A 144,179-nucleotide genomic window follows, 5' to 3' on the forward strand; every position below is an offset into this window, starting at 1 on the left:
GGTTGCCCACTGAAGCTAAGCAGGGCTGAGCCTGGTTAGTACCTGGATGGGAGACCTCCTGAGAAAAAACAGGTTGCTGCTGGAAGAGGTGTTAGTGAGGCCAGCAGGGGGCGCTCACCCTGTGGTCTGTGTGGGTCCTAATGCCCCAGTATAGTGACGGGGACACTACTGTCAAAGAGCACCGTCCTTCGGATGAGACGTTAAACCGAGGTCCTGACTCTCTGTGGTCATTAAAAATCCCAGGATGTCTTTCAAAAGAGTAGGGGTGTAACCCCGGCATCCTGGCCAAATTTGCCCAGTGGCCTCTGTCCATCATGGCCTCCTAATCATCCCCATATACTGATTGGCTTCATCACTGTCTCCTCTCCACCAGTAAGCTGGTGTGTGGTGGGCGTTCTGGCGCAATATGGCTGCCGTCGCATCATCCAAGTGGATGCTGCACATTGGTGGTGGTTGGGGAGATTCCCCCTTCTATGTAAAGCGCTTTGAGTGCCGAGAAAAGCGCTATATAAATGTAATGAATTAATTATTATGCGTATCGATGCGTTGAATGCGTCCGCGATGACGCGCAATTACTCTTGCAGAGGGAGCATGTGAAACCCGAGGGAGCGGTCCCAGCAGACCAATCACAGCGCTTGCGTCCGTGTAGAGTTGACACGTTGTTACATTTTTGGAGAGGTGCACGTCAGGGTACGCCGAACGGTATGCGCGCTACCCACAGCCTACGGGCTCTTACAGAGTCAACGCATCGATATGCATACGAGCCTGCAAGGCTACGCATCGCTACGCTTCGGCCGCCATTATGCGTCTATGTGTAGCAAAATGTGTCGTCCCAGTTTTTGAAACGCGACGCACCGTTGCATGCAATACTATGCGTTGTTGGTGGGGGCGATACTGCAAGTTGCTTGCAGGGTACGCCGAAGGGTACGCGCGCTACACACAGCCTACGATGTAGCTACGTAGCTACTCTACGCGGACGCAAGCGCTGTGATTGGTCTGCTAGGACCGTTCCCTCGGGTTTCACATGCTCCCTCTGCAAGTGTTATTGCGCGTCAACGCGGACAACGACGCAGAAGTATAAATGAAAACCAACGCGTTGCCTACTGCGTGTAGGTCCGACGCAGAAGTATAAATCAGCCTTAAGTTCGACGCAGAAGTATAAATTGGGCTTTAGGCGTAAGTAGACTGCGGATGGCCGTTTGGCCGGAAGCTAGAATTTTACTCTGTAACGTGTTAATTATTAATATTTTTCTTACACAAACTCATTGATTCGCTTCAGAAGGCCTTTATTAACCCCCCAGAGAACTTTCATGATGGGTAGATACACATTTCAAAACAGAAACGGCCATTCACTGGCTGCCATTATACTGTAAAGCTCAGAAGTGTCAGGGTGTTTATTAATATAACTCCGATTGTATTTGTCTGAAAGAAGAATGTCATATACACCTAGGATGACTTGAGGGTGAGTAAATCATGGACTCATTTTCTTTTTTGGGTGAACTATCCCTTTAACTTAATTGTTCAATTAAATTAACAATTAAAGGGATACTTCACCTCTGGAAAGATGAATGTGTATTTAAAATAGGTCATTTATGTAGAAGAAATGTGAAGAAATTTTTGAATTTGGAGCTTTCTAGACTGAGAAAAACCAGAAAATTTATTTTTGGCTTATGTGGATGAAAGACAACAACTCCCAGAATGCACTTGCTTCGCTGCCCTAGGAGGCCACTCCCAAGCCACGCCTAGAGAGCGCAGTTGAAAACAACAAGGTTAGGCTACTAGTGAGTCTCCATGACGAGTTTGCCCGGGATTTCGAGATCGCCCAAAATGTCCGGGATTCGGCTTTTGCGTTCTACAGTTGAGGCTGAGGGCCGCGGGAGAATGGCGCGAGGCCGGTGGCATCATTACTGAGACGCGCCGGTCTCGTATCTCTCACGGAGGAGCGGGAATTTTCTTAGTAATGTTAAAACGGACATCAACCGATCACTTGTTTAGCGTTCATGTAAACACTACATTCAGATTCACTAATCGGAATGAATTCAGTTAGATTGAAACAAAAGGTGTGCATGTAAACAATGAATGGCGACTGCAGAAACCAAAAGCCGAATCCCGGACATTTTGGACTATCTCGACGGCCGGACATGTCCGGGAAAAAGAGGATGGTAACTCCTACTACTCAGCTTTCTCCACAGAACAAGAGCCTGCTATTTTAGCTTCCAAAGAAAGACGGCTGACACTGTGTACATTCTGTGAGTGAGATCCCACCCTCTATGGGCGGGTTGAGAACATGCGGGACAGCCCCTCCTACTGGCTGTAGTCTTTAAGGCTGATTTATACTTCTGCGTCGGACCTACGCCGGAGCCTCTGCGCTGTAGGCAACGCGTTGGTTTTCATTTATACTTCTGCGTCGTTGTCCGCGTTGACGCGCAATTACACTTGCAGAGGGAGCATGTGAAACCCGAGGGAGCGGTCCCAGCAGACCAATCACAGCGCTTGCGTCCGCGTAGAGTTGACACGTTGTTACATTTTTGGAGAGGTGCACGTCAGGGTACGCCGAAGGCTACGCGCGCTACACACAGCCTACGACGTAGCTATGCCGTAAGTTCGACGCAGAAGTATAAATTGGGCTTTAGCCTCTGGCCAAAAAATCCTCAGATGATTGGAGGATTTTTTCCAGACAAAAAATACATAAATCTCTCGTCTCAGGGGGATATGAGGGTGGAAAGCAAGGTAATTCGAAAATACTACAGGTTTTCTACTAATACAAAGCTTAATGCTAAATCCTGAAGTATCCCTTTAAGCAGAACCAAAGGCAGGGGTTCTAGCAGACCAATCACAGCGCTTGCAGTCCGCGTAGAATTGACGCGTTGTTACATTTTTGGAGAGGTGCACGTCAGGGTACGCCGAAGGGTACATGTGCTACTCAGCCTACGATGTAGCTACGGCGTGAGTTCGACGCAGAAGTATAAATAGGCCTTAAGTCAATGAGACCGTAGGGTGTCTCATTCGTCATTTTTGGTTTCAGAAGGGTGCTCGCGAATGAACATGTAACATCTAACTTTGCGGTCGATAATATGCGAACTGATGCGAGCTCCGCAGCAGACTTGTTCCCAGTCAAAACGGCGTTACGTCATGAAAGTGCGGAATATAAAAGACAAAAAAAGACATGAACATGTTTTGAAAGAGGTATTAATGATGTATTGACTCGTTATTTAAATTTTGTCAATTTTGAACAACAAAAAAGCTACCTACATAGTGCCTTTAAATATTATGGATTTACAGTAATAGTCTAGTGCATCCTCACTGCTTTTATAAAACAGTTGCTAACTTGCTACACAATGAAAAAATACTATAAAATGTACTGTGACATTAATTAAACTTTTTACGAAAATTTTAAGAAATAAAGTAATCAAGTGGTATTTGGTTAGGCTATAGAAGAAATAGACCCTGACATGTAAAATAAGATTTATTATTTATGAGAATTTTCATATTTCTTAATGGGATTGTACTGTAGACATCCTGAAATATAGTTAGGCGATTCAAGTTGATTAAACTCTGTAACAAGTAGTAACTGGCCCATCCTTTGAGGCAACTGCAATACTCTCAAACTAGATGGCGCTGTGGTGTCAAAACTATAAATTCAAGGTCTCTTTACAATTCTGCAACAGTAATGTAAAGCATTAGGGTGCACATTTTATAAAACTAAATGAGACTTCTTAAAACATTAACAAGTCTTGGATTAAAGATCTAATTAGGTGATGTATGTGTGCTCGCTAATAACATTTGATGTGTTTGAAGAGTTGAACTATGTAAATAAAATAAAATAAATATGATTTTTAGTAATATGATCAAACTTGATATTTACACGTGATAAACATACTCTCCGATAATGATAAAAAAAAATTCACACACAAAATGTTTCCCTGGCAGAATATTATTTTATTGCTCTGGCAGAGATATGGCCCCTTCTCATTATAGCAATATATAACATTTTGTATTGAAATCAATTGTATTGTTACATTTTCAGTATGATGGTGATCAGTATTGGGGACAATGGAAATTCATGTTTTTTGTTTGTTTGTTTCTTAAGAAAAGTGCAACAGAATTTCCCTGACACTTTTTAATGTATTTTTTATTTATTTAGAAGTAAAAAATATGTTTCAACAGTTAAACAATCCTACAAATATGAGGGAAAAGCCACAAAACATGCAAAATAACAATTCATCTTAAACAAATCATGAATTTATTTATTTTCCTTTTATATCATTCTAGTCTAGAGGGGCAGAAAAGTTTCCTAACTGACAAAGCACGTATAAACCCAGTATTGAGAGGACCTGTTAACACAACATATGAGCACAAATAAGTTCAGCTCCTGTCTGGGTCACAGCAAAATCCTGATTTGAAACGGGTGGCATCACTCTGCCACTCAGTACAATGTCTTCTCTGTGTTCTGTCCCTGTGTGGAGTATATGGAGTTTAAGAACATTGCTTCCTTCATCTGGCTCACAGACAAATTTAGCTACATCTGTCCTGCAACAGAGATTTGATTCTTCCTCCTTTATTTTGGGCATTTTATAAGTCCTTATAGTGCACTTGGGGCTCCGAGGGTCTCTCTCAGCGTCTTAGGTTTCAGCAGCTGTGGACTGCCTCTTTTCTCTTTTGTATGAAGTCTGGTCTATCCTGCCGCATTTGGAGTTCAGAAGAATGCTTTAAAACTCATGTGTCTTAAAGTACAGAAAGTATTTAGATTTCCCCGCATTTAACCATACAGTCTGACACAGTGCCATCATTGCTGAGGTGATGGCTGTAATGATGAAAGGATTGTTGTAAAGGTAGCTGGCAAATGGTGTAGCCATTTATGAGTAGACCTACTATTCACTATTAACAGATGAATGCATAAATGTACAGGCTTCCTCTTCTGGGAGACCGATCAACATCTCTGGGTATTTAGCGTTACAAAAGAAGCAACTGTGAGATATAGCCTAGAGACATAATTATGAAAAAAAAAAGAAGCTGCAATTGCCTTATTTTATTTTAGTATTATTTTAGTATTATTATTATTATTATTATTTTATTAATTAATTAATTAATTGTATTTTAATAAAAAACCTGACACAGATAAATAATAAAATAAATTAAATTAAATTAAATATGAAATAATAAAGCTGTCTGAGTTTTAATTATGTAACTTTTAAATTTTCTCTTGTTTTGTGCAGTTTTAATTCCCCCTGAGAAAGTATTTTTTCTTGTTAGCTATTCTTTAACCTAATGTTATTGTTCGCAGAAAAAAACGAAAAAAAACGTACAGTGAGCAAAGATAACTCGAAGAGAAATTGAATTGTATTAATCTTATTTGTGTATGTTATAAATAGAAAATAAATGATTAATTCAAAAGATTGTTTACAAGGACTGGGACTTTTTTAGGACTTTTCTCAGGTCAAGCAGCCACGCCTCCCAAACGAGCTCATGTTTTATGCATGAGCACAGCCTTCGCTGTAATAGGATTGGTAGATCCGCTTGCGGGGCGGAGTTGAAGCGACAGCGCCTGTAGTTGTCCGACGAAGTGCGTTTCAGAGACTGAATCATGAAGAACAGAAAAGCTCACTGGGAGTGGTGCGGACATTGTGCAATATGCGAGTAGGACACGTTATGTGCGCTCTTGTTGCCTGTGTGGAGTTATAATGCAGCTGCTCACAGACCTGCTGCTGACCTCCATGAAGTGTTCAAGCTCAGATAAAGTCGGACAGACACTGTAAACGGATACTGGGAACACATACAGGACAAACCCGCAGAATAAGAGTGTGATTGTAATACTGGAGGAGAGATGGGGAACGCTGGGAGTATGAACCAACACACGGACCCCCGAGGACACCACATGCCCCTCAAACTGCCCATGCCCGAGCCGGCGGAGCTGGAGGAGAGATTTGCGCTCGTTCTGGTCTGTAATAATGATCTTATAGATTATCAGACAAACAACCAGAAAGAAATATGCACTTTCAGATTGAACTTTCCTTATTCTATTCTATTCTATTCTATTCTATTCTATTCTATTCTATTCTATTCTATTCTATTCTATTCTATTCTATTCTATTCTATTCTATTAACATAGTTAATTTATTTATTCTTTTATTTATTTACAATCAAACGTAGGCTATATGGATCCGTCTTGTAGACATATAGAGAAGTTTACTTTGCCATTGTATTTTTTTGGTTCTAAACTTGGTAGTAGTTTTACTTTTTTTTTTTCTTTTTTTTTGCAATCAAAAGTATATGGATGCCGTTATACTTTTTGCTGTTATTCTATTTTATTTTATTATATTCTAAACTTGGTAGTAGTTCTTTTATTTATTTACTTTCAAAAGTACATGGATCCGTTTTGTAGATAGAGATGTTTACTTTGCTATCGTAGTTTGCTTCTATTCTATTCTATTCTATTCTATTCTATTCTATTCTATTCTATTCTATTCTATTCTATTCTATTAGTCATATAACTGGCCTTGGACAGTTCCATGGTAGAGTGATATCAGATGGTAATACAACAGTACTTGAATTTAATTATCATGATCATATACCATAGTATTATTTACTGGCACTTCAAAGACTACCATGGTACTGCATTAATACAATTTCCAAAAAGCTGTGACACTTTTTGTTAACTTTTTTGTTTGTGTGGTTTGATATTCAGGTGTGTCTGTCTGGGTTACTTTAAAGATGTTCAGTAACCTATTATAACTAACTTAATCTTGGATGATAGAGCAAAAGCAGAATACTTGTGTTTATTATTATTTCAGTTTAATGTCATTTCATTCATGAATGTGTTTATAATGGCCCTGTCTTAGGGGCTGAAAGTGCTGTGTAAATTTTTTTTTTTTTTTTTTTTTTAAGATATTTTGTCCTGAGTTGTCTAGATTGGTTGTCTTTCTTCTGTCTTGGGAAAGTTTGCTTATCACACACTTCCAATGCTTTCCAGAGAATAAAATGTCCATGTATCTGATACAAATAAGTTTGTTATTTAATATTAATGATTAAATGGCCATTGTCAAGACAGATTACACCTTCATGTCATAATTAGTTTAAACTCTGGCATCATGTCTAGAACAGCAGTTTCCAAACATTCCCTACTCATCCAGTTCTTTCAGCATAATGCTGACTGGAATATGGCACAGGAAATGGTGTCATGAAGTTGGAATCTACAATCCTTTGACTGAAGAATGCAAAGAATGTATTCGATTAGTATGCAGCTACCTGAAGTGTGCTGTGTGTTGAGTTCTGGCCATCTGCTAGGCCTGGTTTTATGGGACATATAAATGTAGGTCAGACCTAATGCTTCACCAAACACTAGACAAACCCTTTCAATTAACGCACACTCTCACACTCACTATTCAGAGTGGAGTTTTCTTCAAGGAAAGCAGCTAGTTCAGTCAGTCCCTAAGAATAGGGAGTTGGTTCAGTCTCTTTTTTTTTTTTACAGGCCCTCAGGCTGTGGCTATTTTACCAATTGAGGAGGCCAAACGATTAGTTACAAAACTACTCGTTTGGCCACCTCCTTCTCTCTCTGAGTCTGTAACTGTCTTTATTTGTGGATGTTTAATAGTAGTCACAGTGTTCTTGTCATGGTAATTGCTCCGAGTCACGGGCAGATGAATCCTGGTCTGTCATGGCTGACGTCACTGTCTGCTTAGAGCAGATTGGAAGCTCTTATTCCTAATCTTTGGGTTTTAGATCACCTGCCTCTCATGGTCTTGATACATATCACACAGAGCGAATGCCATTGTTTTGACTAGCTATTATGATCTGTTCCTTATGAATAATAACCTTTTTTTGTGTGTGTGTGTGGGACTATTGGTAACAGTACAATACAAAGTTATAGTACTATGTCCATCATTCACTCAAAAAAAAAAAAAAAAAAAAAATCAAACAAAAAATTTTAATGCTAAAGTTAAATATATTACTTTAGAGATAATGTAGAGCAAGATGGTCATTATTGCAAAATAAACCCTTACACTATAGTAACTATGATATTTTCGTATCGGTAATATTGGTCATATCTGTATCGGCCGATATATGATCATTTTTAATGTTATCGCTATCGGCCCGATAAGAAAATGTGGCTGATATATTTTAACCGATAAATAATGTATTATTTCCTTCAGCGAGACACTTCAGATGTGCACTGTTCCCCATGATGTTTTTGAATTGCTTGAAATATGATTGGAATCAATTCAAAAAAGGAACGTAGAGTTAAAGGTACAATATGCAAGAATTTTTGCCGCTAGAGGGCGCTACATTCCAAACAACAACAACGGCGTAGCTTGATGACGATGTGAAGGAGCGTGGAATGATGGGAACTGTCGTTTTAAACTCCACCGTGGATGTAAATCAGTCAGACGGGAATCGAAAAATCATGTTCATGGATGAGGCTAAGTTCTATTTTTATAAATGTTGCGTTTAATGACATGGTTTTTGTGGCGAGGGGGGCGTGGTTCAGCGCGGTCTGTGATGGGAGAGAAAAGAGACGAGCAAGTAGGTCAAGTGCAAATGCACCTGTGTCTTATTGCAGTGATCGGCGTGGAGAGACCGCTTATAAGCCGCGCTGGAACGAGAGAGAGACTGGGGAGAAAATTGGACGCAGAGGAAGAAAACCGGTGGATCCGAGCTCTCATTTTTGAACTGTTTTGTGCCGTCGCGGTTGCCACAGTGAATGCGCGTTGTGCGCGGCTTTTGTTTGTTTTGCTTTATTTTAATAAAGTACGAGTCCCAGTCACGACGACGCGTCTCCTTCCTTCCTGACTCTTAAACCTCATCACACTTTTATTTCATTAAAATGAATTAACCGCAAGAAAAGTAAGGTTTAATACTTCATAGATGTTACTGTATTTGTTGAATTCATTGTTGTGATAACGCTGCGCAGTTTTACATGTTCTAAACAATTGTTGTAAAAGTACATTCGAACATGCCCACATCATTTGCCAAAATACTGATTAATCTTTATGTATAACACATGCTATGTTTATTTACATGGCCATAAACACCAGACGTGATAAACAATGTCAATAAACTAAACACAAATCTAAAGCAATAATACTTTCCTTACATAAACATAACTATTACCGAATGCTACATTTGGAAAATATAAAATTAAGCATGCTTTGTCGACAGAACCAGCTGCAATCGGTAAAGAATAATTGTGTACCATAACGACTGCAAGAAACAAGCTAAAGTTTGTAGCTTGATAGACGCTACAACTACAACTTCCGCATTTGTCCAGGACTCCACGCAGTACGAGCGGAAACCGAGGGTGACGCGGATATGACGCAATTGACTGGCGACTCCCAGCTCCCCCCTGCTCTAACGCCCCGTTTCCTTGGTTAAAATCGCAATTTTCTCACGATTTAAAAATTGTTGGAAACATTTGGGATATTGTAAGTAATCAACTTAACAAAATATATAACACTGGCCTTGAGATTTTGGGATATTTTAATGCAAAATTCTTACATATTGTACCTTTAAGTGTAAGTCTCTGTCATACAGACTACATACAATTATAATGAGAACATCATTCTAATGGTGTGCTTGCAACATGATGAGACTTTTGCTTTTGTAATCAGGCTCTCAAAAATTATATACAATTTTTAATGTAGATTTATCAGCCAATATTTCGGTTATCGGCTTTTCTTTTTTGCGCTTTTAAAAATATAGATTGTTTAAAAGGAGCTTAACAGTGATAATGGAAATTAAAGTAACAGAGATTATTTTGTCTTTACAGCAGCTCTAGGATAAAATTATTGTCCAGCTAAAGTTAGTTTTTGATTGATTCACTTCCATTGCAAAGATCATTAGTTATTAACTTAGGGGCCGCTAACACACACTATTTTAACTGAAAACGATTACCTGCATATAGTGCACTCACATAAAGCAATATATACTATATAGCAAATATTGGATCTGTGATTGCTTATATATAAAATGTATACTAAATAACTGCAGAGTGATATGCAAATTTGGAAATAAGTATATCTTATTCCACATTATTAGTATATATTTTTCCACATACGTACATTATACTCATGCAAGATTTTAACTGATAGAAGTTCCTAGATGTTCAATTATTTCTCCAACATAGCCGTTTACTCCTAGACCTTTTGTCAATAAAAAAATAATACAGAGTTGTATTGTGTTAATGGTTTATGGGCTCTTTTTATACAAATTTTGAACCTGTAAATTTTCTAGTTGTCACTTTAAATCAGTACATTTGAATTTATGAAGATTTAAAAAGGCCATTTCATGTTTTTATGCTTAACTGATTATAAAACAGCCTTTTGAAAAGCCCTCATGTACAGTCAAACTATCAGCAATATAGAGCGCACGTCTCCCTGAGAAAAGTGTCCTGTCAGAGACTGGCGGGCGCACATAGGGATGATGCGTTTTTTTCTTGGCTGAGGCATTAGGAACACTTTAGCACGGTAATCACAGCTTTGAGTGGTATTTATTGCTATTAAAGCCCTGGTGTGTGCCAATCCACGGTCTCTTCCAGTACTTGCCTTACTGAGTGAGAAAGATCCTTTTAACGACCGACTTCTGCTTGAGTGCTGCTTTCATCCACAGGTCATTCTGAGAGGAAAATATGATGATTAGTAGATAGAAGAAGAGGGTCTGATCTTTACATTCTGGGGGCCACAAGGCCAGGATTTGCACTGCAATTTCCACTGGATTCAAGTTGATCAATTACAACAAATACAACTCTTAATTATAACTATTTGTGCAGTTGCTGTATATAGATAGAGTACAACTTAGTGCACACAGACTAATGCCTAGAATACAATTGGACATTTACATGTTTTATCCCTGCAATAAGCCAAGTGGAGAAATGTGTATTAAGCTAGTGTTTAGCAATCTTTTGGAGCTAAACTGTTATTTCTGTGGTGAGCAAATGTAACAGTTACATAAAGTTCAAGTAAGTGCATACTAATTTGGGCAGCACAGGTGATATTTCTTAAACTGCTTTTATGATGCTTCTTACAAGCTCTTCATACGTAGCTGTTTGCTGTGTTCTTAGCTTGCTTTATGATGGAAAGATGTTTTGGGTCCAACTGGGTCAGAACGATTTTCAGCCCGTAATGTTTCGTGGTGTTGGCACTTTTTTATTCCAATAGTTAGTTCCTGACATTAGTCAGAGATTCTGTGTATGTTTAAGGTTCTTTTAGGTCAAACTTTGATCTTGGCTAAAAGTTTGTTGAAAATGTTAATTACCCACCCCAGGAGGTCAAAACAATTTTTTTTATGTTTTCACGTTTTACAACTTGTCTAATTCTGTCTAAAATGCAGATTTCAACCCAAAATTGTGTGCTAGAAATATACATTAAATAAACACCAGAATTAAATATACAAAATGTTCAAATTAAAAATTAGTCAATAAAAAAACATGATTTGATTTGATGGTTCAGATGTGTTTGAGCTAAATTTTGCCTGACCGTGGGGCTGCGTTAGAAAACTTAAAAATGCTGCCTTTGAAAGATGGATTCGAGTGAGAAATTACTATTGTAGAAATTAAATATTTGCTTAGTTATTACCAATGCCAAAGCTCTCTATTTTGCTGTAGATCATTAAACCGTTACACTGCCTCAGAAGTCTGTCCGAAATCAGTTTCCTGAGGAACCTTCATGCTCAAATGCTGTCTACAAAGTCATTGCCTGATAAGTCAGCGAGGCAACAAGTCAGCTGCCTAAGTTTGCAGACACTGCCTGGGTCTCCAGTAGCTGGTTTAATCCAGTAGCTGGATAATACAGTGAAGGCAGTGTCTAGCTAATGTTCACTAAGAAAATCTCCTTATTCTCGTTGCATGGATCATGCTGTAATACTGTTCTGGAATCAGATGTCACAAGAACACACTGGCCATATGTCAAATGGCACTCACGGTCTTCCTACGAGTCCGCAGTTTCGTCGGCCAAGGGGGCACCCTTCTGAAACCTAAAATGACAAATGGGACACCCTTCCTAACACACCCATGGACTTAATGGTCATGCGCACGCGGCAACCATTGTAAGTCCACAAGACCGAAAGTGCATATGAAGTGTGCCATTTGGGACAGGGCCAATATGTGACCTTGGCCATGACAATGAGGCTGTTTGCTGTTTGCCTTTGGTTTTGTTCTTTCGTATGTGTAATGTTTTTGATATTCTTTTTAATATTTTCTCTTATCCCAGTGTATCACATCCAGAGACAACTATAAGTAAGTCATTCACAGGTCTGGTGGAACAAATGGGCATGGTGTTATTAATTAACAGGTATAGTCCCTCACTAAACTCACTCCATTAGTCAAATTTGCTGCGTTGGGCTGGTTTGGATGTTTTGATAGTGTGTTCACACTTTTCAGAGGGAATACACCCATGACTTAATTATACAGTAGTTGCTCATTACACTGGAATAGGAGAACATATTTAAACATTGCAAAACAACACACTTCACTTTTTATCCATTTCCAGTCAGTGTTTTATTTACAGAAATTCAATAATTGTACTGAGTTTAGTTGGTACTGTATCTTGCTGCTTGTTGAATCCTTGGTATCAGTTTCAAACTGTATCCAAAAGTCTTTTTTCTTTGAGAATAGTTTGGCAATAATGAATCTTGCTTCTGGCTGGGATAGATTCAGATAGATAGTGTATGTCTCTATTTAAATGTAAAACGTAGTCGCAGCCATGTTTGCGATTGAGTAACAGCTCCCGGACTCGAATGCGCTGCCAGGCATTGGTGTGGTTTCCATAGCAGTCACACGCGGCTGTTCACCATTTCTGCAAGGTAAAGAAGGATGATGGGTTTCACTATGGCTTTAAAGAGGAATGTGTCTCACAATGCAAGTTTATTGCTTGTAAAAAAGACTGCCAGGTTTGCCGTGAGTAATTAATCTGAGAAACAACATGATAACCCTTGTTTCAAAACACCAGGCTAACCTTGATGGAACTAAGTCATTTTGCTTTCTAAAATTCAAGATTAAAAAGAGAAGATAAAAAATAATATGACAAGCACTTTCACCCTTTAAAAAATGACCTCATGAGCTTGACTAAACCCATGCACAGATGGCTCTGTTTATAAGTGAATCGTGGTGTTTGTCTACCTCGTCTTACACACACTTTATGCAATGTGTCTCTACTGTAAATATACCATTGTAAAGTCAGACATTGGATTTCCCATCAGCTGGAAAAATCTAGACCACCAAGCCCCCTAATATGAGTCACGTGCTGGCTTACCGTCTAATGTTTCTCATTGGGCTGAAAGAAATGACTTATATCTGTAAAAATGCAGTAGTTTTTCCATGAATCCTTCAATGGAAATGCTGCGGTAACAACATTTCTGCAGTACTGCCTCTTAAAGGATTCTGGTGGAGCAAATTGGATTTTGTGACTGATTTTCACAGATCAAGAGGCCTTGTTTTAATCAGTGGGTTAATATAGTTGTTCTTCTTTATTATGCCTTGAATGTTATTTGAGCCTGGTTTTTGTGTTGTGTATGAATATTACAGAGTTAAACATTCAAATCAAATGATTGCTTAACAATACTATTAGCCAGACCAGGGTTTGCAAACCCCAGGGGGTTTCTTTTTTTGTTTGTTGCCTTTTATTGTGACAGGACAGTGTAGAGTTGACAGGAAGCAAGGAGGGAGAGAGACGGGGGACGGGATCGGGAAAGGTCCACGAGCTGGGACTCGAACTCGGGCCGCATGAGCGCCACGGCGCTACATGTCGGCGCACTGACCACGAGGCCATCGCCGCCAACACCCCAGGGGGTTTCTGAGTTAATGAAATAAAATGTATTAAATCAAATGTAACATTAAAGTAAATAAATTGGGCTGCACAAATAATCGGACTAAAATGTGATACTCAAATTTAATCGAATTAAGTATATAGTGTGTTGCGCCGCGTGTATCAGAGTGAAGCGCAGAACTGTGTTCATGCGAGCAGCTCATAATACGCTGTTTTCAGCTTCTCATAGTGGCTTGTTTCACAAACTTCATTTAACATGCATTTGAGAACACAGTGTGCACTAGGTTCACTTTATTTAGACATTTGCATATTTCCCAACATTTTTGTGGGCTGAAGTTTACAGCATCTCATCAGTATTTCACCAAAATAAAAGCTTTATGATTTGAAATGTTAAGACCCCCCCTCCTTTAAAAGACTTCTCGGTTATATTTTATTTGAGTATTATTTTTGCTACATTTCATATTAAGCATACTTTGTCTCAGATGTTGCTACTAAGGACAAATAAAAATAGACACGATTGAGACACTTGTTGTTGATTTACAGTAAGGCTATTTTTACACATGGTTCAATTGCATATATTATACTTTTAGGTCAGAACTATGGTATGTTTGCATCATCAACATAAGTACCACTATGAGTACTAGTGGGATCATTACATGCACATAATGACATTTGGCTGGATGCTTTGCAACAAAGAATGCTTTCCTGAAGGCACTTCATTTTCTGCATTGTTGTTAAAGCTGTGGTGTGACTCTGCTATTCTCGTAGAATTAGAATTGGTTATAAAATTATTCTTTTTTATTAAAAATAGATTTGTGTTATTGGGGTTATAGATTATGTACAGCTAAATTAGTCATCCTTGGTGTGAACAGGCATATACTATTTAGGATGGATTACAAATTGTACCGATCACATGAGCTGTACCTCAAACCAAGTGGACTCACCAGAATTCAGAAAATGACTTTCACATGGAGAAAAAAAAAAAGATTTAAACAATAAGAAATGGACTCTGTTCTACACCAGATACTCCCTAAAAGGTTAGAGCTTCAGAATACATGTAGACAGCATAGTTTACATAATTTGCTCTTGAAACTATTTGATGAGAAATGTTTGTGCTCATATTGTTATAGTTTGCTCTTACTTTTGACTACAGTCTACAGAAAATCTGAGCACAGTTTTGAGAGCTCTTGAGAAACTCACGTGAGATTACCCAGCTCTTTTTCTTAATTTGCTCTCAAATTAATCTCATTACTCTCTAGGAGAAACAATTGAGGTATTAAAAGAGATCTATTTTGTGACTGTGCTCTTTTCCAGAGTACATGTTGTACTGATTTTCATACAGTTGCCTCCTTCAACTGTGATTGATGCAAAAAGGATCCTTGATCTCTCAGTTCGATTGTCTTGATGTTTAATCATCTGAAGAGAAGGGAAGGCCGTTCTTTCGAGCGGTGTGCGGGCCACACAGAGTGAGCCGAGTCTTGAGCCCGGTATTAAAGGATCAGTCAGTGTGCTTTTGTTAGCCAGATGCTGTGAATTAAACACTGAGGCTGTTTTTTCCTGTAAAGAGGGGGCGATTTCCCCCCTATACAGGCTTTAAGAATCCCCTCCGAGAATTTAGCTCCAGTTAAAAATAGAGAGAATGATCCTAATGAACAAAGAATCTTCACAGTTTTAGTTGAGTTATGAAGAAAGTAAGAAGATTTTCAAACAATAACATGTTTGCTTGAGTAACAAATAAGGATGTAGAAGCACATAGATTAAAGTCTTGACATTAAAAAAAGCTTTTGAACATTTCCACCTTGCCATTTTCTGCAACATATCAGTGCAATAAAGCATTACATGATATTTAGTAGTTTTTCAACTTGTAAACAGTAATTAAGGTAACATACAAAAGATAAACCATGTTTTTTTAACCAACACATTTTTTTTATTAATCAGTTATATCATATAAAACACACTGATCTGACCATTGTCTAACCTTGTCCCGAGAACACAGTTCAACCTTTCAGTTAAACTCTACCTTCAGTACTGTACATTACTGACTCTTAGCTGAATGTAGGTCATTGTCATTTTATTATGTTCACTTGCTATCCAACAGCTTTCCAAAAGTCTTATCTTATTCTATTATATTAGTTTGAAGGACAGAATTCATAAACATTATATTGGACATTTGACCTTTAATCATATAGTTTCTGTGACAACTCACATTCTCAATTGTGTATTAAATGTGTCTACTAATTGTTCATTGGAAGAGTAAGGCCATTATTTGTCAAACATGCTGGTAAGCAACAATGGAGACAGGGAACTTATGTACGTAGAACGTCAAGAGTGAGCGCTGGCGCCAGACAATATGTTGAAAACAGTAGATGTAATCAGCTACATTAGCGTGACATCATAGTGAGCTCATAACTATGTCAAACTAGTGTAATATATGTCTTTTAACAGGGCCTGTTGTACTTTAGACAACAACATTTACAGTGTTTGCAAAACAGAACTCTATTGATATTCTGGTTAGAGATTGTTAAAGCTTTAATTCCAATTTAACTCCAATTAATTCAGTGTAAAGATCCCATTTAAAGTGTTTTAGAAGATTATTTCAGTTTTAGGTGTGCTGCCTGTAACCTAAGATTAAAGTTGGAAAATCTTCCACTTACTGAACAGACTGATAGTGATGACGTTATTAGAGTACAAAATTGTGATTGTTCTTACATCTAAGTATGAGTTGCATTTGATCTTTTCTACTTAGTGTGTATTTAACCATTCATATGTATACAGGCAACAGTCAAACCTGGGAGTCAGCAGCATTTCCTTTAAACAGCACAAACAAAGCAAGCAAAACTGTGCAATTCTTAGCAGCTTAATTAATACCTCATCTGATTCTTAGAAATAAGTAATATAGTAGATTCAGTCATTAATATTTTGACTTGAATTGTACCAGTTAAAGGTATAGCGGAGGATGTTTTACTTCCTGGTGGGTAGTCTAAACTATTGGTCCTCCTAATTGTCAATCATTCTGGTGAATCAATCAAACTTTTCAAAAAGTGGAGAGGGCGGGTCTTATCTAAAATTTGGAAAGATCCTCCGCTATACCTTTAATTTAGACGCTTGCACATGAAGCTCATTTTAGGATACTTAAAATACAAATAAAATACACGTTTGTTTAAAAGCTTGAGGGGAGTTGTTTTTTAAAAAGAAATTATATGATTTTTAATATTTAATTATATTTAATTATAAATATTTTCATTCAGCAATGTCACATTAAATGACTGAAGACTGAAGTAATGATGCTGAAAATTCAGCTTTGCCATCACAGGGTCAAATTACATTTTAAAATATTTTAAAATAGAAAACAAAATTTTGATCATTTTAAATTGTAATAATATTTTTCTCTGTATCGAATAAATTTAGTCTTGGTAAGCATAAGAGACTTCATTCAAAAACATAAAAAAACCTTACTGACCCACAACTTCTGAAGAGTAGTGTATTTTTAGTATAAACTAACACTTTCATAAAAAAAAAAAATATTTTTACTCTCTCTGCAGGTCAGTAAGATATATAAATCCATCACTCAATATGTTTTTAGTGTTTTCTGCTGTATAAGCAAAGTCATGTTTGTCTGCGTTAAGCGTGTGATCAGTATTGTGGTCACAGACCTGTTCTCCGTCTGACTCTTAATGAATTTAAATGAACAATAGCTGCTCACCCTTCAGCAGACGCTTGAAAACAGCTGTGGGTTCTGTGCACACCCACACACACACACACACACACACACACACACACACACACACACACACACACACACACTGTCTTTATTCACTCTCAGAGCAGAGACTGGCACGAGCCTACAGTACCTTCCACTCCTCTCTTCTGTGTGCCCATCCATCCATCCATCCATGGTCCCACCGGGTCGTTTAGGGTCTTTAAGGTCTTTGTGGCAGGCTGTTGTCTGAGCTAATTAGCCGTAGCGGGGGAGAATATAAACTCTAGCTGGAGGGGAGAGAGGAAGGAAGACACTAGTCTATACGATCAGTTAAAGCTAGCATGGCTGTTATGGGGCTGCTGATTTTGCACGCTGGAAAATTTTGCCTGTGGCAAAACGATATTAAAGGGTTAGTTCACCAAAAAAAAAAAAAAAAAAAAAAATCTGTCATTAATTACTAACCCTCATGACGATCCAAACCCGTAAAACCTTCATTTATCTTCGGAACACAAATGAAGATATTTTTGATGAAATCCAAGAGGTTTCTGAACCAGCCATAGGCAGCAACGTCATTGCAACTTTCAAGGCCCAGAAAGGTAAGAAAAGACATTGTTTAAATATTCCATGTGACTACAGTGGTTCAACCTTAATGTTATGAAGCGACGAGAATACTTTGTGTGCACAAAAACAAGACAAAAACCATTACTTTTTTTAAACAATTTCTTCTCTTCTCGTCGCTTCATAACATTCAGGTTGTTGTCACAGAGACTATTTTAACCATGTCTTTACTACCTTTCGGGGCCTTTCTCGGATTTCACCAAAAATATCTTAATTCGTGTTCCATGGATGAACGAAAATCCTACGGGTTTGGAATGACATGATGGTGAGTTATTACTGACAGAATAAACATTTTGGGGTGAACTGTCCCTTTAAGTTGCTTCTTGCATGTTTCATGACACTTTCAAAGTGAAATGTTCAGTAAGAGACAGTAAAAGAGCATCCTGTTTTATCCAAAACAGATGAACATGAATTGGGCAAAGTTTTATTAAGTTGGTTGTTGTACATATCACAGCAGTTCAGAAAATGAAATGTTTGGTGAGAGGTGCTATAGCGTTTGCCTAACCCTAACCCTAGTGTTTGAAAATAACATACCACCTACACTAAACCCTGCACTAAACCTAACCAATAGTGTTTTACATGAGCAAATGTGAGATAAAAACAAATTTTAGCTAGCTTCTACAAGTCTTTGAGCTCTTTTGTTGTGAGCCATATACATATACATACTCGTATTAAAACTATTTTAAATATGTTGTTGTCATTAACTAAAACTATTAAAAACGGTTAATTGAAATTAATATGAAATAAACTTGAACTTTGAAAACAAATATTAGAAATGTTTCCTTAACAACTAATGGAAATAAAGTTAGTTGCTAAGTTGAGGTTGAGATACTAAAATTACTAAAACTAAAACATGTAAAACTAAAGTTTAAAAGTTTAAAACTGAAATAGAAATCAATTAAAGCTATATATATAACTTGGGCTGAGATTCAATGGCAACTAACCAAAATGAAATCTGAGTTCAGTTTCCAATGTAAATGAAAGTAAAACTTTTTTGTCGACTTAAAAGGTATTTCAGTTTGTTTGTTTTAAAGAGAACTCAAGTGTAAACTTATGATTTAGTTGCTGCTTTGATCAAAGTGACACGACTTTTGCCCTAAATGTAGACAATAGACATCAACATTTATCTCTTTTCCATTGAGTTCCATTAAGTGTTCTATTACGGCCCTGACACGCATATGCCAGAGGAAAACAAAACAAAACAAAACAAACAATTGTACACCTGCCACACTGAAAAAATTGTAACCTACAATCAGGTTAAAAAGATTTAACATCACAGAATCAAGAGCGATTCTGCAGGTATTTTCTTTATTTGGTGGATCAATTAATGTGTATCCTGTGATTTCTAATAGTAATAACAGTTGTACTGCTTCAGCAGCATTACAGCATAGTGTTGATCCACTCTCTGAAGCAAGCGTAGAGCCCCTCATAAAAGCTAAGGGTCCAATTCACCTCGTTTTATAGCCGTTTTATAATCTTGAAAGACATGCCCGATCAGTAGATGTGATGAGTGTCTGTGTACTGATTAACTCAGAGTGATTAGCTGAGCTCTTTTGTCTCATGCGTCGTGTCACACACTCCGCAGCATCAGTGTGTGTGGCTGTATTGAGCGCGGATAGATGATGTCACAGGCTGGTCTGGTGTTTTCATCAGCCAACAGTGACTGTTCAGAATGGATGCTGGGCTCTCTGCCCTCATCATTGTCCTGCAGTGCATCATGGGAGCTCTCAGGATCACGGCGGTGGCCAAGGGGACAGCTGCGAGAAACTCCAGCGTGGCCTGAGCTCCCTGCACAGATGGTGTGGAAGTGTGTGTGGGTGTTTTCTTTGGCCAAGCCATGTGTTTGTGAATCCAGATGTTATTCTGACTGTACAAAAGCATCAGAGCACTTAATTAATCAAAGAAAGAGAGAGAAAGAAAATTGATACAGCATAGTATCACAATATTTTGTGTGGGGATATTGTATCGATACATGGACGGCAAGTATTGATCTTTTCAGGACGTGAATTTTGGTTTGGCATTGGGAGTGTTGTTCATCATTGTTCATAATTTGAAATCTTAATTTCATAATCAGTACTACTACATCTCTCTCCAGGATGTGCACAGTAAAGTGCAATACTCAGCGTATCGCAATAATATGGTATCCTTGCTTAGGAATTGTGAAAATATCATGGGGCCACTGGTGGTTGCCATCCCTAGAGAATATGATTGTTGAATAACTGGATTGTATAGTCACAGCTTGACAAATGTAAGTTCCTGTCATTTGATCTTAGGGAGGGTTTTGTATTGTGCTGTTTCAGTATCCAGATATTTGGTGTCCTTGTGCTTACAAGTCACGATTCAACAGAAAGAAACAAGGTTTATTTAAGTTCAAGTCTCAGTTTCTTATTTCTATCTGCATATTGCCAGCATTGCAGGTAATTCTGGTCAAGAACCTCCCAGGAAAGAGACTGACCGACATGTAAAGCAACCCACTGTAGTTTGCTTTTATAGCCTACATGAGACTTAGGTAATACGGTTAAATTTAGGTTTATAATTCAGGTTTATTGGCAAAATTTACAGACTTTCAGCTGTTTGCAATTAACAAATCAAACAAAAGTAATTTAAATAGCTCAACACAACAAATGTTTCAAGTGTTTTTCCCAAATTCAACTGAAAACATGCTTGGTATGAAGGGGTTGAATAATTTTGAGACTGCAGAAGTCATTAAAAGTTGCATTTTCAGTTGAATTTGGGGAATGAACTTGAAACATTTGTTGTGTTGAGCAATTTGTGTAAACATATACACACAAACTTTTATTTAAGATTATCACGATTAATGGATTTTACAGCACTAGTATATATTTAAATTGTAGGCTTTGCAATGCCAAATTGCAATTTCATTTTTATTTTGCTATATCAGCCCTATTACAAACAACTAGAATTTTAGAACCTGAAAAACAGGCCGTGGACCAAAAAGTCAGTCGGTCTGTGTGGACCTAGTGATTTCAGCCAGCTCTTGTCATTTTTTCCACAATATTAATCAGGCTGTCCATGAGCAGTCCATGCTCATAAGGCTGAGACTAGTTGATGCACCTCTCACTGGAAGAAGATTTTACTCTTTTTTTTCTCTCTTTTTTCTTCATCTGCTTTAATGGTTTGGCTTCCTAGACTCTTAAGATGTAATGACCCGTGTCTGCAGAGTCATTTCACTTCTTATTCTTGTGATCTGCTAACGTCTGTCGTCTTGCTCAAGTGAGTTTAGCCCGTGTCCGTTTTTCTGCCCCGTGTTGTGACCCAGCGGGGGAGCTCATCCGTTTCGGTGACGGACTCACTGTAATGCATGTATGTGAACTTGCTGTGTCGACTGTTTGTACTTAATCTTCAGCAATGCTCAGACATTTAGCTTTTTGGACCCAACCCCAAATCCCTGTTTTCCCCTGTCCAAGTGTTTCTCTAACATTAGTCATTGCAGCAGGTATCATGAACAACAATTAACTATACTTTTACAGCATTTATAAATCTACACTATTCTTCAAAAGCTTATTTATTTATAGGTTTAAAAATAAATTAATGCTTTTATTCAGAAAGGATGCAAAAGTGACGGTAAAGACTTTTATAAAGTGAATTTATTTCATAAATGCTGTTCTTTTGAACTTTCTATTCAAAGCATCCTGAGAAAAAGAATTAAGTAGCTAATCAGCATATTAGAATGATCTCTGAAGGATGCCATCACAGGAATAAATTACATTTTAAACCATATTAAAGGTTAAAGGTCATTAAAGGTGAGTGAGTATAAGCTTTGGTGAGTATAAAAGACATTCAAATAATTGTATTTTTTTTAACATAAAAAAATCTTATCAACCCCAAACTTTTGAACTATAGTGTAGCTTGTACAGATTTCTAAATATAACCTTTTTAACTTTAACTTCAAATAAAAATGATCATTAGTTGATATATTATGAACAGACATGAATTAACAGTGAACAATAGCATATTTTTACATTTTACTGATGTTAACAAATTAAATCCTATATAGTAGATTGTAATTTTTTAAGTGTTGTTGCTATTATTTCATCTGTTTCTTTCTCTCCATCTTGATCTGGCACTCATTATCTCTCGTCCTGTGCGTCTGAGTTCGTCTTTGTATAGCATGTGTAATAGTTTAGCTGTGAAGTGTCATGTGACGGGGTTAATGGGTCCTGAGTGTGTATTAGCAGCTTGTTTGGTTCTGTCAGAGTCAGCCCTGTGTGAGGCGGTCAGATCTTAACTCTTTAGAGCACTGTGATATGGACAGCATGTGACAGCATTGAAAACATCACAGCCGGTTTAGGCAGAGTGTGTTTAAAAGAATAAAGGTGGAGGATCTTTTGTAAAACCCTCTTCAATGCTCACAAGCTGCAGGGCCGGTAAATTGCCATGACTGATATTTGTTTCAGCAAAACACAAAGAAGAGTTGAATGCTGTAGGTTGGCCAGCTGAAACATAGTTGACATGTGACATACTCACCAACTGAAAACTAACATACTGAACTAAACTGGGGCCAGAAGCACTAGTCAGTAAGCAAAGTATAGTAAAGTAGTTACATGATGTGGTTTATACTGAAATCAGTTTGTTTTTGGTAGCTGTGTTGAAGAGTTTGTTGATTTGTAGTGTTTATGTGTGTGGTTGCTGTTAGTAATTGTGATGCTTTAGCTTTTCATATTAGTGTGGTGACACAGAAGAGACTAAATGTTCATAACCGACTGCAACCCACCCTTCTACAGCTCACTGCCCCCTTACCCTCTACACATTATATTCTTTCTTTCTTTCTTTCTTTCTTTCTTTCTTTCTTTCTTTCTTTCTTTCTTTCTTTCTTTCTTTCTTTCTTTCTTTCTTTCTTTCTTTCTTTCTTTCTTTCTTTCTTTCTTTCTTTCTTTCTTTCAGCCTTGTAATCTGAACATAAGCATTTAAAGGAATAGTTCACTTAAAAATGAAAATTCTGTCATCATTTACTCACCCTCAAGTTTTTTCAAACCTGTATGAATTTCTTTCTTCTGCTGAACACAAAAGAAGATATTTTGAAGAATGTCGGTAACCAGACAGTTGATGGACCCCATTGACTTCCATAGTATTTTTTTTCCTACTGTAAATGCCAATGGGGTCCATCAACTGTCTGGTTACCGACATTCTTCAAAATATCTTCTTTTGTGTTCAGCAGAAGAAAGAAATTCATACAGGTTTGAAAAAACTTGAGGGTGAGTAAATGATGACAGAATTTTCATTTTTAAGTTACTACTTCTTTAATGCATGGCCGTTTCACTTTTCAGGACTATTTACTCTGTTTGGAGAAACGTGTCTGGAGCAAACATGTCAGAGAACCATGTGCTTTTGTGAGAGAAAGATGTTTCTCGAAAGTTTGATTCCTCTCTCTCTCTCTCTCTCTCTCTCTCTCTCTCTCTCTCTCTCTCTCTCTCTCTCTCTCTCTCTCTCTCTCTCTCTCTCTCTCTCTCTCTCTCTCTCTCTCTCTCTCTCTCATTATGGGATCTTTATAATGCAAATCAGCACAGAAAATTTGCGTTGACACAGACTTTTTAAATGAGGCAACATTAATTGATTTTGGAATCACAATAACAAGACACTGTCTGTGAAGCAATTTAAATGCTGACTCACAAAGCCAACAGTGGTTTCTGCAAAATGTGTGGTGGTTCTGATTCCAATCGTGTTCCATGTCACATATAAAGTGTTGTTAATTCTCTCGCCATGCGTATTTGTCAGTTTGTTGTGTTGCGTTGTTATTTTTGAGCACATTGCTTTGGTTGTTGATTTGCCATGTGTCCTTGTTTTGTCATGTTGGGTGTGAGCACATGGCTCATGTCATGTTTGTTTGTGCTCTCCTGTCTCATGCCCTGCCCCCTTGTTGTCTTATATTAGTTCATTTGTCCCACATGCTCTCCTTTGTTACCCTCATTTTCTTTCCTTATATATTACCCTTGTGTGCTCTGTCTTTTGCTGGTTTGTTTTTTGACAAAGCTCTGGTTCCTGTTGGTTTGATAGGCAGTCAGTCAAGTTTTTAAAACCTCTCTGTTTACTCTCCCTGTTTTTGCTAGTTTTATTTATATTCTAGTTTTGTTATGCTGTGTTTTCCCCACCAGCCATAGTTGGTTGTAGTCTGGGCTTTTTGTTTGAAGCCCTGTTTTGTGTTACATTTTTTGTAAGTGTCATGAAACACTTCTGTTTTAGCTCTGCTCGTTCACACATCAGATTTGAAAAAGACTCAAGAAATGGGCTTGTAAAGCTCTGGAAAAGTGGGAGTGTAGATGGTTGGAAGAGGGGAGACAACAACCAATAAAACACAGACAACACACTCATTTAAATGGACTAACATAGATGCTTCATCAAGGGCACCTTCATGTTTCTAAGAAATAACCCTGCTGTCATGGTCTTAAAATTCAATGAGACTTGAAACAGTAGATCTAACTAAATAGTCCTTTAATAGGAAACTCGAATACTCAGAAAGATAACACATAACTTCAATGTGACTAATAGGCTATAGGTGATGACTGACATCAAACTGAACCAAACATGAAGTGTTTATACACAAGGAAAAATGAGGGAACTAAACAGGAACAGCTGGACAAAGATTAACTGATTAAATGACAACAGGTGAACGAAATGACTAATGTAAAAAAAAAAAAGTGCATACTCATGACACCTATATGACAACGAACTAACAACAAATCATTAGAAACTACTATCCGCTGTCATAAACGAATCAAATTGGTTTTGATTAATTATGATTAATTATGTACTGTTATACTAAATATTCAGTCATATTTCCCATGTGTTGGTAGTCAAACTCCAACTCTGTGCACATCGTGGGGAAAATGCAAACAACACCGAGTTACTGTACACTTTTGTGTCACGACCCACCAGTTAAAAAACACTGAACTAGTGATGCTAGTGATACAGTATACTACTATACTATACAAATTAGCACAGATTTATAAGAAACCGGTTGTCTGTGACAAAAGTTAATTATACAGTTTGACTGCAGAATGACCAATCAGAATCAAATATTTCAGAGAGATGTGTGATAATAATAATTTGGAAAGAAAATAACTTTAATAACTGGAAAGAAACAAATGGGCTGCTCACTATCACATTGTTGTTAAGTTTTGGAGGGAAAAGAGAATAAATCATCTTAACTGTACAGTATTTAAAGGATTACACTCTGATAACCCATCACAGATCGGCCTCTGTTTTAAAATGAATCGTCTGTAATCTTCTTATAGGGTAGTAGACACTGAGCACAAGATTCTCAAAATGCATAATAATAAGGGCCGACAGGTTTTATGTGATTATTTATTATTTGTACGCAGTAACCAGGAAGTTTTCTCAGGAAGAATTTTCAGCATTTTCACTTTTTAATTTGCAATAGCATATTACTGAATTACTCCCAGTATTTCTCCCCTATATACTCCCGCTAACTCATTATATGATTAAACTTCAAAAAAGTTGAAGGAACAGCTCACCCTAAAATGAAAATTCTGTCATCATTTACTCTCTACCCTCGTGTCGTTCTAAAACCTTGTCAAGTCACATTTATTTATATAGCGCTTTTTACAATACAGATTGTTTCAAAGAGCCTTCTCAGTGATAACAGAAAAATAATACAACAAAGTTTGTTTTGGCTGTACAGCAGATCTAGAAGAAAATAGCGCCAGCTTAAGGAAGTTCAGTGATGGTTCATTTCTGTTGTAAAAAAGTGATTAATTTATCTTTACAGCGGTTCTGGAGAAAACAGTGATGTCATCATCCTTGTGACTTGTGATCGTCCTTGTGATTTTTTTTTTTTTTTTTTTTTGTGGAACAAAAAAGAAGATCATTTGAGAACTTTCTTAGGGATTTTTGTCCATACAATGGAAGTCAATGGGTTCCAATTTTGTTTGGTTCACAATGTTTTACAAAGTGTATTCTTTTGTGTTCCGCTGAAGAAAGAAAGTCATTCAGGTTTGGAAGGACATGAGGGTGTAAATGATGACATAATTTTAATGTTTGTTTGAATGATTCATTTTAAGACTTTTTATCAAACCTGTAAAGAATGGCATATGAACAAATAGGCATGTCAAGTCAAGTCACCTTTATTTATATAGTGCTTTTTACAATACAGATTGTATCAAAGCAGCTTCACATTGATAACATGAAAATAATACAACAAAGTTTGTTTCTAGAAGAAAATTGCGTCATCGTCCACCTTAAGTAAGGCAGATCAATAATATTGTTGAATATTAAATGTCCCCAACTAAGCAAGACAAAAGCCAAGGCAACAGTGGCAAGGAACCAAAACTCCATCAGTGACAGAATGGAGAAAAAAACCTTTGGAGAACCCAGGCTCAGTCGGTGGCCAGTTCTCCTCTGTTAAAAAATAGTCAGGAAATCATTTTTTTTTTTAAACAAAACAGTTATGGAATAAGTTTCCAAAATATATATATATATATATATATATTTTTTTTTTTCATATTTGATACATTAGGTTTTTATGACTCATATAGTATGATATGGAGCTCATACTCAAGGAGGAAGAAAAAAAGAAACACCTTGATTTTATTCCCAAACTAAGCAATTAACTTAGAGTCCCTAGAGTCCTTTGTGTATCAAATATGATACAGTAGGCATCATAATGTTGAAAATGCTAAATTTCCATGTTCAAGAGGATATCTGTACACCCCTCTCATACAGCGTGATCATGAGGTCATGAAACGAGCATGCTTGGAAATAATTGCCAAAACAAGAGTGCAGTATTGAGTAAATTGTAAGCTAGATTTCAATGGTCTGTGTTTGGGGTGCAGTGGACAGTGGGGGGGCTGAGATTATACTACTAATCCGCTAGCAGACGGAGGACACCTGCGTAGCCTCGCAGAATCGTCCGGATTACGGAAACATGTTGCACTAATTAGGGGATGACGCTCGCCACCTGGCTAAACCTGTGACTCAAGGAGCCGTTGGGTAGGGGACAGACAGAAAGACAAAGAAAAAGAGAATTTACAATATTATGAGGTCTCACCTGTTTTCAGTCGCTGACTTCCCTGCTGACAGATACTGAGCTCTTCCTACAGATGTTACTGATACACAGCATGTTGACTAGTTTGTGTAGACTGAAACATTCAAAAGCATCAATGAGAAACAATCAAGTGTTTATGCAGGAATGAGCAGTTCTTTGCAGTCAACCATTAATCTGTAAGTGGGGATGTAAAGAGCTGAAGCTCTTTCGTACCCAGACGGCAACTTTCTGCGACAAATTCTTGATGCGCTGACATATTTCTTCCAAAAAAACCCACAAAAAAACCCCCACAAAACAGCTCATTACAAATAATCCAGACAGATTGACACATATCAAGGACTTTTAATTGTCTCATTTAGTCATTAATTCTTAATTATATTTTAACATGTGCTTATATATGTGGATTTTTTGTTGTTGTTGTATTTGCTAGACTGATAACCTGTAGACACATTGGAACTTTTTGGATAGCTTTTCCCATTTTTGTATGCTTTTAAATGTTTCTATTACATTTTATATTAATATACAGCATAAGTGCAAGCTATACTGTGAAGACAGATTTATTTCTTACCGTCAGAAATATATTTTCTGTCACTTTTAGTCTGCAGCCCAGACTCATGGGGTATTTGGTCTAGTGGAAGAGACTGTCTGGATGCCACCAGACACAGGAAAATATGAGAAGGAGTGATCACATGCCTCACTGAGAGGAAAGAGCAGAGATATTTGAGTCTGCCTCAGAGAACTGCTCTCTTCCTCTTTATAATGCTGTGATAAGAAACTCTTCGAATCCACTTTATGGTTGACAAATCCACTGTGAATCTGATACAAGAAAGGGAAATTTAAACTACTGTTTAGATGACACATGTTCACACACTCACACACACACACAAGTTCTTTTATTTATTTTTAGGGGGTTATTCCGACATGATTTTAGACTGTACAAACTGTAAATTCTATCCCCTAACGCTAACCCTACCCATCACAGAAAACATTCTGCATTTTTTACATTTTCAAAAAACATCACTTAGTATGATTCATAAATTGTTTTCCTCATGGGGACCAAAAAATGTCCCAACAAGGACAACATTTACTGGTATTACTATCCTCGTGGGGACATTTGGTCCTTACAACATAGGGTTTACCAGGTACACACACTAACGCACTAACACTGGAAAACATATATGTCTACTTGAACTACCAGACCAGATTTTTATTAGTACTCCCTTCCCAGACATGTCCGACGTATTTAGATAACAGTATATCAAGTGAAGTGGCATTTATTTAATTTTAAAAAAGCACACTTTTAAAGACAGCATTGTTTATGAGGTTTTAAATGGTGAAACAGACAATTTGTGGTTGCCAAACATTATTTAGTGGTCCATTATTGGACAATTAAAAGACATTGAACAGAAACGATTAAGTAAAGTTAAGTTCTGCATTTGTTGATAATTTGAATGTAGCATTCTGGCTTTCCAAAGTTAAGTTTCCAAATAGAGTTATGAGATATAACGGTCAATGTTTGTGCGTGGACCAGTAAAATCGTGATTCATTAGTGTACTACAAATAGACCAGAGATCAGGTCTAAACTGCGATTAAGATTAGCAGTAATTCTTATTTAGAAAACTTCATGCTGTGCTATAAGGCTTATTTATCCTTTTTGTCTATCCTATTATGACTCATATAATGACAAGCTAGAGAGTCAGTCATCTTCAGGAAAAAAAACATAAACATGTGGTTCATTCTAGCAAGTCAAATACTTTACAAATGACAGGTACTTGATCTTATTTAATTGTCTTCTCTATATTTGTAACTTGATGGGTACACACCAAAAGATATGATCATTCATGACAAATCAAGGCATACATCAGACAGCTTCACATTGTGGAACATGAGTACAAAACAAAAAGCTACAAACAGTAAAACTATTATTATATAAAGAAAAGTTCAATTTCGAAGTAAAAAAACAACAACAAAAAAACATCAGCTGAATTTTTTATTAATACGCAAGTTGTGGTGTAGTAGATCAGCAACCATGAACAACTATGGGAAAAGGGAGTAGAGAGAGTTTGGCAAAAGGAGGATTCAAACTCAATCGAATTCCAACCTTTTCCCATGCACTATTGGTACTGTTGACAATCCAGCATCTTCTGTAATTTTGTGCAGTAATTCTGTAATCCAACCATGCAGACACACTGTATAAGACATGAAGGTCAAATTGGTTCAATTATTTTGATATGAGTTAGACTAATGGAAAAACTGATGTTGCCATGACTCTTTTTTTTAAACAGTGTGTTTGGGGACTTTTTGCACTTCTTTATGCCAGTCCTGCCCACTGATAGCTGCACAGATATCTACCATGGTATAAACTGCATAGCAAAATGACACATTGTCTACAGTTGCATGGTACATTAATTCATTTGAACTTTTTTCGTTCAGCTCAAGTCTTGCAGAGCAAGTTTTACAGACCATTAAGAGAACCATGAAGTGATGATGATGATGATATCACCCTCTTTTATCCATGCTCATGCTGTGGCAGTTTTGAGAGAGCTGTGTTTAGTGGTGTTTGGGTCAGGGCGGGGTGGATGTGTAGGTGCTTATTTGGGTTTTTCGAGCGGTCAGGATGTTTAAGATCGACCCTGAGGAGCCATTCAAACACAGGTGATCAAAGCACTGCCTGAACTCTGCTGTCAGGGTCAAACTGACCATAGAAGAAGACATCAGTGTCCTAACCAAGCAGTTGTTCCTGGAAACTTCTTTCTCGAAATGAGTGGATTTTCCATCTTAGAGCCATATTCTTTGGTGGAAAATGTATATATATGGCAACACCAATCTAAAAAGACAAACTAACAATGCATACATACAATTTTATCCAGCATGACCAAATAAAGTCTGGTCCACATGGCGACTTATTCTGGTCAAGAGTGTCTATAAGAATCAACCTTATTTTTATGTGATGTTCAGGGGCAAATTATTTTAAATTCAAAGATACTCAGATGATAGACCATTGAGCAAAATTAGTTGTTCTAATTCTACTAGTAATGGTGCACCAGTTAATCCAAATGATTGTACAGACAACAGTAAAAGGTGTTTTGAGCCCAGCTCTCGTTTTAGTGTGTAATATGCATCAGACGGTCAGTGAGCGGACTGTGGGCGGTCTGTCTGAGACTATCTCTGCCTGCCTCTACTTCTCTAATTATCCATCTGCAGACCTTAGAGGCTTCTACATTTGGAAATATAATTAACCATATCAAATATAACAAATAATCTTGCCTGTCTGGACTAAAAATCCTTAGAGATTCTTACATTGTGTCTCTAAAACATTAAAGATAGATCTAGGTGTTACTCCTGTGTGGGTTGGGCTTGTTGTTTTGTATCTAAAACTTGAACTTGGCATGAACTGGCTTGACTGATCATATTTATTTGTTCAGCATATGGCTTTGCCCATCAAATATCGGTCTGTTATTTCATTTGTCAGGCATCTGGTCTTGCAGATTAGATTTAGGTTTCTCTGTTGTCACGGCAATATCATATTACACAAATTTCATCAACAAGTCCACACGCACAGAACCAGAAATTTTGTTTTTCTGTTCAGGTGGAGATAAGGAGAAGATCTCTTCCGTTTAAATATAGAATGACAGCTTTTGTATCTGAATGGAGTAAAAATACAGACTTAATTTCTTTTATGGCAGTGTCGACTTCTTAAAATTTTCTAAAGTAACATTGCATGTATCCCCTTGTGAGAAATAAGTGCGCTTAACTGCACCTGCAAATCTTTAAAAAGTATATATTTAAAATACCAAATCTCCCTTAGCAACTGTTTCCATCCACTGTGTTATCAGAAAAGCTTTTGCTCTTTTTGCTTGGTTCAGACTAAGGGCCAGATTTACTAACAGCTTGCGACAGCGCAAACCCTCTTTTGGTGTTAAAACACTACTGTCAGGATTTACTAAAGACACACAGTGAAAAAATTTGCGCTGAAAAGGCGTTGACAGCGTTATTTTTGCAGCTGACCTTATTGCATAATGCATTTGTAGGTGTTTCCATTCCAGACACAAAATTAATGGGAGGAAAGTATTTAATTGAATCATGCAAGGTGATTTAGTAAGGTTTGCACTAGTAATTTTACTGGTATTTGCTCCATTATTTACAACCCCAAAAAATCATAACCAGATGCTAATTTGAAATATCATGTTTAATATATCAATTTTAGTTAATATACTCTAGAATGTTTTACACATTTAATAGTAAGATTACTGTATTAATTCAATTTAATTAACGTTGTTATATTTTGTTACTGCAACCAAACTAAATACTGTTGTTCTCAACATGGAATTAATCTTCCATTTTAAGCTATGGAGACTTGTGCAATCGGTTTCCAATGTTTCTTTAAGTAAACTGAACTTGTTTTAGTACTAGTACAGAAGGCAGTCAAATCAGTCACTTGTGAGGTTTTATTTCAGTTAGGATGCTGCCTTACATTGGAGCTGCCAAGCAATTTAATTTACATTTTAGAACAGAGAATGTCTTCCTATTAGCTCTTTCCCCACCAGTGTTTTTTATAAAGTTGCCAGCCACCACCAGCATTTAACTTAAAAAAAAAAGAAAAAAAAAAAGAATGGCCCCCGGAATACTTTGTTGTATGAATATCTTAACATGCAATATATCAAAAGAAAGAGAAGAGCCCCTCTGCTTAAAAAAAATAAATATATATATATATACATTTTATTCTAGCTTTACACATTCTTATTTCTTTTTTATCTAAACTTAAATGTGGGTAAGTTTCATAAAGTAACATTTTGAACAAAAAGCTGAGAAAATCTTGTTTTTGTCAATGATCGGATTCAGAACAATGATCTAAACATAGATGGAATAGATTGCTTCCATCAACACCCCCAAATCTTCACTGGCCTAGTCCTGGGGCAACATTTTATTCTGTAACGTTAGGCAGTTTTGATTTTTATGCTGTTTATTGTTTGAGGATTACGTTATTTTATAAGCAATGCCTCTATAGCTTCCTTGTTGTTTCTGCTTCTTCTTCGCCTGTGTTTTGATTCAGAGATTCTGTACTCTTTCCTGGCTCTACCATTGGAGAAAGCGTAACGGCTAACTTAGATCACGTGTGCCTTGGTAACCAATCACATTACAGCCTTAACGTCATTGAATTTTATTCAGAGTTGTGCGAACGTTGTTTGTTGTGCGTAATAGTGCCCCCTACAGTATAACAGTGAAAACATGGACTCCCTGAAAACTCTGTCAATGGCGGGGAAGCGTTGTGTCATAAATTCTGGAAAATTCGATCATTGGTGGGGATAGAGTTAAAGAAGTTCTGTTGAGAAAAATGTTCAAAGTCATTATGACGGATTGCCTTTTTGTCTATAGATCACATTTTAAGTGTTGGGCTTTCCCTCTGGCCAACAACTGCTGTGTTGAGGCTGGAAAACACAACATAGCCGTCCGCTTTAAAGTGGCTTCCTGCGTGAGTAGCACTGCTTTGGGAATCTACAGAGAAAAACAACAAGAGCAGCACACGACTATACTCACAGATAAATAGTGTGGCTCCTGTACCATAGGTTTTTTCCAAATTAAGATGCAATTTAAGATTAGTTTTCCTATCAGCACACAGCTGGAGAGGGAATCATCTGTTTGTGTTCGGGTGGGTGGTGTACAGTTTGCTCTGAAGGGTGGGGTACGGATGGGGATCTGGTGACTGCAGTGTTTTGGGGGAGTTCCATGCAGCAGATGTGTGAAAGTAGGGCAGACGTAAAGGACAGCGCTTGTGTAAGAGGTGGAGGTCTGATCTCAGCACATGTTTGGAGTCTGAGCACACACATGTGCAGATGGTCCGTATGTTTGAGAATAAACATCTCCACACAGGGAATGCAGTCCAGCACAAAGTTATTTGTTATTGAAAAATACAAAGCTAACAGATTATTAGTAAAACTGTTGTAGTGGAAATTATTTTGGATGATCTTGGATATGATTATAGGCACCATCCACTTTTTAAAAGGCCTTGGTTCTGGAAATATATACCCCTTTCATTTTAATAAAGATAAAAAATAAAAAATAAAACATCAACGAAACCAATTGTGCTGTATATCCAAGTGTAACAATTCTGAATTACCAAAAAAGAGAAAATGCAGAACAGGGATTTGGTTCTATCCATCTGTATTTTTGAGATGTGGGTGTTGCACTCAAAAATGGAGACAGACAAACTTGAGCTTGCAGAGGCGGGTTTAAGCAGATTAAAATTATTGAAGAAGTACTGCATATGTTGTTTACAAAAAGATCAATAACATGCATTTAGAAAATAGATGTGATCAAATAGGGTGACCTTTCATTTCATGCCAACTTGAACATTGAGTGAACTACTCACCTCATTGACATGGTTGAATACGCAATGCTAGTTAAATTTTTTTTTTTACATTTTATATACAACTGAATATGTATTTAAAGTCCCCCTGTCAATAAATGTATCCCTTAAAACTCATCTTTGATCACCAAAATTACATATTTAAAAGTTTTTTTGTTGAAAAAAAAAAAATTCTTCATGCCTTAAAATAACTTGAATGTAGGCTTTATAATGATGATGGACAGATGATCAACAGTAAAGTAATCATCCACGTCACCAAAGAGCGCTTGGGCTGAATTGCCACTGCCGCTGGAGAATTGAGATGTGTAGATTCCGGCATCGCGTCTGTTATAGAAGATATCGACAGCGCATTCATTTTAAAAGAGGAACAGAGAACCGCGATCAAGGCATTTTTCGATCGGAAAGATGAATGAAGAACATACATCACTTACTCCGTTGCTCTGATTGGTTTTAGGTTTATCCAATTGAGTGTAGAGGCATTTTCTTTAGGCGGCCACTGTTACCATTATTCTCATTTATTTGTGGTAACTCTCTTATTGGTTTATATCTGTTCAGGATAATGGGAGGTGTAGTTCTTCACCATGAATTTGGTAATTAAACACAATGATATGATATGATATTAACAAAACAAAATAATATTGAATCACTGACTTGTGGCTTCAGAAGCATCTACCATTGCGTAACAACTGACATTTTTAAATTTACACTCACAGATACAATCAGGTTTTTTGAAAGTTTTTTTTTTTATTGTGGTTCTTACTGCTATTTTCTTTTTAAACTCGATAAAAGATAATAACTATTTTGTATTTGTTTATGATTTTTCTTAAAATAAAACTTAAGAGGGAAATTCTTGAATTCAAATTCTTGAAAAGAATGTTCTAAGAAATATCATAAACAACTTTTTGAAGTTAGGATAACCTCCAACTTGTCTTAAATTCTCACCGGTAATACGTTAAAAATGAACAATTTATAAAAATGCAACATATATACAGTATATATATATATCTACTACAATATTGTACTTATATAATCTAGTCGTTGCTGAAACACCCGTGCCACTTCCTACGTGCACATCTCCTACTTTCTATCATGACATACTGTAATTATCAAGCCTCCCAAGGAGAACTCTCTTCATTGCAATATTTTCCTCAATGAGAACCTCCAGCTCTTGTCCATTGAAGTTTTTTTCATTTATTTTATTTTCCTCCATGTCACATTAACCAAATGGATTCCAGTTTCCAATGTTGTTAAACTAACACGTCTCGCAGCCTTTACATTTCAATGATCCAGAGGCTTGATACTTAAAAAAAGGTTAATAGACAAAATTATCACTATGATTCTTTTTTCTTAAGACGATTTTAATGAATCCAGCCACTGATCACTTTTTCTTTCTGCAGTAATGGCACTGTTTTTTCAGTTGAGTATCTCTCGCTGTCTGTAGAGGAAGAAGATGCTGGCGCAGAGATATAGCCCCATGTGTCTCCTCTTCTGCTGAACCAGCACATTTTACACACAGTCTTTTTTTTTCTAACACAGACACAGAGCCATGAAGTGAGTTTGTTATGAATGGGGTGAATGTATTCGTAAGGGTCAGATAAACAGATATTCTTTAACTTCAGCCCATTTTTAAAACCGCATTGCGTGAAAAGCACTCTTCACTTTTTAAGTGTTGTGTCTGTTAGATGTGCATTGCTATAAATCATGTCTTAATCAGTATTTTTTGTCTCTTTTTTCCAGGAAAAATATATAAACAGTCTTGTTTGTCTGATAGCAGTGGAAGTTACTGGACTTCAACTAACTTTAGTCTCTCTTTGTGTCTTTATGCAGAACTCAATGAACTTGCCTCCAGACAAAGCAAGATTACTTCGGCAGTACGACAATGAGAAGAAATGGGAACTCATTTGTGATCAGGTAAGACAGTACATTCTTTCTTTCTCTTACCTCCTCCATTCTCCCAGTCAATCTAATAATAGTCATTTGGGTCTAAAACAACAGACAATTTTTTTCAAAATATCTTCTTTTGTACACACAGAAGGAAAAATAAATGTATATACAGATTTGGAACATGAGTAAATTATGACAGAATTTTCAATTATCGGTGAACTTTAACTTGGTGCCACACTCTGGTGACATTGTTTGCCATGGATACAATTCCATGGAATTCCACGGGTCCCAGTCATGTATTTTAGATTTTACCATGCATTTCAGTGAGACAAGTGTGGGCAATCTGTACTACAGTAAGTCATTGTTTGTCCATTAGGTGACCTTGTGTCCCTGCAGACATAACATAATTTATCTTGTCCTCATGAAGACAGCACAACTTGTCTGGCTGCTGTTGTTGTTGCTTTTCTTATACTCATTATTAATACACATCCTATACTGTGTCCATCCCATCCAACCAGTGATATTGACAATGATTGTGAACTCTAATACTGGCCACCATGTGACCCCACTGATAATCTATCAGTGGACACTGCCTTGTTGAGATCACATGAGCCGCCATGTTAACCAATTTACTATTAATAACATAAAAATAAATAAAAAAAAACATTCTGTATGATTGATAAGCTGTTTTTCTAATGGGGACCAAAAACATTCCCCACAAGGACAAGGATTTTGAATATTGCCATCTTTGTGGGGACATTTTATCCCCATAACGTAGAGTATACATGATCCACACAAACACTCACACACCGGCCACATAATACATGTCAATGTGATATCTGTGGCTGATGTGTTGTGTGTGTGTGTGTGTGCAGGGGCCTTGTGTTGTTTTGAGCAGAACTAGGTCTCTTCCTCTTTCCTGTTATGCACTGCTGTTGATTGGCTGTTGCCAAGGTCAACATCCAAATGAGTGAGAGAATTGTATACACATTTGATTTAGAATATAAAAAAATTATTAGTATGAGTAAATATTATACATAAATGATTAAAGGGGTGGTATAATGCCCTTTTCACAAGATGTAAAATAAGTATTTGATGTCTCCAGAGTGTGTATGTGAAGTTTTAGCTCAACATACCCCACAGATATTTTTTATCAACCTGCCCAACCAGGGACAGGAGTTGAAAATTAGCATTAGCTATAAACTCTATATGCTGCTCATCAGTTACAGGCTTTGTATTGTAACTATGTTTGACTGTATGTTCCCTGTTAAATAAATAAATAAATAAATATATATATATATATATATATAGCATGTTAAAATTGTCACTTTTTGAGGGTGAACAAAAACACACCGTTTTGTGTCTGTTCCTTTAAATGCAAATGAGCTGCTGCTCCCGGCACAGAGTGCGGCACTTCAACAGCTTGCGCTCACACAGACATGCACTGAAAATTTCAAAAACATTTAGCCTTTTATGTTCAAACCGTATTCAGACAATGATGGAGAGACTCAAGAAGAGGTGACAACATGTAGAAGCAACAGGACGTTTCTGAATGGTTAGTTGATGAATTTATGTAGCTGATGTGTAGTTAGCTTCTAGTCATTGATTAGCATATTCTGTCTTGATAATCTATAAATCGTGTTCTGGGGGCGGGGTTTGTGTAAATGTTAGGGTTAGTGATGTCACTAACCCGGGAGGAATGTTGTGTAGTCTCTACCAGCCGTTTGTTGTAGTCCTTAAAAAGGAATTTCTTTAAAAGGAAATATCTCCCTTTGCTTTGAACTTTGAGCGTTGTAACTTTGCAGATGTTGTTTATGCTCAAACAGCAACATTACACACTAACTAAAGTTAGAAAAGTGAAATCATAATCAACCATCCATTTAAGATTACTTTACTATAAGGTTTCAGTAGTTGACATTAACTACATTAGTTAACATGAACTAATAATTAACTGCACTTCTACAGCAGTTATTCATCTTTGTTAATGCTAATTTCAACATTTACTAATACATTATTAAAATCAAAAATGTTATTTGTTAACATTAGTTAATGCACTGTGAAGTAACATGAACAAACAATGAACAGCTGTATTTGTATTAACTAACTTTAACAAAGATGAACAAATACAGTAACAAATGTATTGCTTATGGTTAGTAATACATTAACAAATGTTAACTGATGTTACAAATGTTACAAATGTTAACCGGTTACGCTTTATTTCGATAGTCCACTTTTGAACATTCTACTAACTATTAGTAACTTTGAAACTTTGGCTCCCTAGGTTGATTTTACTCCGAACCATCCCTTTAAGTGGACTATCGATTATGAAGTGTTACCATGATTAATAATAATCACTTTGTTATTACTTCCATTCTTTAGCACTTTCTTTTGTTAAGTTATTTATAAATCAAATCGATGAAATTCATATTCATACTTGCAGATATTTAAAATGTGATATTTGTAATGACCTGTGGAGAAAACATGCATCAGATTATTTCATTTTGGATCTATCTTTAACATTTTGAACTTTCATTAAACTTATGTTTAATGAGGTTAACACATCTGACAAAGATTATGGACACGCGGCCAGACATATGGACATGTTAATATCACACTATTGGCCAGTTGAAAGTAGTTTAGTCCAAAAGATGATTAATCTCTCTTAGGAGAATTTACAGTAGTGTGCTTGTGTTTGTGTAAAAACAATATGTAATCTGTCAACCCATAGTCAATGGAAAATATCTCCCACAAATTGAATACTTTTAGCCACCTGCCAGTTTGTTAATTGCAAAATTAGCAGTTAAATTAAACCAAGTCAGATGGATACTTTTATGATGTCTTTATGAACTTTTTGAAGCTTGAAAGTTTTGATGAAATTGACTTCCAAGGGAGGGACTGAAATCTCTCAGGCTTCAATAAAACATCTTAACAAAAGGCTTGTGATTTTGAAAAAAACACAAGGGTGATTAAATGATGACAGAATTTTTGGGAAAACCCTATAACAAATGATCAATGTTATCAACATAAAATAGTTCAGACTACTTTGTTAAGCTAGTTGGGACAACATTTCGGTGATGTGAAGACTGAAAGTAATTCACACTCTGTGAATTAAAAAGTGAAGATAAATGCCACAAATTGGATAAACCCATTCCATATTCCTCATACAACTACAATACTAGCACAAAACTAACATAGAAATTGCTAAAACTTTTACATGAAAATCAGTAAAACCATGAACACATCTTTTTATCTCTCTTTTCCAGGAACGATTCCAGGTGAAGAATCCTCCTCACACATACATCCACAAGTTACAGAGTTATCTTGACCCGGCCGTGACCAGAAAGGTGAGTTCTGGACTTATTCCCTCAGTGCGGACTGGCCTGTGTGTGTGTGTGTGTGTGTGTGTGTGTGTGTGTGTGTGTGTGTGTGTGTGTGTGTGTGTGTGTGTGTGTGTGTGTGTGTGTGTCTGTGTGTGTGTGTGTTAAGGCTGGGATGGGGGATGTGTTAAGGCTCAGACACAAAATAGCTCCTGATAACTACGTTATCTTTGCTACAGTGCTGCCCTTATTGCTACTTTACAATAGTATGGAGAGGAACAGGAGGCATTCTACTTCCTACTGGGGTAAAAGTTACTTCTTGCTTTGGCAAACTTGATTCCTGTGATAGGAGTCAAATGATACACCTTGCTTTACAGCTGATTTCTGGTGCAGGGAAAGTGTCAAGGGGTCACATCATGAGGAATCAGAACTCAAAACTTAAAACTTCCTCCAAAACAACTGTTTATTGAAAGCTAGCTGAACTTTTACAACTTTCTGATGTCAGACAGATGTATGAACGCATGATGGCCCAAATTGCATGTCAAGCACTTGGCCCAGTGACAGTAAAGTAATAAGGAGCAAAGAGGATACGCCTAAACATCAGACCATCTAAAGATTAGAGTAAAATGCAGTAGTCCACAACCTAGACTCACATCTGACTTGCGCCTTAAAGACTGGTCAAGATTGCAGTTTATTCTGGCCAAGAACTGCCCACTTAGTCAAGAAGTCTGTCTCAGCAACATGTACTGTAAAGTGACCAACCACAGTTTGTTTGTTTATTTGTAGACCAAATAGAACATTTTAATTTATTCAAATAATGGTTACTTCAAATAAAGATTTGAACTTGAATCTCATATTTTGGTAAATCCAGTGATTAGTTCTTCATCAGAAATGCTTAAAATATAAACCTGGTTCTTTTTAAGCAAAACTTTCGACTTTCCAGTGTTGAATAAAATATACATCAGGAGGTCAGTAAATGGACAGTGGGCGGTCTGTGGCCTTGCCGTCAGTATCTGAGACCAGCCGTATATTGTGCATTGCTCGGCTGTGTGTAGCACCTTCTGCTCTGCATATACTTGGAGGACGGTCGGTTTAGCCAGTCTGTCTGCTTCCTGACCTGAGGCCCAATTCATGTTTGAGCTCTAAGACTATGTGCCATATTACTAGAGAGAAGAGCCGCACCATCCCAGGAGGGATGAATACCATCTCTTTTCAACAGGTCAGGTCTGCCCCAAAAACTTTTCCAATTGTCTATGAATTCTATATTATTTTGTGGACACCACTTAGACAGCCAGCCATTGAGTGAGGACAATCTACTAAGTATCTCATCACTCCTGCGAACAGGAAGGGGGCCAGAGCAAATTACAGGGTTTTAGGGTTTTAGGGGTTTTAGGGTTTTAGGGTTTTCTTAACTTAGGGGCTTGGTTGCAATGATCCTAACATTTGGCTGCTTCATCTTTCAAAAAAGTTTCTTTGCGAAGTCTCCATTACACTCGTTTACAAAACAGTCTGCAGTCAAATGCTCAGAACACAAACATAATTCTCTGTCACGATCCGGGACGCCATTTAAAATTAAACGTCAACTTGTTCCTGATGCTGGGGTCCTACTGTCAAAGTGAATGTTTATTTACTCTTCCATTTGTCCTGTTGTCAGAAGTAGCTCAAGCATGTGGAGTATGTCAGAAATTACTGTATACTGTATCCAGTTTAAACAGCGTCAGTAATTATAATCGTTTCTATTCGCTTTTGATGCAATGCGATGCAAAACCATATTTTCTGCAAGCTTTTTTCAAGGTAAATGCAGGTGTCTTTCCAAAAAAGGACACTTGGAGACTCCAAAAGGACACCAAATAACTAAATGATAAAAGTCTACATTATTCATAAATTTATGCACACCAACAAAAATTCATAAAAAAAACATTACAGAACAAAAGTTTTCAGAATTCAGTGTACAGTATGTGTACAGTGCAACAACAAAGAGCTTGTTTAGAACTTTTTAGAGCTTGTTTAAATTTTAGACATTTCAAGTTACTGAGCAGAACCATATGGAGATGCCAAACAAATAATGGACTGACACACCTACTGTACGACTCCTGTACGTCACTACAATCATATTTACCTTGAATACAATCCGCATCCATCTAAACTTTAATAGCGAGATTTGCTTTATCCAGCCGAGAAATGTAGTTAGCGTAGCATCTGGCCAGCGGTGGGATGTTTTGACGTTCCGTTCAGTCTGTATTTCACACAGTGCTCTTCAGAAACAATCACAGAATATGACAGAGCTCGTGTTTTAAAGCTAAACATACACTGGAATGAACAATTCACTGAAAACTGGCCGTGAGTCACTATTTTCTCTGCCATCTCTGATGTAATAAGCCTGGTTTTCTTTATATTAGCACTGTTTTGGACTGATTGTTTGAATGAATTTGCTTACTCTTCATTAGATGGAAAATTCATCGGCTTAAAATGATCTGATCGCAAACATAGAAGCGAAATCGGGTTAATAGAATAGAAATTTCTGAAACTTGTGCCATTATAGATGCTCAATGTGATAAACTCCCAACTTCTATGATCATGTAACTGCGTGACGTAAATTACGTTAATAACGTAATTTCACGTGCTTCAGTAATTTATTTGCCTTCAATTATTTTAACACATTAAGGATTTTGCATTAATCGCATGTGTTAACGGATGGACAGCCCTAGATTAAATATTAAAGGTCAGATATTATTGTTTATGTCTTTTATGTGGTTTGGACTCTGAAGGTGTTCTTGAGCTGATCTCATGGGTGTTGCACGCCGGCTGCTGACATCATGTCCCTGAGCTCAGAGAAAGTACAGAATGATAAAAAAAGAAAAAAAAAATGGGATGGGGGATCATTTAAAGATGTGGTGAAAGAGTTGAGACACACATAAAAAGAAATAGACAGTGGGAAATAGAAAGTCCCAGTGAAGGTGATGAATACAATGAAAGCGAAAAAGAGAAAGAGACAGAGAGAGTTATGGCTGTACGTTCTGGCCATGGCTCTTTTCTGCAGACTTGAACAATTGTTACTTTGTGTGCGCCGAGAGCTTTACATACGGTGCATTCCACACGCGGCTCTCAGCCAATCAGATTGCAGCAGGAAGAGGGTCATTCCAGAGGGTCCTGAAGAATGTCTTTGCCATTGATTCCAATCCAGGATGACCTCTCTGGAGAACTGCGTTCTTTTTCCCCTTCTCTTTCCCTCTCTCTCTCTCTCTCTCTCTCTCTCTCTCTCTCTCTCTCTCTCTCTCTCTCTCTCTCTCTCTCTCTCTCTCTCTCTCTCTCGCTCTCTCTCTCTCGCCACAGCTGGGAATGCTTAAAGTCGAGGTGGGAGCGTGAGCTCTGCACACACACTGAAAACACACTGCACTCCACATGTGCCAAACACACCCACGCTGGGAACAACAGAGCACACACTCCCCTCTTTTTCTCTTTACTCACTATATCTGTTGTTTTTATGTGTCTGTGTCTGTCTCTTTCTCTTTGTCACTCTCTGTCTCAATTTGTATAGGATCCATCCTTAATATTATTTATGTAAGATTAGAATTAATGTGTACCAAATCATAGTAGGCCTATAGCAAAATAGTAAGCCAGAAGTGCCTTAAAAGAAAAAGTTTGTGGTGGTTGACACAACTTTTTTATAAATGTATAATTTTAAGTGAAATTATAATGAACTTTAAAAGTCAATCTGAAATGGCATTTGTTACCCGTTTTATTTCTGGAATCTGACATATTCCCAATTGAAACAGGATATTTGGTAAGATACAATTCTTTAGGATTGGATGATGAAAATGCTTCTCTATGACGTTTGTTGGAGAGGACAGGTTAAAAAAAAAGAGAGAATATCACTGACAACATGTCATTTCAGAGGCAATGCAAGTTAGTCTTGCGTCACTTCAAATATGTAAATAATATGAACTCAATAATTTCATCAAATACACCCAAAATCAATTATTTGTGCTATGACCTCATTCATTTTATAGCTCTACATTCTTACTGATTTTCAGCAATTGCTTCATTAGCATTTATTTTTATTTATTTTCTTTCTTTCTTTCTTTCTTTCTTTCTTTCTTTCTTTCTTTCTTTCTTTCTTTCTTTCTTTCAAAATCTACTTAATAAAATTGATTCTTAAAGAAAAAATATAACTGGGTAAATGTAACAGAGATTCACCCAACTCAAAACTTTGCATTCATAAAAAATTAAAAGAGTGAAAGCACAGTAAATCACAAATTAGTTTAAGGTAATGGGTTTATTTGGTTGTTTTCTCCACTTAGTCTCATAATAGGGTTGAGTCCAAACTGTGGGCCCACTTTTGTTCTCTGTAGCCATGGTTACAGTGGCTTTGTGGCCAACCCAATCACGTGTCAGGTGAAATGCATGTGAAAATGTCATCCAATGAGAGGGACACGCTGCTTTTACCAGCTGAACGGGATATGCTGCCAAATCTTAACTCAAAACTGATGCTGCAGTTCTGCAACACTAATTAGACGGCAGCCATGATGATGAGTGGCAGGCCAGGCATTAATAATCAATCCGACTCACTGATGTCAGACACTGAAATGATTGCATCAAAGGAAGTTAGAGAGGGAATGACAGTGAAAAAGAGGAAGGGATTGAGACAGCAACAGATAAAAGGAGAGAGACATGTAGGCTATTAAGACATCTAATTCTTATACTATGTATTGCAAGTATGTATTTAGCAGGTGATAGAAACAAATGTTGTTTTGATTAAGCAAAATAATATTCCAATACTTGGACCTGTTACGTTGCCATAACACTTTGTCTTGATACCACACACCCATTTGTTGCATAGCACTGTTTACAATTTAGCATAGCAAAATTTAGCATAGCAAGCTAAATCCATTTACTTAAATTAACTTTTTAATACATGTTTCAAGTTTGTTTTTGTAATCTTAAATGAAAATGTTATAACTTGAGTCACCTCTGAAATGAAATGTTGTCACCTATCACCAATCTCTCTTATTTCTTTTAACCTCTCCTTTCCCAAAAAATGTAATAGAGACGCATTTTCACCATCCAATCATCTTGGCAAATCTGAGCACAGTTTGAGACATTCAGTACGTTTACATAGACAACAATATTCCGATATTAAGCCGATTAAGACAATACTCTGATTAGGAAACTACCATGTAAACAGGGATTTAACAATAAACAATAAATATTTGTATTTTTTTTCAGTGTAGAGGAGACCTGAGCAACTTTTCCTTCTTTTGCTATTTATTTAATCCCATTGTTGTCTAGGAGAATCAAGTGCCTAATGCCCAGTACACACTGTACGATTTTGGGCTGTCCCAGATGAAAGATGACCAATTGTTGCGATTTATGTGGTCATGGCTCGTAAACGGTGGTCTTATGTCTTACAGTGAGAGAGGTTCAAAGACGGCCATTGTCACTGCGACTTAAATAGCCTGTGATAATTTTCTGAAAGTGTCATAAATTTAACATGATCATCTCGCAGTGTGTTTGCAGCTACGACCTTCATCTACTGACTAGCCAATAAAAATGCAACATGAAATGGTGTATTAATAACTGCAACATGGTGCTAAAACTAAAACTTCTTACCTCGTGATCCATTTGCAAAATTGGCATGCCAAGTTGCCGTCTTTTCCCAAGCCGTGACCACGTCCATATTCTCCTCTTTTGCCTCCTCCTTTTTTTGAGCACTCATAAAAACCACAATTTCCAAAGTTTGATTCATCTTGCTCTATTTGTTTACCAATCGCACATGCTGATGACGTTTTATTCTTCTATACTGACGTGCGCCGTAGCCTATGACATACATACATGTTGTACCCAAGTTTATTAGATCCATGTCATACAGTGTGATTTGTAATGATCTTATGGGATTGCCGAAATCACAGCGGGCATAATAGATGAACGCTGCAATAAAGACTTTTTTTGTTCTGTCTTCTGTAGAAGTTCAGGAGGAGAGTGCAGGAGTCGACGCAGGTCCTGCGGGAGCTGGAAATCTCATTACGAACCAATCACATCGGGTGAGTTCATCAGTGTGCATGTGTGTTCATTAAATACTGCTCACATTCGAGCTGTGATCACTGTTCTGAGTTACACAGACACTCTCCTGAGTCCTGAAGGGAAACTGTAGCACTACAAAAGCCCTCATGTAACATGAATTGAAGCTGAAATAATGGTCTTTTGTCTGAAGCTCTACAGTCACCAGCCAAATGTTCCTGACTGGACTTGTCATATTTCTGCCCCGTGAGTTTTGCAAGAATGCCAACCGATAGGTTTTGTGAGAATCTCTACACAACCTAATCAGGACTATTCTTACTAGTGATGTTCGGTTCTTGAACGAATCGTTCTTTTGAGCCGGTTGAACCCGGTTCAAAGGAAGTAACCGGACGAGCTGGTAATTCTTACAAGTACTCTGGTAAAAAAAAAATCAGAATGTAATACTAGTGTAATGCTTACTGAATACTACACTGCATATACACTCACTGGCCACTTTATAAAGTACACTTGTCAAACTGCTCGTTAACGTAAATATATAATCAGCCAATCACAAGGCAGCAACTCAATGTATTTAGTCATGAGGTGTGTTCGACTTTAAGCAGTGCATCTAAATGTCTTGCAATTTTTATCTTCAACTTCAGGGTTGAGCAACTCTAACCCTTGAGCTCCACTGTCCTGCTGAGTTTTAGCTCCATTCCTAATCTAGCATATATTTAATATATCATTTATGACACAATAGTAATCTATGACACAACATATAATTTTTAAGTAATCCTGAAGACTTAGGTTAGATTTGATCAAGGTTGGAGCTAAACTCTGCAGAATGATAGCCTTCCAGGAGCAGGGTTGGACACTGATATAATAATATCAGTTTTACATGTAAATATAAACATTTGAAAAAATTTTAAAAACTCAAAATATATAAAAAGGAGACTGTGAACAGGGGGCCAAGAGGCATTGGAGGACCCATAAGGCCCCCACCCTGAAACGCAAATTCTACCGAGGGGGACCCTTTCCCCCTTGAGTGATTTCTACCAAAGGAATGTGATTTCTAACCTCACCCCCTAAACCCCCAAACATTAAGTGGTAATGCCACACCAATCCCCTACACGTGACTAAAGAGTGTGTATCTTGTGGTGCACATTGCGTGTTTTGAAATACATATTAGTATTGTAATTTTACAGTTGTAATGTAAAGTGAAGTATTTTGTTGCCATATTGATAAATGACAACCACATTTTGCAGTCCTACAAACAAAGCAACACACTTTTTTTTTCTTTTTTTTCTTTTTTTTGCATTTTAAATCTTCATTGATTTTTTTTTTTATCAGAAACGTGCAATACATTTTTTTCCCCAAAAAATTGTGCAGCGGTGAGAAACACAACGGCAGGCAGAGACATGCTGGGGACTTCTGAGATTTTGTGAGTGCTGAAAATCACACACCCAGTTGCATGCTGGGAACTAGGATTTACAGGAAGTGGAAATGCTGACGGAAGTCAGCGAGGTCAGGAAAATGTCACAACAGGAAAATGGGAAGATGTGATATTCCAGTAGCAAACAACTCACACTCTTTCCTTGTCATCCCCTAAATGACTGTTATTGAGGTTTCATTATTTCAAGGGCAGTCCAGACCAGACAAACATTCTCCCAGAGCAGACATACGGTACAGAGATTTAGCTACCATATGCTACTAAACTAGATTACATAAATGATCTAGCTAATCTAGATGAGATAAGGCAGTATTATCTGCTCGCAGAGGGTTCGACAAACAAAACAACAGGACGGTACCACAAGAGATTCAGATCTGTTCCTCATTTTACAAACAATTTTTCCACCGTTTGTACTGTGCATTATGTTAACATTATATTTTAAGGGATAATGTACAGTCGGGTCAGTTAACAAAAAAGAACAGAGTGAAATTAACACTGAAGCAATGTTGCAGTTAGTGAAATAAAGTAGATTCACTTTTTAAGTGATGATTGACCATTAGTGATGACACCTGTGGTTAACAAGCAGAATCACTGAAGATAAGAGGAACAACAGGAACTGAAAAAGATAAGAAACAAGCAGAAACACAACTACAACGACTCACAGCCACACAGCCTCAGATAAAATCAATAATATCTCACCAGAGGATGCTTAAACACCTCCACAAAGAGCATTGCCATGTTCACTTATTACAAACCAGTTTGGCTTAATTTATTTTATATGGTACATGTACAAAAGTGCTTGACATTGTTTGAAAGCTTTCTGTCACAGTTATCTGGACTCATTCATCTTTAGTTTCGCTTTCATGGACTCTCATGCTACGTCTCAATTCGCTTACTTATACTACGCCCTAAAAGTATGTACTCTTTTTGTGAAGAAAAAGTACATACTTTTGAGTGCGTAGCAGATGAGTAGACAAGCTTTGGGACATACTATCACATAATACAATTGCGTATTTAACGGTTGCTCTCTGTCGCATCCACCTGTCATAGTAAACTGGCCCGTCAATCATCTTGTCAAAGATAAAATCCTTCACATTTCATTTCATTTCATTTCATTTCCTACCGTACCGGAGAGAAACACAGTAGCACGTTGATCTGCAGTCGCGGGTCTTTCATGCAGAGAACTCTCCTCATATTAATGCATAATGATGCATTTAAAAGTTAAATGCAAAAAAAAAATAAATCCCAAATATTGTGTGCATACTCACTCAACCCCGCAAAACCATGCTGGTGAACCAGCTTCACCAACTCCATTTCCCTTGAGAACAACGTGGCCACCAGCTAGACCAGCACTATCCAGCATAAACCAGCCTGGACCAGCATTGAATTCATGCTGGTTTATGCTGGATTTTTCAGCAGGGCAGAGTTGAAAACCGCTGCTGTATGGTATTGAAGCCTCCATTGTAAAGCGTTGCATCACAATGGCCCGTGTTCATGACCTGTTTAATCTTTGAAGGTCTAAATGCAGCAAATCTTGCACTTGTGTAACCGAAGCTGAATGTCTTTTTCCATGTTACGCATCAGCCATGGTCCCAAACTAGCTAAACACCCTCTGGCTCCGCCTGCTACATTAGCCACGACCCCAAACTCACACTATAGGATGAGCTGGAAAGAGATTGATGGATCTGAGCGGATTGCTCTCAATGTTTGGTTGGTGCCTGGGGGGGTCAGTGTTTACCCTTTTGGGGAGATAAACCTGTGAATGGCACTCTAACCGCTGTCAATGAACAATAAAGATGTATTTTAACATAAAAATCTAAAGTGCCCCTATTATGCTACAGCATATGCTTATTAACATATCTACAATTCAGCTTCAGAGTGTTCCTCAGCACTTGTATACATAGTGATATGAACAGTAACTATGTTGTCGGTTTTACCAATTCCAGCGCGTGTCTTCATCTTTTTGAAGTGCATGCAAACTGGATTTCCCCTCGCAGTGCATAAAACAGCATTTTCTCGACATGCCGACTTTATTTGTGGGCAGCCAATGAAAACTGGATATCTGAAGATAGGCTGGAATTATGGAAATTTGTAATGTCCATCAAGTAAGACTGTAATTACTGACGAGTGACAACTCATTTCAGGCAGTTCAGATTTGGTTCTTTATTTTGGGAAAATAACAAGCGATTAGCAATAACTCCATTTATTGTGGACTTTGATCTTTGAAACTTTGCAGACGTTTTACATTCACAAACAGCTATATAACAAACTACATAAAAGGTAATATCTAAAAAAAATTTAAGCACAATAGGGGCACTTTAACAATATGATCATGTGAGCTAGTTTCAAATTCCATATTTGCCTCATACTGCTCCTACAACATTCAGATAACTACATTAACTCTTACGGTGTGGATCAAACTGCTTGTTAGAAAATGAAAAGAAACAAATTTTTCATTCAGAATTCTGTTATCACAACTGAAAGGTTTTCAGGTTCTGGCCTACTTTTTACTGCCAAAAAAAAAGAAGAAAAAAAAAAAGAAGTGAAAACCAGCTTTTGATCATTTCTGGGATCCTTGTGGTCTTTGTCGATGTGTATGTGTGTGGTATTCTGGGATGTCTCTGCAATGTCTTTGAAGTATCTCTCATTGCTGTTGCTCTGAGGGAGAAATCCAGCTACATGAAACCTTTACTCTCAATCTCTGAACTGAGTTGACGCTGTTTTTTTAAGCTACTGAGACGCCATTCCATGATACATATTTCATGACGTCTGTCTCTGTATGTAAGTGCAGTTTTTGAATACCAGAACACTGCTCTAAGGAGTCTATTGGATTGTCTAGTTTAATTACTGCATGATTAGTGATATAATAATAGTACTGTATGATGAAGAACAGTAATATAATATTATTAATAAAGAATGAGTAACTGTCCCAACTTTTGGTAATCAAAGATATCGTCACATTATTGTAGTACTGCATCAGTATTTTTTATAATGGTCTCTCTCTCTTTCTCTGCTTAGGTGGGTGCGGGAGTTTCTGAATGAGGAGAATAAGGGTTTGGATGTGTTGGTGGAGTATCTTTCGTTTGCACAGTATGCTGTCACGTAAGTCACCCGTGATTGTACCGAACATGAACACAATGAGCACAATGGCTCTTTTCACTCAGTCCGCTGCTGTGTCTGACTGCATGCCTTACTGCTACTCTGAGCGGACCGGTGTGTGTGTGTGTTAGAGAGTGTGTGTGCAGCCTGTTCACTAAGATCAGATCAAGTCACAAGATCCCATTTACAACAAATAGCTCTTTACAACCCAATACGAAAAAAACTTTTTGTTAAAAAAAACAAAAAAACTTTTATCAATACAAGACACTAGAAACACTAGCGTTCAAAAGTTTGTTAAGAATGTTTTATGTTTTTGAAAGAATTGTCTTAATATGATTATATTAATATTAATATGATCAAAAATACAGTAAAAACAGTAATATTGCGATATTTTTTTTTACCATTTAAAATAACTGTTTCTAATTTAATATATTTTAAAATGCAATATGCAATATAGTTATGACAAAGCAGAATTTTCAGCATCATTACTCTTCAGTGTCACATGATCATTCAGAAATCATTCTATGCTGATATGCTGCTAAAGAAATTGCTATTATTATCAATGTTGAAAACAGTTGAGCTGCTTTATATTTTTTGTTGAAACCATGATACATTTGTGATACATTATTTGAGTAGAATGTTCAAAAGAACGAAAAGAACATTTATAGATTTTTTTGTAACATTGTAAAAAAATATTTAATAATTTTGATCAATTGAATGCATCCTTAATGAATTACGGTATTAATTTCTTTCAAATAATAATAATAATAAAATGAATGATAATTACTGACCATAAACTTTTGAATGGTAGTATAACTTGCCAATTCAGTAGACATGATCAATGATCTCATTTCCTTCATTTGAATGCATCAGAATAAAAAAATAAAAAATTGTATAATAAATTATGTTTTTTATTATTTTATATTTTATTATCATTTTATCAAATACATAGATTTTCAAAATGTTTTCATGCTAAAATGTATGCACATGAACTCACAACATAGTGCTCACTGATGTTAAATTAGATTTTTTCTCACGTTAAAAATTTGCCATTAACGTAAGTATTTTTATTATATAAATTTCATGTTTATTTTGTTTATCTTAGTATATTTTCTGAAACTAAGTATTAATGCAGCACATACTATTTCTTAAAGGAGAAGTTCACTTTAAAATGAAACTTACCCCATGATTTACCCCTTAAGCCATCCTAGGTGGAACCATCTGTTTGAAGCTCATAAAAGTGTATCTACCCATCATAAAAGTTCATCTACCCATCATAAAAGTGCATCTACCCATCATAAAAGTGCATCTACCCATCATAAAAGTCCATCTACCCATCATAAAAGTGCATCTACCCATCATAAAAGTGCATCTATCCATCATAAAAGTGCATCTACCCATCATAAAAGTGCATCTATCCATCATAAAAGTGCATCTACCCATCATAAAAGTGCATCTACCCATCATAAAAGTGCATCTATCCATCATAAAAGTGCATCTACCCATCATAAAAGTGCATCTACCCATCATAAAAGTGCATCTATCCATCATAAAAGTGCATCTACCCATCATAAAAGTGCATCTATCCATCATAAAAGTGCATCTACCCATCATAAAAGTGCATCTACCCATCATAAAAGTGCATCTACCCATCATAAAAGTGCATCTACCCATCATAAAAGTGCATCTATCCATCATAAAAGTGCATCTACCCATCATAAAAGTGCATCTATCCATCATAAAAGTGCATCTACCCATCATAAAAGTGCATCTACCCATCATAAAAGTGCATCTACCCATCATAAAAGTGCATCTACCCATCATAAAAGTGCATCTATCCATCATAAAAGTGCTCCACATGGCTCCGGGGGGTTAATAAAGGCCTTCTGAAGCGAAGCAATATTAATTTTTAACACGTTAAAAAGTCAAATTCTAGCTTCCGCCCAAACAAACATACGGATTCCACTTGTGATGCTGGAAGTAGCGTAGTGCGTCGTGGTCGTAGCGTAAATATCAGCAGTATGTCGCATTACTCACATAAGTTGCGCTTTACACTTAAGTGGAATTTTTTCTGACACAAACTCATCGCCTCAATTCAGAAGGCCGTGTGGAGCACTTTTATCATGGATAGATTCACTTTTTGAGCTTCAAACTGATTCACTGCCATTATAAAACTGCAAAACTGTGTTTATTAATATAACTCTGATTGTATTCGTCTGAAAGAATACAGTCATATACACCTAGGATGGCTTGAGGGTGAGTAAATCAGGGGGTAATTTTTATTTTAAAGTGAACTACTCCTTTAACTAAATTTATTTTGCAGTGCGCATATGAGCAGAAGTTCCATGGCCACAGATACATGGAGTATATAAATATAGGATATATGGTGACTCTATAAAATTCATTTTTTGGGTTACTCTTATTCTGAGGATCTGTTGTTCTGTATTTTACAGGTATGATGGGGACAGTTCTGAGAACAGCACAGATAACTCGGTGGATAAATCTAAGCCCTGGAGTCGATCGATTGAAGATCTCCATGGAGGAAACAGCCTCTCATCAGCTGTCACAGGCAACAGCATCTCCAGATCCACCAGACATTCAACGTTAAGGTGTGAACATGCATCAACACAAACACCGTCTGTTGTTGGTACAGCAAACGAATCATACAAGACCATGATATTATCTTATATTTCTAAACTGTGTCCAACTGTGTTATGGTGTACGGACTTCATGTGATTTCTGAAAGGCTCTTTTGTATAGTCATGAGGACTGTAAGACTTTAAATGGCTTAGGAAACTGTGCACCACGACAGAACCAAGAGTAGAACACAATCGACATGTGTCTGTCTGTCTGGCCGCTGACTCACAGCACTGGTTTAGATATTTTTATTCTGATGAGGAATGGGATAACTGACACATCACCATCATATGAGAAGTAACACAGGAACTTCCCTGTCTGTGATTTACCAGCCTGATGACGGGACCGAAGTATTTACACTGAGCCTGAGGAGATCTGTTTGAATGTGTTCAATATGCTAAGCTCCCTGTCATTTGAATTGGATTAAGGTCTAACTCTTATGCAGTAGCTAGAGAATTCCCGATTCTAATTCTGGAATTCTGCTCAGTTGTTTTTTATTTTTTCTGGGTCACATGTCCACAAAAGCTTGCAACTTTTCAGTGGAGTTTCTGCTGACATATGAATATCTTCAACAATGAATAAGACAAAGCAAAGCCTGACCCTGACACCAAAGTCTTAACCTGGATGAGCACGTTTTAAAAAGAAATAAGGGTACATCCTTTTGTTTATATTTTACTGGCTGAATTTGACAATGGTCTTGTATTTAATACTGACACTACAGTGGCTTGGATTCAGCATTACCGGTTTCTAATGTCATTATGAACACTAGAAATACTATTCATAGTGTAGGTCACCCATGCTACATTTTGGGTTGCGCCTTTGGTAGGCCCATTCACAAGGATGATAACTATAACTAAAGTTTTAATTATCTTTCTAATTGTATGAAAATAGGGAAGTCCACTCCAACTATAAAACTCAGTATTATTTTAGTATCACTGAGATAGTATTATAGTTTTTTTGTAATTTTTTTTTAATATGTCTATATAGTTTTTATTATTTTATTTCAGATTTTGTTTGAGTTATTTTAGTGCATTAAATTAAACTAAATGAAAAAGAGAAATGTTTCCTTGGCCATTAACTGAAATATAGAAATTAAAATATATATATGTATGTATGTATATATATAATTATTATATATAATATATTATTAAGTAGCAAAAATTTTGTTTTTAATGGTTTCAGTTTTAGTTTTGAAGAGGTCATGATTTATTGATTGATTTATTTATAAATCGAGGGAACAAATTAGTAAATCGCCCGCACGATTTACCAAATTGAGGGAACGGAATAGTAAATCGTGTGCACGATGTAGTAAATCGAGGGAACGAATTAGTAAATCGTGCAGATGATTTACTTTTTTTTTTTTTTTTTATGGCTCTGTAAAAGACCATCTCTGCAGAAGAAGATCAACGCCTACTTCTTCATCATTGCCTCTTTAGCTCCGCCCACCGATTCGCGCATGTCATATAGTAGTAAATACGAGACAGATGCAAACACAGGATTACAACAACAAACCGATAGAGACGCCTCTGATGATTACAATTGGTTTTGAGATGCTAAGTTGTGGAAAAACAGTCTGAATTGCCTTCCTTATGATCCTAACATCAAGAAAGCGTGAATTAACTTTATTTTTAACACAGATCCAGTCAGATTGCGTCAGTTATACACGATTCGTTTTTACTTCATTTTACAGCCGATTCGGTTTGTGTTCTTATTGCTTTGTCTGTTATGATCTCTGTTATGAATGATGAACGATGCATATAAGAACGATAGTGCGACAAACAATGGTCATTTTATTTATTCATAATTTATTACACAAAACACCATAAGTTATCTTGTCAACTATAACAGTGGTAACTCCAAGTACTTAAACTTTATTCCCCACAACCAAGGCTAGCAAGCATATCAAATATGCATAAATGTTTCACAGTTGGCAAATGTTTCAACTATGTAACGAGATAAACACCTTTTTGTAGCGTCTTCGTTTCAACAGTAATATAATGTAGTACAATACAATACTACGTCACAAAAACATAAGGAATAAATATAAATAAAGATGACTAATTACAACTCTGTTGGCTAAATTTCACTAGTTGCCATTTTTCAGCATCAGAAGTTTTCAAAACACAGGAACACAAAAAAACTATTCCACAGATGTATTGGCGGAGATGTTGAAATGTATTTTAATATTCAAAAATATTTAAAAGAGAGGATCAAAAACAGGATAGATAGCAAATATTTAAATTTTGATATTTTCATGTAAAAATCTTGCTAAGTGGACCTCAAAAAACATTATAAAACTATAAAAAAAATGCAGTTGATGACCCCTTCTAACTACAATAACTTGACAACAATAATATAGTCATTCAGAATTATTTTTTCCCCAGCTGATGAACGATAAAATCATAGAAAGCCAATCAGAATCCACCAGACTTTAAAGAGCGGCAGACGTTATAGCTGTATATATAGCTTGTAATAAACAGAACATTATCGCCCTTAGTTATCGATTTATAGTTATTGTTATAGTTATCTTTTTGGTGTGAACAGGCCATTATTAAGAATTAAACGTTCTGTTCATACAGCGCATGCTAATAATTTCTTTAGATGTATGTACATTCTGTATTCTTCTTGCTGGAACGATGAACTGTGTCAGCGGTTTTGTGAAATGAATGTGTAATTAATGCAGTTGTCACTCTGTCTGCAGTTTGCTGTTGTGCGTTCCCATCTGCAACACAAGGCACGTGTTTTCCGTCCTTCAGACAGTCTCCTCTCCTCTCCCCTTTATGTTTTTCAATGTGCTGTATTATGGAGCTTAGATTAGCAGAATGAGTTCAGTTGCTAAGTAACTAGCTGTGTACCTGTCAGGCATAATCTCTGATTTCACCTGTTATTTGATGCTGTTTATTCAGATCATGAGACTCTGCAATTGATTTATTAATCATTTTTCACCACTGTAATCTCTGCAGCCAGTGGTGTAAATTTGTGTTCCATAGTTCAGAGTTTCTGCCCCACATGTAGTAGTTTTGTTCCCACGTTTTCCTTCTGCTTCTAGTATTTTGTAGGGTTAAATCGTGTGCTGTATTTAATTTGTAAAGAGAATAATTCTCAAATTTCCCATGCCCTCCTGAAGAACAAAGACTCGTCCACAATGTCCAAAGTGCTCACAGAAACAAGGGTACGTCTGCTGCATTTACTCAAAGTTCTAGATTTTTATAGAATTCTGTAGACATGAAAAAATAGTATTGCACTAGATTGAGTGTGATACCTACTGTTTATAATAACTTGCGCGTAACACTTTCTATAAAGCCTGTATTTATAATGCACTACCAGGGTATTCTTAAGGCATTATATGTATACAAAATTCTAAATGATAATAATAATAATATGTTGTATCCTATCAGTTTATAATACATACTACTAGTTGTTGTTATAATTTTTAAGATTTATAGCACAAAGAACACCATGTAACTGTATATCCACTTAAATTGTAACAGATTATATTTCCAATAGTTATAACCAGGGCTTGACATTAACTTTTTTGCTCACCAGCCACTGTGGTTAGTGGTTTTCCAAAGTTACTAGCCACTCAGCATTTTCACTGGCCACAAATTTGACATCGATACCACGGGGAAAAACTGCCATATAGATATTTTTGTAACATTTTACATTAATAATAGTTTTTCTTTCAGGAATACATGGCCTCTCGGCCCATAGTTCCAAAGTTACAATAGCATGACAGATGCTCTTTTTTTCATTCCATGATATATGTACAGTGCTAATCTCCATGCATGCTTTGACTCACAAACCTGTGACAAATCAACACAAACATCACAAACAATTGTGAGATCACTTAGATATTTCTTACGCAGATCCATATACAAAGAACAGTCATACAAAAAAAAAAATGCTTCTCATCTTCAATCGCAGAGATATTAGTTACTTTGTCACTTTACATTAGTTATCTACTTTAGTTAACATGAACTAAGAATGTGCAATACTTTTAGAACATTTATTAATCTTAGTTAATGTTAATTACAACATTTACTAATCCATTATTAAAATCAAAAGTTGTATTTGATAACATTAGTTAATGCACTGTGAACTAACATGGACAAACAATGAACAACTGTATTTTTATTAACTAAAATGAACAAAGATTAATAAATACTGTAAACAATTTATTGCTCATTGTTAGTTTATGTTAGTTAATGCATTGACTAATGTTAACAAATTAAACCTTATTGTAAAGTGTTACCCATATTTTTTATGTTATCTCATAATTTGGCAGCAGGATTATTAGGCTGCTGTCACTTTAAGACCTGACGCATGGATCCATTATACTGTTGCACATGCGCTTTCTTTCTCAACTGTTTACGTTCAGTTAAAATATAACTGACTGTTTACATGAATACTTACCAAGACCGGCATTATTTTGTGTATGTTATATTATTATGTTGTGTATTGTGTATGTGTCAGCGGAATAAGCATCGAGAAAGAACTCAATTTAGTTCTGAGATGTCCCGCACTTTGGGTGTGAGCACAAAATCTGCAGGAATGAGTGAAATTATGTTCAATACGCACAATTCCAAAGCCGAAATTCAAGCCCTGAAACACCAACAATATTCATCCGGAGCAAATTAAACACTCTCAGAAAAAAAGGTACAAAAGCTGTCACTGTGGCGGTACCTTTTCAAAAGGTACACTTTTGTACCTAAAGAGTACATATTAGTCCCTCAAAGGTATGTACTTTTTTTTCTGAGAGTGAACGAGGGAGTGAGGAGAGGCGGGTTTGTGTGTCACTCGCTGTGACAAAGTGCAGCTGGTGTCATATATCTATTTTATGGAAAATTAGTACTGGAAGCATTTCAGACAACACTACATTGCACTTAGTTTATTATTTCAGATGCCTTTTTTTATGTAGATCTGCTGTGATATATCTATCATATAGATCTTAATGTCAAGATATGAGACACAATGTAACTGAACAAAAATATTCAGTAAATCGTTAATTACGTCCTTTAATAGTCAGTCCTTTAATAGTCAGTCCTTTAAAATAAGCACTGTTCTAAGAGTAATACAAGTAGCTTGGAGCATCGACTTTTGCAACTTCACAAAGAACGTGTTCAAGCGTGTGTGCTTGTAAAATCAACTGACAGATATGAGTCTCATCCCTCAATTTATGATAAAGGAAAACTCATTTGTAGTGATGCACTTCCATTGGCAGTCTTTGTGGCAAGATACTGTACCTGGATGTGCATTAAATACACATTGTTTGGAAAGTATCGCCACAAGATTACTCATTACACAGCATGTGACGAGTGTAAAAAAATATATTCACTAACCTTGTCTTTGTAAATTTATATCCAGTCTTTCAAGTCCTTTGCCAGGACTGGGATGTTATGTAACTACTGTTTATGAAGCAAACTCTACCCGGTCCCTGAGGAAAACATTTATAGCACATCACCAGACATTCATCCATCTATACCACTAAAAGGATGATTTGGACAAGTCAATCCACAATTTTACCCAGCGCTTATACGTCAAAGCAGCTTTACACCAATAAACAGTGTCAATGTCGCATTCTTCAATTAGGAAACAGTGAATAATTACAACTTCAATTTCAACTATAAAACAGCTCTACAGATTCTTATTTAATAGATTCAAGTACTGTTAAATATAATTGGCAAATAACACATTTAGGGGTTAAAAAGCTCAAAAAACATGTGTTTGAATTAATTATTAAAAGGCTTAAACAAAGCTTTACATTTTATATAAGCATCAGGGTTCAAGGGCCGGTTGCACCAGCTGGACGTTTGTAAGACTAGGCTGGACGTAAAATATGTTTTAAGTACTGCGTATAGAATTAATACCTGTTGCACCATCTAGACGTAGCACACGTCTGAGACGAAATCTTACGCTTAGTCGAAGGTAGGTGTAAAGTGTGACATCATGACTGGTTTAGAATAGATTCATTTCATGTCTGTAAATTAATTGTGAATGAATTGTTACTGCAGATGTGAACTGTACTGCACACTGCAGACACGGGTAACTAACACAAAATGTATCTATGTAATTAAGTAGGAAATATTAAATATGAACATATATCTGGGATTATTAGCAGAAATTGTATACCTTGCATTATCTTGACAGCATAAAATCTTAGAAATAACATTTCATGGTGTTTAAGTCCATTGACAGTAAGCGATATTTAGCCAGCGAATCGTTTAAATTAAGTTACTGTAATAAAAACACATAACATAATTACATAACCAAGGTGAATATGTAGGTTACAATATGAATTAAGTTGTATGTGCATACCTAAAAAAACATAAATCTGTATTCAGATTTCAGAATGAACACTTTGACATTTGCCATAGTCGTGCTCACACTTTTATTACGTGCGTAGGACGTTAAATAACCATTTACATGCTTAGGACGTTTGTGTTGTGAGAATGTACAGGGACAGGATCTGCGCCAGGACTCATGAAGTGGGCGCGCATGTAGAATTTTCGTTTTGTTTTTGCAAACTGACCAATGACGGATCACACAAATTGATTTTCTGTTGTTATCAGCAGGATGTTTCATAAGTTTTAAGTTTCATTATCCTGATCAGTTCTTTCATTAGCGCTGTTCTCTTATAATAAAACATGTAGCCTGCCCTGGAGCATCAACATTTGCAATTTTAAAAAGAACGTGTTTAAGCGTGTGTGCTTGTGAAATCGCCTGATAGATACGAGTAAAGAATATTGTGTTCCTGATGAGCACAGTCATACATCCGGATATGTGACAAAGACATTACACACACGTTTTACAGTACTCTCTGCAAGAGCTTCTACAGTAGGTCCTTGTGATGTTCTGGATGAAAGAGCTCAGAAGAAAGACAACCACATTCACACTCTCACTTAAGTCAAAGTTGAAAGACAGACCACATCACAACAGTGACTCAGCTGTGTTCTCCTATGAATCAGTGTAGACTAGGGGTGTGCAATATCGACAAAAGAGTTTTTTCTGTAATTATGTTGATGACATTACGCAATTTTTCTGAGTCTGTTGATCTGATGTCGGTACCTTTACTGGTTTAGGCCTGTCGTGGACAAGCTTTTTATATTCTTCATAATCTGTGCAGTGATTAGTTCACAGCAGTGTTTTTTTACTTAAAAAACTAAGTTTTTCCTTACCGATAATATTGTGAAATACACAAAATCCATTTTTTTTGTACTGCAGAAATGGCACAGAAGCTGCATCTAAACATTATTTTTTTTTTAATTAAATGATATATAAACCACCAAGAGCTGGTAGGCAAGTCACACGCTGTCTCCAAAATTGAAAACCTCCCTACTATATAGTAATGAAAAACATTACGCCAAAAGAGTAGTATGTTTGAATACATAGTATTCAAAAAATATAGTATGTGAAAAGTCCCCGGATGACCTACTACTTCTGCCGAGATTCTGAGATGTGCATTCGACAGACACTTTATATCCCATGAGGCCAGAGGATTTATGAATGGCAGTGAAGCGACACAACTGACACTGGTTTCATTCAAACCACCCATATTCATACTATATAGAACATATCTTTTAACAGTCTTAAAGTAAATTTTAATTCAAATGTAGTACCTACTCAATATGCAATTTCGGACGCAGTGACTGTCTTTATGAGTGAGTCATTGAATCACTCAACCAATTCTTTACATTGGATCATAGAGTCATTGATCTTTCAAAAATGGCAATTAATTCAGGGGGAAAAAAACCCGCCACTGGCGCACACCAGTTCTGTTACTATTTCATTGGCGAAATAGAGCAAAACAGACAATATATATATTTTCTAATATCTAACTCACAATATTTACTTCTTGTTTACTGAACTGCTGTATAAATTCAATCACATTTGGAATCGTGCTAGTATTCGTGAAAACAAGCATGCTGGCTCTTGTGATATTCCGTAAATATATCATATTGAAATATAACAAAAACGAATCGGATGTTGGGGTCATTCTAACTGCATTCTAATACGTCATGCTGTAAAAGCATGAACTACCAAGGCGTGTTTTTTTTTTTTGCTGTTGTTTTTTTTTTTTTTTTTTTATTGAATGACAAATTCAAAAAGTTTTCACATTAACAACAATTATGATATTATCGTAGACTACATATGGCACAACACTTGTGCAGGCTGTGTGTTCATTCCAGTGTGTGTTACTGAATGAGTTCTCAGCATTGAGCACAAATCATTGCCCCAGGCACTGCTGCATTGTGTGTGTGTGTGTGTGTGTGTGTGTGTGTGTGTGTGTGTGTGTGTGTGTGTGTGTGTGTGTGTGTGTGTGTGTGTGTGTGTGTGTGTGTGTGTGTGTGTGTGTGTGTGTGTGTGTGTGTGTGTGTGTGTGTGTGTGTTTTCGGAAAATCACGCCCAGCTCGTCTTGTGACAGTCCTGAAAAAGAACTGTGTGCCCATTGTGTTAGTTTGTGTGTGTAAACCTCGTCTAGTTTGTTTGCGTGTGTATTTGTGTGCCTCTTTAGATTTCTCTGTTTGCGTGATTTGTATTTGAATGCCCTTGTCTACAGAATCAGTCATTTATACTGTAATGTATATATTTTTCTAACGTGTCGTGTACATGTTTTATACCTGTTTGTGTGTGTGTTCTTTGTGTGCATCTGTTGTTGTGCGTCTCTGTTCTCACACATAAAAGCCTTTGGCTCGGGCCTGATGGCTGGCATGCATGTCAATGACGCTGCTGTTGTGTTGTGGAGGTGATATGTGTGCACAGAGCACTTTAACTGCTCTAAGACAACGCATATCACAAACACACAGATGCTGCTGACAGACCTAAACACAGCACTATTATCATTTAAAGATGCTCACACAAAGTCACAAACTGCATGTGTTTCAGGATGAGAATACTTGCTCTGGTCCTGCAGTTTAGTATTGATTTGACACAGTCCTGCGAATCTAAAATCAGGATATGGCGCTAGATTAGATAATCTGATAAAAAGTAGTTATTCTTCTTAATGAATGGTTATAAAATATATATTTTTATATACTTTTAATGGGTACTTTTATTTAGCAAGGTTGCATTAAATTAATCAAAAGTGACAGTAAAGACATAACATTTTATGTTATAATTTCTAATAATAATTTCTAATTAATGCTGTCCTTTTGAACGTCCTATTAATAATGTTTTCCATATTAAGCAGCACAATTGTTTTCAACATTGATAATAATGACAATGAAGACTACTGTAATGGCTACTGAATATTTAGTTTTAACATCACATGCAGTAAATTATTTTATTTTTTAATGTAATATTTCATAATTGTACTGTTTTTACTGTATATTTGAATAAATAAATGCAGCCTTGATGAGCATAAGAGGCTTCTTTCAAATACAAATCTTACTGAAATCTAAACTTTTAAATGATAGTGTATGTTATAACAATAACATCATATTCATGTTGTTCCAACCCTATACCTGAACTTTATTTCTTCCGTAAAAAAAAAGAAAGAAAAAAAAGAAGATGTTTCATAGAATGTTCAAGCTGCTCTTTTCAGTGCAATGAAAATTAATGTGGACAGCTTGAACATTCTGCTAAACGTGTCAAATGGGTTTGGTACAACATAAGGGTGACTAAATTATGACAGTATTTTCACATGTTAGATATTGATTTAATTGGATACTAAACTTGACTTGTTGTTTTGCTCTCAGGTCTAATAATACGTTATCCAGCCGGAGGACATTGAAGAATTCCAGATTAGTCTGTAAGAAAGACGATGTTCATGTGTGCATCATGTGCCTACGAGCCATCATGAACTACCAGGTAAAACACACACAAACCTTTGAATCTATATTATTGAGGACCTCTCATAGACTTTCAGTCTCTCCAGTTTTGCACGATTCCATGCTGCGAAATATACAAAATTATGTTTGTTTTTTTGTGTGTGATCCTGCCTAGTTAGCAGTTTAACGCAAAATGTGATAAATGTGGTAAAAAAAGAAGCCAATTTCCCACAAAAATCTGGAAATTGCCGCCACAAAATCAGTCATTTTGATCACACACACAAAAAGTCATGAAATCCTAGTGGGACTGGTTTTCATACCAAGTAAGCTGTTTGGTCTATATCATGTTTTATTTTCAGATAATAAATCTTGAAGTTCCTGTTATGTTTACTAATTAGTCCTCTTTCTGTCTCTCTCTCAGTATGGCTTCAACATGGTCATGTCTCACCCTCATGCTGTGAATGAAATTGCACTGAGTCTGAACAATAAGAATCCCAGGTAACCCATTGAGATGGAGTAAGTGTGTGTGTGTGTGTGTGTGTGTGTGTGTGTGTGTGTGTGTGTGTGTGTGTGTGTGTGTGTGTGTGTGTGTGTGTGTGTGTGTGTGTGTGTGTGTGTGTGTGTGTGTGTGTGTGTGTGTGTGTGTGTGTGTGTGTGTGAAATAAAGAGTACTTTCCCAGAATTCACCGCTTTAATTCATTGCAACTCCTCTTTCAGAGTCATAAATACTGGCAGCAATAACAACAGACTCTTTAATCTCTGTGTGTGTGTGTGTGTGTGTGTGTGTGTGTGTGTGTGTGTGTGTGTGTGTGTGTGTGTGTGTGTGTGTGTGTGTGTGTGTGTGTGTGTGGAGGAGTTCCTACTTCATCAGTTTAGATGACATAAATAGGATAAATGATTATTAATTTTGGTTATATACACTACTGTTCAAAAGTTTGGGGATAAAAAAAAAAAAGTTTTTGAAAGAAGTCTCTAATGCTTACCAAGGCTGCAGTAAAACAGTAATACTGTGAAATATTATTACAATTTAAAATAACTGTTTTCTATTATATCTAATAGATTTCAAAATTGGTTCCACTTTATTTTGATAGTCCACTTTAGACACTCTACAAACTATAAGTAACTTTGTAACTACATGTCAACTAACTCTCATTGGAGTATTAGTAGACTGTATAGGCTGTTAGGTTAGGGTTGGGTGTTAGGGTTCGGGTTAGTAGAATAAGTTGACTTGTAGCTGCCAAGTTACTAATAGTCATTAGAATATCTATTTTTGACCAACAAAATAAAGTTTTAGCAAATATTAAGCAGACAGTCTACTAATACTCTAATGACAGTTAGTTGACATGTAGCTGCAAAGTTACTTATAGTTAGTAGAATGTCTAAGGTGGGCTGTCGAAATAAAGATAGTTGTAAAATACCTTAAAATGTAATTTATTCCTGTGATCAAAGCTGAATTTTCAGTATCATTACTCTAGTCTTCAGTGTCACATGATCACAGTGTCACAGTGCCTCCAGAAATCATTCTAATGTTGATTTGCTGATCAAGAAACATTTCTGATTATTAAGAAATGTTGAAAGCAGTTCTACTGCTTAATATTTTTGTTGAAAACATGATTCATTTATTTTATTTTTTGGATTTTCTGATGAATGGAAAGTTCAAAAGAACCGCATTTATTTGAAATTGAAATCTTTTGCTACATTAATGTCTCTACTGTAACTTTTGATCAATTTAATGTGTCCTTGCTGTGTTTTTGCTTAAAAAAAAAAAAAGTTTGCTTTAAAAAAAAAAAAAACATTCTGACCCCCAAACTTTTAAACTGGTAGTGCAGATCTTCTGCTTCTTCTAGGGCTACGTTTACACTGTCAGTCCAAATCGGATTATTTGTGTATCCAATTGGAATCTGATCTGGATTATTGACTGTCCACACTGTGTATCACAACTGTTCAGATCGGATTTGTGTGTCCCATACTGCTCTTTAGTTTTGCTGCAATATCTGCATTGGTTTCTATGGCAATGATGTTGCATATGGCAAAAACAACAACCGCAACATGTCTTATTTACATTAAGTACAATAAGACTCCTGCGTCTTCTGAGGTAGCAGCAGAAACACAGGAGACTGGAGTGAGCGGCTTTATTCCACGCCGGTCTCAAAACATGTCTCTGTTATATTAGCATTTTCTGCTCGTCTGGCACTTGCAACAACACAGCATTGTTTCTGCAGCGACTTTCAGCATGTTTCCTATAACAACGTCTGACATGTTTACTTTTAACGTGGCTACGTGAAATCGGATCTGAACAGTCAGACTGAAACGGATTAACAGAAATTGGATTTCAAACCACATATAAATAGAGCTCGAAACAGATTTGTAAAAATCGCATTTCATGTGATTGTTTGCCGTTCACACCTGCTAACTATGATCGGATTCCAATTGGATATCCACAAAAATCGGATTTGGATCTGAACAATGCTTAAGAGATACAGTGCAGTAATGACACAAACGTTTTAATATGTGTGATATTGCTCTCTGCTGGTGCAGGACTAAAGCTCTGGTGCTGGAGCTGCTGGCTGCCGTGTGTCTGGTTCGAGGAGGTCATGAGATCATTCTCTCAGCTTTTGATCACTTTAAAGAGGTACAGAAACACTAACATGACTCAACACTGCAGATAATAGAATCATAGAAACACTTACAGATTAAAAGCTGTGATCTGTGTCCCAGAATCACCCAATCATGGTGTAATAGACACGAGACACATTTTAGGCTAACAGTCCTGTACAGCAAATAGGTACACACACCTGCTAAACACATTGTTATTGATTAGTTTAGTGGGAGGAACAGCACACCATTATTTATTCATATCTCTTGTTTCTGGGAAGGAGAGATCAAGCTAATATAATTTCCTAAGAGGATGGTTTGTGAAATAAATGTAACTACTGGATCATGGTGTTTTTGAAATATCTTATTATCCTGGTATCAAAATCTCATTTTCAGTTTCTCTAGACATTATTTTACTGCATGAGCTCTTACTTTATTGCTTTGCAGGTGTGTTCAGAAGATCAGCGGTTTGAGAAACTCATGGAGCATTTCAAGAATGAAGATAATAATATCGACTTCATGGTATGTGTTAGACCAGCATCCAAATATACACATTTTAATTTGCAATCATGGTTATTAATCCTCTAAAATACATAACACTCTATCACTGATAGACAGTATTCAGCTGTGAGATATCATTTTAAAAGTAAATAGATTATTGCAGAAGAGCTTCATTAAGCTGCATCAGAAGAACATGGCATCATAACATTACAGCCCTTTTAGCATTAAAACATTACAGCCCTGATATGAGAGACTTGAAACACAGCTGTGTAGGAACAATGCTCTGTTATTAGTTCTGCACTCATTATATAAAAACATTTTAATTCAGCGATTGACAAGTCTGTATTAAGTATTACAGAGAACTGTGTACTCAAGACAATTTTGTGTGACACCTGGTGTATAGCACTTTTTACAATACACATAGTTTCAAAGCAGCTTTACAGAAAACCATTAAGTTAATGTTAAAAAAAATATCTTAATACTGTACCTTCACATTTAGCAGATTAGAGATGGGTGATGATATAGTTTACATTTTGTGATGATACAAGCAATCAAACTGTTGAGATATGCTATTGTATACAGTATAGTTTTGCGTGACTGTACTTGAATGTATGCGAATAAAGTAGGATATACTTCTATATTCAACTTTAGGCTATATAAAGAGCTGAGGAATAATATAGTTTACATTTTGTGACGATATAAACAATCAAGCAGTTGAGATTTTCTATATGTGTAATAAGCCAACATACTCAATAAACGAACATGTGAAGGTTAAGGGATATGTAGAACTTTGTGAATGATAAATTTTCTTTTGTATGCAGATTTTATTTAGTTTTATTTAAATTGCTCTTTTAACATAACAACATGCATAGCTTTTTTTTGCAGTAATAATAAAGATATTTTGCATTTCTATTTCAGAGTTAAAACTGTTTTCCTCATCAGTAATTCACCTTAAATGTGTCAATATTTGTGGGTTTAATTTGTGTATGGTGTATATTGTCTTGCAGGTTGCCTGTATGCAGTTCATTAACATTGTGGTTCATTCTGTGGAAGACATGAATTTTAGAGTGCACTTACAGTACGACTTCACAAAGCTGGGCTTGGATGAATATCTGGACGTAAGTAAACATGCTGGAATGCTTCTTTTGAGGCTAATGTTCAGTATCAGTGTAAATGTTGAGTGAGCGGCGAGAGGATCCCTCACTCTTTCTCTCTGTGTGTCTCTGAGTAGAAACTGAAGCACACCGAGAGTGATAAACTGCACGTGCAGATTCAAGCGTACCTGGATAACGTGTTTGATGTCGGGGCTCTGTTGGAGGACGCAGAGACCAAGAACGCAGCGCTGGAGAGAGTGGAGGAACTAGAGGAGAACATGTCTCATGTTAGTAATGTTTTTACAGTACAACACTCTTCACCAATGTCTAATAAAATCCTGAAAAACAACCATTGAAGTGCTTTCCATTTAAAGCATTCAGTTTTACTCTGCAGCACCAGAGAACAATATGACCTTTGTCTTGTTTGTCATTTATTGCCAATATTTTCTTATTATCCTTATGGAATTTGCATTATGTCATTATGAATAACAGCAAGCTTTATATGTGGATAACCAGATCTCTGACACAATGAATTAGCAGTTTAACATGAATGAGCATTTTAGCAAGTGTGCACTTGATCATTGTATTTTTGGGGGTTTTAAGGAGTATTAGAGTTCAACGGAAAGTATTTAATGATAATGAAACATGATAGGACACCATCATACATCTACAGTAGCTTGACCTTTGACCTTGTGACTGTTGGCCCTCTGGCCAAAGGATGACGTCATGACCTGAGGTAATTTCCTCATTAGTGCGGCATTGATTTTAATAGTGCACTGCATAAGTGTGTATATTCTTAATAGAGTTTCAAGAATGCTAAAGTGATAATGAAGGTGAATCTGAAGTTAAATATGTATGCAACAATGCCTGAACTCATGAGGTCTGGAGATTTTAGTGTTCATTTTAAAGCACAATGCTCATGTCTCACCAGTTTGGAAAACTCAAATGCTCAGGTCTCTTGTGGGCTTTCTGCCATGGTGATTCTGTCTTCAGTTCTCTTAATAACTCTATGTTCTATAGCCGGAGTCCTATTTCTTGTTGATTCTTGTTTGTGTTTTTTTTTAGCTGACAGAGAAGTTACAGGACACAGAGAATGAGGCGATGGCGAAAATCGTTGAGCTGGAGAAACAACTCATGCAGAGAAACAAAGAGCTGGAGTCTATTCGGGTGAAATATGAATCCTTACATCACTTCCTCTTGAGTTTCTGAGTTGCAATTTGCGTAACAATAATTTAGTTAATGTAATAAAGGTTACACCAATAATAGTAAAGACCAATAGATTTGAAAAAGAAGCATTGATAGCATTGAACAGTCATGTTCTGCATGTACATATTATGTACATATTCTATATAATTACAGTGCAATAACTGGGTAATAACGAAACTTACCAAATTAGCCTAACTAACCTCATCATGTTTAGTTACATTATATTCTTCTTACTCTTAATCTTACTGTAAGTACACTGTAAGTGCACCTTTCATGTGTGATAATTCATATTCAGGTCTAGCTTTATTAGTGAAATACCCATTTTTAATCATCCATTCCAAAAATAAGTTTTTTTTGTTGTTGTTCATGTTCCCTTAACATCTTAAGTTTTTGTTATTTTAGTGTCAAGAAAATAAATAAATAGCTTATGCTATTTTTTTGGTCAGCCAAAAAAAACCTTAGACATTAAAATATTTATTTCAAGTACCTGTGAGATGTTAAGTTATTATTTCCAAAAATGAATGACACATTCACGTTCACAGTTTCTTTGATGTTGGTTAATGTTCACACGATATGTAAGAAAACACACATGTTTTCGGATTTATTTTAATTATTTTAAAACAAAACAATGTTTATATATATATATATATATATATATATATATATATATATAAGCATTATATCAGTCTGATCTTATTTTTTAACTCTAATTATTCAAAATGGATGACAGAAATACGGTTACAATTGTGCTATAAAATAAGAAGTGAATATGTGATATTGTAATAAAAAAAGTTATAAAACACCAGATCACACCACGCTTTACTCTGAAACACACAGCGCAACAAACTATGTACATAATTCAATCTCAGCCTTTGATTTTATAATCACACTAAGCTGTATCATGATTTCAATTTTATTCTTATTAATTGTGCAGCCCCATTTATTTATTTTAATGTTACATTTAAATTACTTTAATTAGCTTTCTATCAACTCACAGAACCCTGTTTGGGAAAGGCTGCTTGAAAGTATAAAAATACTTTCTACATTATGTTTGTGTAAACTTTGTGGTGATAGGAGGTGTATAAAGACGCCAGCTCTCAGGTGCACACACTACGGCGGATGGTGAAGGAGAAGGACGAGGCCATTCAGAGGCAGTGCAACCTGGAGAAGAAGATCCACGAGCTGGAGAAACAGGGAACCATCAAGATCCAGAAGAAAGGGGATGGGGACATAGCCATCCTGACGTCCCCTCCACCGGGGAACGGGCATCTACCAGGGTCAGAGGGCGTAGTTGGGCTGTCCGGTGAGGGCCTGGTCAGTCACAGAGGTGTGGCTAACGGGACGGCTCATGGTGTGTCCATGCCTGAACCTCCACCACCCCCTCCTCCTATGCCGGCGACAGGTGAGGGACTTTCGAAAATGTATGCTTTTTAGCAGCCAGATCTACTTTCAGAAGTTTTTCCTTCACGTTTTTCGCAAACAGACGACAATGTTGTCAAAACGTTCCCCGTTCACACGGATCCACAAAAACTATTAAAAACGCTGTATTATGCTGCCAGGCCAGTAGTTGGCGATGTCCCTTTGTAAAGAAAAACTACGCGCCTATAGATTGAGCACATAATACGCATGCGCATGATGTCACCGTTTTCACAAATTTGCTTTTTTGTTGTTTACACAGAGACAATAACAGTTTCGTTTTCAAAAGTTTGCGTTTTCAGGCCCCCAAAACACTGTTGTCGTTTAAATGAACGGCCAAAACGCATAAAAGGTTTTTTGTTTTTAGTTTAAAACAGTGTCGTGTAAACGGCCCCTTATACTAACAGAGGCAACAGAACAGAAAGCAGTGCAAAACCAACTAAGAATAAAAAACTCAAACACAGACTAAACGTTACATGTTTAGCGGCAAGAAGTTTGAAATTGAAAATTACTCTGAAAGCAAAAATGCAATATACTGTACATGTGCGCTCAAGAATATTTTGTTTATTTGGCTGAATCACACAGGTTGCTGGTTTCGGGTTTGCTGGTCACCAGCATGGGAAGTGTGAGTGCTGGTGGACCAGCTACACCAGCACAGTTTAGCTTGAGAACAGCATGACTGTACTGGTCCACCGATTAGACCAGCACTATACCAGCTCTAACCAGCATAAAAAAGCCTGGACCAACAAGTAATTCAGGCTGGTTATGCTGGATTTTTCAGCAGAAAATGTTTCAGCCTGTTTCAAAATCAAAACAAAGAAATTAGATTTTGCATTAGGAAAATTGGTAACACTTTAGTTTAGGGTCCAATTCTCACTATTAACTAGTTGCTTATCAGCATGCATATTACTAGTATATTGGCTGTTTATTAGTACTTATAAAGCACATTTTAATGCCTTATTCTGCATGACCATATTCTACATCCCTTAAAATGTAGAAATCCTATTCAATACCTAAACTTAACTACCGTACTAACTATTGATAAGCAGTGATTAGAAGTTTACTGAGGCAAAAGTCGTAGATAATAGTGAGAAATGGACCCTAATCTGAAGTATGACCGGAAAATTGAACATATTTTCTCCCTCTTCCTCTTATCTTTTCAAGTACTAAACGGTCTATCTGCTGCTCCAGCACCAGCACCCCCTCCTCCACCTCCTCCTCCTCCTCCTCCTCTTCCAGGTCCTGGTATGGATATATCTGCCCCTATGCCTCCTCCACCCCCCATGGCCCCTCCACTTCCAGGCTGTGGATCACCAACCGTCATCATGAACTCAGGACTGGCAGGTAACAGAACCTGCTCGACACTAAAGACAAAACCATAACAATCATATGCATGCTCAAAGTATGATACAGTATTGCAGAGACATCACACATGAACAAAAAACTCAGTGATTTCGACCCAGATACGCCTCACACCGCTTAAGAATGTGGAAGTTAGCATTAGTTTGTGTTTAAAGTTCATGCGTCAGTTCAGAATGGCTTTGGATCTCTGGTGCCGCTATAACCCTGTCTACTCTCTGAGACGAACGATAACAATCACCACAGATCAAACTGTTTATTTAGTTTCCTGTAACGGGTTTAATGTCTGAACACGCTCAAGAATCACTTCTATTCTGCTGAAGTCTTGAGTCATAATATCAGCTCTTTGATTTTACATAAGATCAGTGTCTTTCAATTTTAGTACATTGAGTTTAGTTGACATACGGTGGTAGTATTTTTCACCATGTAATTGATTGAGAATTTGAGTAAGAATGCATTATTATTATGCAAGTACACGACATTGGAAATGTGGTCATAAAAGACTTTTGGATAATTCATATGATTTCTTGATGTTTCAAAATGCTCAAGACACTACAGTTCACAAGTTTAGGGTTGGAAAGATTTTTGAAAAAGTATTTTATGTTTATCAAAGGCTGCATCTGTTTGATCAAAAATACAGTAAAAACAGTAATGTTGAGAAATATTATTTTAATTTAAAATAACTATTTTCTATTTAAATATGTTTTAAAATGTGATTTGTTTCTGTAATGGCAAGGCAAAATTTTCAGCATCATTATTCCAGTCTTCAGTGTCATGAAACGCACAATATTTTACATAGTAAAAAACCTTATTGACAACGGATTAAGGCTTTATTATCTTTTTCATTCAATCTTCTCTTGTCTTTTTTTAATTAATATTACTAAAAAGTCTCCCAGGTTTGCTTCAATCCACGGTTTGTTGGTGTGGAACCTCTCTCTTGATCTTTATCATTCCTTATAAAACAATGCAGTTCTTTAGGCATTTCTGTGGAAATGCAGGATATAGGAAAATAACGCAAACAGATCTTTGGAATCAGAGGTTGTGTTTTGTCTGCTCTTAACCACCTCTTTCTCTCTGCCTATTTCTGCTCTACCTGTTGTGCCGCCATAGAGGGACCCATCAAACTGTACTGTAGGTTTGCTGTGTCGTGTTGTGTGTGCTTAGTCGTGTGTGTGTGTGTGTGTGTGTGTGTGTGGTCATGGTATTTTAGTCTCTAAGACAACACACTCAGTTCCTCTGTAATCTTGATCTGACAACGACTCTGAAGCTGTATTGCTGGTTGTTCCTCTTGAAACTGGGCATGAAATTGGACACTGTGTTGCAGAACTTTTCCTTACTGTTTAAAAACCAGAGAGGAACATTCTTTATACCACGCTTACAGAGTTCAGCAAATAACAGGACTCTAATGCCAGCCTGTGAGACCACATGTTCCATGAGATGTAAGCTCTTATTTCTCTGACAAAATCTCTGTTTCCAGAGCTCAGGCCATGGACCGCAACCTCATGGAAAACAAAAGTACAATTTACATCGACATCAGATCTACAGATCTATTGGCCATTGAGAATTGTAAATCTAGTAAACACAGATGCTTCTAGCGGTCAAAGAGCAATTTCACTTAGAACACAACTCTGTAGTGCGCAATACAAATATGTTTTGCCTTCTCAGCATTGCCACCACAGAGTAAGTGTTCTTCTATGGTTTTGTCGGGACTCTGTAGGGCTGCATGATATGATATATCAAAATATTGTCAAAATCGTGATATGACTTAGTGCAATTATTACATCACGAAGGCTGCGATATATTTCATACTTAAATAAGTATATACACTGCGTGTTTCAGAGGTCAAGTGTCATCTACATGTGCTAAGCTCATGATCTGGAGTTTAGAGTGTCTCAGAGCAGATCTGTTCAGTAAATGCTGCTCCACACGAACTCAATCTCTGAATGTGTTGTAAGTTCCGGTCGCTTAGAACATGCATTTGAAAACGCAATGTGTGTCAGTGCCTCACATTTCACCAGATTTGGAAAGAGAAGTGATTATAAACCTATAAAAAGGAAAATGGATCCCAGCAATTTTCCGCCAAAATAAAAGCTTAATGGTTTAATATTTGAAAATGAATATATATTAGTATTATATATATATACTCTCAATTTATAGTTGTACTATACAAATATTAATATTGTTTTATTAAATATTCATTTTTTATTAAATAATATTTTACAGTACAATGGGTCAAAACAGTAGGAATGTGGCAAGTGCAATAATTCAAGTGCAACTGTCCATTTTTTGGTTACTGAAAGAGTTTTGAGTTGGTTCTTGTAATGAATATAGCCAAATAATGTTTTTTATTTCTTCAATTATTTTTATTTTCTATATAGATGCATTCTAGAATCTACAATGATTCATCATTTTCAAATTAAGTTACTCAAGGTATCTGCTGAAAAACAAAATATCGCAATGTCACTTTTTAATATTATTTTCCTAATATTTTCCTATTGTTATGGTGGAACAACTGTCTGAAGAAAATCTTGCTGAGCTAGCTAGTTAGTTTAATTGTCATTTATACTTGGTTAGTTACTTGATTGATAACATCCTGTGTAGAGGTAGGCCTACTAAAAACATTTAACTGTGATTCTATCACCCCCTTGAGGACTGAATCTTGTTACTGCACAGTGACACAAAAGCTCTTAAAGGGATAGTTCACTTTGAAATTCATTTTTGGTATGTTTTAGCTTACCTCAAGGGCATCCAAGATGTAGGTGTCTTTTTTTCCGCAGTAGTTTCAATTTTGATATTTTTAGGTCAAACCGTTCTTGTCTGTCAGTCATATAATGCAGGTCGATGGTCACGGTCTCAAAACACAAGCACAGAGTCCAAATTAAAACAATTCCCTGTCGTCCAAATTAAACAATTCCCCATCGTAAGTACACATTGATGGCCTAAGACACGAAACGAGCGGTTTGTGTGAGAAAACGAACAGTATTTATATCGTTTTTACCTCTTATACGCAGACATGTCCGAGTGATCTGAACTGACGTGTACGCAGACTGGTGCATAGATATATACACTAGATGTCGCCTTAAAGACATTCGTTCCAATGAACTGCCGTAGACAAGGCGACATCTAGTGTGTATATATCTATGCACCAGTCTGCGTACACGTCAGATCAGAGCACTTCGACATGGCTGCGTATAAGTGGTAAAAACGATATAAATACTGTTCGTTTTCTCACACAAACCGCTCGTTTCGTGTCTTAGGCCATCAATGTGTACTTACGATGGGGAATTGTTTAATTTGGACGACGGGGAATTGTTTTAATTTGGACTCTGTGCTTGTGTTTTGAGACCGTGACCATAGACCTGCATTATGACTGACAGACAAGAACGGTTTGACCTAAAAATATCAAAATTGAAACTACTGCGGAAAAAAAGACACCTACATCTTGGATGCCCTTGAGGTAAGCTAAAACATACCAAAAATTAATTTCAAAGTGAACTATCCCTTTAAGTATGGAAAGCATTCACATATGTTTTTACACAATTCTGTTGAATATATTTCTCACTTTAATTCATACTTAAAAATGTCTAAAAATCTGTGTATGTCATGCAATTGACATAAAAAAAAAAAATTAAAAAAAAAACGCAAGCTTTTTTCAAAACTAACTTAACTTTTCTTAGGCATTTTTGCAATGACTTTAAATCAACTGGTTTTAAATGACCATATAAAAAAAAAAAAAGATGTATATCATCTATATACATCAGAATTAAATGGATGTGCATCATAAAGCAGTAAGACTAAAAATGCCATGTCCGCTGTGTGAGTACGTGTTTGATTGTGTTGTGTTTGCATGTTGAAACAGTGTGCCGTGCCGTTACAGGTGACTGATCGTCAGATAAGACGATAGTTGCGTAAATTCAGGAATGTTTTATACATGCTGTGACTTTTTCTCCTTTCTGCTCGGCCTAATATCACACCATCATATTTCCCATAACCCTCATCTGGACTGGACACTCTATTCACTCCCCCTTTGTCACCTTTGATCAGAGATCAATATCGCTGGATCTTAATTTAGCCATATTCAAGCATGTTGTAATCTGCGTTTGCTGTGTCTGAGTCAGATTCAGTCATTAACTGGATCATTCTGGAAGTTTTTATGAAGTACCTGTATAAACAAAGGAAACCCAACTCTTGACTCATTGTCATACTAAGACGCTGTTTGAGTCACATCCTCATGGTGTAAACCCCAAAACAGCCCTGAACATCTGTCAATGTCTCATTTCCTAAACACACAGGACAATGTTATTGCTCAGAGATGCAGTTTTCAGTCAGGTTTCATTTAATTGCCTCACGTTTCTCTGAATGTATTAAGAGAAATCTAAATAGACACAAATAAAATGACATAGTTGACATACTAAGAGTATAGACCTATGAAATGAATATCTCAGATCATTCTCTTAGAGAGATTTGATATCTTGACACATCTGAGCACAGTTTGAGACATTGTTGAGATCTCTTTTGAATCTTTAGAGGAGACACATTGCTGATATATTTTTCTCAGGAGAAACATCTGAGAAGCCTCTGACTTCATGAGATCTCATTTGAAATGTATCTTTCCTGTGGGAGTCAGTGATTCTGTCTCTCAGGATCATAAAATGGGCTCATCTGTGATTTAGAATCAGAATATCTTGTCAATGTGATGATATTCATCAGGATACAGTGGGTATTTAAAGTCTACACACCCTTATTAAAACTGCAGCTTTTTTTGAAATGTATGATATGCATTACATTATTACAACTCAATGAACTGGATTGAGTTAGATGATGGCACTATTGTCTTCTGTAGAGCTGCTTTATAGCGGAACCAACTTTGTTTCATAATGGACCCTTTTCACAGACTGTGATGATGCGTTTAATGATCATCAACATCATAAATCCTGCAAAGTTCTTTCTATATATATTTTATATTTACATTAATAAAATTATACTTTGTATTATATTAGTTTACCCATAATTTACCCAACTATGACAACTTCCGCTACTGAGAAACCCAGAAATGTGAAAATGGTCCATTGATGAATTTTGTAAGTTCGACACTAATGAATTGAATCAAACTGAACTGGCTTGAGCTGAATAATGACACTATTGTCTTTTGTAGAGCTACTTTACAGCAGAATTTGAATTTGTCTCATGCTTTATGAAGTTTACATCGATTCTGTTATTTTCCTTTTACTGTGAAGCTGCTTTGAAACAATCAGCATTTTATGTGCTATATAAAAAAGAATGAAAATTATGTAAAATGAATGAAAGTAAAATCATGTCAATATAATAATGTAATATTGAAACCAACAAAATTCATACAATAAGGGATAATTCACCTCAAAAGGAAAATTCTGTCATCATTGACTCACCCTTAAGTTGCTCCAAACCTGTATGATTTTCTTTCTTCTGCTGAACACAAAATAAGATATTGTCAAGAATGTGGTTAACCAAACAGTTGACGGTAGCCATTGACTTCCATACTGTGGAAAAAAAATACTATCCCTTTAAAAGTTTCTATTTGTTTTCTGCATGAATTTTGTTGGTTTCAATATTACATTATTATATTACAAGGTGGAAAATTATCTAACATCATTTTACTTTGATTTCAGAAAGCTGCAATTTTAACAGGAGTGTGTAGACTTTTTATGCCAACTCTATGAGAGACTAGAGCTCTTTTTTTGAGCCTGAGATTGTAGATACATACAATACAAGTGTCTCATGTTCACACATTTCCCCCTCATAAACCCGTCCTATCTGTGCCTGCTATTCACAAACCTGCTCCACATCACTCAGTAGATCAGACTGCATGTTTTGTGTTTGAGTGATTTGCATGATTGTGACATGTTCTTTCTGTCATGTTGTGTAGCTGTGAAGATTAAGAAGCCCATCAAGACTAAGTTCCGTATGCCAGTGTTTAATTGGGTGGCGCTGAAACCCAATCAGATCAACGGCACTGTGTTCAACGAGATCGATGACGAAAGAATACTTGAGGTGAGACGGACACAGTTATGAAAACTTTGAAAAAAAAGTTTTGAAACTGGGTAAAAACATTTGAAAACCATTTGTTTAGTTACATACATAAAAAAGCACAAATGCATCAGCTAAATTTCGTCTGTTTTTACACACACACAAAAAAATTATTCAATACAAAATACAAACTTATAATTCAATATTATAATTATAATTAATAGAAACATCATAATATTAATATAACATAATCTGGAGGGTAATACTTTCTGTAATGTAAATATATTTTTCATTATGAAGGCATAGTGCATTAATTTAATAATTCATGCATAATTGCATTATAATAATTAGAGTATAATCTATTATCATGATCAACATCCAGTTTTGTATTATATCTTGTAATAAATAATGTTCTTTACAAGAGTAACTATGAATTCTTATAATGTATTGCAGCTAAGGTTACAATCATGAAAATGAAGCATTACCACGTGTACTCTGATGCATAACATATATCTTAAATGCATTTTTATACTCTACCATTCAAAAGTTTGGGGTCAGTAAGGTGTATTATTAGAATATTAGAAGCATTTATGAAGGATCTTGTGAAAATACAGCTTTATGTCAGTCACAAGAATACAATTACATTTTAAATTATATATTCAAATAAAAAAGTCATTTTGAATTGTTTTTTTTTCACAATATTCCCGTTTTTACTGAATTATTAATCAAATAAATAAGAGACTTCTTTCAAAAACATTAAACCCCAAACTTTTGACAATAGAGGATTCAAGTGCATTACATATACTGGATCAGTACAGATGTTTTAATACACACATTATTAGACTGTCCATTTTACGATTTGATTTTCTCTATATACTGAATTGTTGTTGTATGTTGATTTGCATTAGGATTCCAGACTGGCTGGTATCACTTTACAGTATCAGATATACAGATCAGGATTTAATGGTCAATGGTGACTGTGTTTCTTCTGTTCAGGATCTGAATGTGGATGAGTTTGAGGAGATGTTTAAGACGAAAGCACAGGGTCCAGCCATAGACCTCACCTCCAGCAAACAGAAGACCTCTCAGAAAGGACCAAATAAAATCTTGCTGCTGGACTCCAACAGGGCTAAAAACCTGGCCATCACCCTCAAAAAAGTGGGCAAGACATCAGAGGAGATCTGCAGAGCCATCCAAGTGTAAGTCACAGCCGACGTACACTACACATGATCACCAACATCTCTTTATTAGCGCCCTAGAAATAGTTTAGAATATTTCTTCATTCTTTATCATGGTTAACTATAAAATTGTATGGTGGACTCCAAACAGCAGCTTCTGGAGGTAATCCGATTGATAAGGATAATGCTTTGATATGTGTGTGTGTGTGTGTGTGTGTGTGTGTGTAAGGTTTGACCTGCGGACGTTGCCGGTGGATTTCGTGGAGTGTTTGATGAGGTTCATTCCAACGGAAGCGGAGCTGAAAGTTCTGCGTCAGTACGAGAAGGAACGCAAACCTCTGGAGAACCTGACAGATGAGGATCGCTTCATGATCCAGTTCAGCAAGATCGAGCGTCTCATGCAGAAGATGACCATCATGGCATTCCTGGGGAATTTCACCGAGAGCGTTCAGATGCTCACTCCGGTAAATAACACGAACCCCGAGCTGCTTTACCACACTGACAGCACGTTTGGTCAAGAATTATGCAGGATTTTTCCAGTATTCGTTTCAAATCACCCAAGCAAATTTAGATGACTAATCTAGACACGCCTGTGGATCTCCTCCAAAATGTCAGATTCCCTTTCCCTCTCATGGTCCCTTGAATTCTTTCATATGCCTTTTTTTTGCATGATGCTTTCCATGAAGAGAGTGCAAAATAGGGTTTAAAGCTCAAGTTTTTTAAGGTAAAAGAACTTAGAATATTATGTGAGCTGTTTTATTTTATGGTTATTTTACTTTGCAGTCAACACTGCAGTGAATAAAATCTAAAAAAGTTAAATGAGACATACTTGCGCCATTCTGTCGTGCATATGATATCACTTTAGATGTTTCACAATTTTTGGAAACACTTAACAATAAGGTCCCACCAGATAATGTTAGGTAATGCATTGCATAGTTACTGGATAACAATGAGCTATACATTTGTTACAGTATTTATTCATCTTTGTTAACATTAGTTACAAATACAAATACAACTGTTCATTGTTGGTTCATTTTAGTTCAGGTCCATTCAATTATATTAACAGGTACAACTTTTGATTTTAATAATGTATTAGTTAAAATGAACATTAACTAAGATTATTAAATGCTTTAGAAGTATTTTTATTGTTAGTTTATGTTAACGAATGTTGTTAACCTGTGTTGGGCAAAGTTACTTTTAAAAAGTATTGCGTTACAATATTGTGTTACCCCCTAAAAAAGCAACTAATTGTTTTAATAACTTTTTAGGTAACTTTTAGTTATGTTACTTTTGCGTTACTTTTTCTCACCTGGACTGGGCTTGTTTGTTTGTTTTTTACAACAACAACAAGAAGTTATATTTTTGGCAAATTTAAAGGCCCCTTTACACCAAAAGTGAAATGAACTAGATGTACCGCATGGCGGTACAAAATATGACCGCCGCTCAGGCCTGCACTGGCTTTCCACAAAAATAAATGACGTGGAGCAATTTGGCTGTATTGCGTGTTTATGTATATACCTAAAAAAAGTAGTAGTATGTGCATGTCTGTCTGTGTGTGTGTGTATGTGTGTGTGTGTTTGTGTATGTGTGTGTCTGTGTGTGTGTGTGTGTGTGTGTGTGTGTGTCTGTGCGTGTATGTATGCGTGCGTACATGTGTGTGCGCGTGTGTGTTTGTGTGTGTGTGTCTGTGCATGTGGATTTGTATGTGTGTGTATGGGTGTGTGTCTGTGCGTGTGGATGTCAGTGTGTGTGCATGCTTGCGTTTGTTTGTATTCCTGCATGTGTGTGTGTGACAGTATCATCCTAAACCAGCAACCCTTCGCTCAACACCACCATCTACAGGCCGATGAGTGTACAGTCACTAAATGTGCACATAAATGAATTTATTTTAAACCCCCCCATGGATGAAATTCTACAAAACTTAGCATACCCCCAGAGGATGTCAAGTTAATCATACACATGAAATATGGTGCAGTTCTGAACATCTCAACTGAAGATAGGGGCGATTAAAGCAGAATAATATTGCATTTTCATTTTTTATGGGAGGGGCGCAAATCACAAATGAGTGATTATGGGCTAGGTTGATGTGGGCCCTTAAGACCAACATACCATAACAATTTCTTCATCCTCGGTGCCACGGTTCAGGTAGTTATTTAGGAAAAACTGAATTTTTGGGGTTTGGGGGGGCCCAGCGCGGGGGGGGAGTGGCCCCCGGGGAGCAAACGAAATTTTTCCGTAAAAGTCTAGTGGGGCTACATGCCCACCAAATTTCATGTTCCCCGGTGTTTCGGTGTCCCTGGTATCGTTGACAAAAAATTCAGTAGATGACCAAAAAAAAAAAAAAATAATAATTTGACAATCCCTATATGACCGCTTTCGCTAGCTACGCTAGCGGCGGTCATAATAATCCTCAGGCTGATGGAAACGCAAATTACCTCCTGTTCAGTAGAGGGCGCCGCTCAAACAAACCTTTCAGCTGCTGTCATTCTGAATCACTGCAGGAGAAGAAAGTTCAACACTCTTACTTCAGCAATAAAAAACAAAAAAATCAACACAAATGTGATGTTGATCTGTAGTCATTTTTGCTTATTAATATGGTTGAATTGGATCAAAAGTCAGCAGCAAAGACGTTGGTTAATAAAGTGAGATTAAATACATAAAGTATATCTGTGTTATTTAACATATTTAATTATTGCAGGTTTGCATAATATTCTGAGTTTGCATTTGATTGTTTATATTCATTTTGAGGAATACTCAATCTGTTGAGATGAGTAAATACATGCTCACATTTAGAACTACAATAAACATTATGTTCACACAGCACACACAGCGCCTCTGCACTTATGATGCCTTCACATGCTATCAGAATTATCCTAAATACTAGTTCCCTAATTTAAAAATTGGACATGAATGCCCTCTCAAGTCAAAATTTTAATGTGATGAGCTCGTAGAAAATTTCTGATTTTCCAGCATTACTCCTGTTTTTTCTCAACAGTCTGTCAGTCTGAAAAAAGTAAAATGATTACGTAACTCACATTACTTGTAATGCATTACACCCCAAAAAAACTGTTAACTTTTTGTTTTGTTTTTTATTCTAGCATGAAAAGTAGCTAGTTTTAATGACCATATATATAATTATGGGCCCTTTTTGTGTTTTGCTTTTGTCTCAACAGCAACTTCATGCCGTTATTGCAGCATCTGTCTCTATTAAGTCCTCTCAAAAACTCAAGAAGATTCTGGAAGTAAGAGTTTCACTTCTGTCTTGATTCATTTTTCTCCACAGCGAGTGTCTTTATTGAGCGTGTATTTCTCTCTCAGATCATCCTGGCTCTGGGGAACTACATGAACAGCAGTAAAAGAGGAGCGGTATACGGCTTCAAACTGCAGAGCTTAGACCTGGTACATTTTACATGCTCACTGTTTTTTTTAACTCAGATGTTGGTTATCATATGTTAAATCCTTATGATTTATGAATGGACAACAAAGCACCTGTCATTTTACAATCGTAATTGTTATTTAAGCATGCAGATTGTGAAATTACATTAAAACCACTATGATAGATTTTGACCTTTATCTATAATTCTGTTAGACTGTCAATGTTTTTTATGACAACAAAATGCACGTATATGAAACTATAAGTATAAAAAAACATTCAAATATTGTCTTCATCTGTGATTTAAATCATAAACTTGAGGGTTTAAATGTTCTGAGGGTTTTCATGTTTTCTTTTTCCAGTTGTTAGACACTAAATCAACAGATCGCAAGGTCACTCTTCTGCACTATATAGCAAATGTAGTGAAGGAAAAATACCAGCAGGTGTCGCTCTTCTATAATGACCTGAACTATGTGGAGAAAGCAGCTGCAGGTATGAAACATGTCATATGGAAATTTGATTGTTTACAATAAACAGGGCAGATCGTATTTGCCTGCACGTCAAATTTTGACACAACATGTTTTGTACCATGTCCAAATGATCTGAAGGAAATTGAGAGAAAATTGAGAAAAAGTGAATTGTCTCTGTGTATTCCTCAGTGTCTCTAGAGAATGTCTTGTTAGACGTGAAGGAGATGCAGAGAGGGATGGATCTGACCAGGAGAGAGTACAGCATGCACGGCCACAACACGATGCTCAAAGACTTCATACAGCAGAATGAGAATAAACTCAAAAAACTTCAGGATGATGCCAAGATCGCTCAGGTGCCACTAACACTGAGCACACACATGACCCGAAATTTATCAGACTCTCATTTAAAAAGCTCATATCGTGAGGATTCACGTTTTCTTTATCTTTTGAAATTAAACAGTTTGTTGTATGAAGAAATCATACTATAACTTTCAGAACCCAACATTTCCTCCCCAGTCCAAATTATTGAAACTAAATGGCTTGTTTTAAACTAATCAAGGGTTAGTTTATTTAGGCTGCCCTGTTTATGGGCGTTAATAAATGTTTAGATATGAATAAAAGCCTCAATTAAATCTGTTCATCATATTAAGCAGTTGAGTCTCTTCATAAGACTTAAACTGCTTGATTCATATTGAGGGGAAATAACAAAATAATACAATCTGTATCTGATCCTTTGGGTTGGGATTATATCTTCATCAACATTGTTATTAAAAATGTAACATTTGAAGACTCATAACTAGCCAACATGTGATTCTGAATAACAGAGCTATTTTCTCTTGTTGTTGGTTATCTCGCTTATGTCTTTTCATATCTCAATCTCTCAGGATGCCTTTGATGAAGTGGTGAAATTCTTTGGAGAAAATTCCAAAACAACACCACCGTCTGTGTTTTTCCCAGTGTTTGTGCGCTTTGTGAGAGCATACCGGGTAAACCGACCAATCACAAAACACCTGTCTCACTTCATCCAATCACTTCCTCCAGTTGTATATAAACCGTACCTGCATTGATCACTCATGTAACATAACTTCCAAATGCCTGATGGGTATTTTCTCTTTATCAGCAAGCAGAGGAGGATAATGAACAGAGAAAAAGACATGAGCAGATGATGATGGAGAAGCTCATTGAGCAAGAAGCTATGATGGAGCAAGAGGATCAGAAGGTACGAATAGAATAAAGGGATAGAGTGTGTGTGTGTGTGTGTGTGTGTGTGTGTGTGTGTGTGTGCGTGTGTGCGTGCGTGCGTGCGTGTGTGTGTCAGGGAAGTGGAACTGTTGTTAGGGGGCAAAACTGGCCCCAGAATGAGCTAAATATGAAAGCTAAATCTCAATCCAGGGATGCCATCGTTTGGAATATTACATTTTAATAAAAAAAAAAATTTTTTTTATTAGTTTATAGTCTTTTAGTAGGGTTTAACCAAGGGGTATTTTTAGTGTATATAATTATAAAATAAAACACTTTACCAGTAACTTTATTAGGAACCTAAACGCAAACATGGTTCATGATAGTCCGCCCATCAGTAATCTAAATGATGTGAGAAAAATCAAAGACATTTTCATGGCCAGTAAGACATTTTATTTCAGTGCATTTTCTTATTCACCCATGATTGACAAAAAGTTCATTTTGGCCCGGGTGTGTGTGCGTTTACCTATATTTTGGGGACAAATTTATACCAAGAAGTGGTATAAACCTGACAAAACCTATTTTGGGGACAAGTTTATGGAATGTCCTCATTTCCTCATGAGGAAAATAGCTTATAAATCGCACTAAATTATGTTTGTTTTTTTAATGTAAAAATGCAGAAGATTTTCTGTGATGGGTAGGTTTAGGGTTATGGGAGAGCATATACAGTTTGTACAGTATAAAAATCATTATGTCCATGGAATGTCCCCATAAAACATGCAAACCCAGCATGTGGAAATGTTTGCAGATTAATTACAGTCTTTAATGACAGCATTAACTGTGACATGTTATTGTGTGTGTGTGTGTGTGTGTGTGTGTGTGTGTGTGTGTGTGTGTGTGTGTGTGTGTGTTCAGTCTCCCTCTCATAAGAATAAGCGTCAGCAGCAGGAGTTGATCGCAGAGCTGAGGAAGAAGCAGGTGAAGGACAGCAGACATGTGTATGAGGGTAAAGACGGAGCCATTGAGGACATTATCACAGGTAACACACAGTGTTCAGTTTTGGGGGTTCATCATCCCGTAACTGTTCTGCATGCAGCGAGCTTTAAAACATAAGAACTTTTGTAACGTGTTAGTTTGAGCCACTAACCAGCTCTCTGTGACTGGTGGAAAGCTTTACTGATCAATAACAATGTACTGAGCTGAATGTGTGCTGTTACTGCTTACAGCTCTGAGCTCGAGTGCGTCTACTAAACACTGTGTTTAGTGTAGTTTTAAAGGGGTCATATTATACTTTTTTATCATTTATTTTTTCCTTAGGTCCACTTGTCAAGTCAAATTTGCATAGTGCTTTTCACAATGCACAATACACAAACCAGCTTTACAGCTGGTCGATAATATAGTTTACGTATTGTAATACGTATAAATAATACCAGAAATCAAGCAGTTGAGATTTGTTATATACTGTAGTACAGTATATATCGCTTATTCGTTTTACATGAGTATATGTATGTATGAGGATAAAGTTGCATATACTTATATATATATTCAGTTTCATCCAATTTTAAGAGCTGGGCAATTATGTAAGTTTACATTTTGCAACAACATAGTTGTAATGTTTCTGTTAATTTTATTTTGTTTAATTAGTTCAAATTATGCCTTAGTCTGTCGGTTGACTCAAAAGCCTCATTTTGCTTCATCTGCCGGACTTTTGATAGCCAGGGCTTTTGTCAAAACTACAAATCGAATTTCTGCATTTTTGTATTCCTGCCTACAGACATTCAGAATTGAATTATGGGTGTTGAAGTTTTTGGCAAAAGGGAATTGTCTGCCGCATAGCAAGTTTTATCAAAAGCCCATCTGACCAGCGTTGAATTAGCCATTTAAACTGAAATATCTTTCAATCTAGAATAAAGATCATTGAGATGTTAAAATCATAGAGTGATCAGGTTTGAAAAGCACCTTTTTTTTGTTAGTTTTTTTTCTAAATACTAATACATTTTAATAAAAGCTCTCTTTTCATTGAGGATTATTCCAAAACAATAGTATTTGTTGGAAAATTAAAATTAAATTCAACGATATGACCCCTTTATGTTTCATTTAAATTTTAACCGTGAAAAAATCTGAAACTCTTTAATGGGCCAAATATTTAAGAAGATAATTATATTATGTAGCATAAATGTATTTTTTGTAATGTGTGTAATCCTCTTGACTGCTGCATTTCTGTTTTAGGCATGTATGTAATCCATATTGAAATAGTTTCAGCTTTATGTAATAGCTATTAGTACCATGTGATTATACTAGTGTGTGCTGTTGTGTGTAGAAAGTGCTAACATTGTGCTTGTTGCTCTGGCTTGTTTGTGTCGTGTTTGTGTGTGTGTTTCATCTGGACGCAGTGCTGAAGACTGCCCCCTTTACTGCGCGCACAGCCAAACGCAGCTCGCGTTACTTCAACGAGGAGCTCCACTTCTAAAGCTTAGACTCTCTCTCTCTCAGGTCGCTGGATAAAGCTGCTTTCTTTCATTCTCTCTCTGTGTGTGTGTGCGTGTGTGTGTGTGCACCCCTTCACGCTTCACAATCCTGGTTCTATTTCCCAGTGGGCCGGCGTATGGTTGTGATGGAATGGGCGTGTTCATTTTTTATTTCTTTTCTAACTAAACTCCTGCATGAAGGGGGGTTTGGGGAGGGAAGGATATTATGCCATCACAGATTTCTTTTGCACGGAGTGTCATAAATTCATATTCATCATTGTAACATAAATGTAATGAGAGGAAATATGATGTCACAAACAGCCAAACACACCACTCTGCACATTTCAATTGTTTGTGTGGCCTGTGTTGGTTTAAACTTCTGTGCCAGTTTTTCTCTGAGAAAAGCAAATACTATTGGTTTACTCAGAGTACTGTGGCGCCCTCTGCAGTTTAAATAGCAGAAAAGAGTCCGCAAATAAACTCTCATAGAAATCCCATATGGGTCATTCCAATTCCAATAACACACACACACACACACACACACACACACACACACACACACACACACACACACACACACACACACACACACACACACACACACACACACACACACACACACACACACACACACACACACACACACACACACACACACACACACACACACACACACACACACACACACACACACATTCATTTAGTTTAACTTGATAGTCTAAAAAACAAACTAAAATAAAAACTATGTAGGAAACAAAACAATTAAAACAAAAGCAATAACTAATTAAAATGTCAAAAACGGGACAGAATGACAAAAACTTTCAAATTAAAATATGAATACAACATTAAAAAAAACTTATTCAAAATATTACTGAACATAGGTTCATATTTTTAGAATATTATTATGTTTGTAACACTGGCATTTTGGACATGATTTGTGACATTATGTTTTGCTCATGTGTTCATTTGTCCATGTCATTGTGAGTATATATATATATATATATATATATATATATATATATATATATATATATATATAATGTCATTGATTTTTGGGGCCCATTTGCATTATGCTGTTTTCCTGCATTTTCTCACTCTTCCTCCATCTTATTCTGCTCTGGTGGGAAGTTCTGATGTCAGGGACCTCCTGTGTTTCACATGTGTTTAACTTGCTGCATGAAGCATGTTGAGATGGTTTCCTCTTCTAAGCATGTTTGGTTCATTTGCTTCACTGACTGTATGCATTTTCATGGGGTGTTTTTTGCGAGCCAAATATAATGTTGAATCTCACCAAAAAGGTCTAGAAATGTCATATTTTTTACCTAAAAAATCAAAATGAAACAAAAACGTAATATTAATAGTGAATCATGTTTTTAGCACAACAAAGTTTTTGTGTTGTATTTTCATGACAATTTATCATGTTTCCTTCATTTTCATTACAAAAAAGAAAAAAGAAAAAAAAAAGTGCTCAAAATGCTTCACAAAATCATTGCATTGGCATTGCGTTTACTTGTCATGAAAAGGTTAATATATTGGAAATATTAATGGTATTATATTTAGGCTTCCTCCTATGAAAGCTTGTTTCCGCCACTTTTTAATCTCACAATTCTGACTTTTTCCCTCACAATTGCGAGTTTACATTCAGAATTGCATGATATAAAGTCGCAATTGCAAGATGTAAACTCGCAATTGTTCGATAAAAAGTCGCAATTATCTGTTAAAATGTTTTATTCTGTGGCGGAAACAAGCTTCCATATCCTCCTCTTTATGCAAAATACACTTTTTATTATCATTATTATAATGAAATATGACTGGGATGACATATTTTCTTGAGATTCACCTTACCATTGCATTTAGTTTCCACCATGCACCATGCCTGCTTGAGCTTAACTTACTGTAAGTCCTGGCTTATAACAATGCACTTCTGGGAGGCTTGGCACATTTCTTTGGTTTCACTGTTTAAAAATGAGGTGACGACGCAGACGTCAGTTTTTGTTGTATCTGGACGCTGGAGCCATTGTGCAAAGCAGCTTGAGTCATAGAGTTCATTACTGCAGTATCAGCAGCGCTTCAGTAACACCCTACAGCGCCTGCCTTTGACCTTTCCTCTTTGAGCCCTGGGCAGCTTTTCTCGCTGTGTCCGGTCCACTCTGCTCCAATCTAACCTCCATTTTTGTTTCCTCTCCACTCAGCCTTAAAGAAGAATAATATTACTAAATTTCCCAATGTGCACTGGAGGGTAAGGAACTCTTCCAGTAGTACCCCACTGGATGCTACTCAGACCTGGCAAGCATCTCTCTTTATTATTATTTATCTTTCATTCTTCTCACTCCACTCTAGATCTTTTGACACTGAATACAAAAAGCCATCTTTTTGTGTTCTCTTTCTATCTGTCGTTCTATTTAACACACATCAGGCCTATTGAAGTCTGACCCTCAAGGGCCGAGTCTCCAGGTACTCACGTTCACCCGTTGAACTGATTTGATTTGAAAATGAGTTTGATTAGGTGATGCTGTGACCTGAGACACATAGACTCTGCCTCTGTCTCATGTTGAACTGACCCACACTTAGAGATAGTTCAGTCTTCATTAAAACCTTGAGTTGAGCTTCTGTAGTTGGTACACTGCCCCCAAAATAACACTTTAAAAAATGTCAGAATGTCATTGCATTAAATGTCAATACATTTATTGAAAGAAGATATTTCTCAACACAAAAAGTTATGGATATGACAATGTTAATGTGTTAGGAATTGGTGGAGCTTGGCTCTTTACAAAACACCGTTTTCAACGAAAACCATAAAACTTTTTATGCTTTTTGGCCGTTCATTTACACGACAACGGCGTTTTGGGTGCCTGAAAAGGCAAAGTTTTTAAAACGGGTTTCAAAGTGAAAGTTTTTTAAACGGTCTCCGTGTAAACAACAAAAACGCAAATCTCTGAAGATGATTACGTCATGCACATGCTTATTACGTGTTCAGTCTATAGTGTTTCATTGCCATCTAGTGGCCTGGCAGCAGAATACAGGTTTTTTTGTCGTTTTTGCAGATAACTCAAAGGAAAAACGTCTCCGTTTTAAGCATATCGTTGTCGTGTAAACGTACCCTAGATCTGCAGAGGTACTGTCCTGCAGAGTTTAGCTCCAACCCCAATCAAAACACACCTGAACCAGATAATCAAGGTGTTCAGGGTTACTTGACAATTTCGGGCTGGTGTGTTGGAGCAGGGTTGAAACTGATGGTAGCTCTCGAGGAGCAGGGTTGAGACCCTTGCCATAGCAGATCTAGACAGGTGGAGCTGGAGGATTTCAGAGGAACTCTGATAGCGCACTGGAGGACTAGCTTACAGCAAACAATGAACCAGACTATTTTAATGTTGAGGAAGCAATCTCATTGGCTGCTAAATCATCAGAGGCCGATCAGCTTGCGCATGCAGTAAATTGTGTGATTTCTAGCAGTTTGCATTTAAAGGACCTATCAGCCTGCGCTATCTAGAGCAGGGGTGTCAAACTCAGTTCCTGGAGGGCCACTGTCCTACAGAGTTTAGCACCAACTTTAATTAAACACACCTGAACCCGCTAATAAAGGTCTTCAGGATTAGTAGAAACTTCCAGGCAGGTGTTTTAGAGCTGGTTGGAGCTAAACTCTGCTGGACAGTGGCCCTGCAGGACCAAAGTTTGACACACGTGATCTAGAGCTTCATGACTGAACTATATATATTTACTGGTAAATAAAAAAGACATTTGAAGTATGTTTTGGCAAAAATAAAAACATTTGTACACTTACTTCCAGACAAACTGTCTGTCACTTTATCTGCTGGTTTCATAAATACTCCAGTAGACTGTCTTTAAAGTGAATCGTTGATTGTTCGAAAATACTGATTTATTCAGACACAGTATTTTGAGTTGCTCAGAGCAACGTTTGAACATGTTTTTGTTTAGTTTTGAGCTATTTTCATTGACGCAAGTAACTTTCAACATTGTGTCTAAAATGTAAGTTACCAATAATATATTTATTGTTTATTGATTCGTCGTGTACATTGCAGTCATGCTGTTGGTCTGAATTTCAGTCCAGTATATTATTTGATATTATAAGGGATGTTTTACAAGTATGGACCTTTACATTGCTGCATACTTCTAATTCTTTGCCACGCATTTTCATCCTTCATCCGTTGATAGTTAATATCACACCTGTGGTTCCTCTGCTAAGATGACTGTGTGAACCTGAGGAGAACTGACTTAAATTTATATATGCATATGGCAGATGCTTTAATCCAAAGCGAACACATTCGATCAGTCCTTGACATTCCTGGGAATACAACCCATGAACTACATGAATACTACACAGCCACTAAAAACTGATGAAAGAAATGAAGAAAAGTGAAGTTCCTGCAGCACAAGATGACACGCGTGTTTATATTCTGTTATATAATGCAGTGACATTCAGACTTTTTATGTGACTTGAGAGTTCAAATACGTTTTGTCCGTATCGTTCTGTCAGTGTTTTCCCAACAACCTTGTCAAAAACAAGTTAGTGTCAGTGTTTCCATTCCCATTCAATTCAGAATCTGAAATAAAGTTCTAGTACTTAATCCAGTAAAAACTCAAGCTGCTTTGCCCAGTTGACCGCATGTCCAGAAGATCTGAACTCAGTGACTGACATTGTTTTATTCTGTCCCTCCTGTATCAGATCTGAGAAACCAGCCTTACAGGCGCGCTGACGCCGTCAGGAGGAGCGTTCGAAGACGATTTGATGATCAGAATTTGCGGCCAATCAACAGTGCAGAGATGGTCATGTGACGAGGGCAAAGGGGATGTGATTGGATGGGCTGGAGGAGTGGAGGTGGAGCTAACTGCTCCTGAACAAAAGAATGAAGGACTGATGAAGATGACAGCAGCTCTGAAAGTCAAGTGCCTATATTTAACATCTGTCCCATCAGGTGTTGAATCATACATGTGTTTTAGTCATAGTCTTCTGTCTGTGATTTTTTTATATGACAAACAGTGTCTTTTATCTTATGGCGCTTAAACTGTAGATGGCAAGATCAGTGTTTTTCTCAAGAAAGTGTCAGAATGTAAAACTGTTCCAACACTTTATGTATCATGAACCTGTACAAAGGCCTCTTACATTCCAGTGCTTTCGCCTCAGATCAAAATCGACCAATCGTGTGTTCTCTGAATGACTAATCTATTAGTCGGTCTTAAAGAAGCCCTGCATAGGGTCCGTCAGACCCTGTTTTTATCGGGCTGTTCATATGGTGCACATTCTTGTGTTTAAAGAAAAAGAGGAGCCCAATAAGTTGGAATGCAGCTTGAGAAGCATTTTGAAAAATGTTAAATGCTGTACAAATTCATTGTTGATGGCTTGATATGCTGCATTATCTGTGACTCAACAGTCAAAGATAATAACAAGAACATTTCTCACAGAAGGTGGTTTGAAGTCCAGTAGTAAAGTATTTAAATGTGTTGTTGAATGCTATGAATTTGTTACACAAATGGTGCTGTAAAGGATGAATTTGGAGACATAGCCTCTGAAAGAGGGTTTTACCGTGCTGACAGAGCACTGGTAGACTGTTAGCGCACTAAAATCCTCTCAGAGAGGTTGCATCTCTTCATAGAGTCTTACAGGGATGAGCTGTTTTTGTAGGCCAAAACCAAGAAACGAGTTAGCATTTTAACGCTTCTGGTTCCATCACCCTCATGGAACTGTAAGACATGTTTTACATTTTACTCTACATGAAACATCAGTTTTAAAAAAACTTTTACTTGTCTTGAAAAAGACGGTTGATATGGCTAAATGGGACTGAAGAGTTTGTCAACGGCGAACAGGTAAACTCATTTACTCTCTAGTCCACATTGTACTTCTACTCATGCTCTTGCAAACTGTTCTAACTCAAACGTTCAGGGAAAATGTTTTTGAATAAAAACTGAAAGAGCTGATAGTCATGTTGACTATAGTGAAGTTTGTTTACGTTTAGTTTTTTTTTTACTTCTGGCAATCGTGTTTAGGCTTCAAAAGTAATTTGTGTAGATTATCATGATCCAAGAAACGTGAAAGAATCAAACTATTGTTGGTTACAGAGCTTATTTTCTGCAATAATACTAAAGTCAATGGAAAAATCCTGTTGGCTTTTTGTCAAGGGAACCGTGCTAACTTCTGGGGTTGGCCTACAAAAATACATCGTCACTGCAGCACCCTTTCATCCACTTCAAAGCACCACAACTAAAATAGATGATGGGCCTGTCCCAATACCCACTCTTGTGGTCTTGGCCACTTGATAGTGCGTGCATGCAACGGGAAGAAAGAGCACAAGACTGTCCCAGGTCAAAAGGCTCAGTGTCCTATACACACACTCCACACTATCTCCAAAACGTCGTTTTTTACCGAAGTTTATGTTCAGGAACTCACCAGAAATGTCAGGAAAAAAACATCCCATTGCAAGTTAAATTAATTCGATTTTACATAATTTGGTAGTAAAGCATATAATGTTTTGATCAATTTATTGATACAGATATGAGTGTGTGTATTTTGCACAACTGCTTTTTATCACCTAATTAGAAGCACCACAATAGTGTCACCTGTTACATATGAACTACAGAACAGACATTTAATAGTTTAACAGTGCAAAGTACTGGAAAAAGTGTGTCCCATCAAGTAATCAAAAGTTCTTCACGCCCACTTGAACACTTGGGCCAAATGCAGGAAATACGTAATTCAAGTAAATAAGTGGCAAGTGCAAAGGTCACATGTGTGGGTATTGGAACAGGCCCTTTAAAAATCTATATAAACATTGACTAGTCAGTCGTCTGTTGGACTGATCGACCACCCTGATCAGAAGAGTCGACCACAGTGATGGTGGGGTTACTGTGAGCTCAGGTGTGCAGATGGAGAGTTCAGTTAAGTAGGAGGAGGTGTCAGGAAAGGCTTTTTTAGAAAGGATTGATGTGAAAAAGGCAAATGTGAAATAGAAGCCAGAGGCTGCAGAACTCCAGCGCCTCACGTTCACAAGTCTGAATTAAAATGCTGCTCAAGCAATACTGCTTTTAGGCTTTGGTCCTTAAACTGAGGGTTGGTTAATGATATAAACCAAAGTGCAGAAGTGAAATTCAAGAACTTCATCAGCCTTTAAGAAAATTCTGGGAAGAGACTTCAGCATTTTCAGCAAGTTCATTTTATTGACTAATTACTGTTCCATGTTCTATACAGGTAAACTAACCAACTTGTCCCTCAGTTTGTAAAAACAAGCAGAAATCTTGTTTACAATAATGCATTTAAAAGGGCAGTTTATATGGGGCAAGACTTTCCACAAGAGTACATCTAAAAATAAAGTAAAACCTCAAGATTAACATTACACGCTAACTTGACTACCGTAATAGAATCAGTTACAATCTTAAAACCAATATTCTCCTACATCTAGCAATACACTTAAAAGAGCATCAGACAGTGTTCAAATCCTTCACTTGAGAACGGCGAGCGGCAAGAATGGCTTAGATTTCCAGATACCTGCAGTACTGCGACTCTCTGCCACACGGAAAAGTGCGTAGGCCTACGTCTGCTTAGACCTTGACATGGTGCTAAACACTTTCCCACATCAAAGACTGTTTTTAGATTTTAGCGTACATGTTCTGTTCAAATCTGTGCACACACACATTTTATAAATGAGGCCCCAGGGGTGTAAATCTCTGCTAAGTTTAGTTCCAACCACTCCAACACACATACCTGTACTTTTCAAAGTTGATGAGCTGGATCTGGTGCGTTTAATTAGGGTTATTCTAAACTCTGCAGGGCAGTGAGGTTTGCACCCCTGAAAATTTAAAGGTGTAATAAACCTTAAAGGTGTAATAAAAATATGAGCTTTACAGTACATCTGCTTTTAAACCCTATTACACTTGTCCCATAGAAGTGCATTATTGTAAATGGAATCTTGTTTTATTCACTGAGGGTTGAATATATTGTCTGTGGTAATCGACAGCTTACAGTTACTGTACATCCACATTGTTTTGAACAGAATATTCCTTAATACAGTTTAAGCACGTGCCACTTCTTGCTGCATTAAACTGTACGGCCACTGAGCACTACAGCAAACCTCTTTCCCTGCGGCACTCGTTCTTCACTACGCAAGATCAGGTTCCTTAGAGAATTCAGATGTTGTAACTGGACTTGCTTCTTGTTCTTGGTCAGATCATTGGAAATAAGGCCTGTTATATAAACTGAATTCTGTGTGGTTCAATAATGACCTGCACAACTGGAAATTCAAGTTTCTTGTGAAGTGTAATTCTATTTAAAAGCAAAAATAAAAAAATAAAATAAAAAAATGCATTTGTTAAATGTACAGATATTTTGCTACAAAATTGTTGAATCTTTTTAACTTTTTAATCTTCTAATATTGTACATATTGTTAAAAAAAAATCATTCTGTACTACAACATTGAATATTTTAACTTATAGTTTTCTCTTTTTTCCTGCATTTTATTTAATAAAACTGAAAACCTGAATCAGGCCTTTTAGACGTGGCAACAGCTCAGCGTTATGCTAAGAAACTAGATTGTCACTTCTAAACTAAAAACATAAGAAACCAGATGCAGTAGCAGTATGATAGCCACTATAGACTTCTGTCTCATCTCTCTGCATTTCATTCATAAAAACTGGATTAAACTGGCAAGAGTTTTTTTTTTTTTTTTTATCACTGTATCTTAGGCATTGTATGCTTATTGCAAAAAAAAAAAAAAAAAGAAGAAAAAAAAAAAGATCTGTTCTCAGATTTAAAATTAGATGATGTCCAATTAAACTATTTACACAATGCTGGTCTTCTGTGTTGTTCTTGAGAGTGTGAACATGTAGGACGATGCCCCCAAAAAGCTTGGATGTTCAGGCTGCACTGCAAAGATGGCAGATCATGTCAGTGTATCTTCATAGAAAGATATTAAGTCTTGAGGCCTGTTGCTCGAAGCCTGATTTTGTGGCTTCCAAAGCAAATTTAAGGAGTTTTTTTTTTTCAGCCTCGAAGTGTTGGATTGGTTATTACTTCTCATCACCATGGTAACTTCCACTACACTACTCTGGAGCCAGTTTAATTCTGGGTAAGAGATCACAAACCAATCAACCGTGAGCAAAGTAAATGAAACTAGTTAGCAGTGAAAGAATTTTGGAAAAAATCACCCAGCTTTTTGTCTTTTAAAATCACTATGCTTACTGTGTTATTTTGTGCTTGCGAACCTATATAAAATTCTCTCTACAATTTATAATTTAATACATTCATATAGGCTGTATAAATTACCTATATATTAATAATTAATATATAGGTAATTTATACAGCCTATATGAATAAATTAATCTTAAATAAATTCAGTTGATTCACTGGCACTGATATAGTCAGATATTTCCTTTGCCTAACAAAACTTCTGTGGCAGTTTCATGGTGTTTCTTCCTCTATTTCCTTGTAAATGTTTAAATTCATAATATTTTTTATGAATGTACCGATCTCATAGGGGCCGTTTACAACTAAAAACTGAAAGTTTTGTACCCGTTTTGGCAGTTCACAACAGTGTTTTGGGGGCCTGAAAATGCAAACTTTTGAAAACGGGTTTCAAAGTGCACGTTTATGAAAACTAGACAGTTATCGTCTCCGTGTAAACTACGAAAATGCAAACGTGTTCATTGGTGCGTAGTGTTTCTTTACTAAGTGATATCGCCAACTACTGGCCTGGTAGCAGAATACAGCATTTATAGTATTTTTCGCGGATCTGTGTGAATGGGGAGCGTTTTGACAACGTTGTCATCTGTACGCAAGCAAAAAAAAAAAGTTTAGTACATCGTTATCATGTACACATACCCTTAATCTTCAAAGTGAATAACAGAATCTCACAAGAGGCGAAATCAAACTGTAAACTGTAGTATGTTCATTTGGTTGGACTCATTTGGTTGGATTTGTCAACTTTAAACCTACTCTGAAATTGTTCAACTAGCTTTGTACAAAGGACATCTGAAATTACTGAAGGGATGCTTCATGCTTTTGCTCAAGTTGAGTAAATTTGACGGCAAAAAAAGACGGCAAAAAACAAACAAAAAAACATCCTTTTTAAAGTTTATTTGTCAAAATTCAAGTTGAAAACAATGCTGCAGACAATTCTTTCACACTGATAACATTGTTTTCCCAAAATGGCTTTCACAGACAATCTTACAGATTAATCTGAAGTTGAATAATAGTTTTATGCAGGCTTGGTCATTTTTCCATTTTATCAGCAATGTTTAAAACTATTGGCATTAACAAATATACAACTACCTAAAAAAGGTTCTGCAGTTAAAGGCAACTTAACACTTGCAACCTCTGAAAATAATGTTACAAAAAGTCAAACATGCCGTCCAGATCAAGAAGAGTGCTGATGTTGAGACAATACCGCCTCTCAGGGAGACTACATGACAGTCGATGGATTCACAGCCAAATATCAAACTCTCAGACACTCATCAATATTCTGTCAGCACATTCCAAAAGGATGCAAAAACACATTACAGGAATGCAAGTGAGAGAGACAAGAGACGGACAGACTGACGGTGAGTGATTTATGGAGCGTCGAGCTGCTCCAGGAGAGTGCGCCTCCTCTTTTCCAGCTCTCCTTCACTCAGTTCACTGCCAGACGTATCCCATCCACCCTGAGACACAAGACACAGAGGTTCACAGCACATCTGGGTAAGAGTAAATGTGAGACTACAGATGCTGCCTCAGATATGATCGCTCACCTCTTCTTTTGCACTCTTTCTTTTGGGGGATTTCTGTTTGGATTCTCCACGTGATTTCACTCTGGACTTGTCGTTCTCTTTATCTTTCTCTTTCTCTCTTCCTTTCCGCTCTTTCTCTCCTTCAGACTCAGGGGAGGCCTGCAAGACAACATGTGTGATATACTCCATATTCCTCACTATCCTATAATAGCAGTTTAAAGTTATACACTTTATAACACTTGTGTTTAAAGGATGGGAGTAAATGTGTAGCACTGTGATTTAACGAACAGCCCAAGATAAAATCCAAATTGAGCATATAGTATGTATGCTCATTTTCAATACATTGCACTCAATCCCACAGCCAGACACTTATTTATCAGTAAATGATAAAGACCTTCTTAACAGGTGACACCGCACAGAATACGAAAAGCTTCGGGATTCAGCTGTCCGCGACGGTCAAGGTACCAGCACAAAAACACACTCAGCAAAATATCACACAAATCCAAGTCCAACATAACAGTAAATGTTCTCAGTTTATTTGGAAAGTAAAAAGTAATGACTTCCATCTCAGAACCACCGTAACTGATTCAGTCTGTAAGTCATTCATGGCACAAGCTGCTGAATCATATTACCTTGGATATTGAAATATGATTCATCTAAAAAACGTGAGTAGGTCCGCTCACATCAAGAACCATATAACTATAAAGACAACTATATTAGTGTGCAGAGTGTACAAAGTGGGCGGAGCCGGCAATCGCCATCTTGGCAGCCGGATAAACGAAAATGGGCAAAGAGGAGGGATTAGCTGAGGTGATGTGAAAAATCGTTCTGAAAATGACGCCAACCATATTGTTTCTCTGTGCAGTTACTGATGTGAGAGGAGAAAGAGTGAGCAAGAGGGAGATTTGAGGAAAGACTGTAGAAAGAGAGATGGCTGAGAGACATTACAAAAGAGAAAAGCTCAGAGGAATATCACTGGAAAAAGAAGTTTTATGATCGGGCAATAGCTTTAAGAGCCAAGTTAATATTAGAAAAGCTTTTCTAGCGCTGTAGAGATCTAAGCGGGAAGGCCTGAAAACGGATGCCGAGGTTGAGTTGTTTCTGCTCCACACGTGAGTAACACTGGTTTTGAGTGTCTTTGTTTGTCTGGAGCTGCTGTGCGGTTGGCGACTAATAACCAACTCTTGCTTGTTTATACTCTTGTGTACTGTTTGTTCATTTTTTGTGTGCTTCCTTGTTCGTTCGTCATCTTTATTTTATTTTTCGTGAAGCATTATTTTGCTTTTGCTAAGAAAAGAGAGACACTTTTGCATTGCATGTTTGTGCATTTTGGGGGCGGAGCAAAGAAGGGAGGTGTGTATTTGGGTAGATTTTTTACGTTTAAGACTTGTGAACTAAAACTCTGATGTGCTATGTTTGTCTGTGGGCAAGTAATTTAGTAATGTTGTCAGACTCCCATCAATTGACGAGTCAGTGGCTACACAACAAAACATAAAACAGGTTCAGGTCTTCTCTACTCACTGATTTGTGTCGTCTTTTCTTTCCCTTCTTCTTGTGTTTCTTAGATTTCTTGTAACTTCTCTCTGTGAAGATCAATATCACATGATTATCATTGAGAGTCTCTGACTGCTGTTAAACGGTCATGCTGTTAAACAGTATTGATGTGCTGTGCAGGACACTGATATCGATCCGAAACAAAACTGACCAGATTCCCCAGAGGAAGAGTGTTCAGACGGAGATTTAGATGTCGAACGTTTCTTCTTCTTCGAGTGATACTCATCATCCTCTGACTCCGAGCCCTTCCGTGAACAAACACACAGTACACAAGTTAGGAGGATGTGTGAGAGTGTCGAGTAAATGCTTACCTGCAAACTCTAAACCAGATCATAATGAAAATACTCCGTCATTAATAAGCCTACTCTTTAAATTCTTAATTCTTTGTTTATTTAATTTCCTCATTTATGAGAATCAGCAGTTGTACTGGAATTTTAAAGCATTTGCTTTATAAATATGAACTGTCTAAGACCTATCAAATTTACACATCAAGCGGGTAACCACTAATTAAATTTTTTTGGATAGTTCTTAGGACTGTAACGGTACATGTATTTGTCCCGAACCATCACGGTACGGACATCACGGTTTGGTGCATACAGTCGAACGAGAAATACAATCAGTCACAGGCCCGTGCGGTAATACAAAGCTGTTTGCTAACCGCCACAATAGGAAAAAGGCAACCGGGATGGAAGAAAGCGGCATCCTGTTTGCTTTATTTTACAAGAGCAATTTAGTGTACACAAATAAAAATAGACCCTTTACAGTTTCGAATGATGTCTTACTCTTATCTGACCATAAATGGAGTATTTTCAGTTGTTTCCACTGATATAATGAGCAAAATCACTACAGTCCAGTGATGAAATATGCGTGTCCTGTAAATGGGAAGCCTCAGGTGCCATTTCACTCGCTGTCTCATCGTGGAAAGGTGAAGGCAGATGTAGATGGCACTTTTTCTTCTCCTTGCTCATCTTTCTGTGATTTCTTGAAAAAGCGTAATACTGAACTTTGTGCATCCGCCATCGTGTCACAGCATGTGACGCGCTCTCACGCACAAATTAAATGACATCATACACCTAAATCAAACAATAAGTTTAAAAACACTGTTGCTTTTTTACTGCACAACACTGGTCAATCTATCAATTAGAGTAACAAATCAACAATTCCTTCATTTTTAACAAGGGGGCAAGTAAATGTATTGAATTCATATTGAACCGCAGCCCCAAAACCGAGGTACGTACCGAAACGTGACTTCTGTAACCGTTACACCCCTAATAGTTGTATTGAATTCGTATGAACCGCAACCCCAAAACCGAGGTACTTACCGAAACGTGACTTCTGTAACCGTTACACCCCTAATAGTTGTATATCAATTGTTGTTGAACACATTGTCTCTTCTCTTTATAGAAAAGATACTGAAAAGAAGTCTTCATGCTAAGAGTGCTCATCCAATGCCCTTAAAACGTGGGTTACCTTATGGCTCGTTTCAACTGAGCGGTACGGTACAGTACAGTACGGTATGGTTCGGGAAGGTAAACCCTGATCCGGCTTGCGTTTCCACTGCCAAGTGCCAACAGTACTTGATAGGCGTGATGTAGCCTCTGCCGTAAAGAAGCGATCGATTTTTGCGCGAAGAAGAAAGCGACATAGTAAACAACAATGTATGACATACAGCAGATCTTGTTCTTGCTTCTCGACATGTGGCTGTTTGTCACAAGACGACAAGCGCCTACATTAGGCGTTTCTCAATAGCAAGTACGCAAAGTTCGGACTTGCCAAGTCCGACTCAGGAGAATGACTCGTGAGGACGCGAGTCCGGTAATTCTGCAAATGGAACAGCGCGTTCTTGAAAGCGTCTCTCAGCTCGCTCTGCTACTCCGCTTATCTCCGTATGTATATTTTAGGTAACAATAAAACGAACTATGTTATAAAACACCACTCTGCCTCTTTTCGTTTTCATTTAAAGAAATCTTAAACATTATAGCCACACAAATGTGGTTCAGGCAACGCGTATTATATTCACTGCATGCATAACGTTAGCCTATTTATAACAAAACGAAATATAAAACTAAACCCTGCCTCTTTTCGTTTAAAAAAAATATAATATAAAACATTTTTAATATGGTCCAGGCAATATGTGCATTTGTACTAAACAACAGATGTTGCAGTAAACAACATTACAGTGATCATCTTCACTGTAATAAAATTAAAAATGACAAAACTCAACCCAGTCTCTTTTTGTTAAATTTCAGTTTTATCAATATTAGCCATTATAAATGTATAAGTAAAAGGTACAAGAAGCTATACAATAAGAAATAAAGCAAACAATTCAGTCAAACATACAAAGTTAGCGCTCTAGTCTAACCTTACAATGGTAAAGTTAAATAGCTTAAATATATAAAGTTATGAAACTTCACTCAGCCCTCAGCCAAAACGATTGGCCAGGGAACAAATTATAGATTCACGAGACCAAATATCACCCGTTAGATATACACAAGACGAATTATATCTCATGTTTAACCACTACTGAGACGTCAAAGTCAGCGGCAAACGTCAGAACGACCAGCCGAGGAAAGGCTGTTCCAGGCGGGGTACATGAGCGCAGAGCGCCCGGTGATCGCCTGGATCTCACAACCTGGATAACATTTTCATACAAATCTTTATAAATAAACCACAGATTTGAGCTTTAAACAACTACATTCTCGCCTGAAAAACTCTTAAAACTACATTTCATGACACAAAAACAGTAGTATTATATTTAAACTGTATATAAAAAAAGGCACTTCTTATGTTGTCATTCCCCTTGTAGCACGCGCAAGTGACGATACTCTGTCAACCAAGCAACGTTCTGCAGTGAGTCTAGCTCCACCCTTTAGTACCGTACCACTGTGCTAGGTACCCCAACGGAAGGGTACCAAAAAAGTGGTATGGTACGGTACGGGATTTTGGTACGATTCACAACTTTTGACAGTGGAAATGGAAATAATTGGTAACCGTACCGTACTGTACCGTACCGCTCAGTGGAAACGAGCCATTATAGTCACTTTTTAAGATTCCATTGTATTTGTTCTAAGAGAGATGATTTTGAGGTTAAAATCGAGAACCTGTATGCAGATTTCAAGTCACAGGGATATCTCAATAAGTGGCTTGATAGGCACTGGCGAAAGTCCATACTTTAGATGAACAAGAGGTCTTTAAATACACTTATAGTCCATAAAGTAATAGGAGGATTCAATTATTGGCACATTATTCAAAGTGATCCTTAGTTTTTTTATGTATTTAATGATCAACCACTTTGTGTTTTTTTCTAGGAGCTATAGTTTTTCTAGGATCTCTAGTCTTACATCTCTCCAACCACTCTTGTTGATGTCCTGGGTAACTTTCAATTGTACTAAATAGGTTAAATGTAAATCGTTTACACATCCTCTTACATGTTAAAAACATACAAGGTTGGACAATTGATCACTTGCAAGAGTACATATTTGATTGATATTATTATTTGTTCACATTCATAGTTATATGTTGGCAAAAGCACACGTGCATTACTCACAAGAATCACTGAACATACAAGTGCCACCAGGAGACAGGATGACATGTCCAATTTATCGTCATTTTAAGCTTGTCAAACATTCTTTGTCTGACATGAAGTTCCTGGGCATTGAGAGGATTTAACCTCATAAAAGAAACTGAGATAGAGACAATAAATTGTCACAATTGTTGCCTTTAAGATTTTTAACTTAAGTCTTTATTTGAATGAATGAATGAATGAATGAATGAATGAATGAATGAATGAATATTTCCTGATGGTGTGAATGAACAATTAGAACTTTCCTGCTTTATGTTTTGTTTTTGACACATTATGCTTGACGACATTTGACGTCACATATTGCCATCTCGAGACTACTGTAATTACGACATGCCGTGAACTGCCATACCCTCTTGGAGCTCAAATCTTGCTAATTGAATCCAGCTGATTATTCCTAATTGGTAATCTGCAAAGAAAAGGGTGTATGTTTGTTGTAATGTGAGCACTAAAGCAAGCAATGTGCTGTTATGTCTGCTCTAGCTTTTAATTCACGTACACTAGTGTTGTCAAAAGACCCGGTACTTCGGTACCAAGTCGGTACTAATTTTTTTTAAACGTCACGGTACCAGGTTTTCTGAAACCCGGTACTTGATGCGCGTGCATGCCCGAAGCGCGTGCAGTTGCGTCCTCTTCATAAAAGCGCTGATGGCGATCGGCGGTGCTGCTGCTGATGTGGTGCTGATGTTTTTGCGCGTGCAGATACGTTATTTTTGAAATGGCGCGCGGCAAGCGCGCTCATAATAGAAGCGGCGCGCTCGCTTTTCCATGTGCGTTCATGGATGCATAGCAACGACAGACGCCATGGGAGTACAAACGCTTGTGCGAACTGCGCTCTCCATGACGACGAGGAAGTGTGACATAGGCCTATTAATTGATTTCTAGCCCTTGAATTAGCTTTACTAGATATATTTACGGAGATGAGAAATAAAAAGCCGTCATTAATATCAGTCAGTCAGAAAAGCAGTTCTAGTCTTATTCTTGGCTGGATAACTCTTAGCAGGTTTAAAAACTATTGTTTTTTTGTTAGGTCATTTTATCTAATGTTATCTAACAAATGGAATCCTATTGTAAAGTGTTTTTAATACTACAGTTTCCATCTTTGTGATATACACTTTAATATAATTATGTAAATTTAATCTAAATTAAGCTTTGGTACCGAAATTGGTACCGAGAACCGTGGATTTTCACTGGTATCGGTACCGAATACTGAAATTTTGGTACCGTGACAACACTAACGTACACTTTGCACCATGCAGTTCATAAATTCAAAAATAAAAAAAGCTAGGGCTGGGCGATATGTAAAACATATTTTATCGATTATTGCCTTAGAAAATATTGTGATATCTGATTATATCATCTACCCAAGCCCCACCGGAGACAACCCTGCCGACATACACAGTAAACACAAATCATGCTGAGTTTGGCTGAACTTTATCTAATGCTAGCCTAGTTCAGTTAGTTTAATTTAATGATTGAAACGTTAAAGGTTTTACTTTGGTTCGTTTGATCTTAAACTAATATAAAACATTAGCTTGGTTATGATAGTGTTGCTAATCACACAGTTCTTACCGAATTTGTATTTGAAATTAATTTTGTGAGGAGAACGAATACAATTGAACAGAACAGAACTCAATTTGGTGATTGTAAGAAAGATAAATGCATGTTGTGCATTTACACATAGCAATGTGTCTTGCCTATTTTGTTCATAAGGTCCAATGTTTCTCTTTCTTTTTGGCGTTATCGCCCGAGTAGACATATTTCATGATAAGTTTAATTTCCTTAATTATAACGAGTAGTGCTGTTTTTAAACTTGTATTCAAACTATAATGTATTTGTTATTTGTCTAAATTCAGGGATTAAAACGAATTTGTCCGTTTAAAAAACGGTAAGGTATTATTTTTTTTCTTTCTGGTTAGAGTTCCAAGTTCCCCTTAGCCGGAAATGGGCCGCTTATAATAAAATAAAAATTACTGCTTAATTTATTTATGAACAGAAGTAATTAAATTACATAGATATATACACACTAGATGTTGCCTTGTCTACGGCAGTTCATTGGAACGAATGTCTTTAAGGCGACGTCTAGTGTATGTATCTATGCACCAGTCTGCGTACACGTCAGATCAGATCACTTCGACATGGCTGTGTTCAAGAGGTAAAAACGATATAAATACTGTTCGTTTTCTCACACAAACCGCTCGTTTCGTGTCTTAGGCCATCAATGTGTACTTACGATGGGGAATTGTTTAATTTGGACGATGGGGAATTGTTTTAATTTGGACTCTGTGCATGCTCTTTGAGACAGTGACCATAGACCTGCATTATATGACTGACAGACAAGAACGGTTTGACCTAAAAATATCAAAATTGAAACTACTGCGGAAAAAAAGACACCTACATCTTGGATGCCCTTGAGGTAAGCTAAAACATAACAAAAATTAATTTCAAAGTGAACTATCCCTTTAAGACAAAACCGACTGTGTCTACATGTGTATTTGTCCATGCACTATATAAGACTCCATGCATGCTTTGGATGTGTGCGCAGCACAGAAAACAGCGCGCATGTAGAAGTGTTCTCTTTGGCGCTTCAAGAATGGTATCAACAATTGGAATCGATTTTCTATTCCTAAACCTACTAACTACAAGCCTATAGAAAATATTTTAGTCATGCTATTGCATGTGAATAAATGTGTGTAAATATGGGGCTATGTGAAATATGTCATTTTTTCCCGACTGGAAACCGACTGTTATAATCGGCATCACGATACTTTTTATAGCCCTAGTCTGGACTGAATTCAGTGAGCGGTTAGGAATTTACTTTAAAATGCCTTTAAAACTTCACAATTCAAATAAAGTTGACAAAAACAAAGTAAAAAAACAAACAAACACATTTTTATATTCAATTGGTCAGAACAAAAACGGCAGATGGGCTGAATGAAAATGCAGATTCACTCTGACAGCAGGTGGTGCATATGGAGCAGCAGAAATAAAGGTGGTTACCATTTTGCTTAAACACAACTGTATTTGCCATTATATAGAGGTAAGACCAAAAGAAAATGCCATCGAAACTTTTCTGAAGACAGTTCCCTTCACAGATACATTCATATGAAGCCACATGAATGGCCAATTTCAATGTCAGAACGACAAATATCTCCCAAAAGGTATGGTTTGAGATGACAAAAGGTAGTACTCACTGATCGAGATCGGGAACGTTTTCTGTGGTGTTTCTTGGATTTCTTGGAGTGTTTTTTAGTCTTTGAGTGATGATGCTGACATTCGTGCTGTAAAGAAATCAGACATGATCAATGAATTACTGAATTCTTGTAGTTGACAGGCTTTCCATTTTCTTTTAAAGGGGACATATTATGCCCTTTTCCTTGAATAGGATAGGTTTTTATGCTTGAATGTTCAAATATTTTTCCCATTTTGATTGGTCAAAAGCTTCAAGCGTGATTTTGAACACATTTGACATTTTTAAAATAGAGGCAACCACTAGCCTGGCTAACGTCAGACATCTTTCTCATTGAGACGTGGTCTGGGAACAACATGTTCATTTTCTCGTATTTGAGGCGTGGTTTACGAATGCCCAGAGCCGTTTATTGGGCGCTACGAATGTCTATCAAATGCGCCTGTACGTAGCTCATAGCCAATCGTTTCAATTATACCAGATGACGTATGTAGAGCGACAGAAATTTGACGAGGAAGATGATGGCTGAAGAAGACTAAACTACTTAGAACACTATCTAAGGCTGCATCGAAAGGTAACTTTGCGTCTGCTGCCATGTTTAGATATAAACAAACTGCTTCGGTGTGTCGCATAGACGTCGTCATCGTCTTGCTGCTCCCTCCCCGTTCTGTGATTGGTCCCCTCGCTGAGGCGAAAATCTGGTCCATGGTATCCAGGCTGCCTAGCAGCGTGAATAAAATCGCGCTGCGCTCAAGGCAGCATGGGGAAACCCAGTCTAGGCAACCACTGCATTTTAATCACAATCCAAACAAAGATGCTATACACATGTAGCATGAGCAGTTGTTTTTGATTTAAATTAGATTGTATAATTTCAAGACTTATAATAAGTCTTAATAATAAGCAAATACAGAATGGTCTGAGTTTAGCTTTGTGAAATGATGTTACATAAGACACCTGCACAAAACAAAAACAGCAGACAGACTGAATGAAAATGAAAATTCACTCTCTGACAGCAGGTGACGATTATGGAAAATAAGCGTTTCTTTGGGTACCGCTGTAAACGAAGCAGCCACTTTATACGGAGGGAAGAGGAAAAGAAAAGACAGTCAGTTCCCTTCAGAGATATTCATATAAACCCCCACACCAATTTAATATTTATATTTTTCTTTCAATATTTCAAGCATCACAAACAGTGATCTTGCTGTGCCTGGTATTTTCTCTGCTGCGCGTCTGCGCTCTCCTGTCCTGTCTCTAGCCTGTGTTAACGTTCTGTTAAGAGACTTTTACAGAAAATTACTGAAATGCAGTTAGCAAGTCCGGAATAGAGATCAGCCAATATTAAACTAAAAACCACCATTTATGGCCAGTCAACCGGTGCATCTCTAGAAAAAAAGTTGCACCAAAACAATTATTTGCACTCGCATAAATGCTCCGAAAAAATTTGTGTTGCACAGATTCAATTTTGGGAGCATATTTGAACAAAATGGTTGTTTTTGGCTTTATAACTTTGCAAACCTTTTCATGTTTGAGCATGAAACGGTCTGCAAAGTTACCCTTTAAATGTTTTCATTCAAAAAACTTGAATGTCACAAGATAAACCATACAGATAAATGAACACACCTATTCTCAAGTCAATTCTTGTACATATGAATCTGCCTTTAAAAAGTCTTAAAAACCATTCAGAATTATTTTCTACCTCTAGTACATGCATGAAGTCTTTGAATATCCTCTTCCTCTCAGACTCCAGAGTGATGTCCTCAAACGCAGGCTCTTTCAGGAAACGCTCTCGTACCTGAGCAAGCATGAACACACATTCACATCAGATCAGTAGAGGAAGACTAATACATCATAAGGAGTCAGTTGATAGACAAACTATATAATTGTTGATATTTATTGTAATAGCGTGACATACTCCCTCCCATGTGGCCTCAGGCTCTAGAGGGGGCGTGGCCTGTTTCAGCATGCTCTTAAACGCCGCCTCCTTCCTCTTCATCTTCCTGGCCTCCTCTTTCTCTCTTTCCCTCTCACGTGCTTCAGCCTTCTCCAGCAACTACAAGCAGAACCAGGAAAAGAAACCAAACACAAGTCAGTGAATATGAACTCTCACCTCATTAATCAGTAAACATGAACTAAACACACTGGTTCTCTGCTCCAAACTCTAGTGAGCTGGCTTTCTTTCTAAAGTCTACACAGGCAAGAATCCACACTGTAGAATCCTTCAGGGTCAGTCGCTTATGTAGCCTAGAAATCTAGACGCACCCTAGCGGCAGCAAACTTATTTTGCAGCCAGGGTGGGTCTAGCAACTCTCAATAGACCTTTTTGCTGCAAAAACCTAAATTGGGTCAGGCCAATCACGTCGTGTATAGAGTAGGCGGGGGCGGGCTTAACATATGACGACAGAGTTGTGACGGTTCCTGCCACTTGAATACAAAGAATGACGGCTGCTGCGGATGGAGAACAGCGGTCTTTCGAATCGGCTTTGGCCGCAACTCTGGAGGACTTGGAGTTAAGTTTTTCTTTGAGAAAAGAACAAAGAACGGCACTTAAGTCATTCTTAAAAAAAGGAAGATGTGTTCGTAGTTTTGTCGGCCAGATTTAAAAGCTGAATCTATCAACTAACGTTAGCTCCGCTGTTGGGAAAACGCTCTGGTTGGTTGAAGCGCTGTCCTATTGTGTGCAGAGGGAATTTGAAAGACAGCCGTTTATCCCACCCATCAGATTGACCGTGTCTATGGTGAGTTGCCAGACTAAACATCTTGATGTACGTCTGGCTTGCCAGGCTATCGCTTATGAGGTTTCATTTCAAAAGGCAGCAACTCACATGGACAAATTGCAATCAGCACTCAAACTAGGGGTGGGAATCTTTTGGATTAAAATCGATTCTTGGGGTCATGATTTGATTCAAAATCCAGAATCGATTTTTAATCCAATTTCAATTCGATGATATATATGCATTTTCTAAACTTTTTTTGAATTTTTATTAATTTATTGTCCTCGAAGCCCACTCCTTATATATAAGAAAGCCTGTGCCCCCAATTAATTGATATAATTACAACTCATAGGTGTAAACTTTAACATGAGATTAAATTATAATTCAACAAAACTTAAAAGTTTTGCTTAGTTATAATTTAATCTCATGTTAAAGTTTTACTTCAATCCAGTACCCCCTACCATTGTTTTGAGGGGGCGGCCTGCCAAACGACCCAAAATGACAAAAAACTCTTTTATTCTGGACGGCAAGGGCAGCAACTGTAACATTTGTTTTTAAGTCTTTGCAGAACCAGGATCCACAGTACCTATCTGAACTACTACATCCGTCCACAGTCAAGATCACTCAAATTGGGGGACTCTGATCTACTCTGTTCCTAGAACTAGACTTACAAATAGGGGTGATCGTGCTTTGGCGGTCATCGGCCCTAAGTTATGGAAAACTTATCTTTTCTCAATTGCTTTCAATATATATATTTTTTATTTTTTTATAGTTTTACCTTAGTTCATAGGTTTTCCATTTTTATTGTTCTTTACTTTGCTTTACTGTTTTATGAGTTTTCTATCTTATTGTTTGTTTCCTTGGCTTTTGTAAAGCACTTTGGTCAACACCAGTTGTTTTTAAATGTGCTAAACAAATAAAATTGTATTGTATTGTATTGTAACATTGGGCATATTTTGCAGTGTTAAACACGTATTTATACCCATTTCATTATGCTCCGAAAAATCTTCAAAAAGAACACAAAGAATGGCCTTCTCAGCTGCCATAGTTGCAACTCTTGCGTCATCAGAACAGTTTAAAAAATGTTTTGCAACTTTTTGTCTGGGTAATACCCAGGTATTGTTTGTTTCCACGGCAACCGCTTGCCTGTTCAAATTGAACGCACTTCTCATGTGTAAAAAGTACATAAAGCTTAATGTGTGATGGTAATTATACATTATTTAAGGCTAATTTATATTCATTAAAATAATGATATAGGACCTGTTGTTGTCAAGTAAGCTACATTTGTCCCCTGTTGCAAGCATGAGCGCTCTCTAAACTTTCCAGGGGCTACACTGCTCATTGTTCCGTCAACATTATTAACAGACGTTATCGAATATCAAAATGTATGAATTGATTTGAATCGTTCAGAGATATGTGAATGGATTTTTTCCTTCACCCCGAACGCAAACTACATTAGAAAATATAGCTTGATGCCAGCATGTTGCTAAGCTAAAAAGCCATACTCTAAAGTAAAAATATATATTTTTTTCATTTTCCTTTCCCAATGTCCTTAACACATTGTAGTCTTTAATATTCACAATGTATACTACTGGTCAAATGTTTGAAATAATTAAAAATAAAATTTAAATGTTTTTAAAAGAAAAACTTATGTTCACCAAGTCTACATTTATTAATCAAAAAATACAGTAGAATAGTAATAAAGAAAATTACAATTTGAAAAAACTTTTCTATTTGAATGTATTTTAAAATGTAATATATTCCTGTGATGGCAAAGCTGAACTTTCTTCATTCTTCAGTGTCACATGATCCTTCAGAAATAATTCCAATATTCTGATTTGGTGCTCAAGTATCAATGGTTCTTTGTTTTATCAATGTTGATAACATTTTTTGCCGTTTAATATTTATGTAGAAACTTATGTAGATACATTTTCAAGATTCCTTAATGAACAGCAAGTTCAGTCTAGCATCTGCAAATACACTTTTTGCAGCCACTGTAAATTCTAAGTAGCCCACAAAAATGCTACCTGTGTCCATTTTAAAAGAGCCCAATCTGTCATGGAAACCTCAACTCTAGCAACACAGTCAGCATTTAGGGATTGCCTTTTCTGTGAAGTATACATGCAATGCCGCTTTTCGAATTTTGGGGGTCCCTACCAGCCTTCATGTTGGATGAAAACCATCATTTGTTGCCTTAATGTAGTTAGGCATCTCACTGCATTTTGGAACAGGGTTCATTTGAATAAAGTACAGCAAGGCAGTCTGCTTACACTGTTGAAGGCCAGTTTGATGTTTCCTGCATCCAGCGTGGTGGCGCGTTTATCAGAGCTGATCACTGAGCCAAAATCCTCAAAGCCTGTGTTGATCTCCACCAGGAAGCCCTTATCCTGTACAAACACACACACACACACACACACACTTCATCAAGGGCTTCAGCACAGATCTGATAAACACTGATCATCAGGTCTCTCGCTCTCACCTTCAGGATGTCTTTAATGATTCTCTTCTCATCATGGTAACGAGCTTTGAGATCCTCCACGTAAAACTTGAATAAGTCCAGAGGGGTGGAGCCTAAAATTTACAAACAGCATAACAATGTTGAGCAGCTTATTACCTTTTACAATAAATGACACTGATATCCAATTGCACTACATTTAATAATAATTATCATAGACAATCATAATATAAAATTAATTTTTATTCGCCATTCAATTATTTAGTTTTAGAGGGCCCAAAATAAGATATTGCCCATTTTATATGTGCTGATGTTTCAGAGTCATGTGGAGTTCACAGATTGTACTGGTGAAATGGAGACCGTCAGAAATGAGGACAGGACCCTTTTACATGTATTATTCATCAACATCAAAGCCTGCCAGGCTCTGAGCGTTTGTGCGAGCGAGCGAGAGAGAGAGAGAGAGAGAGAGAGAGAGAGAGAGAGAGAGAGAGAGAGAGACCTGGCTGGCCCAGCATGTTGTTGAAGCGGATATCAGCGCTGACGGTCGGGTACATCTCCATCCAGGCAGACATGGAGTGCAGCTGCCCATGATCGTGAAGCTCATCCAGGAATTTCTGAAAACACACACACCACTTTACAACCATGAAAAGGTTGTCCTTAACATAGGATTAATTCCCACTTTAAAAAAGTGATTTTTTAGGAATCCACTGGTTATAAAAATAAAAATAAAACATGTTTATGCATATATATTATTATATATTAAATTAAGTGTTTCAAAATTGCACATTTTCAAGGTTTCAAATTGCAGAAACTTAAGACTTTTAAAAAAGCCTTTCTAGTAAGATGGGCGCTTGAATGTATGTCATCACTATACAAGAAGTGCAAAAATAAAGTTAATTTAGATCCAAACTAGTCAGTAAATGGTATCAGCAAAGTGACATGGTGTCTTTGAGGGTTCCTACACATTTAGAAAATAGAAATTCAATACTTTTTCATATTCAGATTTTCTAACTTCTTAGTAGATTTTACAGACCAAATTTAACATCTGGTGAATCAATGGTTTAAACTTTGACTGTTAACATGTGTGCTACATTCTGACTATGTATGTTGTTATGTTGCAACATAATTGCAGTAACCCAATTATATTTTTAATAATAATGGCAAGCAATTAATGCAATTAATTACCAGGTTCCATTATCCATAAAGTATTCACCCATATAGCATTATTATCAGAATTATATTCAGTATACAGTACAGTTCAAAGGAGATTTGTTTATAGTAAAAACAAGCAGTTTTGCGTAATGAAAATATGCATCTTGAATTCATTCAGTCATGTTAAATGACCACTAAATTATCCATTTATTTTTTTTTGAAATTAGGAAACAGGATAGGGGTAATAGTCTGAAAACACATATTTCCATACTTACCCAGACCCGAAAAATACTAAAATCAAATTCCATACTCTCCCATTCTGTGGTCTTAGAGTGACATTGGGAGATTTAAATTGTAAACATTTTTGTTCCAAATGTATCACTGACAAATTTCAGAGTGTGAGCTGTTGTATGCAGTTTGAACCCATATTAAATGCAAAATAGTTATCAATTAATCGCTTTGACCAATATGTATACTCCAGTGGGTTTCTGAGTGTTAATAAAGCTGAGTGATGCTTTAGCATTCTGTCTCCATGGCATAATGACCCGTTGTACCTTAAACTCGGTCAAACAGATCATCTGTCATCACAGACTTTGTTGATATTCCAGCATCAAGTTCCAATTAATCAAGGTGAGCGCTTTTCATATTAGCAAGCCTGGACAGGTGACGCAGCGGACAAACCAGGACAGTTACGTGTGTGTGTGTGTGTGTGCGCGTCACCTGGAAGGACTCTCTGTTCTTGCGTTGTCTGCGTCTTTCTCGCAGAAGAGTTTTCTGTTTCTCGTCCTCCTCCTCTTTCTCAAGAGCACGGATATGTTCCTCAAAGCAGATCAACGCATCCTCCTTGTCCATGTCTAAAACACACAGAGGAAGATAAAAGCTTTGTCTATATCAAACACACTCGCATTATGCGGGTTAAAAGCATCATCCTGTGGAGGCGGCTGTTACTGTGCGTGTGTGTGTGTGTGCTCATACTCTGTAGCTCCTCGTCTTCAGCAAAAGTGGGGTTGTCCAGCAGGTACTGCTGTGCCTCAGACCATGTTGTTCTGTATGTTACATTGGCCATATTGTCCAAAATGTTCTTCAGCGCCTCCCAGTTCCTCTTCCTGAGCTGCTTGGCTTGTTCCTGAAACAAAGCACTGAGTCACGATCAAATAACATTAGGCTGCAGACAGGACAAGATCTTAAATACATTAGGAGGGCAATATTTTTACTTCATTTGATACAATAAATATTTAAGAATTATTTAAGAAGAAAAAGTATTTAAGTACACAATACAGAATATATACACAATACAGATGTGACTAAATTCGGATCGCATGATAGGGTATATATCTATAATATAATTCTTTCTTTTTTTTTCACAGAAATCATATTATATCATATTTATTGATATTGATGATATCCTGGTCAGAATTATTGGCACCCTTGGTAAATATGATCAAAGATGGCTGTAAAAATAAATCTACATTGTTTATTGTTTCTTCCATTCCAAAAAATTTGCAAAAATCGAACCTTTCATTTAAGTAAAATAATTTGCATTTAAAAGCGTTTAATAAAAGGGTGCCATTCATTGTGGCCAATGTGAAGAGAAAAACATTGATCAGGTTTTTTATTTTATCAGTCATATCAGGTTTATTGCTTTATAATTGAAGTTTGCATGTTGAAACGCATCCAACTTAAAAAGATATCAAGATTTAAATTGTTAAATAGAAGAAAAAAAGAATTAGTAGGTAATTAGGTTATTAGTGTAAATGTGTATTAGAGAGCAGTGATAACCAGATTCCGTCAATCAAACCTTCTCTTTCTTAGCCAGATAGAAGAGCACATCTTCATAGATCTCCAGCCTGTCTCTCTCAGGGACACACGACCACACTTCCTGATCGGCAAACATCTGCTCCGCTTTCCTGCACAAAGACACACATTTACTCACAAATAACCCTCTGCTTAAAGAAAGCCACTTTTTTTTAATAAACAACAATTTCATCTGTGTGCAAGTACAAACATTGCTGCAGTTCAAATGTTAGTCAGGAGGGGGCAGTGACATTACAGCATTTTAACATCATATAACTACTAATTAATAATGGAGAGCATCTATGAGACCTTATGCCAGAGTGCAGACAGGAACTCACGAAAAAACAACACTGCTATTTAAAGCCTGATTACAAGTGAGATTTAAACCAATAACATCATTTAACTCCGTGACATCACCGCAACCTCCCAACATGTTACCATGACAACACTGATGTGATTTTAATCACCTAAGTAAGTGGGGGAGTAAAGTTCAACTGCTCTGAATCAATGACAGATAAAGAGAACAAACACAGAGCTGAAAAATCAGTAACCTTGTTTATAGTATTACTAGATAAAAAAAAGAGTGGTGCTTGTGCATGTAAATTCTCCACTATGAAGCTGAGGGGATACGGGTTGGGTGCCAGTTGCTAAGGTTTCTTGGTATTTTTGTAAGTGTTGCTTACAAAATTTTTTTTATTTGTTTGTGGGAATTGTTTAACGTCGCATCATCAAAAGAGCGGAAAACACTCACTTGTATCGTGTGGTTGAAGTCATCTTCTCATGGTTCTCCAGAAAGCGCTGGAAAGTCTCTTTAGACTCCTTGTATTTGATTCTGGCCTCTTCCTTTTCCTCTTTCTCTGTCTGGACTTTATAAGCATTGAACGCCTGTTTCTTTTCACTCAGCTTGGGCAGAGCACTGCATGCGCACACACACACACGGAAAGAGATGCGAGTTTCAGTGCAGTGCTCAGGATGTAAACGCTATCAAATGACAATAATGCTATGCAGTATTTGGATACCTGTAACGAGGGTCGTTAATTATCAGCTTCATTGCCTGCTCCCATGATGCATTGGAGGAAACACCCTAGTTACACAGAGGGAGAAAGATGGAAAGTTACTTAAAACCAGACTTAAAATTATGTAAGGTTAGTCAATGATGCATGACATGCTTGGGAAAAAAATAGGGGGTTGGAAAAAACTCCAAATGGCATAAAAAGAGAAAAGCTTTTTAAATATAAGAAAGTGCTTTATTGTAAACTTCCAATGTGGAATTTGTTCAGATTTGCTAAATTACAATTAATGAGACATTTTTCATCAGGTAGCATAAGAGATTTTTATTTGGCCTGAATAGATAATTAGATTGATATCTCGTGACTGTTGAGAGGCATAAATGGGCATCCAGAGAGAGGGGCATCAAATTAGCAGAAAGGTGGAAAAGAAAAACAGAGTAATACGGTTTGGAGAAGTAGATCTCCATGTTGACATCACACAAGTTCGTGATTGATTATGAGTGTGTCTCTCTGAAAGGCTGTCGGGGGTCTGTGAAGCGTGCGATTCCACCGTCTTCTGTTTCACTCACTCCAGTCTAATCACACTCACCGCAATTAAACAGCCGCGGCTCTCACAGGAGCACTTTGTGTGCCAAATTAATACACACTAAATTTAGAAACACCCAGTTGGAATATCTACACCTCCCTCCTCACTGCAGGGGGGAGAGAGAGCACAAAAAAAAAAATTAATTACCTTTTCTTTCAACAGTTCTTTAAAGGCCTGCTTTGCCTCCTCTTTTGTGTTCCACTTGTAAACTTTCTTCACCAGCTCAGGTCTCTCTTCCTTAGAAACATCATTACTAAAAAAAAAAAAAAAAAAAAAACATAACTAAAGTTACCTTTTGAAGAAAAATTTGCATTGTGGCACAAACCAATTCCCAACGCTTAATTTCATAAACGGAATCAGAATTTTCAACAGGAAACAATGTAGCGCAATCATCAGGATTTGACTGGATCAAGAAATGTGAATCATGTTAAGACTATGAATTAATGAAATGTTAGTGATTAACAGTGGTTAACTAATTATTAGTTTTACAATCTCTTTATGAACTCTTTAAAGTGTCAAAGTGGTAGTTGCGTAGCTCTCAATGGAGGGACAGAAATTCCATTAAAAGACTCCATTAAAAAGATCTTCATTTGTGTTCTGAAGTCTTATGGGGGTTTGGAACGACATGAGGGTGAGTAAATGATGACAGAATTAAAAATTTTGTGTGAACTATCCCTTAACGCATCCTTGTTGAATACAATTTTTGAATTAAAGTATTAATTAAAAAAGAAAAATATATATTACAGGGTATCTGCACAATTTTTAAAGTCAAATTTAAGGCTTTTTAAGACCTGAAGAAATCAAAATTAATACCGTACATTAGGAGTGTGCAATATTGACAAAAATATGTCTATATATTTTCAACGTTTTGTTGATAATAATTAGATGATATTTTACTGATTGTGTTTTTGTACTGGTACCCTGGCTGGTTTAGGCCTGTTGTTGACAGCAGACCCACGAAGATATTCATATTTTTTATATTCTATAGTGGTCAGTTCACAGTAGTGACCGAAATTAACATTTTTATTAAGGGGCAATATTTTCCACCTTAAATTGATTTCCAGGGGCATTTTCACCTATATATGGACATTGTTTCTAAACGTATTTAGAGGTATGCATCACCTTTTATGTCAAATTCTAACATTCAAATATATTAAATATATATTCAATATATAAATATATATTAAATAATATATTCAAAATTATATTAGAATAACACAGTACCAATGTCAAAATAAATCATTCAATTAAAATCCATCCTTGCAGTGCAGAGGTGACACAGAAGTGGCATCAAAACTGGCATTAGCCTAATATATTTACACTTCATTTACAATTGCATAAATAAAGCTATTCAATATTTAAATATGAAATGATTTATAATTTTAACATTTTAATTAAAGGATACTTTAAATATGAAACTAAAACCACCAGTAGGTGGCGGCAAGTCATTGTCTTAAGCGAGCTGTTGGAGTCAACGGATTTGTTCAAACAGCTGATTCATTCAGAAAAACAAGTGATTGTCATTGAATCGTTAAAATGATTCAATCAAAACGCGGATTTCAGTAAAAAAAAAAATCAATAAAAAAATATCATCGATGTCTGTTGGACCACTAGCCTGGTAATACCAAACTCTGCTACTTCGCTTTGCTTCGTAGACAGAGTCTGGAATGGCATAATAGAGAAGTGTTTTCTCTCGCGCGGTGGGGCGCTAGTCTGAAGTTTAAAATCATTGGTTACCCGTAAGCCAATCACATAACGTTTGGTTATGGCGTGTGTTATGCGCATGCTCAGCCGCATCTAACTTCCACTGTAAACACATGTATGATGCGAAAACAAAACCATCGAGCGAAATACCGGAGTGAACATGGCTGTGAACGACTTTTGCAGATTATGTGAAGTAAATCTACGCATCCACGGTACAATCAGCGTCTATACGTCACGGCTCTCAGCCCGCCCTCTGTTCGTTGATTGGCCCGGCTGTTTTCAGGCCGGAGGAAAACGGAAAGCTATGACGCTGTCTCAGACTGAGTACAGAAGCGAAATGAAATTGAGCGGAAGTACGAAGTCTGACGTAGTCAGGCTATTGGACCACGGCTTCATTATGAAATTCTCGTCGGCGATATAAAGTGAAAATTGACAGTATTGTGTCCAAAAAGTAACTCACAATGTTAACTTTATTTTTAATTTAACTGTTGTATAAAATAAATAGCACATTTGTAATTGGGCACAGGAAAACGGCACTCTTGCTCATGTGATATTCTAATATAACAACATAATATGATATAAATATAAGACAAAAACTCATTTGGGGACATCTATAACTGCACTGACACATCACGCGGTGAAAGCAAGCATGATAGACAAACACGATGCCAGCTCGCACTCGCAGTGCCTCGTACATAGTTAAAACAATGATTACAATATTATCATAGTTCATAGACAATATCGCACACTCCTAAGCACATAAAGAATGAACTTACAATTGAACTGACATTTACTCGTTTTCTTCTCTCCTCTCGCGTGCAGGAGACAGATGTAGGCTAATATACTGCCGTAAGTGACACGAATTGTCACGTGAACAAGCAAATCCACCAAGATAGATTAAAAAAAATTATACGTAGGCCTACGCTAATTAGATAGTTTTAATTTCGAAAGCATTTAGATAAGTATAAGTCAAAGTGTCATCTAAAATGTAAGACCTTTCATAAGTAAAAATAAGACATAAAAAAAAAAAAAAATGATTTAAGACTTTTTATGGCCTTAAATTTGAAAAATCTAATTTAAGTCAAGTCAAGTCAAGTTTATTTGTATAGCGCTTTTCACAATACAGATTGTATCAAAGCAGTTTCACAGTATTAAATTAAAATAATACAACAAAGTTTGTTTCAAGAGGAATTTATTGATTGATAAAATTAATTAAATATCCCCAAAATATCCCCAACTGAGCAAGCCAAAGGCAACAGTGGCAAGGAACCGAAAAACTCCATCAAGTGACCTAATGGTGTCCTAAAACTCCATCAGGTGACCTAATGGAGAAGAAAAAACCTTGGGAGAACCCAGGCTCAGTCGGGGGCCAGTTCTCCTCTGGCATTTATGAGCTAGAGGCTGGATTGTAGTTTGAACTATAGGATTATATGAATGCCTGGCTGAAGAAATGCGACTTTAATCTAGTTTTAAACTGGGAGAGCGAGTCTGAGCAACGAACAGTATCAGGAAGACTATTCCAGAGTTTTGGAGCCAAATGTGAAAATGCTCTCCCTCCTTTGGTGGTTCTGGATATCCTAGGTATGACCAAAAGCCTTGAATTTAGTGATCTTAAAGAGCGCGATGGATTATAGGGCGATAGAAGATCCGTTAAATAGACTGGAGCTAAGCCGTTTAGGGCTTTATAAGTCAGTAGCAATACCTTGTAATTAATACGGAACTTTATAGGTAACCAATGCAGTGATGATAAAATCGGTGTTATATGATCATATTTTCTTGATCTCGTAAGAACTCTAGCGGCGGCATTTTGGACTAACTGTAGTTTGTTTATTGAGGATGCAGGACAACCAGCTAATAAAGCATTACAGTAATCCAGTCTCGAGGTCATGAATGCATGAACTAACTTTTCTGCATCAGAAACTGATAGCATATTACGTAGCTTAGCAATGTTTCTAAGGTGGAAAAAGGCTGTTTTTGTAACATGAAATATGATTTTCAAAAGACAGGTTGCAATCGAGTATAACACCCAGGTCTTTTACTGTAGAGGATAAAGTAATACCCCTTTTCCACCAACAAGAACCGGGTGCTGGTTCAGAGCTAGAGCTATTGCCAGTTCGGAGTTGGTTCGACTGACGAACCGGTTTGCGTTTCCACCGGCCAGAGAGCCACAACAGAGCTATATCTTACGTCACTGCATACGTATCATGTTGCCCAGCAACGCTTGCGCGGCAGCGCCAAACGCAAACACACCAGACTTGTTCGAGATGCATCGGCTTCTCGCAGAACGATCAGCACATGAAATCAAAGCACTGCGAAAGCGATCAAAAAGCACAAGGAGTCGTATGATCTCCAAACACTCCCGCAGCTCTGATCGGTCCACGCTGCTCCGATGCATCTCGAACATGGCATCAACAATAATAGACGTTGCGTTACCTACGGTTCTTTCTTGGCTCCGTTCTAGACCCTGCAATGATTTGGTGCTACTTAAGAACCAGTTTTACTGGTTCGGAGCTGGTGCTTTGGCGGTGGAAAAACAAAGAACCGATTTGAAACTAGGCTCTGGCTCCGAACCAGCACCAGCTCTGCCTTGGTGGAAAAGGGGTATAACAGGACATCCTATGATGTTAAAGTTGTATTGTGCGAGGCTTTGTGGGCGGTTTTTTGAACCGATAAGTATTACCTCTGTCTTGTCTGGATTTAATAAAAGAAAATTACGCGTCATCCAATCTTTTATATCTTTAACACACTGTCAATTTGGAAAATTTAGCGGTTTCATCCGGCCGTGATGAAATATATATTTGAGTGTCATCAGCATAACAATGGAAACTAATTCCATGTTTCCTTATAATATTTCCAAGTGGCATCATATATATTGAGAATAACAGAGGGCCTAACACAGATCCCTGCGGCACTCCATAGTTTACTGGAGTTATGATAGATTTTTCTCCATTTAAATAGACAAAATGGTAGCGGTCAGATAGGTATGATTTGAACCAGCTTAATGCTTGTCCTTGAACACCAGTATAATTTTGTAGTCGATCTAAGAGTAATGTGTGATCTATAGTATCGAACGCAGCACTAAGATCAAGTAAAACTAGTATTGAGATTAGGGATGTCAATTTTCACAAATTCCCATGATCGATCGTCGTTTAAATTAACGATCAATTAATCGATTAATCGTTAGCCTTAATACTGCGATATGCGTCTACTGCAGTGGCTATAACCGCATGACAGGGTCTGCAAATGCTGCTCAAAACGCTATATGTTCCTCACCAAATCAATTAGAATGGTTTTAAATATAAATAAAGGGCTAGTAGGATTGTAAAATGTTTCGATGTGATTGATAATTAAATTAATTATTTAATAATCAAATATAACTACTAATACAACGCCGCCTCATATGCGCTTAGAATGTGTGACTGTTGTGGACGCGCTCTTCCTGGAACAACTGCACTCGCTGAATGAATCTGCTACCGTTAAACTGGAGCACTTTGCTAGCACGTTATTTATCTAAAAGAAACGCGTCCTATATGAGATTAATCAGGTATATTCAAAATAAACATAATATTACAAATTATATCTGCACAAAATGACGCAAATTCATGCACAAGTGAACTTGAACTAAGTTACGTGCCATTCATTCAGAACTACTCATGTTGTGGACGCGGTCTTCCTGGAGCTACGCGACACGGCAACTAAACCCAAATAATTCACAATGGTTTATTACAATATTGTTCTCTTTATAATGTTATGTGATATTACAGTCCCAATAGTCATTATTAGTCGTGCACTGCCGTTTGAGCTGCGCGCGCTGAAGCTGACGCTTAACTACAGAGTTAATTCTTAACCAAATGCATCCAATATGAGATCAGTCAGATATAGATAGGCCTACAGAAAATAAACAGTATTACAACTTACATTTGCACAAAAAAAAAGGCTGCGAATGCACACGCAAACGTATAGTCATGATGAAGGTGTAAAATGGTCCCAAACATAACCCCGGCGCGCTCGCTTTACATGTTTCGCGGTTGAGCAGCGCGCACGCGCATGAAGACCTGCTTAATCGATGATCGATAAGTTGTATCGATTAAATGTATTATCGACAATTAATCGATCGTCGATTAATCGTTGACATCCCTAATTGAGATACAGCCTTGGTCAGAAGCTAAAAGTAAATCATTTGTGATTTTAACGAGCGCAGTTTCAGTGCTATGATGCAGTCTGAATCCAGACTGAAACTTTTCATAGATATAATTTTGTTGCAAGAAAGAGCCCAGTTGAGTGGACACCACTTTTTCTAATATTTTAGACATAAATGGAAGATTTGAAATGGGTCTATAATTTGCTAGATTATTATGATCTAATTGTGGTTTCTTAATGAGAGGTTTTATAACTGCCAGTTTAAATGTTCTTGGAACATGACCTAAGGATAAAGACGAGTTAATAATATTGAGGAGAGGCTCTTCCACTACAGGTAACACTTCTTTCAGTAGTTTAGTTGGTATAGGATCTAATAAACATGTTGTTGTTTTAGATAAAGTGATAAGTTTATTTAACTCTTTTTGTTCTATAGTTGTAAAGCACTGTAATTGTTCTTGCGGGGTGATAATTGAAGCTGAATTATAAGGCGCAATTGAAGATTGAACGTTTACAATTGTGGTTCTGATGCTTTCTATTTTATCAGTGAAGAAGTTCATGAAATCATTACTACTGAACTGTAACGGGATATTTTGTTCGGGTGACGTCTGTTTATTTGTTAGTCTAGCCACGGTGTTAAATAAAAACCTTGGATTGTTTTGGTTGTTTTCTATTAGTTTGCGGAGGTGCTCAGCCCTGGCCGCTTTTAGGGCCTTTTTATAACGTGACATACTGTCTTTCCATGCGATTCTAAAGACCTCTAAATTAGTTTGTTTCCATTTACGCTCTAAAATACAGGTTTCTCTCTTTAAAACATGCGTAGTATTGTTGTACCATGGTGCTTTATTTTCTCTCTGACCTTTTTTAATTTAATAGGTGCAACCACATCCAATGTTCTAGAGAGAATGGTGCTCATAGTGCTAGTTAGTTCTTCTAGTTCATCTGTTTGTTTGGATTCAGGCAGCAGCTGAGACAGATTAGATAAGCAATTTGAGAAATTATCTATGGTGGATGGGAGGATTGTTCTGCCTGGTTGATAACGCGACGCCGCATGACATATTACAGCAGTACGTAATATGCAAGTTACCATGTAGTGATCAGTGACATCATCACTTTGTGGAATGATATCTATATCGGTTGGATCGGTTCCATGTGATATAATTAAATCGAGTGTATGATTAAGAAGATGAGTTGGTCCGGTGACGTTTTGCTTGACCCCAAATTAATTTAATAAATCTGTAAACGCAGCCCCTAACGCATCATTTGGATTATCTACGTGTATGTTAAAATCTCCAACAATTAATGCTTTATCGACATTGACTAATAGGTCTGAGAGAAAATCTGCAAACTCTTTTAGGAAATCAGCGTAAGGCCCTGGCGGTCTATATACGGTAGCCAAGGCTAGAGATAATAGGGATGTTTTTTCTAACATCTAAGAGCGAAACATTTAGTACAAGTACTTCAAATGAAATAAACTTATAACCCGTTTTCTGAGTAACATTGGATGAAACCAAGATGGCGGCGCGAGTACATCGCGAGGCTCGCGGTCTCTCCAGATTCTGCAATTTAGTAGTATTTTTCTTGCTCATTTCGGGTCTGTTCGTGCAGAACAGTTGTGCCTTAACATCGTACACCCAAGGTGAGCTTTTGGATATTGGTTTGCGAATTTCCGACAGTTTTATGGACAACCTTCGACTCCTTCCTGAGATCGCCAAAACACCCGGGGCTATGCACTCTGCCCGGCCGGGCGGAAGTGCTCGCAGGCGGCGTCGAGATCGTAAACAAAGGCGGGGGAAGCGCGGAGGACTAAGAGCTAAGCTAAAGCTAACACCACACCGGCTCTCTTTACCCAGCATTTTCCTTGCCAATGTACGGTCGCTGTTGAACAAAATGGAGGAGATTCGACTCAACATCACATACAGCAAGAGACTTTTGAACTGTAATGTTCTAATTTTCACGGAAACATGGTTAAACAGCGGAATACCGGACAACGCTATTGAGCTAGCGGGACGCCATACATTCCGGGCGGATAGAACATTAGATGGCTCCGGTAAGACCAGAGGTGGTGGATTGTGCATTTACATTAACAAAGCTTGGTGCACAAACTCTGCTATCTGTTTTTTTTTATTGTTGGGAGACATTGTTCAGCTAACCTTGAGTTTCTCATGGTTAAATGTAGACCGTTTTATCTACCGCGGGAGTTCACTTCCACTATTATAACTGCAGCCTATATTCCCCCGGATGCTGATGCCAAGTTTGCTATGAAAGAACTTCACGCAGCCATCAGTAAACAACAGACCGTTCACCCGGAAGCTGCGTTTATTGTTGCGGGTGATTTTAATCATTCAAACTTAAAGTCAGTGCTACCGAAATTTCACCAGCATGTTTCCTGTCACACCAGAGGAAACAAAACCTTAGACCATGTTTACACAAACATGGCTGGAGCTTACGTCGCGACACCCCTCCCCCACCTGGGACAGTCAGATCACCTTTCTTTGTTCCTCACCCCCAAATATGCACCTCTCATCAATCGCGTGAAGCCATCAGTGAAGACCATCAAGGTGTGGCCTGCGGGGGCAGATTCCTCACTCCAGGAAAGGTTTCTACACACAGACTGGAGTATGTTTGCTTCTCAAGCCACCAGTGGCTCTCACACGGACATTGACTGCTACACCTCCTCTGTACTGGATTATATCAATACCACCATTGACAGTGTTACAACCCAGAAGCAGATCACCACATACCCAAATCAGAAGCCATGGATGAACAGGGAAGTGCGACTCCTATTGAAGACACGCAACACTGCCTTCAGATCAGGAGATGCACAAGCCTATAGCACATCCAGAGCAAATCTGAAAAGGGGCATCAAAGAGGCCAAGCACTGCTACAAGCTTAAGATAGAGGGACACTTTTCCAACGCTGACCCTCGGCGCATGTGGCAGGGCATTCAGGCCATCAGTGACTACAAACCCTCTCACTCCACCCCCGCAGCCACTGATGTCAACTTCCTGAACGAGCTAAATGACTTTTATGCTCGCTTTGAAAGAGACAACAGAGAAACTGCCACCAAGCTCAAATCCTCAGCTGACCACCCGCCGATCACACTCTCATCCACAGATGTCTGCAATGCACTGAGCAGGATCAGCGCGCACAAGGCTGCTGGACCAGACAACATCCCTGGACGCGTACTCAGGGCATGTGCGGAGCAGCTCGCTGGGGTTTTTACAGACATTTTCAACCTGTCTCTTGCCCAAGCAGCTGTACCAACATGCTTTAAATGCACTTCCATTGTGCCAGTGCCAAAACACTCCAGCCCGAAGTGCCTTAACGACTACCGCCCTGTAGCACTCACACCCATCGTAATGAAGTGCTTTGAGCGGCTGGTCCTGGCACACCTAAAAGACTCTCTTCCATCCACATTGGACTCACACCAGTTTGCCTACCGTAGCAATAGGAGCACAGAGGATGCAGTTTCCATGGCACTGCACTCTGTGCTCACACATCTGGACAATAAGAACACTTATGCACGCATGCTGTTTGTTGACTTCAGCTCAGCATTCAACACTGTCATCCCAACTAAGTTAATAGCCAAACTTGGAGACCTGGGCATCAACACCTCCATGTGCAACTGGATTTTGGACTTTTTGACCAACAGACCCCAGAATGTTCGATCAGGCTCCAACTGCTCCACGTCCATCACACTCAACACTGGTGTACCACAGGGCTGTGTGCTAAGCCCGTTTCTCTACTCCCTCTTCACCTCTGACTGCAAGCCTGTGTACGGATCTAATTCCATCGTCAAGTTTGCGGACGACACTACGGTGATTGGTCTCATCAGCAACAACGATGAGACTGCCTATAGGGAGGAGATCAAGCACCTGGCCACATGGTGCACTGAAAATAGCCAGCTCCTCAACACCACCAAAACGAAGGAGCTCATCGTGGACTTCAGGAAAGTGTCAAGAGGCACACACGACACCATCCACATCAATGGAATGGCTGTTGAGCGTGTCTCCAGTTTCAAGTTCCTGGGGACCCACATCTCGGCGGACATGACCTGGACAACCAACACCTCCAGCCTGGTCAAGAAGGCTCACCAGTAGGGGTCGACCGATTAATCGGTCGGACGATTAATCAGCCGATTTTTAGCATTTTTTAACATAATCGGCATCGGCCAATATCCAGTATATCAAGCCGATTATTAGGCGGGCGCATCTGTGGGCAGCCTAGTGTTGTTGTTGTTGTGGAACACATGTTCGACGCACGCTGTGCCTGGAGTCATTCTCCAGCAGAGTGAGCAGACCTCATCCAGTGCGTAAGGAAGGAGCTAAGTTACTTGGAGAAAACTCCTTTATATTTAATTAAAACCTTTTGATATGTTACTGCCAACTTCGAGAAAAAATATGAATAGGCGACATGACGTTCGGCTACTTTGGATATTGATAGCGTAATTGAGGTTGCATAGCACAGCAGAAGGGTTGCTATCATGTCACAATAAGTAAGCAAGAATTTTGCAATTACAGACAGAGAATCTGATACTTTTATTTGTTCTGTTTTGTGTGTCTTATATTTAAGAGGGTTGTCACTCAATGCAGAGAAATAAGTTATAAAAAAGTGACCAACGCACTATAGGTTAGTGAAGGACTGGCTTTGCTTTGCTAGCGTCGTCGCTAGGGTTGGGTAGCTACAGACAGACCCGGTGCTAATACGGCACTGGTGCCTTAACGACCGTTATTTACCGGAACGAATATCAATGCGGATTTCTGTGCTTCATTTCGGTGCTACTGTTATGCCTGTGCTTCTCTTGGATGCTCTGAAAACGGACGTTAGAAACGTGACGCTAGTCAGCAGTTAACTTTAGCATACTGTTAGCTAGTAGCTGGATTAAACACGGTTCAAATGCTGGCCAACCAGTGTAATGTGTGACTGTATTTCACTGTAGACTAGGGGTGGAACGGTACATGTATTAGTATTGAACCGAAACGGTACGGGCGTCATGGTTCGGTGTATAAATTTACACGGAGAATACATGGTATAAAAATAAATAAAACTCGCGTGCAAATTAATTCATGTAATGCGGAACTACTGTTAGATACGCGGGTTCTTTGGGGACACCTAATCTGTAGCTCCGCCTTAGCTCTGAAGCAGGCTGCGATGTAAAGATTGCAATGCTGCAATATGGTGTGTGTGTGTGTGAGAGAGAGAGAGAGGGAGACTCGGGAGAGGGAGAGAGGGGCGCGGGCGCGATCGAAAAGTCTCGTGTGTTTAAAGTCGCAAAGTGTTTACTTATATTTGTGTGTGTGAGGCGCGGATGCGAGCGAACAGTGGAAACATAAAAACATACTCCGTCATTTTGTTTATACAAGACATCATTCAAACTGCAAAGTGTTTAAGTTACTGTTAATTAAAATTTTAAGGAAAACAAATATATTAATCTGAAATGTAGCAAATTAATTTTCAGTTCATTCAGGTACAATTACCAAACATATCTCAAGGTCACAACAAGTGCAGATTGGTCAAGTGTTCAATAAATGTTTTTGTTGAGAAATCTTGTCTATCTTAAGTTTGAGTTACATTTGATCTTTCAAATAGAGGTAAAAAACAAGCACATAATCGGCCAAAAATCGGCCAAAATAAATCGGCAGCATTAATCGGCCATCGGCCGACCCGGATTTCAAAAGATCGGCATCGGCATCGGCCTGAAAAAACCCATATCGGTCGACCTCTACAAGACATCATTCAAACTGCAAAGTGTTTAAGTTACTGTTAATTAAAATTTTAAGGAAAACAAATATATTAATCTGAAATGTAGCAAATTAATTTTCAGTTCATTCAGGTACAATTACCAAACATATCTCAAGGTCACAACAAGTGCAGATTGGTCAAGTGTTCAATAAATGTTTTTGTTGAGAAATCTTGTCTATCTTAAGTTTGAGTTACATTTGATCTTTCAAATAGAGGTAAAAAACAAGCACATAATCGGCCAAAAATCGGCCAAAATAAATCGGCAGCATTAATCGGCCATCGGCCGACCCGGATTTCAAAAGATCGGCATCGGCATCGGCCTGAAAAAAACCATATCGGTCGACCTCTACTCACCAGCGCCTTTTCTTCCTGAGGACACTGAGGAAGAATCAGCTCTCCTCCACTATCCTGGTGAACTTCTATCGCTGTGCAATAGAAAGCATCCTGACCAAATGTGCTACAGTGTGGTATGGGAGCTGTTCTGTTGCAGAGCGCAAGGCACTGCAGCGGGTGGTGAAAACCGCCCAGCGCATCACTGGGACTCCACTACCTGCCATCGAGCACATCCAGTGGAAACGCTGTCTGCATCGAGCTCGCAGCATCCTTAAGGACTCCTCTCACCCAGCCCACAGACTGTTTTCTCTCCTGCCCTCCGGCAGGCGTTTCAGGTGCCTCCGGACCAGGACCAGCAGACTAAAGAACAGTTTTTTCCCCAGAGCTGTCTCTTTATTAAACTCTAACCCTCATTGATCCCACTCCCCTCATATACTGATTGACTCTCCTCTCCCTCCTCACACCTACCTCCATTTTGTTATTTGCAATACTATAATGTTCATTTGCACTGCTGACTGTTATTACAGAAACAACTGTTTACATATGCATCTTGCACTACTACCTTGACTGGAATATGCTCAATTTGCACTGCCGACTGTTTATTTACAGTACCGACTGTTTACATATACATTTGCAATACCGTACTTTAACTGTAATATGCAATTACTTCCACTGCACTTTCACTCGGATAGCTTCTGTCCAAACTTTATTTGCACTACTTTAAATCCATTGTTATACTGCTCATTTTAGCCTAACTTATACATATATCTATTTGTAAAATTCTGTTTATAGTAATAGCCATCTGTATATTATGCTCACATTCTGTTTATAGTAACACCCATCTGTATATATATATTCATAGTACATATCTATCTGTAAAATTCTGTTTATAGTAATAGCCATCTGTATATTATGCTCACATTCTGTTTATAGTAACACCCATCTGTATATATATTCAGTACATATCTATCTGTAAAAATTCTGTTTATAGTAATAGCCATCTGTATATTATATTCAGTACATATCTAGCTGTAAATTCTGTTCACAGTAATAGTTATCTGTATATTATATTCATAGGACAAATCTATCTGTAAATTTTTGTTTATAATAGTATTCAACTCTATATTTATTCAGTACATATCCATGTTCTGCACTTATGGAACCACTGTATATCCTGCACTTGCTGCTATTGCACTTCTGGTTAGACCTAAACTGCATTTCGTTGCCTTGTACCTGTACTTGTGTAATGACAATAAAGTTGAATCTAATCTAATCTAAAACATTGAGAATATCTCTATAGATGGTTGCAACACTGCCGCCACGACCAATCAGACGGGGCTCATGCTTATAACAGTATCCAGGAGGAGTAGACTTCAGTTTCAGTAAGGCAAAGTACATCGAAGCTATTATCTGTGACTATTTCATTTACAATAACTGCCTTAGGTGTGAGTGATCTAATGTTTAGAAGACCTAGCTTTAGAAATAGTTTTTGTTTACTAATAGCAACATTTTCTGTTTTAATAACAATTAGATTTTTCCTAGATCCTGCAGTAGATTTATTATTTGATCTCACTAAACGAGGAATAGACACGGTTTCTATGCAATGTTCTACACTAGTATTTATATCAGTTAAATTGGTGCAGCAGAGACTATGATTTGGACTTTTGGTTACTAGTCAAAGGGTATTTAACATTTTGGAGATGCTATCGGACAGAATATCCGCTCCGAATCTGCTTGGGTGTAAGCCATCAGCACGGAAAAGCCTAGGACACTCCCAAAACAGATTCCAATTATTTACAAAGAGCAGTTTCTGCTCATTGCACCATTACATTAACCATTCATTTAGCGCAAATAATCTGCTGAACTTTTCATGCCCTTGTCGGTACGTGGGAAGCGGTCCTGACACAATGATCGTTGTTTCAGGCGATGTGCTGCGTACCGTATCGATCAGATTCCTGAAGTTTTTCAGAATCTCCGTCTGGCGCAGCCTGATGTCGTTCACTCCCGCGTGCAGGACCACAGTTCCGACGCGCTCGTCACCATTCAGGATCTCGGGAACGCGAGCAGCGATTTCAGAAACACGAGCACCAGGAAAGCAGTGACTGTGCACCTTACTTTTACCTAACGTAGCGTGTACGTGCCGAACGATGGAATCGCCGATGATCACAGCATCGCGTTCTGTTTCGCGAAGAGGGAAGAAGCGGTTTTGTGTGGATAACTCGAAAACCGGGAGGGTCGGAGAAAGTCTTGGTCTAAACCTGACTCGCGTCTTCCGCTGCGGAACCACCCAGGCTTCGTGGTGGCGTGTTGGAGCCGGAGTGAACGAGACCATGGCTGATCGCGACCGATGCTGAGGAACGCACGGAGTAGACGCGGTCGGAGTCAGCGGGTTAGTAACGTTAAACACTGATTTGTGTGCATCGGCGCGTGATGTTTCAAGAGCCAAACACCGGTCTCTCAGCTCGGCCTGTCTCAATAAAAGGTCGTGGATCTGTTTCTCAACAGCTTCCAGCTCAGACTGCAGTGCGTGCAGCTCAAATGTGTCCTCACCTGCACCAAAAGGTAGACTACTTACATCTGATATATTCGCCATTTTAACAGATGGACAGTGAGTTAGCAATGAAGCTACCAGTGATGCTATCAATATTAATACTAATTTATGATATATTTATGGATATCTTGGATATAATCCGTTTTTTTTTTTTTGTGGTGGGGTGTAGAGTACGATAGGCGAAAAAAAAATTGTTTGTAAATGAGTGTGGAGAAGACGCGTTCAGCCATGATCCACGGACATAACCTTTAAGAGTATGCAGCGTTGGATCACTAATAGGCTTGAGACGCGTCTGCTCAACAGTCCACGTTGTAACTATGAGGTTTGAGCAGTAACGTTAGTGGCTTCTCAGCGAGGAAAGGTAGAAAATGTTCGTTGTAAGTGAGTTTAAAGAGAAAAATCAAGAATTATAAATCAAATCGATAGAGCTCCAAAAACAACAACGCGTTCAGACGCGACGCATGGACGAGTTCGAAAAGAACTTTTGTAAGCCTTTTAAGACTAATTTAAGACTTTTTAAGGATCCGCGGAGACCCTTATTACTGACCCCAAACTTTTGAATAGTAGTGTTAATCAATGAAAAAATTGATGCCAGAGAGATTAAGAAAGTACAAATAGGTAATTATGATTATGTTGTGAAATATCATTACAAATTAAAATAATAAAACATTTATTAGAATAATTTCTGAAAGATCATGTGACACTGAAGACTGGAGCAATGATGCTGAAAATTCTACTTAGCCGTCACAAGAATAAATCACATTTTAAAATATATTCAAACAGAAAACAGTTATTTTGAATTGTAATAATTTTTCACAATATAACCGTTTAAGTCTATTTTTGATTAAATAAATGCAGCCTTGGTGACTTTTCAAAAACATTAAAATATCTTAATTATTTCAAACTTTTGACTGGTAGTGTATTTCATGTAATCTGTTCTACACGGTGAGATGTGTGCTGAATGTCTTTGAGTTCATTACCTGGGTTGTGTCTCTACGCTGGGCGTTTCCTCAGTGGAGTTAACCATGACATCACTGCTGACCTCAGCAACCTGAGCGGGCACGTGAGACGGCGGTTCCTCTGAGGTGCCCGTCGCCATGGTAACCTCTGTCTCAGCAACTGCAGCCACAGTAACAGGAGGCTCGATCTGAGATGGAAGAACAGGGGTGGTGCCAGGAGCCACAACATCAGCCGTCCTTTAACAGACACAGGTCAAGATCATTATAATTGGATCATCTTTGAATTAAACAAAATGTGTATGAAAAGTCTACCTTCTTATGGAATTCACATTCTACAGTGACACTACCTTACCCTTCCAAAACCTATATATTTGCTATCTTGAAAAGAATTTGCATTAAAAATGATTCTGTCCCATTAAAGATTTATTTGTTCATTTATTGTCGCTGATAGCCGGCTGCTTTAAAACGCTCCCGTGAGTGTTTGTGCATCTCTGGGAAGAGCGTCAAAAGTTTATATTTACAGATGTGTTTTTGCAGCGTTGGGCTTTGTAGCCAATCACAGACATATCTGTTGAGCGCGTGAACGAAATGACCAATCAGAGGTGTTTAAGTTAGTCAGAATCTGCTCAACACCGCTGAGTTTGTTCAGTGCGAGTTCTGCACGCTCGCAAATCCTGTCATTATAAACAGAGTATAAACATAATGCCAGCTTTACTGATTATAACGGGAATTTCGCAAGAGTGCAGCTTTGTGTACCTCACATTATAATCATCAACTTCAATTATAATGGCAGCAATCTTTGCTCGATTTATGTATATAATATAGATTTTTCATGCTGCTAATTACACATTGCAAAGTTTCTGGATTGACAACCGTGTTTAAATTAAATGCCATTATAAACTTTTTAATTCCACTAAGATTTTGGTGAAAGTAATTTTCAATGGATGGACAAAAATGATGGGTTATTGTTAAAAATATCTTCCTTTGTGTTTTGAAAATAAACAAAAGACCTATAGGTTTGGAACAACATGAGGCTGAGTAAATGACAGCATTTTCATTTTTGAGTGATCTTTCCCTTTATTGTCCAAGTAAATAAAGCTGATGCTCACCCATTTTCCTCCGCCTTTATCATCGCTGAAGAAAAGACAGGAAAAAAAGTTAAACCATTTTCTTATGTAAGGTTTCTGGATTTGTGTTTGTGTAAGAACAACTTTGTGTACTGACCCTCCAGGTCCTCCAGTTCTTTGGGTTTAGTCCAGCGAGACTCTTTGGTCTGTGAGTTATAGTAATAGGGCTTTCCGGTGTCTGACTTGTATTCTTTCCACGGGCACTTGGACAACATTTGCTGCAAAACACAAATCTCTTTGAGTTTGTTTCAATTTACATTGAAACATAAATACATAAGTATTTATCACAAGTTAGGATATTCCTGCAAATAAACTTTTATATATAAAAACTGAGCTTTGTATTTCCACCTAGTTTAATGTATATATTTTTTTTTATGATTTTTTAAAATGTAAAATCCTGACATTACAAAAAAAGATCAGTTGAGTTCAGCAATTTGTTTGTTCTATACTATAAATTGTGTGCATATTAACGCATGGATTTCTGCTACAGTGCTCCAATCTTAAGACTCTTAATAAAAATAATAATTGATAAGTCATCTCTCCTGTCATAAAATCTGTTAAGCACTTGGTGGATTTGTTTCACATTATGTAAGAACAAGCCTTAATTCAAAACTCTGTCAAGCACAGACTAACTAAACTAACTATGCTATTTAATCATTGTTAATAGTAGTAGTACTACTATGTAACTATGGGGCATTAGACTCAAAAGCAGAATATGCCTTATGCACCTATTATGCCCCTTTTCACAAGATGTAAAATAAGTATCTGATGTCCCCAGAGTGTGTATGTGAAGTGAGAGCTCAAAATACCCAACAGATAATTTTTACAGCATGTTTAAATTGTCACTTTTTGGGGCTCAGAAAAACATGTATCCCTTTAAATGCAAATGAGCTGTTGCTGCCGACCCAGATGTCGGAGCCTCACGAGCTCGCGCTCTGTCAGGACAATCTCATCTCACAGAATGAGAATATCAAAACAGAAACTCTCAGTAGCGGTGTTCATTTCGACCTGGAGTCGTACAATAATGCCCACAGAGCCAGAGAATATATGCTGTATGTAGATAGAACAGGTATAGTTAAGTTTAATTACGATTATAACGTGTTTGTCATCTGCTTTTATCCACTATTAATATAAGCCTGTTGTAGCTGACACAAACAACAAAACACCTCAATCGCTTAGGAGACATTCTTGTCTACAGCTGCTCCGGCGTCGAAACAATGGCATGAGAACGGCTTGTTCTGAGACACTGCTTATGATTTATGGGGATTTAAAAAAAATGCACTGGGTGGATTTGTATCATTATAGGGTGGTTGTGTACACACACTGCAAACACACATTTATGTTCAAACGTAATGTAAAAGTGAATTTTGCATAATATGTGATACCTCCTAAATGAGCAGTAATTGGCAGATGAATATGACTGTGTAAGCGAGAAAGGTGAGTTGACCTGTTTTTACCTCTGCAGGTGATTTGAGCTCATCTGGTTTCTCCCAGGTGGATTGTTTGGTCTCTGTGTTATAGTAATATGTTTTTCCATCCAGTGATTTGTGCTCGGTCCATACTGACTTCTGCAGGAGACATGATGAATACTCATTACATCATTAGTCACTAGTCGTTTCATCAGCTATATCCTGCAGTTATTAGTTTAGTTGTACAAAACCATGTATGACCATTGCTCATTCAAGCATCAAAAAAGAAGCAAAGGCATTAAAGTATTATAAAAGTTGGACAATAAAAGTTGCCCATATATATGACAGTCTTCTGAAACCATATAATGGATTTGTGTGACAGCAAACTGATCCCTGGCCCCTACTTGGGGAATTTACGAGAGAAGCAGAGATGTCCAAGTTGTGAATTAATCAATCAGAACTACTTGATCAAAACAGAAACTCTCAGTAGCGGTGTTCATTTCGACCTGGAGTCGTACAATAATGCCCACAGAGCCAGAGAATATGTTGTATGTAGATAGAACAGGTATAGTTAAGTTTAATTACGGTTACAACGTATTTGTCATCTGCTTTTATCCACTATTAATATAAGCCTGTTGTAGCTGACACCATCTGAATGATGGCCAAAAATATCATGTATGTGTATGTAACATTTATGTAATATTGACTGATCCAGTTACAAGACTGGTCTGAATGATACAGCCATGAATCAAACTGGTGTGCTTTACGAGTGACTCAATCCATTCCATAAAGTGGTTTTATACTTTCATATGCAAAACATTGTTTAATTGTACTTTAATTTCAGGCAAGTGTGATTTTTGACCGATAAAAACTGTTTGTTGTGTCTTGCCTTTTTCGTCTGTTCATCAGGTGAAGACTCAGTTGATGTGGTGCTCTAGGAGGAAATAACATTTCCATGTTAAAAGTTTTTTGTTTGTTTTTTGTCTTCAATAATAGCATTGTATATGGCTTGTGAATTATTGAGACAGGAAAATAAATTCTATAAATTTAAATCCCAATAATAATTATACAATATTAACAATGTGTTTGGTTGCTTGTTCTTACTGTTGTTCCGGGAGCAGCTGGCGCTGAAATAGATCAAAAACACAATTACACTTAGAAATAATAATCAACAATATGATTATGACCAAAAAACATTTCTCTCTTACCTGCAGGCTCAACTGGACTCACACCAGGCTGAGATGGACAAAGGAAAGAGGGTTTCATTACACAAAAAAAGCCAATAGAATAAACATGCTGATTTGTGTGTAAAATATTTTAAATGACTTGAAACTTCATATAATCTATGAAAGCTCTGTCATTAATTGTTGGAATTAAATTAGTCCATGAGCAGATCTAAAGATATCAGAGCTAACTTCATTAGCAGTGTCCTTAACCCAAATTGCAGGAAAGGAAAATGCTATCTGACTGACAGGCAGTTTGACTGACAGCTCCTGGAGCATCAGCTGGATTCTGCATCTGATCAGACGACTTCATCTACAGCTCAAAGACTGGCGCTAATTATTACTGATGCTATCAATATTTAATATGGTTAACTAAGGACAGGCTGTTTGATGCTTAATATAGCTGATTACATGAAAGCAGATCTTAATCACCACTGACTGAGGAGGTGTGTTCAAAATAAAGACCTGCACATGTATGGTTAGTTTGATCTTATATATAGACTGAACTGAAACTGCCATGTTGTCCTTCCATCCATATTCACTAGTGACGTAATGCTTTGAAAAGCAAATGAATTAAGCCACTCTAATTGAACTGGGCTGTTTCATGTTATTGGTCAGATATGAATTCACTTTCCACGCATTTCTCTCCATATAAATTAAGAACTGGTCACAGCTAAAGTGTAGGTAGGCCTACTTCACAAAATTAAATGTAAAAATACATTTTCTTAAAAGGATGTTTTTGTCTGAAAACAGTCAGATTTTAGTATAGCTCAACAGTTTTTAATTGCCTCACAGACATCAGAATATTCTCCTTGCAAAGCTGGATTACATTGATGAAAGAAATCAAATGTGCCGTTAAAACTCTGAGATTATTCAGAAGGATCATCTGAGCTAGACAGATTTTACAACAGGGTACTGACCTGGTGCTTATGTTTAAATACACTACGGGTTAAAATTCTGGGGTCAGTAAATAAAGATTTTTTTTTAAATAAAGAAATTAATACTTTTATTTAGCAAAGATTAAATGCATCAAATGACAGTAAAGCTAGCATTTAGATCTGATGACATTCCGGCTGTGGCTTTCTCTGCTTCTGAATGTAGCAGCTGCCACGGAGATTCTGTTAAGAATAGATTTATTGCACAAATATTTGGATCAGATTGGGTACATAATATAAACAGTGCTTTCAGAATCTAAAATCATATTTGACTCATTTGGACTGAAGAACATGAGTGCATGCATGTAAACAACATACATAATGAATGTTCTTTTTGGAGTTATTAAACTATTATATAACTGAGTTATTAAAGTTACAGTACCTTTGGTTCCTAATGATCACTTGATAGGGGTCATATTCTAAAATGTCACTTTGGGATCAAAGATGTTTTCACTCTCTCTGAATGCAGCTGAATACTGAAAAAGCTATTCATTTCTATACATTTTTCACTGAATTGTGCGATCTGAAGAGCTTGAAATGACGTAAAGAGCGCTGTTTTCTTCCGTGCGTGTCTGTTGTGAGTCAGAGAGCTCATTCGCTCAAAAGCTGTCAATCATATGTATATCCTATATACTACCTCGTTCTGAGTTCCGTACAAACAACAGAGAAACGTTTCGACAGTGATCCGCTTCGCGCTCAGTGTGAAAGGGCCTTCAGACAGCGTGTGAATACTAAATTGAGTTTGCTTTCAAGTCTGCTTTCGCTTGAACTGAAAAATTCACGCAAAAATGATGTCATCATGACCGTCTTGGTGACTTTCCTAGCAAACATAGTAGGTTGTCTTAAAAGTGAATGTAAACAGTCGAGAAAGACGACGCATATGTAACAGTATATTGGATCCATGCATTATGTCTTAAAGTGACAACAGCCTAATATTCTTGCTGCTGTCTGTGTTTTAAAAGTAAATCAAACAACAAAAGAAATCACTCAATGCTCGACTGAATAACTTAAGTTTATAAGGATTAATCTTTATTTAATTTATATAGTGAATATCATATGCAGTGTTATTTTACATTTGATTAATTTCTGTACCTGAAAACTACAGTTAGACCTATCTGAAAAACACTGTTTATTTAATTTTTTATCTTTTTTCAATTGTATTTATTTGTGCTACTTCCAGTTAGATTTTTTTGACAGTAGTCCTTTTTTTCCTGAACATAGCACACAGAATCGTACAGAAACCATGACCCTAAAATCGTGATAAAAACCAAACCATGAGTAATTTGAACCATTACACCCCTAACAGTCACAAAGTGTGCAGTAGGGAAGGAGACGTATAATACACTGAAATAAATTAGATCAAGCTGATCTTTTTCTGCTACTATCACTCATAACACGTGGATAAGTGCTATAAAAAAATGGTGTTGATTCTAAATTGGTACATTTTGCCACTTTGCAGGGTGTTCATTAGGGTTATTCAGACACTGCTGACATCATGTGAGGGTCTATATTTAACCAGCACTGATGGAATAGTGTGATATACAGGCTAGTTTACCGGTCCTGTAGGCTGGATTGATGCAGCTGGCATTCGGGGAGGCATCATCATTCCTGGTATCATTGGTGGCATCATGGCTGGCATCTAAGAAAAAAGTTATGAAAAATTAATGTGAACTGCTAATTTCCTTCCTACACTGCACACGGGGAGAGGAAGGCATGTGCTGAAAGGAGTAAAAGCACATCTTGTGCTCTGTATTCTCCAGTCCCTGATTACAGTGTGAACCTCACATCCAAAAACATCCACTGACACACCTTTCATCTCTCTCTCTCACACACACACACACACACACAGGTGGAGCATCAGGTCCAATAAGACAGCACTACTGCAATCATATCAATGATTTATGTCTATATATATTCATGTTCAAGACTATGCACTTCTCTCATCTACATGTTAGTGTGAATCACATGAAAACTTCCAAGAAATGTTCAAATCATTTTTCATCCCATAATCAAAAGAAATAAGTAACTGTATTTTGGATCAATAAAACAAAGCCTAGGTTTAGAGCATTTTTTTAAAATATGATATTTGCATGACAATTGTGCACACCTCCACCCTCCTCAATACTATAGCACAGATATCAAAGACAATCAAACTGTCTGGGAACAATTTTTTTTTAATAAATGATGCTAACGTAATGGAAAAGTTAAATTTTGAGGTGAAATGCAGTATGACAACATCATGTGTTTGTAAGTTTTACACAATAACTATAAATACTAAAGGTGATCGAGTCTTTAAGTCCCCCTGTAGTCAATAACTTTATGCCTTAAAACTCATCTTTGATCACCAAAATGACACATTTAATTGCTTCTTAATAATAATAAAAAAAAAATTCTTCATGCCTTAAAATAACTTGAATGTAACTACACCCGTGCCTCATTAAATATACGCGGTTCTATGAATATGCAAATTAGCCCTGCCTCCACTCACACCAGCTCAGAGATCCACTGGTTGATCTGATTGGTTACAAGGTAGTTTGTAACATCAGAAACACCAGCTATTTCAAACCGTGTTTTTGAGACTGTCTTTGGTTCACTGCAGTTTTAAAGAGAAAATACTCAGCAATGGTGTTGACTTATGAATAGTGGTCGACCGATATATCGCCTCGGCCGATATTTGGCATTTTTGAAATATCGGCATCGGCCGATACGTTTTTCTGATTGGCCGATGTGTTGGAAGCGGGACTTTTATTTTGACGGCGCTCCGGACTTTTATTTTGACGGGCGGCGCTGAGAACACACAAGCGCCAGAAGAGAACGGCAACGGCAGCTCCTCAGATCAAACAGCGCTCACTCATATTCTCCGTCTTCATTAACGATCTCTGTCAGTCATATCTAATACTTTGTTAGACAGAACTGGTAAACAAATTAAGTAAGTGGTATGCGAAGTAAAGTAAAGTAAAGCGTTTGCTTTTATATTCTTTGTAACAGAAAAGGCAAACAATCTCAGGTTAAAATACTTCCTCATTTGCCGTCAGCATTCAGCAAATGCGCATCTACGTCATTTAAACAAATCTCTGAATATCTAATAAAGATTTAATTTCACAAACCTTGCAGATTTAATTGAATCCAGCTGTGATATCTTGTGAAGTGTGCATTACTGTCTGCGAGTGACGGTCGGTCCGTGCGAAGTGAGTGAATGCGAACAGAAGATCAGCTTCACAGGAGACGCGATCAGAAAACTTTAAATCCTTCATTTTAAAATATGCTGATATATAACCAGTTGCCCACTGTGTCATATTCATATCTGTGATATATCCAGTTGCCAACTGTGTCATATTCATATTATTTTCACTGTGCTGTATGTAAAATTAGCGTTACCTTGTCTTTATTTAAAAAAATTATGATTACCAGCACGAAATTACCAGATTACCGAGTGCCGTTACAGTGTTTACTTCCTTTATTCACATATTCATATATTTCTAAACAATTACTTTGTGAAAAATACTGTAATAGGATTGCAGATTCAAGAAGTTGCCATCTAAAGTAAAAAAGCATGTTTATTTTAAAGATTTGTTTTCTAATTTATTTATCATTTATATTGATTAAAATATATATATATAAAAATATCGGCTTTATATCGGCCACCCTGCTCTCTAAGATATCGGCATCGGCAATCAAAAAACCAATATCGGTCGACCACTACTTATGAATTTAATTAAAAAAGTAATTCTGTGCACATCCCACCTTCTGGCAGGTGCAGGACAAAAGGAACTAATAAAGTGAAAAAAATTTGATGTCCACAACACTGCTTTTTGCTCCCATATTTAATAAATTCAGGCAAAAGGAAGACTGAAGACTGTCTTTTGCCTGAAGAAGACCCAGTAGGGTCGAAACGTTGCACTTTTTATTAAATATGGGAGCAAAAAGCAGTGTTGCGGACATCACATTTTTTTCGACTTATGAATTTGCACATGGTTTAGGCTATCTCAAAGCAAATTAAAAACACCACATATAAACAACATTAAAAGCTTGATATTCACCACAGGGGGACTTTTAGAACGATAACTCTATATTAGCATCCACACTAACAGATGATAACATTTATTATAAACACACAGTGCAGTTATATAGTCTGCCACTTTAAATCTTCAAGCTGATTCTGACTAGCTGTCAATGTTTTTACTAGCTCATCAGCCGGAATATAAAAATATTCTAAAAGTGATTCCAACAATACTGTTCCTCTGTGTCATTATAGCTGTGGTGTGGACATCCCTATTCTCACAGAATCAGAACCATTATTAACACTTTATAGTTGTCATGCTTGGTGTGATTGGCCCATTATGTTGCTGCTACAGAATGTGCATTAAGCATAATATTCTGCAGCAAAACATGCATTTGACACTAGCAGTAAGGTCGGAATTTTATCTTCTGGAGGTGGACAATAATCTTTCATATTGTTCTTTCGGAAAAAATAAAACGGAATTACTGCTGAGTATGAAATGTGCTATACAAATAAACTTTTCATGACTTGTTTTGTCTAACAAACACAAACTGTGTTGGAATTAAATGCGACAAGAAATAAAGACTGGTCCTTGCAAAAATGTGCAATGTGACCACTAATTTCTGATTTGTGAATAAAATAGGCTACTCCTAATGGTTGCGTTTACCGAACAACTTCTGTCATTTACCAAATTCGAAAAACATAGACAGTTTATTCAACATGTTTTCTGTCATTTTGACTGATAGAAAAATAAAGTATCTGGGCCCGTATGTATAAAACAATATATATATATATATATATATATTATATATATATATATATATATATATATATAGTACCAGTCAAAAGTTTGGAAACATTACTATTTTTAATGTTTTTGAAATAAGTCTCTTATGCTCATCAAGCCTGCAGTTAAAAAAACAAAACAAAAAAAAAAACAGTAATATTATGAAATATAATAAATATTATGATTTACAAACAAGAGATTCTAAGTGAAGTGCAGTGGTACAATTTGTGAGCTAATAAAACATATTGATTCCTCGATTTTAATCGATTCTCATTTTTATGAACCAGTATCAACTCTTAAATCCCAAGAATCGATCTTTTGGTCTGTGCTGTTCTCAGTTGATGAATGAACAGAACACCGTAGAGCGCTTCCCATCCAATAAATTGCAATAAGCTTTGATATTAAAGTCTCAGATTTCAAATTGGGTCCATTTTTTTAGGAAATTGAAACATTTTGGCGCTCTTTAATGTGACAGATGGCTGTTTTCAGTTAAGTGCCAGCGTGATGCGCACATGTGCAATTTTGGCCGATACCGATAATTCTTTATATTTGAAAGCCGATAACCGATATATTGGCCGATAGGCCTAAAACTAAATCCAAATTTATATATAATTTTTGAGAGCCTGATTACAAAAACAAAAGTCTCACCATTAAATCCATATCCCAAGCACACAATTATAAAGATGTTCTCATTATAATTGTATGTAGCCTATATAACAGGCTGTACAATGTTTCACTTAACTCTATGTTCCTTTTTTGAAGTGATTACAATCATATTTCAAGCAATTTAAAAATATCATGGAGAACAGTGCACATCTGAAGTGTCTCAGCTGAAGGAAATAATTCATTATTTATTGGCTTTAATATATCGGCCACATTTTCTTATCAGGCCGATAACGATAACATTAAAAATGATCATATATCAGTCAATACCGATATGGTGGCCAATAATATATCATGCATCCCTACTTCTTCCGCTTTAGTAGGGCTGTATACCTTGGAGAACCTGGCGATACGATACATACCTCGATACACAGGTCACGATTCGATACGTACCTCGATACAGAGCTGTCTCGATACGATTTGATACAATGTGACACGATTCGATACGATTCAATAAAAATACATGGGCCAGAGCCAATTAGTTAATGCTGAACACATTTACTCAACAAAAATTTATTAAAGACAAAAGTGCATTATAACAAAGTGCATTTTGCTTAAATATTTGCAACTTTAAGTGCTCTGATTAATTGTACACAAATTGTATTAATCTGGAAATTACCACAAGTCAACATTTAACTTTCCAAGGGTACAGTCTGAGCTCACACAAGCACAAAATCTTCTTCTTATTATTATTCTTATTATTAACTTCTTATTAAATCTTAAAAAAGGTGGATATCCGTCTAACACGTCCCAATAAACGAGCGACAGCAGGAAGCTTCAATGCACGCTGCGAGGCAAGGTTTAAAGTGTGAGCGAAGCACCTGAAATGCAACATACCGGCAAGCTCCGCTGCGACGCTCATATTTGCGGCGTTGTCAGTCACAATAGCTGGGTCTTTGGATACGAGGTCCCACTCCTCCAGCGCCGCTTTCAATAACTCTGCAATGTTTGACCCCGCATGGCTCGCGTTTGTAAAACGTGCGACATCAGTTCCCACTCCTCGTTAACGTAATGGGAAGTGATTGTAACAAAAGCTTGTAATGAAATCTTCGACATTTTCCATGAGTTTTTTGAAACTCGCGGGCGCCGCTGCGCCGCCTAATGGCTGGGCGGAGTATCGATACTAAGGGCTAGAATATCGATACTGTATCTTTTTTTATTATATCGGTATGTATCTAAGAATCGATATTTTGAGCACACCCCTACGCTTTAGTGCTAGTTACAGCATGAAAACTGACCGAAATCCTTATGTCATGAAATTGCTCAATCAGCGTTTCAACCGTGGAAAGACATCAATAAAACAGTTTGTAAACAATGTAACGTGATGTTACATTTACCTCAGAAAAGCCATTCAGTGACCATAAACTCAGTCAAAAAAACAAAACAAAAAAAAACTCTAGAGAGGAACATTTGGCTAAATATATGCACCACTACATTACATATAATTCTTCAGAATTTAATATGTTTAAATAAATCTGTCATGTTTAAAAAAAAAAAAAAACTGGAGTAGGAACATAATGATATAGGCTAGGTAACACTTTACAATAAGGTTTCATTTGTTAACATTAGTTAAAGGAACCTTATGTAAGATTGTGGCCAAAACTGGTACTGCAATCACTTTCAAATTACTGTAGAGCAGTGTATCCCCTCCCCCTCCCCCCTGACTCGAGGTTGCCAGATAGGCTGGCATTTTTTTCCGACACGTTTGTAGCTGCAGCTGTGGTAACTAGAGCAGAGCTGGCAACCCGGATGCCGAAACACTACTGACTTCCTGATTGGTAGATAGGTGGAGGGTGGAGCTTCAGGCCAAAACACAACATGACAACATCAACATCAGTTGAGGGCTGCAACTTCACTTTTAAATGACAATATCATGGCCGGACTACTGTTGTCAGTGATATTAGTATTTGAAATGAACATGATTTCTTAATGTCTAGTGACATATCAGGGCCATTTTATGATTAATTGAAATACATTTCTTACATACGGTTCCTTTAATGTATTAACTAACATGAACTAACCATGAGAAAACGTGTTACTGTATTTGGTAATATCTGTTAATGTTAGTTAATAAAAATACAGCTGTTCATTGTTGTTCATGTTAGTACACAGTGCATTAACTAATGTTAACAAATATAACTTTTGATTTCAATCAAATTTTTTTATTTTACAATCATTACTGAACATTCAAATAAAAATCAGTTTATCCACACTACATGTCTGATTTAGGTTCTTCATATATTAAAATGTATATTTTACATTCAATTTAGTCCTTCACAATTACATCTAGTGGTTATTTTGTAGTGCAACCACTACTCAACCAACAGGCAAATCACTCTGAACTCTTGACTCGCAAGTCATGGTGATTCTGAATCTGTCTAAAAACTCAATCATGAATTCATTCAGCACCCACTGAACCTCAAATTATTGGCTATCTGACTTAAAACAAATTGAGAATCATTATCATGCTTTATGCAATTAAAATGACAAAATTACAGACAAGTTGTTTATGTGACAAATCTGCATACTCTAAGAGTATACAGCATTTGATAAAGAACTTACATCATGATCATTGCATCACTGTCATTAATATGAATAACATTCTGACACAGAAACCATACAAAAACATTGTGCTCTGCCACTTGTGAAATGTGACAACCCAGAAGAAAACACTGCATCCTTTCAAAATGAAATCTGACTGTCATAAGCAGTGTTTGCTATTAGCTCTTACCTGTCCCATGGGTGGAGCTCCCATTGGGGGCATCATGGGGGGCATTATTCCCGGGGGCATGGGGGCCATGCTGGGCGGCCTCTGACCCATGGGTGGCATTCCCATTGGAGGGAAGTGAGGTGGGATTCCTGGTGGCCCCATCTTTGGAAAACACAAAAATAAATTTGAGGAATTAATTAGTGTGAACACAACTAAGCAGCAGCAAAGAGAGAGAGAGAGAGAGAGAGAGAGAGAGAGAGAGAGAGAGAGAGAGAGAGAGAGAGAGAGAGAGAGAGAGAGAGAGAGAGAGAGAGAGAGAGAGAGAGAGAGATGGCATTACAGTTAAGGCTTTCCAACACCAACTTACAAAGGGCAGGGGGATTCCTGAAGGTGGAACACCAGGAAAAGGTGGTACTTGACTGGGGCCACTATTAGCATCAGTCGAGGACTGTTATGAACAAGAGAGTCCATTACAGTAACCACAGCTCTGATAAAGATGCTGCACATCACTGATCTAAAGTCTGATGATGTTTTCAAGTCTAATGACAGAGCCAAGCTTATATGAACCTTCAATGTCAGACGTTTCTTGAATAGTTCACTCTAACCAACTGGCATAATTTCTGGGCTAAAAGTAGATATTTTGTTATCTAAAAAGCCAGAAGGTTAATATATATATATATATATATATATATGTAAATGTATAACAAACCAGTGATTTATATACATATATACATACACACACATTTCAGTTTACTGTTTACCAGTCTCACTTATTTGTAAAATTTGTTATTGGCCTATAGAATAATTGCACATAGGACTTTTTTTTGTAAAGTGGGAGATTGATTTTACACTGAATAGGATGGCATATAATTTCGTTGTACTCTTTTGTATAATGACAAATAAAGATTCTGATTTCAAACCATCTTACTGCCCTTAACAAGCCAAGCACATAAGAACTCAATTAACAATCACTCAAACTTCACTAGTTTAACATAGTTTTATGAGAGTTTATCAAGGATAAATCGTCGACCATCAATGAAAACTCAAATCACTTTATCAGTGTGATTAAGTTGATATTCTCTAGTCTAATAATTTGATCAACACCAATGCAGTCAGCTTAAGGAAACGGATATCCATAAATGAACTACTTACAAACATAAATGTTTAACACAATCAGATATGTATCACAGTGCTGTAAAATTCACAATAATAAATTCGCATTCAAACACACATTAGCTTTAGCGTTAGCTTCAGTCACTCATTCACATTAGCTTATATGCTAACCAAGCTTTATTCTGTCCATAATATACCCTTTACTTCAATACAACCGTCTGTAATTCAACCGAAAACACAATTCAATGTTTACATGTGTCATTTGTAGTTGCTAGAATACACCAGTATTGTTTTATGTGAATAAACTGTGTATTTTCTTGGACTCACCATGATGAGTGAACATGCAGCGACCCTGCGCGAGACAAAAACCTACGCTCTGATTGGCTGCTGTGCGCCGGGTTCAAACTGGCAGTCGTGTTTCAGTGCAACCAGTAGGACGCGCGCGTATACGAGTTCGAAGTGCAGGAAAAAACACTGGAGTGCTGCGCAAGAAATACGCAGATCTGAAGCCTTGTGAGTGCAAGTGAGGTTTAAAAAAAAAAAATATATATATATTATTAATGCCAAAAAAAAGAAAAGAAAATGTAACAAATACATAACACCAGGAACAATAAAAAACGAGAAATATTTCACGAAATCAATTCAAATTAAATAACTAAGAGCCAGAGGGGAAGAAAAAAAAAATTATACAAGGTTAAACATTTTTGACTTTTCAAAGATTTTTATTTTATTTTATTTTTTATGCCCATCAAAGACGAAACATAAAATTATAGTCTACCAGAAAATTTGACAGTAGTGGGATCTTAACCAAGAATTTACATTTGTGAAAAAAAAAGTGTCATGAATAGATTAACAATGTACTTGATATGCAAATTTGAATTGTGATAAAGAGAAATAATATGAAAGGTGTTAATACATATTCTGACGTGTTTTTTTATTTCTTTTTTTTTCTCTTTTTTTTCTTCTTCTGACTCATTCCAAAAAGTTTTAACACAAACACATTCACAAAAAATATGTACAATTGTCTCTTTTACATCATAGAAAGTGCATTTATTTTCAATGTTTTGGATATACTTATTGAGCACAATATTACGAGAGTAGCATCTATGTAATATTTTAAATGTGACTTCCTTTATTTTGTATGTTAAATTGCCCCGATTATGGATCTTTTTAAATCACCTTTCATGTAGTGTGTAACATAGCTCTAAGTGAAAATATCCTGCAAAGTTTTAAATCTGAAAGTGCACCGTATTTATTGTCTCGCAAAAAGAGTCAATTAAATTAATCGTTTTTTTTAACGAATCCTAAGCCATTTTGTTGTGAGGTCAAGACGAAACATCAGCATATTATCTGCCCATTGCGTGCACACCAGGGAAAACTTGAATCCCCTCAAACACTGCAGCTGATTCCTGCGGATGCCAGATAGCATCATGTCGAGAGGACGCTGTGCTCTACAATGTGAAGGTAAAGACAGTTTTTTTTTTCCACTGCCCAAGGACGAGCATGCGTAGAATCAGTGGTTAAAATTAATCTTTACCATTATACCACTGCAGTATAATCCTAAACTTTTGCTGTTTTCCCTTT

At 37.1% G+C, this 144,179-nt stretch overlaps 2 protein-coding genes and 1 long non-coding RNA gene across 9 annotated transcripts; 2 read left to right on the forward strand and 1 right to left on the reverse strand.

The window, feature by feature from the left end:
- Positions 1 to 5,565: 5,565 nt before the first annotated feature.
- fmnl2a (formin-like 2a) lies at positions 5,566 to 93,254 on the forward strand. 4 transcript variants are annotated; one of them, XM_082176058.1, is made up of 27 exons: positions 5,566 to 5,938; positions 35,292 to 35,375; positions 38,612 to 38,692; positions 44,630 to 44,706; positions 49,131 to 49,214; positions 51,665 to 51,820; positions 61,544 to 61,655; positions 62,037 to 62,113; positions 64,154 to 64,247; positions 64,658 to 64,732; positions 65,719 to 65,829; positions 65,943 to 66,092; positions 66,871 to 66,972; positions 68,086 to 68,413; positions 69,592 to 69,771; positions 75,692 to 75,816; positions 76,789 to 76,991; positions 77,200 to 77,434; positions 80,144 to 80,212; positions 80,289 to 80,369; positions 80,706 to 80,835; positions 81,003 to 81,166; positions 81,698 to 81,799; positions 81,934 to 82,032; positions 82,908 to 83,031; positions 84,386 to 84,485; positions 89,145 to 93,254. In XM_082176058.1, the coding sequence occupies exons 1-26, from the start codon at positions 5,825 to 5,827 to the stop codon at positions 84,460 to 84,462; spliced, it is 3,234 nt and encodes a 1,077-aa protein (XP_082032184.1). In that variant the 5' UTR covers positions 5,566 to 5,824; the 3' UTR covers positions 84,463 to 84,485; positions 89,145 to 93,254. The 4 variants fall into 4 exon arrangements, with proteins under 4 accessions (XP_082032184.1, XP_082032183.1, XP_082032185.1 ...); XM_082176057.1 differs by lacking the exon at positions 84,386 to 84,485 and adding an exon at positions 86,653 to 86,746; XM_082176059.1 differs by lacking the exon at positions 89,145 to 93,254 and adding an exon at positions 86,653 to 86,746.
- Positions 5,956 to 11,278, forward strand: LOC309503593. The gene is made up of 2 exons (XR_014207764.1): positions 5,956 to 8,247; positions 9,512 to 11,278. It is a non-coding gene; the product is annotated as an uncharacterized lncRNA (long non-coding RNA).
- Positions 93,255 to 94,526: 1,272 nt separating the features above from the next.
- On the reverse strand, positions 94,527 to 143,012 carry prpf40a (PRP40 pre-mRNA processing factor 40 homolog A; the record flags this gene model as incomplete). 4 transcript variants are annotated; one of them, XM_082176107.1, is made up of 26 exons in its annotated part: positions 94,527 to 95,104; positions 95,192 to 95,329; positions 96,692 to 96,753; positions 96,876 to 96,969; positions 103,499 to 103,585; positions 105,188 to 105,283; positions 105,404 to 105,541; positions 108,473 to 108,589; positions 108,682 to 108,773; positions 109,157 to 109,271; positions 110,530 to 110,663; positions 110,785 to 110,935; positions 111,608 to 111,716; positions 112,355 to 112,519; positions 112,623 to 112,687; positions 113,347 to 113,452; positions 128,650 to 128,865; positions 129,738 to 129,762; positions 129,853 to 129,973; positions 131,213 to 131,323; positions 132,054 to 132,098; positions 132,269 to 132,291; positions 132,373 to 132,400; positions 134,878 to 134,961; positions 141,504 to 141,644; positions 142,923 to 143,012. In XM_082176107.1, the coding sequence occupies 26 exons, from the start codon at positions 142,923 to 142,925 to the stop codon at positions 95,015 to 95,017; spliced, it is 2,556 nt and encodes an 851-aa protein (XP_082032233.1). In that variant the 3' UTR covers positions 94,527 to 95,014. The 4 variants fall into 4 exon arrangements, with proteins under 4 accessions (XP_082032233.1, XP_082032234.1, XP_082032235.1 ...); XM_082176108.1 differs by lacking the exon at positions 142,923 to 143,012; XM_082176109.1 differs by lacking the exons at positions 96,692 to 96,753; positions 96,876 to 96,969.
- Between the last annotated feature and the right edge of the window lie 1,167 nt (positions 143,013 to 144,179).

Source organism: Leuciscus leuciscus, assembly GCF_965113295.1.
Source record: "Leuciscus leuciscus genome assembly, chromosome: 7".
Classification (NCBI taxonomy): domain Eukaryota; kingdom Metazoa; phylum Chordata; class Actinopteri; order Cypriniformes; family Leuciscidae; genus Leuciscus; species Leuciscus leuciscus.

Bases quoted from the DNA above. Each gene is read 5' to 3' on its own strand.
- fmnl2a (XM_082176056.1), top strand. From the start codon at position 5,825: ATGGGGAACGCTGGGAGTATGAACCAACACACGGACCCCCGAGGACAC. The intron at 62,114-64,153 runs GTAACCCATTGA...CTGCTGGTGCAG, and splicing joins CTGAACAATAAGAATCCCAG to GACTAAAGCTCTGGTGCTGG. The intron at 76,992-77,199 runs GTAAGTCACAGC...TGTGTGTGTAAG, and splicing joins ATCTGCAGAGCCATCCAAGT to GTTTGACCTGCGGACGTTGC.